The 128600-nt window shown below is 31.2% G+C and overlaps 56 non-coding genes across 56 annotated transcripts; 22 read left to right on the forward strand and 34 right to left on the reverse strand.

The window, feature by feature from the left end:
• The first annotated feature begins 445 nt into the window (after positions 1 to 445).
• TRNAS-GCU (transfer RNA serine (anticodon GCU)) lies at positions 446 to 527 on the forward strand. Its single transcript has one exon. It is a non-coding gene; the product is annotated as a tRNA-Ser (tRNA).
• A 37374-nt stretch (positions 528 to 37901) lies between these two features.
• On the forward strand, positions 37902 to 37983 carry TRNAS-GCU (transfer RNA serine (anticodon GCU)). Its single transcript has one exon. It is a non-coding gene; the product is annotated as a tRNA-Ser (tRNA).
• A 1549-nt stretch (positions 37984 to 39532) lies between these two features.
• Positions 39533 to 39614, forward strand: TRNAS-GCU (transfer RNA serine (anticodon GCU)). The gene has a single exon. It is a non-coding gene; the product is annotated as a tRNA-Ser (tRNA).
• Positions 39615 to 40830: 1216 nt separating this feature from the next.
• On the forward strand, positions 40831 to 40912 carry TRNAR-UCU (transfer RNA arginine (anticodon UCU)). Its single transcript has one exon. It is a non-coding gene; the product is annotated as a tRNA-Arg (tRNA).
• A 2460-nt stretch (positions 40913 to 43372) lies between these two features.
• TRNAS-GCU (transfer RNA serine (anticodon GCU)) lies at positions 43373 to 43454 on the forward strand. The gene has a single exon. It is a non-coding gene; the product is annotated as a tRNA-Ser (tRNA).
• Positions 43455 to 45549: 2095 nt separating this feature from the next.
• On the forward strand, positions 45550 to 45631 carry TRNAR-UCU (transfer RNA arginine (anticodon UCU)). Its single transcript has one exon. It is a non-coding gene; the product is annotated as a tRNA-Arg (tRNA).
• A 4202-nt stretch (positions 45632 to 49833) lies between these two features.
• On the forward strand, positions 49834 to 49915 carry TRNAS-GCU (transfer RNA serine (anticodon GCU)). Its single transcript has one exon. It is a non-coding gene; the product is annotated as a tRNA-Ser (tRNA).
• A 1101-nt stretch (positions 49916 to 51016) lies between these two features.
• Positions 51017 to 51098, forward strand: TRNAS-GCU (transfer RNA serine (anticodon GCU)). Its single transcript has one exon. It is a non-coding gene; the product is annotated as a tRNA-Ser (tRNA).
• Positions 51099 to 56249: 5151 nt separating this feature from the next.
• Positions 56250 to 56331, forward strand: TRNAS-GCU (transfer RNA serine (anticodon GCU)). Its single transcript has one exon. It is a non-coding gene; the product is annotated as a tRNA-Ser (tRNA).
• A 1668-nt stretch (positions 56332 to 57999) lies between these two features.
• On the forward strand, positions 58000 to 58081 carry TRNAS-GCU (transfer RNA serine (anticodon GCU)). Its single transcript has one exon. It is a non-coding gene; the product is annotated as a tRNA-Ser (tRNA).
• A 983-nt stretch (positions 58082 to 59064) lies between these two features.
• On the forward strand, positions 59065 to 59146 carry TRNAS-GCU (transfer RNA serine (anticodon GCU)). Its single transcript has one exon. It is a non-coding gene; the product is annotated as a tRNA-Ser (tRNA).
• Positions 59147 to 60041: 895 nt separating this feature from the next.
• Positions 60042 to 60123, forward strand: TRNAS-GCU (transfer RNA serine (anticodon GCU)). The gene has a single exon. It is a non-coding gene; the product is annotated as a tRNA-Ser (tRNA).
• Positions 60124 to 61659: 1536 nt separating this feature from the next.
• TRNAS-GCU (transfer RNA serine (anticodon GCU)) lies at positions 61660 to 61741 on the forward strand. The gene has a single exon. It is a non-coding gene; the product is annotated as a tRNA-Ser (tRNA).
• Positions 61742 to 62724: 983 nt separating this feature from the next.
• TRNAS-GCU (transfer RNA serine (anticodon GCU)) lies at positions 62725 to 62806 on the forward strand. Its single transcript has one exon. It is a non-coding gene; the product is annotated as a tRNA-Ser (tRNA).
• Positions 62807 to 65302: 2496 nt separating this feature from the next.
• TRNAS-GCU (transfer RNA serine (anticodon GCU)) lies at positions 65303 to 65384 on the forward strand. The gene has a single exon. It is a non-coding gene; the product is annotated as a tRNA-Ser (tRNA).
• A 1118-nt stretch (positions 65385 to 66502) lies between these two features.
• Positions 66503 to 66584, forward strand: TRNAS-GCU (transfer RNA serine (anticodon GCU)). Its single transcript has one exon. It is a non-coding gene; the product is annotated as a tRNA-Ser (tRNA).
• A 1669-nt stretch (positions 66585 to 68253) lies between these two features.
• On the forward strand, positions 68254 to 68335 carry TRNAS-GCU (transfer RNA serine (anticodon GCU)). Its single transcript has one exon. It is a non-coding gene; the product is annotated as a tRNA-Ser (tRNA).
• Positions 68336 to 69318: 983 nt separating this feature from the next.
• On the forward strand, positions 69319 to 69400 carry TRNAS-GCU (transfer RNA serine (anticodon GCU)). Its single transcript has one exon. It is a non-coding gene; the product is annotated as a tRNA-Ser (tRNA).
• A 2704-nt stretch (positions 69401 to 72104) lies between these two features.
• On the forward strand, positions 72105 to 72186 carry TRNAS-GCU (transfer RNA serine (anticodon GCU)). The gene has a single exon. It is a non-coding gene; the product is annotated as a tRNA-Ser (tRNA).
• Positions 72187 to 74620: 2434 nt separating this feature from the next.
• TRNAS-GCU (transfer RNA serine (anticodon GCU)) lies at positions 74621 to 74702 on the forward strand. The gene has a single exon. It is a non-coding gene; the product is annotated as a tRNA-Ser (tRNA).
• A 3809-nt stretch (positions 74703 to 78511) lies between these two features.
• On the reverse strand, positions 78512 to 78593 carry TRNAL-UAG (transfer RNA leucine (anticodon UAG)). The gene has a single exon. It is a non-coding gene; the product is annotated as a tRNA-Leu (tRNA).
• Positions 78594 to 80174: 1581 nt separating this feature from the next.
• Positions 80175 to 80256, reverse strand: TRNAL-UAG (transfer RNA leucine (anticodon UAG)). The gene has a single exon. It is a non-coding gene; the product is annotated as a tRNA-Leu (tRNA).
• An 867-nt stretch (positions 80257 to 81123) lies between these two features.
• On the reverse strand, positions 81124 to 81205 carry TRNAL-UAG (transfer RNA leucine (anticodon UAG)). Its single transcript has one exon. It is a non-coding gene; the product is annotated as a tRNA-Leu (tRNA).
• An 867-nt stretch (positions 81206 to 82072) lies between these two features.
• TRNAL-UAG (transfer RNA leucine (anticodon UAG)) lies at positions 82073 to 82154 on the reverse strand. Its single transcript has one exon. It is a non-coding gene; the product is annotated as a tRNA-Leu (tRNA).
• Positions 82155 to 83020: 866 nt separating this feature from the next.
• Positions 83021 to 83102, reverse strand: TRNAL-UAG (transfer RNA leucine (anticodon UAG)). Its single transcript has one exon. It is a non-coding gene; the product is annotated as a tRNA-Leu (tRNA).
• An 870-nt stretch (positions 83103 to 83972) lies between these two features.
• On the reverse strand, positions 83973 to 84054 carry TRNAL-UAG (transfer RNA leucine (anticodon UAG)). Its single transcript has one exon. It is a non-coding gene; the product is annotated as a tRNA-Leu (tRNA).
• Positions 84055 to 84921: 867 nt separating this feature from the next.
• On the reverse strand, positions 84922 to 85003 carry TRNAL-UAG (transfer RNA leucine (anticodon UAG)). The gene has a single exon. It is a non-coding gene; the product is annotated as a tRNA-Leu (tRNA).
• Positions 85004 to 86319: 1316 nt separating this feature from the next.
• Positions 86320 to 86401, reverse strand: TRNAL-UAG (transfer RNA leucine (anticodon UAG)). Its single transcript has one exon. It is a non-coding gene; the product is annotated as a tRNA-Leu (tRNA).
• An 867-nt stretch (positions 86402 to 87268) lies between these two features.
• On the reverse strand, positions 87269 to 87350 carry TRNAL-UAG (transfer RNA leucine (anticodon UAG)). Its single transcript has one exon. It is a non-coding gene; the product is annotated as a tRNA-Leu (tRNA).
• An 868-nt stretch (positions 87351 to 88218) lies between these two features.
• Positions 88219 to 88300, reverse strand: TRNAL-UAG (transfer RNA leucine (anticodon UAG)). Its single transcript has one exon. It is a non-coding gene; the product is annotated as a tRNA-Leu (tRNA).
• Positions 88301 to 89168: 868 nt separating this feature from the next.
• Positions 89169 to 89250, reverse strand: TRNAL-UAG (transfer RNA leucine (anticodon UAG)). Its single transcript has one exon. It is a non-coding gene; the product is annotated as a tRNA-Leu (tRNA).
• An 868-nt stretch (positions 89251 to 90118) lies between these two features.
• On the reverse strand, positions 90119 to 90200 carry TRNAL-UAG (transfer RNA leucine (anticodon UAG)). Its single transcript has one exon. It is a non-coding gene; the product is annotated as a tRNA-Leu (tRNA).
• Positions 90201 to 91066: 866 nt separating this feature from the next.
• On the reverse strand, positions 91067 to 91148 carry TRNAL-UAG (transfer RNA leucine (anticodon UAG)). The gene has a single exon. It is a non-coding gene; the product is annotated as a tRNA-Leu (tRNA).
• An 871-nt stretch (positions 91149 to 92019) lies between these two features.
• On the reverse strand, positions 92020 to 92101 carry TRNAL-UAG (transfer RNA leucine (anticodon UAG)). Its single transcript has one exon. It is a non-coding gene; the product is annotated as a tRNA-Leu (tRNA).
• A 1170-nt stretch (positions 92102 to 93271) lies between these two features.
• On the reverse strand, positions 93272 to 93353 carry TRNAL-UAG (transfer RNA leucine (anticodon UAG)). Its single transcript has one exon. It is a non-coding gene; the product is annotated as a tRNA-Leu (tRNA).
• An 866-nt stretch (positions 93354 to 94219) lies between these two features.
• Positions 94220 to 94301, reverse strand: TRNAL-UAG (transfer RNA leucine (anticodon UAG)). Its single transcript has one exon. It is a non-coding gene; the product is annotated as a tRNA-Leu (tRNA).
• An 867-nt stretch (positions 94302 to 95168) lies between these two features.
• TRNAL-UAG (transfer RNA leucine (anticodon UAG)) lies at positions 95169 to 95250 on the reverse strand. The gene has a single exon. It is a non-coding gene; the product is annotated as a tRNA-Leu (tRNA).
• Positions 95251 to 96117: 867 nt separating this feature from the next.
• TRNAL-UAG (transfer RNA leucine (anticodon UAG)) lies at positions 96118 to 96199 on the reverse strand. The gene has a single exon. It is a non-coding gene; the product is annotated as a tRNA-Leu (tRNA).
• Positions 96200 to 97065: 866 nt separating this feature from the next.
• TRNAL-UAG (transfer RNA leucine (anticodon UAG)) lies at positions 97066 to 97147 on the reverse strand. The gene has a single exon. It is a non-coding gene; the product is annotated as a tRNA-Leu (tRNA).
• An 866-nt stretch (positions 97148 to 98013) lies between these two features.
• TRNAL-UAG (transfer RNA leucine (anticodon UAG)) lies at positions 98014 to 98095 on the reverse strand. Its single transcript has one exon. It is a non-coding gene; the product is annotated as a tRNA-Leu (tRNA).
• An 866-nt stretch (positions 98096 to 98961) lies between these two features.
• On the reverse strand, positions 98962 to 99043 carry TRNAL-UAG (transfer RNA leucine (anticodon UAG)). The gene has a single exon. It is a non-coding gene; the product is annotated as a tRNA-Leu (tRNA).
• Positions 99044 to 99909: 866 nt separating this feature from the next.
• TRNAL-UAG (transfer RNA leucine (anticodon UAG)) lies at positions 99910 to 99991 on the reverse strand. The gene has a single exon. It is a non-coding gene; the product is annotated as a tRNA-Leu (tRNA).
• Positions 99992 to 100857: 866 nt separating this feature from the next.
• TRNAL-UAG (transfer RNA leucine (anticodon UAG)) lies at positions 100858 to 100939 on the reverse strand. Its single transcript has one exon. It is a non-coding gene; the product is annotated as a tRNA-Leu (tRNA).
• A 1573-nt stretch (positions 100940 to 102512) lies between these two features.
• Positions 102513 to 102594, reverse strand: TRNAL-UAG (transfer RNA leucine (anticodon UAG)). The gene has a single exon. It is a non-coding gene; the product is annotated as a tRNA-Leu (tRNA).
• An 866-nt stretch (positions 102595 to 103460) lies between these two features.
• On the reverse strand, positions 103461 to 103542 carry TRNAL-UAG (transfer RNA leucine (anticodon UAG)). Its single transcript has one exon. It is a non-coding gene; the product is annotated as a tRNA-Leu (tRNA).
• An 866-nt stretch (positions 103543 to 104408) lies between these two features.
• On the reverse strand, positions 104409 to 104490 carry TRNAL-UAG (transfer RNA leucine (anticodon UAG)). Its single transcript has one exon. It is a non-coding gene; the product is annotated as a tRNA-Leu (tRNA).
• A 1815-nt stretch (positions 104491 to 106305) lies between these two features.
• Positions 106306 to 106387, reverse strand: TRNAL-UAG (transfer RNA leucine (anticodon UAG)). Its single transcript has one exon. It is a non-coding gene; the product is annotated as a tRNA-Leu (tRNA).
• An 868-nt stretch (positions 106388 to 107255) lies between these two features.
• TRNAL-UAG (transfer RNA leucine (anticodon UAG)) lies at positions 107256 to 107337 on the reverse strand. The gene has a single exon. It is a non-coding gene; the product is annotated as a tRNA-Leu (tRNA).
• An 868-nt stretch (positions 107338 to 108205) lies between these two features.
• TRNAL-UAG (transfer RNA leucine (anticodon UAG)) lies at positions 108206 to 108287 on the reverse strand. Its single transcript has one exon. It is a non-coding gene; the product is annotated as a tRNA-Leu (tRNA).
• An 866-nt stretch (positions 108288 to 109153) lies between these two features.
• Positions 109154 to 109235, reverse strand: TRNAL-UAG (transfer RNA leucine (anticodon UAG)). Its single transcript has one exon. It is a non-coding gene; the product is annotated as a tRNA-Leu (tRNA).
• Positions 109236 to 110101: 866 nt separating this feature from the next.
• On the reverse strand, positions 110102 to 110183 carry TRNAL-UAG (transfer RNA leucine (anticodon UAG)). Its single transcript has one exon. It is a non-coding gene; the product is annotated as a tRNA-Leu (tRNA).
• A 1815-nt stretch (positions 110184 to 111998) lies between these two features.
• TRNAL-UAG (transfer RNA leucine (anticodon UAG)) lies at positions 111999 to 112080 on the reverse strand. Its single transcript has one exon. It is a non-coding gene; the product is annotated as a tRNA-Leu (tRNA).
• Positions 112081 to 112950: 870 nt separating this feature from the next.
• TRNAL-UAG (transfer RNA leucine (anticodon UAG)) lies at positions 112951 to 113032 on the reverse strand. Its single transcript has one exon. It is a non-coding gene; the product is annotated as a tRNA-Leu (tRNA).
• A 1320-nt stretch (positions 113033 to 114352) lies between these two features.
• Positions 114353 to 114434, reverse strand: TRNAL-UAG (transfer RNA leucine (anticodon UAG)). The gene has a single exon. It is a non-coding gene; the product is annotated as a tRNA-Leu (tRNA).
• Positions 114435 to 125090: 10656 nt separating this feature from the next.
• On the forward strand, positions 125091 to 125173 carry TRNAL-CAG (transfer RNA leucine (anticodon CAG)). Its single transcript has one exon. It is a non-coding gene; the product is annotated as a tRNA-Leu (tRNA).
• A 1623-nt stretch (positions 125174 to 126796) lies between these two features.
• TRNAL-CAG (transfer RNA leucine (anticodon CAG)) lies at positions 126797 to 126878 on the forward strand. The gene has a single exon. It is a non-coding gene; the product is annotated as a tRNA-Leu (tRNA).
• The last annotated feature ends 1722 nt before the right edge of the window (positions 126879 to 128600 follow it).

A 128600-nucleotide genomic window follows, 5' to 3' on the forward strand; every position in this document is an offset into this window, starting at 1 on the left:
CTTCCCCATCTTCCCCGGCTTCCCCAGGCTTCCCCGACACCCCTGGAGTTCAAATCTAGGTAAGCGGGGGTGCGGGGAAGCAGAGGGGCAGAGTAGAAGCCGGGTTCGGGGTGTCTTTGGGGGGGTAATTGCGCGCGATGTGGAGGGGGGTGCGTGGGGGAAACGCGGCGGCGCGCGTTTCTGACTGGCGGCAGCTGGGGTAGATCCCGGCATGCCGCCGGCATTTACTCGAATAAAAGATGTCGCTACTGTATCATATCATGACATGCAGTATTTGTACAAATCATATCATGACATATCACTACATATCATATCATGACATGATTTTTTGCATTCTTTTTATAATTATATTTGAATTTTTTTATCGTTACATTAATTTTCGCATTATTTTTATCTTCTTTTTTTGCATTGTTTTTAAAAAAATCATTTTTTATTTTTATCTATAGATGAGGTGGCCGAGAGGTTAAGGCGGTGGACTGCTAATCCATTGTGCTCTGCACGCATGGGTTCAAATCCCATTCTCATCGTTGGTTTTCTCTTTGTTCATTCTGTTTGTCATTCATTTGCATTATTTTGTTGAATATTTTGATATGTCATATCATGACATATCATGACAAATCATATTATATCATGACATATAATCACATATCGTTAGATATCATGACATAATATCATGACATATCAAATATCATATCATATCATGACATATATCATATCATGACATATCATATCATGACATATATCATATCATGACATATCATATCATGACATATCATGACAAATCATATCATGACATATCATGACATATATCATGACATGATTTTTTGCATTATTTTTATCATTATATTTGCATTTTTATATCATTACATTATTTTTGCCTTTTTTTTTCTTTTTTGCATTGTTTTAAAAAAAAAATCCCTTTTTATTTTTTTCTATAGATGAGGTGGCCGAGATGTTAAGGTGATGGACTGCTAATCCATTGTGCTCTGCATGCATGGGTTCAAATCCCATTTTCATCATTGGTATTCTCTTTGTTCATTCTATTTGTAATTCATTTTGCATTATTTTGTTAAATATTTTGATATGTCATATTATGACATATCATGACAAATCATATTATATCATGACATATAATCACATATCGTGACATATCATGATAATATAATGATATATAAAATATTATCATATCATGACATTTATCATATCATAACATAACATATATCATATCATGACATATCAAATATCATATCATATTATGACATATATCATATCATGACATATCATATCATGATATATTATATCATGACATATATCATATTATGACATATATCATATCATGACATACAGTATTAGTACAAATCATATCATGACATATCATATCTTGACAAATCATATCATGACATATCATATCATGACATATATCATATGACATATATCATATCATGACATACAGTATTAGTACAAATCATATCATGACATATCATGACATATCATATTATATCATGACATATAATCACATATCGTTACATATCATGACATAATATAATGACATATCAAATATCATATCTTATCATGACATATATCATATCATGACATATCATATCATGACATATCATGACAAATCATATCATGACATATCATGACAAATCATATTATATCATGACATAATATCATGACATATAAAATATCATATCATATCATGACATATATCATATCATGATATATATCATATCATGACATATATCATATCATGACATATCATATAATGACATATATATCATATCATGACATATCATATTATGACATATCATGACATATCATATCATGACATATCATGACATATAATATCATGACATGATTTTTTGCATTATTTTTATAATTATATTTGCATTTTTATATCGTTACATAATTTTCGCATTTTTTTTCTTTTTTGCATTGTTTTTAAAAAAATTCTTTTTTATTTTTTTTCTATAGATAAGGTGGCCGATAGGTTAAGGCGATGGATTGCTAATCCATTGTGCTCTGCATGCATGGGTTCATATCCCATTCTCATTGTTGGTATTCACTTTGTTCATTCTATTTGTCATTCATTTTGCATTATTTTGTTAAATATTTTTATATGTCATATCATGACATATCATGACAAATCATATTATATCATGACATATAATTATATATCGTGACATATAATGACATAATATCATGATATATCAAATATTATCATATCATGACATATATCATATCATGACTTTTATCATATCATCACATATATAATATCTTGACATTTCATATCATGACATGACATTTCATATCATGACATGACATTTCATATCATGACATATTATATCATGACATATATCATATCATGACATATATCATTTCATGACATATCATAACAAATCATATCATGACAAATCATATCATGACAAATCATATCATGACATATATCATATCATGACATACAGTATTTTGTACAAATCATATCATGACATATCAAATATAATATCATATCATGACATATATCATATCATGACATATCATATCATGACATATATCATATCATGACATACCATGACATATCATGACATATCATGACAAATCATATCATGACTTATCATGACATATCATATCATGACATGATTTTTTGCATTATTTTTTTCATTATATTTGCATTTTTATATCGTTACATTATTTTTGCATTTTTTTCTTTTTTGCATTGTTTTTTAAAAAAATCCTTTTTTATTTTTTTCTATAGATGAGGTGGCCGAGAGGTTAAGGTGATGGACTGCTAATCCATTGTGCTCTACATGCATGGGTTCATATCCCATTCTCTAAGTTGGTATTCTCTTTGTTCATTCTATTTGTCATTAATTTTGCATTATTTTGTTAAATATTTTTATATGCCATATCATGACATATCATGACAAATCATATTATATCATGACATAATATCATGACATATCAAATATTATCATATCATGACATATATCATATCATGATATTTATCATATCATAACATATATCATATCATGACATATCAAATATCATATCATATCATGACATATATCATATCATGACATATGATATCATGACATTATCATGACATATAGTATATCATGACATATCATGACAAATCATATCATGACAAATCATATCATGACATATCATATCATGACATATATCATATCATAACATATATCATATCATGACAAATATCATATCATGACATATATCATACCATGACATATATCATATCATGACATATATCATATCATGACATACAGTATTTGTACAAATCATATCATGACATATCATGACATATCATATCATGACATGATTTTTTGCATTCTTTTTATAATTATATTTGAATTTTTTTATCGTTACATTAATTTTCGCATTATTTTAATTTTATTTTTTGCATTGTTTTTAAAAAAATCCTTTTTTATTCTTTTCTATAGATGAGGTGGCCGAGAGGTTAAGGCGATGGACTGCTAATCCATTGTGCTCTGCACGCATGGGTTCAAATCCCATTCTCAACGTTGGTTTTCTCTTTGTTCATTCTATTTGTCATTCATTTTGCATTATTTTATTAAATATTTTGATATGTCATATCATGACATATCATGACAAATCATATTATATCATGACATATAATCACATATCGTTAGATATCATGACATAATATCATGACATATCAAATATCATATCATATCATGACATATATCATACCATGACATATCATATCATGACATATATCATATCATGACATATCATATCATGACATATAATGACAAATCATATCATGACATATCATGACATATATCATGACATGGTTTTTTGAATTATTTTTATCATTATATTTGCATTTTTATATCATTACATTATTTTTGCCTTTTTTTTTTTTTTGCATTGTTTTTAAAAAAATCCTTTTTTATTTTTTTGTATAGACAAGGTGGCCGAGATGTTAAGGCGATGGACTGCTAATCCAATGTGCTCTGCATGCATGGGTTCAAATCCCATTTTCATCATTGGTATTCTCTTTGTTCATTCTATTTGTAATTCATTTTGCATTATTTTGTTAAATATTTTGATATGTCATATCATGACATATCATGACAAATCATATTATATCATGACATATAATCACATATCGTGACATAGCATGATAATATCATGACATAAAATATTATCATATCATGACATTTATCATAACATAACATATATCATATCATGACATATCAAATATCATATCATATCATGACATATATCATATCATGACATATCATATCATGATATATTATATCATGACATATATCATATTATGACATATATCATATCATGACATACAGTATTAGTACAAATCATATCATGACATATCATGACATATCTTGACAAATCATATCATGACATATCATATCATGACATATATCATATGACATATATCATATCATGACATACAGTATTAGTACAAATCACATCATGACATATCATGACATATCATATTATATCATGACATATAATCACATATCGTTACATATCATGACATAATATAATGACATATCAAATATCATATCTTATCATGACATATATCATATCATGACATATCATATCATGACATATCATGACATATCATGACATATCATAACAAATCATATTATATCATGACATAATATCATGACATATAAAATATCATATCATGACATATATCATATCATGACATATATCATATCATGACATATATCATATCATGACATATCATATCATGACACATCATGACATATTATATCATGACATATCATGACATATCATATCATGACATGATTTTTTGCATTCTTTTTATAATTATATTTGCATTTTTATATCGTTACATAATTTTCGCATATTTTTTTTCTTTTTTGCATTGTTTTAAAAAAAATCCATTTTTATTTTTTTCTATAGATGAGGTGGCCGATAAGTTAAGGCGATGGACTGCTAATCCATTGTGCTCTGCACGCATGGGTTCAAACCCCATTCTGATCGTTGGTTTTCTCTTTGTTCATTCTATTTGTCATTCATTTTGCATTATTTTATTAAATATTTTGATATGTCATATCATGACATATCATGACAAATCGTATTATAGCATGACATATAATCACATATCGTGACATATCATGACATAATATCATGACATATCAAATATTATCATATCATGACATATATCATATCATGACATTTATCCTATCATAACATATACCTTATCATGACATATCATATCATGACATATCATGACATATCATGACAAATCATATCATGACATATCATGACATATCATATCATGACATGATTTTTTGCATTATTTTTATCATTATATTTGCATTTTTATATCGTTACATTATTTTTGCATTTTTTTCTTTTTTGCATTGTTTTTAAAAAAATCCATTTTTAATTTTTTTCTATAGATGAGGTGGCCGAGAGGTTAAGGCGATGGACTGCTAATCCATTGTGCTCTGCACGCATGGGTTCAAATCCCATTCTCATCGTTGGTTTTCTCTTTTTTCATTCTATTTGTCATTCATTTTGCATTATTTTTTTAAATATTTTAATATGTCATATCATGACATATCATGACAAATCATATTATATCATGACATATCATGACAAATCATATTATATCATAACATAATATCATGACATATAAAATATCATATCATATCATGACATATATCATATCATGACATATATCATATCATGACATATATCATATCATGACATATATCATATCATGACATATATCATATCATGACATATATCATATCATGACATATCATATCATTACATATATCATATCATGACATATCATATCATGACATATCATGACAAATTATATCATGACATATCATGACATATCATATCATGACATGATTTTTTGCATTTTTTTTATAATTATATTTGCATTTTTATATCGTTACATAATTTTCGCATTTTTTTTCTTTTTTCTATTGTTTTTGAAAAAATCCTTTTTTTTTCTATAGATGAGGTGGCTGATAGGTTAAGGCGATGGACTGCTAATCCATTGTGCTCTGCATGCATGGGTTCATATTTCATTCTCATCGTTGGTATTCGCTTTGTTAATTCTATTTGTCATTCATTTTGCATTATTTTGTTAAATATTTTTATATGTCATATCATGACATATCATGACAAATCATATTATATCATGACATTTAATCACATATCGTGACATATCATGACATAATATCATGACATATCAAATATTATCATATCATGACATATATCGTATCATGACATTTATCATATCATAACATATATCTTATCATGACATATCATATCATGACATATCATGACATATCATGACAAATCATATCATGACATATAATGACACATCATATCATGACATGATTTTTTGCATTATTTTTATCATTTTATTTGCATTTTTATATCGTTACATTATTTTTGCATTTTTTTTTCTTTTTTGCATTGTTTTAAAAAAAATCCTTTTTTATTTTTTTCTATAGATGAGGTGGCCGAGAGGTTAAGGCAATGGACTGCTAATCCATTGTGCTCTGCATGCATTGGTTGAAATCCCATTCTCATCGTTGGTTTTCTCTTTGTTCATTCTATTTGTCATTCATTTTGCATTATTTTTTTTAAATATTTTAATATGTCATATCATGACATATCATGACAAATCATATTATATCATGACATATCATGACAAATCATATTATATCATAACATAATATCATGACATATAAAATATCATATCATATCATGACATATATCATATCATGACATATATATTATCATGACATATAGCATATCATGACATATATCATATCATGACATATCATATCATGACATATCATATCATGACATGATTTTTTGCATTATTTTTATAATTATATTTGCATTTTTATATCGTTACATAATTTTCGCATTTTTTTTCTTTTTTGCATTGTTTTTAAAAAAATCCTTTTTTATTTTTTTTCTATAGATGTGGTGGCCGATAGGTTAAGGCGATGGACTGCTAATCTATTGTGCTCTGCATGCATGGGTTCATATCCCATTCTCATCGTTGGTATTCGCTTTGTTCATTCTATTTGTCATTCATTTTGCATTATTTTGTTAAATATTTTGATATGTCATATCATGACATATCATGACAAATCATATTATATCATGACATATAATCACATATCGTGACATATCATGACATAATATCATGACATATCAAATATTATCATATCATGGCATATATCATATCATGACTTTTATCATATCATCACATATATAATATCATGACATTTCATATCATGACATATTATATCATGACATATATCATATCATGACATATATCATTTCATGACATATCATAACAAATTATATCATGACAAATCATATCATGACAAATCATATCATGACATATATCATGACATATATCATATCATGACTTTTATCATATCATGACATACAGTATTTGTACAAATCATATCATATCATGACATGATTTTTTGCATTCTTTTTATAATTATATTTGAATTTTTTTATCGTTACATTAATTTTCGCATTATTTTTATCTTCTTTTTTTGCATTGTTTTTAAAAAAATCCTTTTTTATTTTTTTCTATAGATGAGGTGGCCGAGAGGTTAAGGCGATGGACTGCTAATCCATTGTGCTCTGCATGCATTGGTTCAAATCCCATTCTCATCGCTGGTTTTCTCTTTATTCGTTCTATTTGTCATTCATTTTGCATTATTTTTTTAAATATTTTAATGTCATATCATGACATATCATGACAAATCATATTATATCATGACATATCATGACAAATCATATTATATCATAACATAATATCATGACATATAAAATATCATATCATATCATGACATATATCATATCATGACATATATCATATCATGACATATCATATCATGACATATATCATATCATGACATATCATATCATGACATATCATGACAAATTATATCATGACATATCATGACATATCATATCATGACATGATTTTTTGCATTATTTTTATAATTATATTTGCATTTTTATATCGTTACATAATTTTCGCATTTTTTTTCTTTTTTGCATTGTTTTAAAAAAAAATCCTTTTTTATTTTTTTTCTATAGATGTGGTGGCCGATAGGTTAAGGCGATGGACTGCTAATCCATTGTGCTCTGCATGCATGGGTTCATATCCCATTCTCATCGTTGGTATTCGCTTTGTTCATTCTATTTGTCATTCATTTTGCATTATTTTGTTAAATATTTTGATATGTCATATCATGACATATCATGACAAATCATATTATATCATGACATATAATCACATATCGTGACATATCATGACATAATATCATGACATATCAAATATTATCATATCATGGCATATATCATATCATGACTTTTATCATATCATCACATATATAATATCATGACATTTCATATCATGACATATTATATCATGACATATATCATATCATGACATATATCATTTCATGACATATCATAACAAATTATATCATGACAAATCTTATAATGACAAATCATATCATGACATATATCATATCATGACATATATCATATCATGACATACAGTATTTGTACAAATCATATCATATCATGACATGATTTTTTGCATTCTTTTTATAATTATATTTGAATTTTTTTATCGTTACATTAATTTTCGCATTATTTTTATCTTCTTTTTTTGCATTGTTTTTAAAAAAAATCCTTTTTTATTTTTTTCTATAGATGAGGTGGCCGAGAGGTTAAGGCGATGGACTGCTAATCCATTGTGCTCTGCACGCATGGGTTCAAATCCCATTCTCATCGTTGGTTTTCTCTTTGTTCATTCTATTTGTCATTCATTTTGCATTATTTTATTAAATATTTTGATATGTCATATCATGACATACCATGACAAATCATTTTATATCATGACATATCATGACAAATCATATTATATCATGACATAATATCTTGACATATCAAATATCATATCATATCATGACATATATTATATCATTACATATCATATCATGACATATATAATATCATGACATATCATGTCATGACATATCATATCATGACATGATTTTTTGCATTATTTTTATCATTATATTTGAATTTTTAGATCGTTACATTATTTTTGCATTTTTTTCTTTTTTGCATTGTTTTTAAAAAAATCCTTTTTTATTTTTTTCTATTTGTCATTCATTTTGCATTATTTTGTTAAATATTTTGATATGTCATATCATGACATATCATGACATATCATGACAAATCATATTATATCATGACATATAATCACATATCGTTACATATCATGACATTATATCATGACATATCAAATATCATATCATATCATGACATATATCATATCATGACATATCATATCATGACATATATCATATCATGACATATATCATATCATGACATATATCATATCATGACATATATCATATCATGACATATATCATATCATGACATACAGTATTTGTACAAATCATATCATGACATATCATGACATATCATATCATGACATGATTTTTTGCATTCTTTTTATAATTATATTTGAATTTTTTTATCGTTACATTAATTTTCGCATTATTTTTATCTTCTTTTTTTGCATTGTTTTTAAAAAAATCCTTTTTTATTTTTGTCTATAGATGAGGTGGCCGAGAGGTTAAGGCGATGGACTGCTAATCCATTGTGCTCTGCACGCATGGGTTCAAATCCCATTCTCAACGTTGGTTTTCTCTTTGTTCATTCTATTTGTCATTCATTTTGCATTATTTTGTTAAATATTTTAATATGTCATATCATGACATATCATGACAAATCATATTATATCATGACATATCATGACAAATCATATTATATCATAACATACAGTAATATCATGACATATAAAATATCATATCATATCATGACATATATCATATCATGACATATATCATATCATGACATATCATATCATGACATATATCATATCATGACATATCATATCATGACATATTATGACAAATTATATCATGACATATCATGACATATCATATCATGACATGATTTTTTGCATTATTTTTATAATTATATTTGCATTTTTATATCGTTACATAATTTTCGCAAATTTTTTCTTTTTTACATTGTTTTTAAAAAAATCCTTTTTTTTTTTTTTCTATAGATGTGGTGGCCGATAGGTTAAGGCGATGGACTGCTAATCCATTGTGCTCTGCATGCATGGGTCCATATCCCATTCTCATCGTTGGTATTCGCTTTGTTCTTTCTATTTGTCATTCATTTTGCATTATTTTGTTAAATATTTTTATATGTCATATCATGACATATCATGACAAATCATATTATATCATGACATATAATCACATATCGTGACATATCATGACATAATATCATGACATATCAAATATTATCATATCATGACATACTGCACCGACACACTTTATTCGAGCAAATACCCAGTATGTACCTGGCAGATACCTGGAATGCGCCGCTCCTCACCTCTGACAAGCCCCGTTGCGTTTGCCTTCCCAGCCTGGGTTCATGCCTGGCTGACGGGCGGCTGATCTGTTAAATGATAATGATTAGAATTTAATAGGCTGCAATGCTTTGCGTGTCTACCAGATGGCATAAATTCATGAATTGTAATGCAGTATATATATATATATACTGTGCAGTATTGCAGCCAGCGGGAATAAAATGCTTCAATCCCTGCCTGGAAAATACCTCAGTGCCCTCAGGCAGAAAACAGTCACAAACCTCAATACACCCGGGTATACCCGAATTCGTGGGACTAGCCGAGCTCGAATAAAGTGTGTCGCCAGTGTATATCATATCATGACTTTTATCATATCATCACATATATAATATCATGACATTTCATATCATGACATATTATATCATGACATATATCATATCATGACATATATCATTTCATGACATATCATAACAAATCATATCATGACAAATCATATCATGACAAATCATATCATGACATATCATATCATGACATAAATCATATCATGACATATATCATATCATGACATGATTTTTTGCATTCTTTTTATAATTATATTTGAATTTTTTTATCGTTACATTAATTTTCGCATTCTTTTTATCTTCTTTTTTTGCATTGTTTTTAAAAAAATCCTTTTTTATTTTTTTCTATAGATCAGGTGGCCGAGAGGTTAAGGCGATGGACTGCTAATCCATTGTGCTCTGCACGCATGGGTTCAAATCCCATACTCATCATTGGTTTTCTCTTTGTTCATTCTATTTGTCATTCATTTTGCATTATTTTATTAAATATTTTGATATGTCATATCATGACATATCATGACAAATCATTTTATATCATGACATATGACAAATCATATTATATCATGACATAATATCTTGACATATCAAATATCATATCATATCATGACATATATCATATCATGACATATCATGACATATCATATCATGACATGATTTTTTGCATTATTTTTATCATTATATTTGAATTTTTAGATCGTTACATTATTTTTGCATTTTTTTCTTTTTTGTATTGTTTTTAAAAAATCATTTTTTATTTTTTTCTATTTGTCATTCATTTTGCATTATTTTGTTAAATATTTTATTTTGTCATATCATGACATATCATGACAAATCATATTATATCATGACATATCATGACATATCATATTATATCATAACATAATATCATGACATATAAAATATCATATCATATCATGACATATATCATATCATTACATATCATATCATGACATATATAATATCATGACATATCATGTCATGACATATCATGACATATCATATCATGACATGATTTTTTGCATTATTTTTAACATTATATTTGAATTTTTAGATCGTTACATTATTTTTGCATTTTTTTCTTTTTTGCATTGTTTTTAAAAAAATCCTTTTTTATTTTTTTCTATTTGTCATTCATTTTGCATTATTTTGTTAAATATTTTGATATGTCATATCATGACATATCATGACATATCATGACAAATCATATTATATCATGACATATAATCACATATCGTTACATATCATGACATTATATCATGACATATCAAATATCATATCATATCATGACATATATCATATCATGAAATATCATATCATGACATATATCATATCATGACATATATCATATCATGACATATATCATATCATGACATATATCATATCATGACATACAGTATTTGTACAAATCATATCATGACATATCATGACATCATATCATGACATGATTTTTTGCATTCTTTTTATAATTATATTTGAATTTTTTTATCGTTACATTAATTTTCGCATTATTTTTATCTTCTTTTTTTGCATTGTTTTTAAAAAAATCCTTTTTAATTTTTGTCTATAGATGAGGTGGCCGAGAGGTTAAGGCGATGGACTGCTAATCCATTGTGCTCTGCATGCATTGGTTCAAGTCCCATTCTCATAGTTGGTTTTCTCTTTGTTCATTCTATTTGTCATTCATTTTGCATTATTTTGTTAAATATTTTAATATGTCATATCATGACATATCATGACAAATCATATTATATCATGACATATCATGACAAATCATATTATATCATAACATAATATCATGACATATAAAATATCATATCATATCATGACATATATCATATCATGACATATATCATATCATGACATATCATATCATGACATATATCATATCATGACATATCATATCATGACATATTATGACAAATTATATCATGACATATCATGACATATCATATCATGACATGATTTTTTGCATTATTTTTATAATTATATTTGCATTTTTATATCGTTACATAATTTTCGCAAATTTTTTCTTTTTTACATTGTTTTTAAAAAAATCCTTTTTTATTTTTTTTCTATAGATGTGGTGGCCGATAGGTTAAGGCGATGGACTGCTAATCCATTGTGCTCTGCATGCATGGGTCCATATCCCATTCTCATCGTTGGTATTCGCTTTGTTCATTCTATTTATCATTCATTTTGCATTATTTTGTTAAATATTTTTATATGTCATATCATAACATATCATGACAAATCATATTATATCATGACATATAATCACATATCGTGACATATCATGACATAATATCATGACATATCAAATATTATCATATCATGACATATATCATATCATGACTTTTATCATATCATCACATATATAATATCATGACATTTCATATCATGACATATATCATATCATGACATATATCATATCATGACATATATCATATCATGACATACAGTATTTGTACAAATCATATCATGACATATCATGACATATTATATCATGACATGATTTTTTGCATTCTTTTTATAATTATATTTGAATTTTTTTTAGCGTTACATTAATTTTCGCATTATTTTTATCTTCTTTTTTTGCATTGTTTTAAAAAAAATCCTTTTTTATTTTTATCTATAGATGAGGTGGCTGAGAGGTTAAGGCGATGGACTGCTAATCCATTGTGCTCTGCATGCATTGGTTGAAATCCCATTCTCATCGTTGGTTTTCTCTTTGTTCATTCTATTTGTCATTCATTTTGCATTATTTTATTAAATATTTTGATATGTCATATCATGACATATCATGACAAATCATATTATATCATGACATATAATCACATATCATGACATATCATGACATAATATCATGACATATCAAATATTATCATATCATGACATATATCATATCATGACATTTATCATATCATAACATATATCTTATCATGACATATCATATCATGACATATCATGACATATCATGACAAATTATATCATGACATATAATGACATATCATATCATGACATGATTTTTTGCATTATTTTTATCATTATATTTGCATTTTTATATCGTTACATTATTTTTGCATTTTTTTTCTTTTTTGCATTGTTTTTAAAAAAATACTTTTTAATTTTTTTCTATAGATGAGGTGGCCGAGAGGTTAAGGCAATGGACTGCTAATCCATTGTGCTCTGCATGCATTGGTTGAAATCCCATTCTCATAATTGGTTTTCTCTTTGTTCATTCTATTTGTCATTCATTTTGCATTATTTTTTTAAATATTTTAATATGTCATATCATGACATATCATGACAAATCATATTATATCATGACATATCATGACAAATCATATTATATCATAACATAATATCATGACATATAAAATATCATATCATATCATGACATATATCATATCATGACATATATCATATCATGACATATATCATATCATGACATATCATATCATGACATATCATGACAAATTATATCATGACATATCATGACATATCATATCATGACATGATTTTTTGCATTATTTTTATAATTATATTTGCATTTTTATATCGTTACATAATTTTCGCATTTTTTTTCTTTTTTGCATTGTTTTTAAAAAAATCCTTTTTTATTTTTTTTCTATAGATGTGGTGGCCGATAGGTTAAGGCGATGGACTGCTAATCTATTGTGCTCTGCATGCATGGGTTCATATCCCATTCTCATCATTGGTATTCGCTTTGTTCATTCTATTTGTCATTCATTTTGCATTATTTTGTTAAATATTTTGATATGTCATATCATGACATATCATGACAAATCATATTATATCATGACATATAATCACATATCGTGACATATCATGACATAATATCATGACATATCAAATATTATCATATCATGGCATATATCATATCATGACTTTTATCATATCATCACATATATAATATCATGACATTTCATATCATGACATATTATATCATGACATATATCATATCATGACATATATCATTTCATGACATATCATAACAAATTATATCATGACAAATCATATCATGACAAATCATATCATGACATATATCATGACATATATCATATCATGACATATATCATATCATGACATACAGTATTTGTACAAATCATATCATATCATGACATGATTTTTTGCATTATTTTTATCATTATATTTGAATTTTTAGATCGTTACATTATTTTTGCATTTTTTTCTTTTTTGCATTGTTTTTAAAAAAATCCTTTTTTATTTTTTTCTATTTGTCATTCATTTTGCATTATTTTGTTAAATATTTTGATATGTCATATCATGACATATCATGACATATCATGACAAATCATATTATATCATGACATATAATCACATATCGTTATATATCATGACATAATATCATGACATATCAAATATCATATCATATCATGACATATATCATATCATGACATATCATATCATGACATATATCATATCATGACATATATCATATCATGACATACAGTATTTGTACAAATCATATCATGACATATCATGACATATCATATCATACATGATTTTTTGCATTCTTTTTATAATTATATTTGAATTTTTTTATCGTTTCATTAATTTTCGCATTATTTTTATCTTCTTTTTTTGCATTGGTTTTAAAAAAATCCTTTTTTATTTTTATCTATAGATGAGGTGGCCGAGAGGTTAAGGCAATGGACTGCTAATCCATTGTGCTCTGCATGCATTGGTTCAAATCCCATTCTCATCGTTGGTTTTCTCTTTGTTCATTCTATTTGTCATTCATTTTGCATTATTTTTTTTAATATTTTAATATGTCATATCATGACATATCATGACAAATCATATTATATCATAACATAATATCATGACATATAAAATATCATATCATATCATGACATATATCATATCATGACATATATCATATCATGACATATATCATATCATGACATATATCATATCATGACATATATCATATCATGACATATATCATATCATGACATATCATATCATGACATATATCATATCATGACATATCATATCATGACATATTATGACAAATTATATCATGACATATCATGACATATCATATCATGACATGATTTTTTGCATTATTTTTATAATTATATTTGCATTTTTATATCGTTACATAATTTTCGCATTTTTTTTCTTTTTTGCATTGTTTTTAAAAAAAAACTTTTTTATTTTTTTCTATAGATGAGGTGGCAGAGAGGTTAAGGCGATGGACTGCTAATCCATTGTGCTCTGCATGCATTGGTTCAAATCCCATTCTCATCGTTGGTTTTCTCTTTGTTCATTCTATTTGTCATTCATTTTGCATTATTTTTTTAAATATTTTAATATGTCATATCATGACATATCATGACAAATCATATTATATCATAACATAATATCATGACATATAAAATATCATATCATATCATGACATATATCATATCATGACATATATCATATCATGACATACATCATATCATGACATACATCATATCATGACATACATCATATCATGACATACATCATATCATGACATACATCATATCATGACATACATCATATCATGACATATATCATATCATGACATATCATATCATGACATATATCATATCATGACATATCATATCATGACATATTATGACAAATTATATCATGACATATCATGACATATCATATCATGACATGATTTTTTGCATTATTTTTATAATTATATTTGCATTTTTATATCGTTACATAATTTTCGCAATTTTTTTCTTTTTTGCATTGTTTTAAAAAAAAATCCTTTTTTATTTTTTTTCTATAGATGTGGTGGCCGATAGGTTAAGGCGATGGACTGCTAATCCATTGTGCTCTGCATGCATGGGTTCATATCCCATTCTCATCGTTGGTATTCGCTTTGTTCATTCTATTTGTCATTCATTTTGCATTATTTTGTTAAATATTTTGATATGTCATATCATGACATATCATGACAAATCATATTATATCATGACATATAATCACATATCGTGACATATCATGACATAATATCATGACATATCAAATATTATCATATCATGGCATATATCATATCATGACTTTTATCATATCATCACATATATAATATCATGACATTTCATATCATGACATATTATATCATGACATATATCATATCATGACATATATCATTTCATGACATATCATAACAAATTATATCATGACAAATCATATAATGACAAATCATATCATGACATATATCATGACATATATCATATCATGACATATATCATATCATGACATACAGTATTTGTACAAATCATATCATATCATGACATGATTTTTTGCATTCTTTTTATAATTATATTTGAATTTTTTTATCGTTACATTAATTTTCGCATTATTTTTATCATCTTTTTTTGCATTGTTTTTAAAAAAAATCCTTTTTTATTTTTTTCTATAGATGAGGTGGCCGAGAGGTTAAGGCGATGGACTGCTAATCCATTGTGCTCTGCACGCATGGGTTCAAATCCCATACTCATCGTTGGTTTTCTCTTTATTCATTCTATTTGTCATTCATTTTGCATTATTTTATTAAATATTTTGATATGTCATATCATGACATACCATGACAAATCATGTTATATCATGACATATCATGACAAATCTTTTTATATCATGACATATGACAAATCATATTATATCATGACATAATATCTTGACATATCAAATATCATATCATATCATGACATATATCATATCATTACATATCATATCATGACATATATAATATCATGACATATCATATCATGACATATCATGACATATCATATCATGACATATCATGACATATCATATCATGACATGATTTTTTGCATTATTTTTATCATTATATTTGAATTTTTAGATCGTTACATTATTTTTGCATTTTTTTCTTTTTTGCATTGTTTTTAAAAAATCATTTTTTATTTTTTTCTGTTTGTCATTCATTTTGCATTATTTTGTTAAATATTTTGATATGTCATATCATGACATATCATGACAAATCATATTATATCATGACATATAATCACATATCGTTACATATCATGACATAATATCATGACATATCAAATATCATATCATATCATGACATATATCATATCATGACATATCATATCATGAAATATATCATATCATGACATATATCATATCATGACATATATCATATCATGACATATATCATATCATGACATATATCATATCATGACATACAGTATTTGTACAAATCATATCATGACATATCATGACATATTATATCATGACATGATTTCTTGCATTCTTTTTATAATTATATTTGAATTTTTTTATCGTTACATTAATTTTCGCATTATTTTTATCTTCTTTTTTTGCATTGTTTTAAAAAAAATCCTTTTTTATTTTTATCTATAGATGAGGTGGCTGAGAGGTTAAGGCGATGGACTGCTAATCCATTGTGCTCTGCATGCATTGGTTGAAATCCCATTCTCATCGTTGGTTTTCTCTTTGTTCATTCTATTTGTCATTCATTTTGCATTATTTTATTAAATATTTTGATATGTCATATCATGACATATCATGACAAATCATATTATATCATGACATATAATCACATATCATGACATATCATGACATAATATCATGACATATCAAATATTATCATATCATGACATATATCATATCATGACATTTCTCATATCATAACATATATCTTATCGTGACATATCATATCATGACATATCATGACATATCATGACAAATTATATCATGACATATAATGACATATCATATCATGACATGATTTTTTGCATTATTTTTATCATTATATTTGCATTTTTATATCGTTACATTATTTTTGCATTTTTTTTCTTTTTTGCATTGTTTTTAAAAAAATCCTTTTTTATTTTTTTCTATAGATGAGGTGGCCGAGAGGTTAAGGCAATGGACTGCTAATCCATTGTGCTCTGCATGCATTGGTTGAAATCCCATTCTCATCATTGGTTTTCTCTTTGTTCATTCTATTTGTCATTCATTTTGCATTATTTTTTTAAATATTTTAATATGTCATATCATGACATATCATGACAAATCATATTATATCCTGATATATCATGACAAATCATATTATATCATAACATAATATCATGACATATAAAATATCATATCATATCATGACATATATCATATCATGACATATATCATATCATGACATATAGCATATCATGACATATCATATCATGACATATATCATATCATGACATATCATATCATGACATATTATGACAAATTATATCATGACATATCATATCATGACATGATTTTTTGCATTATTTTTATAATTATATTTGCATTTTTATATCGTTACATAATTTTCGCAATTTTTTTCTTTTTTGCATTGTTTTTAAAAAAAATCCTTTTTTATTTTTTTTCTATAGATGTGGTGGCCGATAGGTTAAGGCGATGGACTGCTAATCCATTGTGTTCTGCATGCATGGGTTCATATCCCATTCTCATCGTTGGTATTCGCTTTGTTCATTCTATTTGTCATTCATTTTGCATTATTTTTTAAATATTTTTTTATGTCATATCATAACATATCATGACAAATCATATTATATCATGACATATAATCACATATCGTGACATATCATGACATAACATCATGACATATCAAATATTATCATATCATGACATATATCATATCATGACTTTTATCATATCATCACATATATAATATCATGACATTTCATATCATGACATATTATATCATGACATATATCATATCATGACATATATCATTTCATGACATATCATAACAAATCATATCATGACAAATCATATCATGACAAATCATATCATGACATATCATATCATGACATATATCATATCATGACATATATCATATCATGACATACAGTATTTGTACAAATCATATCATGACATATCATGACATATCATATCATGACATGATTTTTTGCATTCTTTTTATAATTATATTTGAATTTTTTTATCGTTACCTTAATTTTCGCATTATTTTTATCTACTTTTTTTGCATTGTTTTTAAAAAAATCCTTTTTTATTTTTTTCTATAGATGAGGTGGCCGAGAGGTTAAGGCGATGGACTGCTAATCCATTGTGCTCTGCACGCATGGGTTCAAATCCCATACTCATCGTTGGTTTTCTCTTTGTTCATTCTATATGTCATTCATTTTGCATTATTTTATTAAATATTTTGATATGTCATATCATGACATACCATGACAAATCATTTTATATCATGACATATCATGACAAATCTTTTTATATCATGACATATGACAAATCATATTATATCATGACATAATATCTTGACATATCAAATATCATATCATATCATGACATATATCATATCATTACATATCATATCATGACATATATAATATCATGACATATCATATCATGACATATCATGACATATCATATCATGACATATCATGACATATCATATCATGACATGATTTTTTGCATTATTTTAATCATTATATTTGAATTTTTAGATCGTTACATTATTTTTGCATTTTTTTCTTTTTTGCATTGTTTTAAAAAAATCATTTTTTATTTTTTTCTATTTGTCATTCATTTTGCATTATTTTGTTAAATATTTTGATATGTCATATCATGACATATCATGACAAATCATATTATATCATGACATATAATCACATATCGTTACATATCATGACATAATATCATGACATATCAAATATCATATCATAACATATATCTTATCATGACATATCATATCATGACATATCATGACATATCATGACAAATCATATCATGACATATCATGACATTTCATATCATGACATGATTTTTTGCATTATTTTTATCATTATATTTGCATTTTTATATCGTTACATTATTTTTGCATTTTTTTTCTTTTTTGCATTGTTTTTAAAAAAATCCATTTTTAATTTTTTTCTATAGATGAGGTGGCCGAGAGGTTAAGGCAATGGACTGCTAATCCATTGTGCTCTGCATGCATTGGTTCAAATCCCTTTCTCATCGTTGGTTTTCTTTTTGTTCATTCATTTTGCATTGTTTTTTTTAAATATTTTAATATGTCATATCATGACATATCATGACAAATCATATTATATCATGACATATCATGACAAATCATATTATATCATAACATAATATCATGACATAAAATATCATATCATATCATGACATATTTCATATCATGACATATATCATATCATGACATATCATATCATGACATATATCATATCATGACATATCATATCATGACATATCATGACAAATTATATCATGACATATCATGACATATCATATCATGACATGATTTTTTTGCATTATTTTTATAATTATATTTGCATTTTTATATCGTTACATAATTTTCGCATTTTTTTTCTTTTTTGCATTGTTTTTAAAAAAAATCCTTTTTTATTTTTTTTCTATAGATGTGGTGGCCGATAGGTTAAGGCAATGGACTGCTAATCCATTGTGCTCTGCATGCATGTGTTCATATCCCATTCTCATCGTTGGTATTCGCTTTGTTCATTTTTTTTGTCATTCATTTTGCATTATTTTGTTAAATATTTTGATATGTCATATCATGACATATCATGACAAATCATATTATATCATGACATATAATCACATATCGTGACATATCATGACATAATATCATGACATATCAAATATTATCATATCATGACATATATCATATCATGACTTTTATCATATCATCACATATATAATATCATGACATTTCATATCATGACATATTATATCATGACATATATCATATCATGACATATATCATTTCATGACATATCATAACAAATCATATCATGACAAATCATATCATGACAAATCATATCATGACATATCATATCATGACATATATCATATCATGACATATATCATATCATGACATATATCATATCATGACATACAGTATTTGTACAAATCATATCATATCATGACATGATTTTTTGCATTCTTTTTATAATTATATTTGAATTTTTTTATCGTTACATTAATTTTCGCATTATTTTTATCTTCTTTTTTTGCATTGTTTTTAAAAAAATCCTTTTTTTTTTTTTCACTAGATGAGGTGGCCGAGAGGTTAAGGCGATGGACTGCTAATCCATTGTGCTCTGCACGCATGGGTTCAAATCCCATTCTCATCGTTGGTTTCCTCTTTGTTCATTCTATTTGTCATTCATTTTGCATTATTTTATTAAATATTTTGATATGTCATATCATGACATACCATGACAAATCATTTTATATCATGACATATCATGACAAATCAAATTATATCATGACAAAATATCTTGACATATCAAATATCATATCATATCATGACATATATCATATTGTCAAAGCCTAGAAATAAGATCAATAAGACAAGGGTTCAAACAAAGTAACACATGAGTTTATCTGTACCAAGGCACAATTTGGGAGACAAGAATTCAGTAAGAACTCAAGCCTCTGAAAACATATTGCTTAGTATCACATTTTTATACATTTCAAAATGAGTAATACACCCCTTAAGGGGGCTGGCTTACAGATAAGTGATGATATGATGACATGCAAAAATATATTAGTTGATACATATATATGCTTTACATTGCTATATTCTTATCGATAATTTACCATAATGTGGGCCTCCCAACCCTGTGACATAAGGGAGTTACTGTGTTCAGCCCTGTATGTATGTTGTGGCTGTCAGATAAGAAAGAACTCAGATCAGCAGGAATGTCTAATCGCTTACGAATGCTATTTCAATTCTTGCCTGCCTTGTAGGAATTAAAAAGAGTTAGTTATATCTAGGAGCGATACTCTGCAGATTCAAACATTCACAGTTCATTCATTCATTCACGAATGAGACAAATATACATTCATATAGCAAACACTCAGAAAATGGTGGTTTAGGCCAAAATGGAGGTGATGATAGCCACTCACATTATCTCAATCTTCGCAGTCCTCTCTTTTTATTCTTGAAAACATAGTCTTTTAAGGATAATTCAGATAAAACTCAGAAGCGTTGCACTGGCCTGGAGGCCCCCAATTTGCATGGCTCCGATAGTTCTGGAAACTCACAGAGCTGCTGGCTATCATCTCAGCCAGGTTGGTCTTTCTGCCATCATCTTCATCTGTATTCCATTGAGGAGGACTGACTTTTCCTTCTGAGATTGCATCTTCCGTAGTGTCTTCTGTGATCAGTGGCATGGCCTGGGTAGAGGGTGTTACACACCTTTGCAGTATAGATTTACTGCACATGACACAGTCATACAAAACAATCAGAACTGCAAACACACAGACAAATCCATCCATCAGTTTCGCTTCTAGAAAACCAACCAACATGGTAATTCCTAACGAAACTCACTTCTTATCTCCACCTTTCCTTAATCTCTCCTGTATCTCTGCGATCTTCTCTACCTCATGCTCAATCTTACCACTTTGATCTCTAAATAACATAACATTGCTCTTTAACTTGGGCACACACGCTAAAATATAGTCCAGAGCCATTCTATTCTGTAGGGCCATTTATCTAATCTGTACCTGTTCTTGATTAAGTAAATTAATGAATGTAGTTGTATGATTGAGAACATCATCCAGTACATCCGTAAGTACATTGAGCCTGTCATATACAGTAGCAACTCAACTCCTACATTAGGAAATAAGCTAGCCCATAATTGTTCTTTCCATAGACTACTTTTCAACCCCTGTGTGTTGGAAGTGGCTCTGCTATTCCTGATCCTGCCAGTGGGTCATTGTAAAGGCAGGTACAATTGTACCTAGATAGCAGGACCCTGTCCAACCACATGGTAATACTCTGTAGGCCCATTTTCCACAAAGCCAATACACTCCCCTTGGTAAACTAGAATTTGTGCAAGCACTTTTTACTATCTTAATTAAACTGAAAAATTAAGGCTACATCCTCCCTGTAAATTTTTAGTTCCAGGCTGTAAATATATGTTTACACAAGTTTCATCAGTTGGTGGAGGCACCTGGCCCATAAATTGATTGTTGTTCCCAGTGTAATTTCCACCTACAGGAACCTCATTTACCAGTGGAATTCGGTTTAGAAAAGTTTCCTGTAAACAAATTCAAATTAACATTTCATCATTTTAAATTCGGCATTAGTGTAAGGTATCCCTACTCAAGAGGTTAAATGTAATTCTCTCTTACATCATTGGGGGCCACTAGAGTATGGCAGGGATTCATTGTATATATTCCCTTGTGACCCATTAACCTGTGCAGCATTGTGCAAGATTGTATGATTGTCTACAAACTGATGTGACCATAAAACAATGAACATTACAAATATTTCAAAACGGATCATCCCTTATCATCATCTGGATGGTGTAGGCTGATCTTGCCTAGCGGGGCATACATCTTAAAAACACACTCTAAAGCATAAAAATAATATGGAGTCCTGAAAAAACAAATTGTTCATTTAAGTCCGGGCCTTGATAATATTGAGTTCAGAAAAAGCAAATTGTTTGTTTAAGACCGGGCCTTACCTGAAGTCTTAATTCCTCGGTGGTTAAATGTTCTAGGATTATTGTGCCTAGATACACTAACAGTTGGTAAAAAACGCTGGCTTGATGATTCTTTGTCTTTGTTACCTGTTTACGGTGGTGCCGGCACTTTTTTTTTGCGATGATGCTGCTTTGTATTCTCCTTGGTAGACTGTATAAGCTGCACCTAAGTTTGGAGAGACTTAAACATTTCATTAATAAAAGCACAAGGAGAGCGCTTTTAGCCACTATAATTTAGTATCAGCTCAAATTTTTTTTTGTTTTTCACCACTATCTTGGCATCCGCGTATAAAATAAACACAAAAATACCTTGCTCACCAACTTACAAAAGAAAGAAATCAACGATGCATAGGAAAGTATCGTAAGAGAACACTGATAAGTGGCAAGAGGTTGTCACTAAAAGTCCCTAAAGCTTGCACTCATTGTAAACTGTAAAATATACATAAAGTACCAGTTCAATAACTAATACCACTAATATCAAATTTATTACAGACCAAATGGGAAATATCCACATAAACTTAACTATAACACAACTAAAACGTATACAACTTTTTTACAAGCTAAAAACTTACAAAATGCATAAAATGACAACTAATAAATCATAAATAAAAGAGTCCCCATGTGAACGAAACAGACAGTATACGGTAAACAAAAATGCTAATATGAACACAAAGCCCTATCAGAACATGAGGGGCCAGTGACCATAATATACTAACAATGCTAATTAGCTTCACCACAAAACACTGCGTAGTAGCAGCTTATCACATTAATACTTAGTTCCCAAACAGACTCAAAATAAAGCTATCCAATAGTTATGCTGGAAAATGTAAAGAGGAGGGGTATATCCCTCTCTACATGAATATTCATGAAGTAACATGTTGCTATGTGTAGCAATGAGTAGACAGCACCAAAACACAACACAATATGAATGGAGTCATTTCGGCAAGAAATGTTCAAGGATAAATAACAAAACAACACACATAAGGTAATGTTGCAATGAACAAAAAAGGCAGAGTCCGCATATAGACAGGTGTGTAATGGAAAATCATATAAATTATCCTCTCTTTTGTTCATATGCAAATCCTATGACATGTGAACAACATACGACAAAGGATGATGGTATTTAAAACATCAGCAGCTTGAGATTTAAATATATATATCATGAATTTGACAATAGCTACTGCTTTAAAAAATAAATTCTAGATAGCCTACAGTTGTATTCTTTAAAATGAGAGGCTTTAGATCAGGGTTCAAATTAAGACACCTTTTGGAGGGAAAAGAGAGGTAATGGTTAAAAGTTATAAAAATACATCACATATGCAGTTAACTTTATAGGAAAAATTATTTCATATCTGATTTTATGCTTACTCGTTTATATTGTACGCTTTGTGAAGTACTGAGTATACTTTTGACACTATTCAAATACGGAAATACATATTAAATATTATTGTATTGTTAATGAAACAATTATAACAAATAGCGTTAAAAAACATCTCCTAATTAGAACAAATAGAATTGAAATGTGTTTACTGGTTTCTGCGTAGAGGTAATTTGGATACTGCATGTGGGGATTATAACCCCTTCTTGTAATAATTCCTACATAATGGGGACTATGCCATCTAAAGCATTTAATAAACTATGAGGTATTTATCCTAAAATAGATACAAAAAACAGAAAGCACAATAAAAAAGCATAATTTCACATTTCTCTGATACAGAGCAAAATGAACTTTACAAAAAAAATAAGATAAAAACCCAAAACAGACCTATTTGATCCTGCAAACTCAGTCCCAAAAATAAATACATTACAGTATCATTCTCTTTCCCCATACTATAACTTAGCTGCTTTTAAACATATTTTTTTTCCTCTCAGCTTCTAGTTAACTTTTCATGTCTGGAACGTGGTCTTTGTACATTCCTTAAGCTGGAGGAGGGGGGCCAGCCCACTTGGCTGCTTTTAACCTTCCCTCTTTTAAATAACTGCTGTTCAAAATCAGACGAGCAGTGTATTTAAGAAAACAAACCCTTAGTTTCCTAATATAAGTTTGAACAGAGAAACCTTGATAACTACAAACAAAACAAAATATCTCTGCAACCCTTCTTATAAAAACATAAATCTTATTGTTTTATTTACTATATATTTATAATTCCTTATCTTTCTTACACACACCCACACAGACACATGCACACGTTCTCTGAGTTTATCTTCCATCAACATACATTCTCCTTTCTACAAAACTCCAACACGATCTTAATCTTGTGGGCCAGAGTAAAACTTAATAAAGCTTCCTTACTCCATAAGATCAGACTCTTTCTTTTTGTTTAAATAAAAAATAAACATTTACTTTTTAAAACTTTGCATTATAGATATACCTTGCTTTTAGTCCTGACTCCTCTAAATCAGCACATGCAATTTAAATTTAAAACTTCATTTAAATATTGTAACATAGTATTTCCTACGCCCAGGAACAAACATGTGCTACTGTGAAAAAAATACAAATTCATATTTGAGTCAGGGTGAAATGACTTCTTTTTACAACTGCCAAATTTTCATTCTCTTTTAAAATATTACACTAACAGACTTTAACATACAATACTTCCTAGGTTTATTTTAAATGCTACTGTCATGCCTTGTAAATGACAGCAGGCTTAATACACTTTGACAAAAGGGTTTAAACTTAAATGACCCTTTTACAAGAGATTATTTGTTATTTTTATGATTAGTACAACAAGTGACAATGTAAAGCGCTATGTACACTAATGGCGCTATATGAATAAAGACATGCATGCATACATACATACATACATTAACTATCAGTGTGACACACAAACACTTCACTCCATGACATGTATATTATTATGCCATCAAACTAGTTTCTATGAGCTTTCTAAGATAAAAACAAACAAAAAACATTTAAAGAGGATGTCCTCTTTTTCTTCCATGCAGTATTAATGCATTCATTCCTAAAAAACTACTTTAACATTCTTAAATTCAAGCCATTTCTTCCTAGATTACTAATTAACTTCCATGTCTCACAGACATGCAACTCCTATGCCTTACAGACATGCAACTCCTTTTCAGTGAAAAAGGGTGAGGGAAGGGAGATGAGGAAAAGGGGATTAGAAAAAAGGGGGGTCCAATAATGCTGCAGTTATTTTTAAAACCTAGCCTGATATGTTTCACTTTCCTTCTTATTTAATATATTCTGCGTCACTAAATATCCATTTTTAAAACATTTTATTGCCATAAAGTCCACACATAATTTCAAGGGACGTACCCTGCGCCGGCGACTGAGAATGTAGGTTCCCCATAATTCTCCTGTATTACACGATCAACGCCAGTCGATCGTGTACCAATAAGGTGCCCACTACTTGGTAGAATATAGAGCTAAGGAGCAGTGGTCTTAAAAACAGTTTCCTGCTGTTCCTTAACAATAGTTCTCTCCCCAAGTTCTAGGAGACTTAACACCTTATTAATTATTATACCTTCCGGGCCCTCACTTGGCCCTGCTGTTTAGCGGCACACGGTATAACCCGAGTTTATGGCAATAATACAAAAACAACAATAACAATACCTGATCAGTATAATATTGATAAACTCACGTGGTACAGGGTGTCCCGTCACTCAGGTAGGTTGCCCATAAAGAACAAACTGTCTACAGATTACTCAAACAATTAATCTAACGGCTTTTTCTGTTAAAAAGGATAAAGCCATACCTTATTCCAAGTGCGCACGTTTGAGTAATGTAGGCAGCTGCTCCATCTGGGTTTCCTGGTCCCGAGATGTTGGGTGTCCCTGTTCGGGCTCCAACTGTCAAAGCCTAGAAATAAGATCAATAAGACAAGGGTTCAAACAAAGTAACACATGAGTTTATCTGTACCAAGGCACAATTTGGGAGACAAGAATTCAGAAAGAACTCAAGCCTCTGAAAACATATTGCTTAGTATCACATTTTTATACATTTCAAAATGAGTAATACACCCCTTAAGGGGGCTGGCTTACAGATAAGTGATGATATGATGACATGCAAAAATATATTAGTTGATACATATATATGCTTTACATTGCTATATTTTTATCGATAATTTACCATAATGTGGGCCTCCCAACCCTGTGACATAAGGGAGTTACTGTGTTCAGCCCTGTATGTATGTTGTGGCTGTCAGATAAGGAAGAACTCAGATCAGCAGGAATGTCTAATCGCTTACGAATGCTATTTCAATTCTTGCCTGCCTTGTAGGAATTAAAAAGGGTTAGTTATATCTAGGAGCGATACTCTGCAGATTCAAACATTCACAGTTCATTCATTCATTCACGAATGAGACAAATATACATTCATATAGCAAACACTCAGAAAATGGTGGTTTAGGCCAAAATGGAGGTGATGATAGCCACTCACATTATCTCAATCTTCACAATATCATTACATATCATATCATGACATATATAATATCATGACAAATTATATCATGACATATCATGACATGATTTTTTGCATTATTTTTATCATTATATTTGAATTTTTAGATCGTTACATTATTTTTGCATTTTTTTCTTTTTTGCATTGTTTTTAAAAAAAACCTTTTTTATTTTTTTCTATTTGTCATTCATTTTGCATTATTTTGTTAAATATTTTGATATGTCATATCATGACATATCATGACATATCATGACAAATCATATTATATCATGACATATAATCACATATCGTTACATATCATGACATAATATCATGACATATCAAATATCATATCATATCATGACATATATCATATCATGACATATCATATCATGACATATATCATAACATGACATATCATATCATGACATATCATGACATATCATATCATGACATGATTTTTTGCATTATTTTTATCATTATATTTGAATTTTTAGATCGTTACATTATTTTTGCATTTTTTTTTTTTGCATTGTTTTTAAAAAAATCCTTTTTTATTTTTTTCTATTTGTCATTCATTTTGCATTATTTTGTTAAATATTTTGATATGTCATATCATGACATATCATGACAAATCATATTATATCATGACATATAATCACATATCGTTACATATCATGACATAATATCATGACATATCAAATATCATATCATATCATGACATATATCATATCATGACATATCATATCATGACATATATCATATCATGAAATATATCATGACATATATCATATCATGACATATATCAAATCATGACATACAGTATTTGTACAAGACATATCATGACATATCATGACAAATCATATTATATCACGACATATAATCACATATCGTTACATATCATGACATAATATCATGACATATCAAATATCATATCATATCATGACATATATCATATCATGACATATCATATCATGACATATATCATATCATGAAATATATCATATCATGACATATATCATATCATGACATATATCATATCATGACATACAGTATTTGTACAAATCATATCATGACATATCATGACATATCATATCATGACATGATTTTTTGCATTATTTTTATCATTATATTTGAATTTTTAGATCGTTACATTATTTTTGCATTTTTTTCTTTTTTGCATTGTTTTTAAAAAAAACCTTTTTTATTTTTTTCTATTTGTCATTCATTTTGCATTATTTTGTTAAATATTTTGATATGTCATATCATGACATATCATGACATATCATGACAAATCATATTATATCATGACATATAATCACATATCGTTACATATCATGACATAATATCATGACATATCAAATATCATATCATATCATGACATATATCATATCATGACATATCATATCATGACATATATCATAACATGACATATCATATCATGACATATCATGACATATCATATCATGACATATCATGACATATCATGACATATCATATCATGACATGATTTTTTGCATTATTTTTATCATTATATTTGAATTTTTAGATCGTTACATTATTTTTGCATTTTTTTTTTTTGCATTGTTTTTAAAAAAATCCTTTTTTATTTTTTTCTATTTGTCATTCATTTTGCATTATTTTGTTAAATATTTTGATATGTCATATCATGACATATCATGACATATCATGACAAATCATATTATATCATGACATATAATCACATATCGTTACATATCATGACATAATATCATGACATATCAAATATCATATCATATCATGACATATATCATATCATGACATATCATATCATGACATATATCATATCATGAAATATATCATATCATGACATATATCATATCATGACATATATCAAATCATGACATACAGTATTTGTACAAGACATATCATGACATATCATGACAAATCATATTATATCATGACATATAATCACATATCGTTACATATCATGACATAATATCATGACATATCAAATATCATATCATATCATGACATATATCATATCATGACATATCATATCATGACATATATCATATCATGAAATATATCATATCATGACATATATCATATCATGACATATATCATATCATGACATACAGTATTTGTACAAATCATATCATGACATATCATGACATATCATATCATGACATGATTTTTTGCATTCTTTTTATAATTATATTTGAATTTTTTTATCGTTACATTAATTTTCGCATTATTTTTATCTTCTTTTTTTGCATTGTTTTAAAAAAAATCCTTTTTTATTTTTATCTATAGATGAGGTGGCCGAGAGGTTAAGGCGATGGACTGCTAATCCATTGTGCTCTGCACGCATGGGTTCAAATCCCATTCTCATCGTAGGTTTTCTCTTTGTTCATTCTATTTGTCATTCATTTTGCATTATTTTATTAAATATTTTGATATGTCATATCATGACATATCATGACAAATCATATTATATCATGACATATAATCACATATCATGACATATCATGACATAATATCATGACATATCAAATATTATCATATCATGACATATATCATATCATGACATTTATCATATCATAACATATATCTTATCATGACATATCATATCATGACATATCATGACATATCATGACACATCATATCATGACATATCATGACATATCATATCATGACATGATTTTTTGCATTATTTTTATCATTATATTTGCATTTTTATATCGTTACATTATTTTTGCATTTTTTTTCTTTTTTGCATTGTTTTAAAAAAAATCCTTTTTTATTTTTTTCTATAGATGAGGTGGCCGAGAGGTTAAGGCAATGGACTGCTAATCCATTGTGCTCTGCATGCATTGGTTCAAATCCCATTCTCATCGTTGGTTTTCTCTTTGTTCATTCTATTTGTCATTCATTTTGCATTATTTTTAAAAATATTTTAATATGTCATATCATGACATATCATGACAAATCATATTATATCATGACATATCATGACAAATCATATTATATCATAACATAATATCATGACATATAAAATATCATATCATATCATGACATATATCATATCATGACATATATCATATCATGACATATATCATATCATGACATATCATATCATGACATATATCATATCATGACATATCATATCATGACATATCATGACAAATTATATCATGACATATCATGACATATCATATCATGACATGATTTTTTGCATTATTTTTACAATTATATTTGCATTTTTATATCGTTACATAATTTTCGCATTTTTTTTCTTTTTTGCATTGTTTTAGAAAAAATCCTTTTTTTTTCTATAGTTGAGGTGGCCGATAGGTTAAGGCGATGGACTGCTAATCCATTGTGCTCTGCATGCATGGGTTCATATCCCATTCTCATCATTGGTATTCGCTTTGTTAATTCTATTTGTCATTCATTTTGCATTATTTTGTTAAATATTTTTATATGTCATATCATGACATATCATGACAAATCATATTATATCATGACATTTAATCACATATCGTGACATATCATGACATAATATCATGACATATCAAATATTATCATATCATGACATATATCATATCATGACATTTATCATATCATAACATATATCTTATCATGACAAATCATATCATGACATATAATGACATATCATATCATGACATGATTTTTTGCATTATTTTTATCATTATATTTGCATTTTTATATCGTTACATTATTTTTGCATTTTTTTTCTTTTTTGCATTGTTTTTAAAAAAATCCTTTTTTATTTTTTTCTATAGATGAGGTGGCCGAGAGTTTAAGGCAATGGACTGCTAATCCATTGTGCTCTGCATGCATTGGTTGAAATCCCATTCTCATCGTTGTTTTTCTCTTTGTTCATTCTATTTGTCATTCATTTTGCATTATTTTTTTAAATATTTTAATATGTCATATCATGACATATCATGACAAATCATATTATATCATGACATATCATGACAAATCATATTATATCATAACATAATATCATGACATATAAAATATCATATCATATCATGACATATATCATATCATGACATACATCATATCATGACATATCATATCATGACATATATCATATCATGACATATCATGACATATCATGACAAATTATATCATGACATATCATGACATATCATATCATGACATGATTTTTTGCATTATTTTTATAATTATATTTGCATTTTTATATCGTTACATAATTTTCGCATTTTTGTTCTTTTTTGCATTGTTTTTAAAAAAATCCTTTTTTATTTTTTTTCTATAGATGTGGTGGCCGATAGGTTAAGGCGATGGACTGCTAATCTATTGTGCTCTGCATGCATGCATTCTCATCGTTGGTATTCGCTTTGTTCAATATATTTGTCATTCATTTTGCATTATTTTGTTAAATATTTTGATATGTCATATCATGACATATCATGACAAATCATATTATATCATGACATATAATCACATATCGTGACATATCATGACATAATATCATGACATATCAAATATTATCATATCATGACATATATCATATCATGACTTTTATCATATCATCACATATATAATATCATGACATTTCATATCATGACATATTATATCATGACATATATCATATCATGACATATATCATTTCATGACATATCATACCAAATTATATCATGACAAATCATATCATGATAAATCATATCATGACATATATCATGACATATATCATATCATGACATATATCATATCATGACATACAGTATTTGTACAAATCATATCATATCATGACATGATTTTTTGCATTCTTTTTATAATTATATTTGAATTTTTTTATCGTTACATTAATTTTCGCATTATTTTTATCTTCTTTTTTTGCATTGTTTTTAAAAAAAATCCTTTTTTATTTTTTTCTATAGATGAGGTGGCCGAGAGGTTAAGGCGATGGACTGCTAATCCATTGTGCTCTGCACGCATGGGTTCAAATCCCATTCTCATCGTTGGTTTTCTCTTTGTTCATTCTATTTGTCATTCATTTTGCATTATTTTATTAAATATTTTGATATGTCATATCATGACATACCATGACAAATAATTTTATATCATGACATATCATGACAAATCATTTTATATCATGACATATCATGACAAATCATATTATATCATGACATAATATCTTGACATATCAAATATCATATCATATCATGACATATATCATATCATTACATATCATATCATGACATATATCATATCATGACATATATCATATCATGACATATCATGACATATCATATCATGACATATCATGACATATCATATCATGACATGATTTTTTGCATTATTTTTATCATTATATTTGAATTTTTAGATCGTTACATTATTTTTGCATTTTTTTCTTTTTTGCATTGTTTTTAAAAAATCATTTTTTATTTTTTTCTATTTGTCATTCATTTTGCATTATTTTGTTAAATATTTTGATATGTCATATCATGACATATCATGACATATCATGACAAATCATATTATATCATGACATATAATCACATATCGTTACATATCATGACATAATATCATGACATATCAAATATCATATCATATCATGACATATATCATATCATGACATATCATATCATGACATATCATGACATATCATATCATGACATATCATGACATATCATGACATATCATATCATGACATGATTTTTTGCATTATTTTTATCATTACATTTGAATTTTTAGATCGTTACATTATTTTTGCATTTTTTTTTGCATTGTTTTTAAAAAAATCCTTTTTTATTTTTTTTCTATTTGTCATTCATTTTGCATTATTTTGTTAAATATTTTGATATGTCATATCATGACATATCATGACAAATCATATTATATCATGACATATAATCACATATCGTTACATATCATGACATGATATCATGACATATCAAATATCATATCATATCATGACATATATCATATCATGACATATCATATCATGACATATATCATATCATGACATACAGTATTTGTACAAATCATATCATGACATATCATGACATATCATATCATGACATGATTTTTTGCATTATTTTTATAATTATATTTGAATTTTTTTATCGTTACATTAATTTTCGCATTATTTTTATCTTCTTTTTTGCATTGTTTTTAAAAAAATCCTTTTTTATTTTTATTTTTATTTTTATCTATAGATGAGGTGGCCGAGAGGTTAAGGCGATGGACTGCTAATCCATTGTGCTCTGCACGCATGGGTTCAAATCCCATTCTCATCGTTGGCCATTCTCATCGTTGGTTTTCTCTTTGTTCATTCTATTTGTCATTCATTTTGCATTATTTTATTAAATGTTTTGATATGTCAAATCATGACATATCATGACAAACCATATTATATCATGACATATCATGACAAATCATATTATATCATAACATAATATCATGACATATAAAATATCATATCATATCATGACATATATCATATCATGACATATATCATATCATGACATATATCATATCATGACATATATCATATCATGACATATCATATCATGACATATATCATATCATGACATATCATGACATATCATGACAAATTATATCATGACATATCATGACATATCATATCATGACATGACTTTTTGCATTATTTTTATAATTATATTTGCATTTTATATCGTTACATAATTTTCGCAATTTTTTTCTTTTTTGCATTGTTTTTAAAAAAATCCTTTTTTTTTTTTCTATACTGTAGATGTGGTGGCCGATAGGTTAAGGCGATGGACTGCTAATCTATTGTGCTCTGCATGCATGGGTTCATATCCCATTCTCATCGTTGGTATTTGCTTTGTTCATTCTATTTGTCATTCATTTTACATTATTTTGTTAAATATTTTGATATGACATATCATGACATATCATGACAAATCATATTATATCATGACATATAATCACATATCGTGACATATCATGACATAATATCATGACATATCAAATATTATCATATCATGACATATATCATATCATGACTTTTATCATATCATCACATATATAATATCATGACATTTCATATCATGACATATGACATATATCATATATGACATATATCATATCATGACATATATCATTTCATGGCATATCATAACAAATTATATCATGACAAATCATATCATGACAAATCATATCATGACATATATCATGACATATATCATATCATGACATATATCATATCATGACATACAGTATTTGTACAAATCATATCATATCATGACATGATTTTTTGCATTCTTTTTATAATTATATTTGAATTTTTTTATCGTTACATTAATTTTCGCATTATTTTTATCTTCTTTTTTTGCATTGTTTTTAAAAAAATCCTTTTTTATTTTTTTCTATAGATGAGGTGGCCGAGAGGTTAAGGCGATGGACTGCTAATCCATTGTGCTCTGCACGCATGGGTTCAAATCCCATTCTCATCGTTGGTTTTCTCTTTGTTCATTCTATTTGTCATTCATTTTGCATTATTTTATTAAATATTTTGATATGTCATATCATGACATACCATGACAAATCATTTTATATCATGACATATCATGACAAATCATATTATATCATAACATAATACACTGGCGACACACTTTATTCGAGCTCGGCTAGTCCCACGAATTCGGGTATACCCGGGTGTATTGAGGTTTGTGACTGTTTTCTGCCCGAGTGCATTGAGGTATTTTCCAGGCAGGGATTGAAGCATTTTATTCCCGCTGGCTGCAATATTGCACAGTATATATATATATACTGCATTACAATTCATGAATTTATGCCATCTGGTAGACACGCGAAGCATTGCAGCCTATTAAATCCTAATCATTATCATTTAACAGATCAGCCGCCCGTCAGCCAGGCATGAACCCAGGCTGTGAAGGCAAACGCAACGGGGCTTGTCAGAGGTGAGAAGCGGCGCATTCCAGGTATCTGCCAGGTACATACTGGGTATTTGCTCGAATAAAGTGTGTCGGTGCAGTATCATGACATATAAAATATCATATCATGACATATATCATATCATGACATATATCATATCATGACATATCATATCATGACATATATCATATCATGACATATCATATCATGACATATTATGACAAATTATATCATGACATATCATGACATATCATATCATGACATGATTTTTTGCATTATTTTTATAATTATATTTGCATTTTTATATCGTTACATTATTTTTGCATTTTATTCTTTTTTGCATTGTTTTTAAATAAAATCCTTTTTAATTTTTTTTATATAGATGAGTTGGCCGAGAGGTTAAGGTGATGGACTGCTAATCCATTGTGTTCTGCATTCATGGGTTCAAATCCCATTCTCATCGTTGGTTTTCTCTTTGTTCATTCTATTTGTCATTCATTTTGCATTATTTTGTTAAACAATTTTAATATGTCATATCATGACATATCATGACAAATCATATTATATCATGACATATCATGACAAATCATATTATATCATAACATAATATCATGACATATAAAATATCATATCATATCATGACTTATATCATATCATGACATATATCATATCATGACATATCATATCATGACATATATCATATCATGACATATCATATCATGACATATATATCATATCATGACATATCATGACAAATCATATTATATCATGACATATAATCACATATCGTGACATATCATGACATAATATCATGACATATCAAATATTATCATATCATGACATATTATATCATGAAATATATCATATCATGACATATATCATTTCATGACATATCATACCAAATTATATCATGACAAATCATATCATGATAAATCATATCATGACATATATCATGACATCTATCATATCATGACATATATCATATCATGACATACAGTATTTGTACAAATCATATCATATCATGACATGATTTTTTGCATTCTTTTTATAATTATATTTGAATTTTTTTATCGTTACATTAATTTTCGCATTATTTTTATCTTCTTTTTTTGCATTGTTTTTAAAAAAATCCTTTTTTATTTTTTTCTATAGATGAGGTGGCCGAGAGGTTAAGGCGATGGACTGCTAATCCATTGTGCTCTGCACGCATGGGTTCAAATCCCATTCTCATCGTTGGTTTTCTCTTTGTTCATTCTATTTGTCATTCATTTTGCATTATTTTATTAAATATTTTGATATGTCATATCATGACATACCATGACAAATCATTTTATATCATGACATATCATGACAAATCATATTATATCATGACATAATATCTTGACATATCAAATATCATATCATATCATGACATATATCATATCATTACATATCATATCATGACATATATAATATCATGACATATCATATCATGACATATCATGACATATCATATCATGACATGATTTTTTGCATTATTTTTATCATTATATTTGAATTTTTAGAGCGTTACATTATTTTTGCATTTTTTTCTTTTTTGCATTGTTTTTAAAAAAATCCTTTTTTATTTTTTTCTATTTGTCATTCGTTTTGAATTATTTTGTTAAATATTTTGATATGTCATATCATGACATATCATGACATATCATGACAAATCATATTATATCATGACATATAATCACGTATCGTTACATATCATGACATAATATCATGACATATCAAATATCATATCATATCATGACATATATCATATCATGACATATCATATCATGACATATATCATATCATGACATATATCATATCATGACATACAGTATTTGTACAAATCATATCATGACATATCATGACATATCATATCATACATGATTTTTTGCATTCTTTTTATAATTATATTTGAATTTTTTTATCGTTTCATTAATTTTCGCATTATTTTTATCTTCTTTTTTTGCATTGGTTTTAAAAAAATCCTTTTTTATTTTTATCTATAGATGAGGTGGCCGAGAGGTTAAGGCAATGGACTGCTAATCCATTGTGCTCTGCATGCATTGGTTCAAATCCCATTCTCATCGTTGGTTTTCTCTTTGTTCATTCTATTTGTCATTCATTTTGCATTATATTTTTTAATATTTTAATATGTCATATCATGACATATCATGACAAATCATATTATATCATAACATAATATCATGACATATAAAATATCATATCATATCATGACATATATCATATCATGACATATATCATATCATGACATATATCATATCATGACATATCATATCATGACATATATCATATCATGACATATCATATCATGACATATATATCATATCATGAAATATCATTACAAATCATATTATATCATGACATATAATCACATATCGTGACATATCATGACATAATATCATGACATATCAAATATTATCATATCATGACATATTATATCATGACATATATCATATCATGACATATATCATTTCATGACATATCATACCAAATTATATCATGACAAATCATATCATTATAAATCATATCATGACATATATCATGACATATATCATATCATGACATATATCATATCATGACATACAGTATTTGTACAAATCATATCATATCATGACATGATTTTTTGCATTCTTTTTATAATTATATTTGAATTTTTTTATCGTTACATTAATTTTCACATTATTTTTATCTTCTTTTTTTGCATTGTTTTTAAAAAAATCCTTTTTTATTTTTTTCTATAGATGAGGTGGCCGAGAGGTTAAGGCGATGGACTGCTAATCCATTGTGCTCTGCACGCATGGGTTCAAATCCCATTCTCATCGTTGGTTTTCTCTTTGTTCATTCTATTTGTCATTCATTTTGCATTATTTTATTAAATATTTTGATATGTCATATCATGACATACCATGACAAATCATTTTATATCATGACATATCATGACAAATCATTTTATATCATGACATATCATGACAAATCATATTATATCATGACATAATATCTTGACATATCAAATATCATATCATATCATGACATATATCATATCATTACATATCATATCATGACATATATAATATCATGACATATCATATCATATCATGACATATCATGACATATCATATCATGACATGATTTTTTGCATTATTTTTATCATTATATTTGAATTTTTAGATCGTTACATTATTTTTGCATTTTTTTCTTTTTTGCATTGTTTTTAAAAAATCATTTTATATTTTTTTCTATTTGTCATTCATTTTGCATTATTTTGTTAAATATTTTGATATGTCATATCATGACATATCATGACATATCATGACAAATCATATTATATCATGACATATAATCACATATCGTTACATATCATGACATAATATCATGACATATCAAATATCATATCATATCATGACATATATCATATCATGACATATCATATCATGACATATCATGACATATCATATCATGACATATCATGACATATCATGACATATCATGACATATCATATCATGACATGATTTTTTGCATTATTTTTATCATTACATTTGAATTTTTAGATCGTTACATTATTTTTGCATTTTTTTTTTTGCATTGTTTTTAAAAAAAATCCTTTTTTATTTTTTTCTATTTGTCATTCATTTTGCATTATTTTGTTAAATATTTTGATATGTCATATCATGACATATCATGACAAATCATATTATATCATGACATATAATCACATATCGTTACATATCATGACATAATATCATGACATATCAAATATCATATCATATCATGACACATATCATTTCATGACATATATCATATCATGACATATATCATATCATGACATATATCATATCATGACATATATCATATCATGACATACAGTATTTGTACAAATCATATCATGTCATATCATGACATATCATATTATGACATGATTTTTTGCATTCTTTTTATAATTATATTTGAATTTTTTTATCGTTACATTAATTTTCGCATTATTTTTATCTTTTTTTTTGGATTGTTTTTAAAAAAATCCTTTTTTATTTTTTTCTATTAATGAGGTGGCCGAGAGGTTAAGGCGATGGACTTCTAATCCATTGTGCTCTGCACGCATGGGTTCAAATCCCATTCTCATCGTTGGTTTTCTCTTTGTTCATTCTATTTGTCATTCATTTTGCATTATTTTATTAAATATTTTGATATGTCATATCATGACATACCATGACAAATCATTTTATATCATGACATATCATGACAAATCATATTATATCATGACATAATATCTTGACATATCAAATATCATATCATATCATGACATATATCATATCATTACATATCATATCATGACATATATAATATCATGACATATCATACTGCTGCGGCACAGTTTATTCGAGCATTTGCCCGTTCTGTGCCGCAGCAGTAGCCTGGCGCGCGCCCGAGTGTGACGGGCGCGCGCCGAAGCAGCGGAAGAGCGCCCTCCGATCGGGGCGCTCTCCCTACCGCTGCCGGGTCCGCCGGGTCCCCCGGAACCCCCTGCCGCTGTCCCGCGATCGCGGGACACCAGGGCTCCCTCGGGGAGCCCCTGGACACGCGTGCAGGGGGCGCACGCTCCCGATGACGCGTGACCGCGCGTCTATGACGCGTGACCGCGCGTCTATGACGCGCGGCACTCCGAGGGGCGGCCACTAGCAAGCCGGGAGATTTCCCGGCTTGCGGTACCGACCACACTTCAATAAAGTGTGTCGGTAGTGTATCATGACATATCATGACATATCATATCATGACATGATTTTTTGCATTATTTTTATCATTATATTTGAATTTTTAGAGCGTTACATTATTTTTGCATTTTTTTCTTTTTTGCATTGTTTTTAAAAAAATCCTTTTTTATTTTTTTCTATTTGTCATTCATTTTGCATTATTTTGTTAAATATTTTGATATGTCATATCATGACATATCATGACATATCATGACAAATCATATTATATCATGACATATAATCACATATCGTTACATATCATGACATAATATCATGACATATCAAATATCATATCATATCATGACATATATCATATCATGACATATCATATCATGACATATATCATATCATGACATATATCATGTCATGACATATATAATATCATGACATACAGTATTTGTACAAATCATATCATGACATATCATGACATATCATATCATGACATGATTTTTTGCATTCTTTTTATAATTATATTTGAATTTTTTTATCGTTACATTAATTTTCGCATTATTTTTATCTTCTTTTTTTGCATTGTTTTTAAAAAAATCCTTTTTTATTTTTTATCTATAGATGAGGTGGCCGAGAGGTTAAGGCGATGGACTGCTAATCCATTGTGCTCTGCATGCATTGGTTCAAATCCCTTTCTCATCGTTGGTTTTCTCTTTGTTCATTCTATTTGTCATTCATTTTGCATTATTTTTTAAATATTTTAATATGTCATATCATGACATATCATGACAAATCATATTATATCATGACATATCATGACAAATCATATTATATCATAACATAATATCATGACATATAAAATATCATATCATATCATGACATATATCATATCATGACATATATCATATCATGACATATCATATCATGACATATATCATATCATGACATATTATGACAAATTATATCATGACATATCATGACATATCATATCATGACATGATTTTTTGCATTATTTTTATAATTATATTTGCATTTTTATATCGTTACATTATTTTTGCATTTTATTCTTTTTTGCATTGTTTCTAAATAAAATCCTTTTTAATTTTTTTTATATAGATGAGTTGGCCGAGAGGTTAAGGTGATGGACTGCTAATCCATTGTGTTCTGCATTCATGGGTTCAAATCCCATTCTCATCGTTGGTTTTCTCTTTGTTCATTCTATTTGTCATTCATTTTGCATTATTTTGTTAAACAATTTTAATATGTCATATCATGACATATCATGACAAATCATATTATATCATGACATATCATGACAAATCATATTATATCATAACATAATATCATGACATATAAAATATCATATCATATCATGACTTATATCATATCATGACATATATCATATCATGACATATCATATCATGACATATATCATATCATGACATATCATATCATGACATATATATCATATCATGACATATCATGACAAATCATATTATATCATGACATATAATCACATATCGTGACATATCATGACATAATATCATGACATATCAAATATTATCATATCATGACATATTATATCATGACATATATCATATCATGACATATATCATTTCATGACATATCATACCAAATTTTATCATGACAAATCATATCATGATAAATCATATCATGACATATATCATGACATCTATCATATCATGACATATATCATATCATGACATACAGTATTTGTACAAATCATATCATATCATGACATGATTTTTTGCATTCTTTTTATAATTATATTTGAATTTTTTTATCGTTACATTAATTTTCGCATTATTTTTATCTTCTTTTTTTGCATTGTTTTTAAAAAAATCCTTTTTTATTTTTTTCTATAGATGAGGTGGCCGAGAGGTTAAGGCGATGGACTGCTAATCCATTGTGCTCTGCACGCATGGGTTCAAATCCCATTCTCATCGTTGGTTTTCTCTTTGTTCATTCTATTTGTCATTCATTTTGCATTATTTTATTAAATATTTTGATATGTCATATCATGACATACCATGACAAATCATTTTATATCATGACATATCATGACAAATCATATTATATCATGACATAATATCTTGACATATCAAATATCATATCATATCATGACATATATCATATCATTACATATCATATCATGACATATATAATATCATGACATATCATATCATGACATATCATGACATATCATATCATGACATGATTTTTTGCATTATTTTTATCATTATATTTGAATTTTTAGAGCGTTACATTATTTTTGCATTTTTTTCTTTTTTGCATTGTTTTTAAAAAAATCCTTTTTTATTTTTTTCTATTTGTCATTCGTTTTGAATTATTTTGTTAAATATTTTGATATGTCATATCATGACATATCATGACATATCATGACAAATCATATTATATCATGACATATAATCACGTATCGTTACATATCATGACATAATATCATGACATATCAAATATCATATCATATCATGACATATATCATATCATGACATATCATATCATGACATATATCATATCATGACATATATCATATCATGACATATATAATATCATGACATACAGTATTTGTACAAATCATATCATGACATATCATGACATATCATATCATGACATGATTTTTTGCATTCTTTTTATAATTATATTTGAATTTTTTTATCGTTACATTAATTTTCGCATTATTTTTATCTTCTTTTTTTGCATTGTTTTTAAAAAAATCCTTTTTTATTTTTTATCTATAGATGAGGTGGCCGAGAGGTTAAGGCGATGGACTGCTAATCCATTGTGCTCTGCATGCATTGGTTCAAATCCCATTCTCATCGTTGGTTTTCTCTTTGTTCATTCTATTTGTCATTCATTTTGCATTATTTTTTAAATATTTTAATATGTCATATCATGACATATCATGACAAATCATTTTATATCATGACATATCATGACAAATCATATTATATCATGACATAATATCTTGACATATCAAATATCATATCATATCATGACATATATCATATCATTACATATCATATCATGACATATATAATATCATGACATATCATATCATATCATGACATATCATGACATATCATATCATGACATGATTTTTTGCATTATTTTTATCATTATATTTGAATTTTTAGATCGTTACATTATTTTTGCATTTTTTTCTTTTTTGCATTGTTTTTAAAAAATCATTTTATATTTTTTTCTATTTGTCATTCATTTTGCATTATTTTGTTAAATATTTTGATATGTCATATCATGACATATCATGACATATCATGACAAATCATATTATATCATGACATATAATCACATATCGTTACATATCATGACATAATATCATGACATATCAAATATCATATCATATCATGACATATATCATATCATGACATATCATATCATGACATATCATGACATATCATATCATGACATATCATGACATATCATGACATATCATGACATATCATATCATGACATGATTTTTTGCATTATTTTTATCATTACATTTGAATTTTTAGATCGTTACATTATTTTTGCATTTTTTTTTTTGCATTGTTTTTAAAAAAATCCTTTTTTATTTTTTTCTATTTGTCATTCATTTTGCATTATTTTGTTAAATATTTTGATATGTCATATCATGACATATCATGACAAATCATATTATATCATGACATATAATCACATATCGTTACATATCATGACATAATATCATGACATATCAAATATCATATCATATCATGACACATATCATTTCATGACATATATCATATCATGACATATATCATATCATGACATATATCATATCATGACATATATCATATCATGACATATATCATATCATGACATACAGTATTTGTACAAATCATATCATGTCATATCATGACATATCATATTATGACATGATTTTTTGCATTCTTTTTATAATTATATTTGAATTTTTTTATCGTTACATTAATTTTCGCATTATTTTTATCTTTTTTTTTGGATTGTTTTTAAAAAAATCCTTTTTTATTTTTTTCTATTAATGAGGTGGCCGAGAGGTTAAGGCGATGGACTTCTAATCCATTGTGCTCTGCACGCATGGGTTCAAATCCCATTCTCATCGTTGGTTTTCTCTTTGTTCATTCTATTTGTCATTCATTTTGCATTATTTTATTAAATATTTTGATATGTCATATCATGACATACCATGACAAATCATTTTATATCATGACATATCATGACAAATCATATTATATCATGACATAATATCTTGACATATCAAATATCATATCATATCATGACATATATCATATCATTACATATCATATCATGACATATATAATATCATGACATATCATACTGCTGCGGCACAGTTTATTCGAGCATTTGCCCGTTCTGTGCCGCAGCAGTAGCCTGGCGCGCGCCCGAGTGTGACGGGCGCGCGCCGAAGCAGCGGAAGAGCGCCCTCCGATCGGGGCGCTCTCCCTACCGCTGCCGGGTCCGCCGGGTCCCCCGGCACCCCCTGCCGCTGTCCCGCGATCGCGGGACACCAGGGCTCCCTCGGGGAGCCCCTGGACACGCGTGCAGGGGGCGCACGCTCCCGATGACGCGTGACCGCGCGTCTATGACGCGCGGCACTCCGAGGGGCGGCCACTAGCAAGCCGGGAGATTTCCCGGCTTGCGGTACCGACCACACTTCAATAAAGTGTGTCGGTAGTGTATCATGACATATCATGACATATCATATCATGACATGATTTTTTGCATTATTTTTATCATTATATTTGAATTTTTAGAGCGTTACATTATTTTTGCATTTTTTTCTTTTTTGCATTGTTTTTAAAAAAATCCTTTTTTATTTTTTTCTATTTGTCATTCATTTTGCATTATTTTGTTAAATATTTTGATATGTCATATCATGACATATCATGACATATCATGACAAATCATATTATATCATGACATATAATCACATATCGTTACATATCATGACATAATATCATGACATATCAAATATCATATCATATCATGACATATATCATATCATGACATATCATATCATGACATATATCATATCATGACATATATCATGTCATGACATATATAATATCATGACATACAGTATTTGTACAAATCATATCATGACATATCATGACATATCATATCATGACATGATTTTTGCATTCTTTTTATAATTATATTTGAATTTTTTTATCGTTACATTAATTTTCGCATTATTTTTATCTTCTTTTTTTGCATTGTTTTTAAAAAAATCCTTTTTTATTTTTTATCTATAGATGAGGTGGCCGAGAGGTTAAGGCGATGGACTGCTAATCCATTGTGCTCTGCATGCATTGGTTCAAATCCCATTCTCATCGTTGGTTTTCTCTTTGTTCATTCTATTTGTCATTCATTTTGCATTATTTTTTAAATATTTTAATATGTCATATCATGACATATCATGACAAATCATATTATATCATGACATATCATGACAAATCATATTATATCATAACATAATATCATGACATATAAAATATCATATCATATCATGACATATATCATATCATGACATATATCATATCATGACATATCATATCATGACATATATCATATCATGACATATTATGACAAATTATATCATGACATATCATGACATATCATATCATGACATGATTTTTTGCATTATTTTTATAATTATATTTGCATTTTTATATCGTTACATTATTTTTGCATTTTATTCTTTTTTGCATTGTTTTTAAAAAAATCCGTTTTTATTTTTTTTCTATAGATGTGGTGGCCGATAGGTTAAGGCGATGGACTGCTAATCTATTGTGCTCTGCATGCATGCATTCTCATCGTTGGTATTCGCTTTGTTCATTCTATTTGTCATTCATTTTGCATTATTTTGTTAAATATTTTGATATGTCATATCATGACATATCATGACAAATGATATTATATCATGACATATCATGACAAATCATATTATCATAACATAATATCATGACATATAAAATATCATGACATATATCATATCATGACATATATCATATCATGACATATCATATCATGACATATATCATATCATGACATATATCATATCATGACATATTATGACAAATTATATTATGACATATCATGACATATCATATCATGACATGATTTTTTGCATTATTTTTATAATTATATTTGCATTTTTATATCGTTACATTATTTTTGCATTTTATTCTTTTTTGCATTGTTTTTAAAAAAAATCCTTTTTAATTATTTTATATAGATGAGTTGGCCAAGAGGTTAAGGTGATGGACTGCTAATCTATTGTGTTCTGCATTCATGGGTTCAAATCCCATTCTCATCGTTGGTTTTCTCTTTGTTCATTCTATTTGTCATTCATTTTGCATTATTTTGTTAAACAATTTTAATATGTCATATCATGACATATCATGACAAATCATATTATATCATGACATATCATGACAAATCATATTATATCATAACATAATATCATGACATATAAAATATCATATCATATCATGACATATATCATATCATGACATATATCATATCATGACATATATCATATCATGACATATCATATCATGACATATATCATATCATGACATATCATATCATGACATATATATCATATCATGACATATCATGACAAATCATATTATATCATGACATATAATCACATATCGTGACATATCATGACATAATATCATGACATATCAAATATTATCATATCATGACATATTATATCATGACATATATCATATCATGACATATATCATTTCATGACATATCATACCAAATTATATCATGACAAATCATATCATGATAAATCATATCATGACATATATCATGACATATATCATATCATGACATATATCATATCATGACATACAGTATTTGTACAAATCATATCATATCATGACATGATTTTTTGCATTCTTTTTATAATTATATTTGAATTTTTTTATCGTTACATTAATTTTCGCATTATTTTTATCTTCTTTTTTTGCATTGTTTTTAAAAAAATCCTTTTTTATTTTTTTCTATAAATGAGGTGGCCGAGAGGTTAAGGCGATGGACTGCTAATCCATTGTGCTCTGCATGCATGGGTTAAAATCCCATTCTCATCGTTGGTTTTCTCTTTGTTCATTCTATTTGTCATTCATTTTGCATTATTTTATTAAATATTTTGATATGTCATATCATGACATACCATGACAAATCATTTTATATCATGACATATCATGACAAATCATTTTATATCATGACATATCATGACAAATCATATTATATCATGACATAATATCTTGACATATCAAATATCATATCATATCATGACATATATCATATCATTACATATCATATCATGACATATATAATATCATGACATATCATATCATGACATATCATGACATATCATATCATGACATATCATGACATATCATATCATGACATGATTTTTTGCATTATTTTTATCATTATATTTGAATTTTTAGATCGTTACATTAGTTTTGCATTTTTTTCTTTTTTGCATTGTTTTTAAAAAATCATTTTTTATTTTTTTCTATTTGTCATTCATTTTGCATTATTTTGTTAAATATTTTGATATGTCATATCATGACATATCATGACATATCATGACAAATCATATTATATCATGACATATAATCACATATCGTTACATATCATGACATAATATCATGACATATCAAATATCATATCATGACATATCATATCATGACATATCATGACATATCATATCATGACATATCATGACATATCATGACATATAATGACATATCATATCATGACATGATTTTTTGCATTATTTTTATCATTACATTTGAATTTTTAGATCGTTACATTATTTTTGCATTTTTTTTTTGCATTGTTTTTAAAAAAATCCTTTTTTATTTTTTTTCTATTTGTCATTCATTTTGCATTATTTTGTTAAATATTTTGATATGTCATATCATGACATATCATGACAAATCATATTATATCATGACATATAATCACATATCGTTACATATCATGACATAATATCATGACATATCAAATATCATATCATATCATGACATATATCATATCATGACATATCATATCATGACATATATCATATCATGACATACAGTATTTGTACAAATCATATCATGACATATCATGACATACCATATCATGACATGATTTTTTGCATTCTTTTTATAATTATATTTGAATTTTTTTATCGTTACATTAATTTTCGCATTATTTTTATCTTCTTTTTTGCATTGTTTTTAAAAAAATCCTTTTTTATTTTTATCTATAGATGAGGTGGCCGAGAGGTTAAGGCGATGGACTGCTAATCCATTGTGCTCTGCACGCATGGGTTCAAATCCCATTCTCATCGTTGGTTTTCTCTTTGTTCATTCTATTTGTCATTCATTTTGCATTATTTTATTAAATGTTTTGATATGTCATATCATGACATATCATGACAAACCATATTATATCATGACATATCATGACAAATCATATTATATCATAACATAATATCATGACATATAAAATATCATATCATATCATGACATATATCATATCATGACATATATCATATCATGACATATATCATATCATGACATATATCATATCATGACATATCATATCATGACATATATCATATCATGACATATCATGACATATCATGACAAATTATATCATGACATATCATGACATATCATATCATGACATGATTTTTTGCATTATTTTTATAATTATATGTGCATTTTATATCGTTACATAATTTTCGCATTTTTTTTCTTTTTTGCATTGTTTTTAAAAAAATCCTTTTTTTTTTTCTATACTGTAGATGTGGTGGCCGATAGGTTAAGGCGATGGACTGCTAATCTATTGTGCTCTGCATGCATGGGTTCATATCCCATTCTCATCGTTGGTATTTGCTATGTTCATTCTATTTGTCATTCATTTTACATTATTTTGTTAAATATTTTGATATGACATATCATGACATATCATGACAAATCATATTATATCATGACATATAATCACATATCGTGACATATCATGACATAATATCATGACATATCAAATATTATCATATCATGACATATATCATATCATGACTTTTATCATATCATCACATATATAATATCATGACATTTCATATCATGACATATGACATATATCATATATGACATATATCATATCATGACATATATCATTTCATGGCATATCATAACAAATTATATCATGACAAATCATATCATGACAAATCATATCATGACATATATCATGACATATATCATATCATGACATATATCATATCATGACATACAGTATTTGTACAAATCATATCATATCATGACATGATTTTTTGCATTCTTTTTATAATTATATTTGAATTTTTTTATCGTTACATTAATTTTCGCATTATTTTTATCTTCTTTTTTTGCATTGTTTTTAAAAAAATCCTTTTTTATTTTTTTCTATAGATGAGGTGGCCGAGAGGTTAAGGCGATGGACTGCTAATCCATTGTGCTCTGCACGCATGGGTTCAAATCCCATTCTCATCGTTGGTTTTCTCTTTGTTCATTCTATTTGTCATTCATTTTGCATTATTTTATTAAATATTTTGATATGTCATATCATGACATACCATGACAAATCATTTTATATCATGACATATCATGACAAATCATATTATATCATAACATAATACACTGGCGACACACTTTATTCGAGCTCGGCTAGTCCCACGAATTCGGGTATACCCGGGTGTATTGAGGTTTGTGACTGTTTTCTGCCCGAGTGCATTGAGGTATTTTCCAGGCAGGGATTGAAGCATTTTATTCCCGCTGGCTGCAATATTGCACAGTATATATATATATACTGCATTACAATTCATGAATTTATGCCATCTGGTAGACACGCGAAGCATTGCAGCCTATTAAATCCTAATCATTATCATTTAACAGATCAGCCGCCCGTCAGCCAGGCATGAACCCAGGCTGTGAAGGCAAACGCAACGGGGCTTGTCAGAGGTGAGAAGCGGCGCATTCCAGGTATCTGCCAGGTACATACTGGGTATTTGCTAGAATAAAGTGTGTCGGTGCAGTATCATGACATATAAAATATCATATCATATCATGACATATATCATATCATGACATATATCATATCATGACATATCATATCATGACATATATCATATCATGACATATCATATCATGACATATTTTGACAAATTATATCATGACATATCATGACATATCATATCATGACATGATTTTTTGCATTATTTTTATAATTATATTTGCATTTTTATATCGTTACATTATTTTTGCATTTTATTCTTTTTTGCATTGTTTTTAAAAAAAATCCTTTTTTGTTTTTTTCTATAGTTGAGTTGGCCGAGAGGTTAAGGTGATGGACTGCTAATCCATTGTGTTCTGCGTGCATGGGTTCAAATCCCATTCTCATTGTTGGTTTTCTCTTTGTTCATTCTATTTGTCATTCATTTTGCATTATTTTATTAAATATTTTGATATGTCATATCATGACATACCATGACAAATCATTTTATATCATGACATATCATGACAAATCATTTTATATCATGACATATCATGACAAATAATATTATATCATGACATAATATCTTGACATATCAAATATCATATCATATCATGACATATATCATATCATTACATATCATATCATGACATATATAATATCATGACATATCATATCATGACATATCATGACATATCATATCATGACATATCATAACATATCATATCATGACATGATTTTTTGCATTATTTTTATCATTATATTTGAATTTTTAGATCGTTACATTATTTTTGCATTTTTTTCTTTTTTGCATTGTTTTAAAAAAATCGTTTTTTATTTTTTTCTATTTGTCATTCATTTTGCATTATTTTGTTAAATATTTTGATATGTCAAAACATATCATGACATATCATGACAAATCATATTATATCATGACATATAATCACATATCGTTACATATCATGACATAATATCATGACATATCAAATATCATATCATATCATGACATATATCATATCATGACATATCATATCATGACATATATCATATCATGAAATATATCATATCATGACATATATCATATCATGACATATATCATATCATGACATAACATATCATGACATATATCATATCATGACATATATCATATCATGACATATATCATATCATGACATATATCATATCATGACATATATCATATCATGACATATATCATAACATGTCCGGGATGGGAAGGGAGCGAAGATAGCAGGGATACACCATGAAAAATAAAAAATAAATGCATACAATAGTGTAATAAGTTCTTTTCAATCTGGATAAAACATGTATGTCTTGGCTCTATAGCAATGCCTACTTACAGCAGGTCAAAAGGTAAAAAGCATTGATCTACACAGCAGGTAGAAAGGTGTCAGGATCTTCAGGAACAACAGCCCAGGTTTACAGCATAAGAAATCAGCACCTCAGCTCAGACGTCAGTAGATGTGAGTGGATCAGAGACATGCAAAAGAAAGGCAGACCATAGTGTCGATCGTGCATAAAATTTATATAAACAAACAACAAATTTTAGGAATTGTACTCACATTGTGTACATAATCATAGTTCACATAAGGCTTTACTTGAGGCAAATGGAGTGCTGGTTCAGTGTGGAGCAGCTCACCGGGGATCTTCTCCTTAGACTCACAACAGACCGGGTGGGAGATGGCATCTGACGTCACATCCGCTGTTGGGGTGACGGCATCCGGTCTTGGAGGCAAACGGTGGGGGAACTCAGCAACTCTGAAGCCTTCAGTAGAAAGAGCAGCTACAGCAATGAAAGTGGCTCTACGCGTTTCGTCGTACTAGACAACTTCCTCAGGAGCAATGATATATCATATCATGACATACAGTTTTTGTACAAATCATATCATGACATATCATGACATATCATATCATGATTTTTTGCATTCTTTTTATAATTATATTTGAATTTTTTTATCGTTACATTAATTTTCGCATTATTTTTATCTTCTTTTTTTGCATTGTTTTTAAAAAAAATCATTTTTTATTGTTATCTATAGATGAGGTGGCCGAGAGGTTAAGGCGATGGACTGCTAATCCATTGTGCTCTGCATGCATTGGTTCAAATCCCATTCTCATCGTTGGTTTTCTCTTTGTTCATTCTATTTGTCATTCATTTTGCATTATTTTTTAAATATTTTAATATGTCATATCATGACATATCATGACAAATCATATTATATCATGACATATCATGACAAATCATATTATATCATAACATAATATCATGACATATAAAATATCATATCATATCATGACATATATCATATCATGACATATCATATCATGACATATATCATATCATGACATATCATATCATGACATATATCATATCATGACATATCATATCATGACATATATCATATCATGACATATATCATATCATGACATATATCATATCATGACAAACAGTATTTGTACAAATCATATCATGACATATCATGACATATCATGACAAATCATATTATATCATGTCATATCATGACAAATCATATTATATCATTACATAATATCATGACATATCAAATATCATATCATATCATGACATATATCATATCATGACATATCATATCATGACATATATCATATCATGACATATCATGACATATCATGACAAATTATATCATGACATATTATGACATATCATATCATGACATGATTTTTTGCATTATTTTTATAATTATATTTGCATTTTTATATCGTTACATAATTTTCGCATTTTTTTTCTTTTTTGCATTGTTTTTAAAAAAAAACTTTTTTATTCTTTTCTATAGATGAGGTGGCCAAGAGGTTAAGGCGATGGACTGCTAATCCATTGTGCTCTGCATGCATGGGTTCATATCCCATTCTCATCGTTGGTATTCGCTTTGTTCATTCTATTTGTCATTCATTTTGCATTATTTTGTTAAATATTTTTATATGTCATATCATGACATATCATGACAAATCATATTATATCATGACATATAATCACATATCGTGACATATCATGACATAATATCATGACATATCAAATATTATCATATCATGACATATATCATATCATGACTTTTATCATATCATCACATATATAATATCATGACATTTCATATCATGACATATTATATCATGACATATATCATATCATGACATATATCACTTCATGACATATATCATATCATGACATATCAAACAATGACATATATCATATCATGACATATATCATATCATGACATATATCATATCATGACATACAGTATTTGTACAAATCATATCATATCATGACATGATTTTTTGCATTCTTTTTATAATTATATTTGAATTTTTTTATCGTTACATTAATTTTTGCATTATTTTTATCTTCTTTTTTTGCATTGTTTTTAAAAAAATCCTTTTTTATTTTTTTCTATAGATGAGGTGGCAGAGAGGTTAAGGCGATGGACTGCTAATCCTTTGTGCTCTGCACGCATGGGTTCAAATCCCATTCTCATCGTTGGTTTTCTCTTTGTTCATTCTATTTGTCATTCATTTTGCATTATTTTATTAAATATTTTGATATGTCATATCATGACATACCATGACAAATCATTTTATATCATGACATATCATGACTAATCATATTATATCATGACATAATATCTTGACATATCAAATATCATATCATATCATGACATATATCATATCATGACATATATCATATCATGACATATCATCTCATGACATATATCATATCATGACATATCATATCATGACATATCATGACAAATTATATCATGACATATCATGACATATCATATCATGACATGATTTTTTGCATTATTTTTATAATTATATTTGCATTTTTATATCGTTACATAATTTTCGCATTTTTTTTCTTTTTTGCATTGTTTTTAAAAAAATCCTTTTTTATTTTTTTTTCTATAGATGTGGTGGCCGATAGGTTAAGGCGATGGACTGCTAATCCATTGTGCTCTGCATGCATGGGTTCATATCCCATTCTCATCGTTGGTATTCGCTTTGTTCATTCTATTTGTCATTCATTTTGCATTATTTTGTTAAATATTTTTATATGTCATATCATAACATATCATGACAAATCATATTATATCATGACATATAATCACATATCGTGACATATCATGACATAATATCATGACATATCAAATATTATCATATCATGACATATATCATATCATGACATATATCATATCATGACTTTTATCATATCATCACATATATAATATCATGACATTTCATATCATGACATATTATACCATGACATATATCATATCATGCCATATTTCATTTCATGACATATCATAACAAATCATATCATGACAAATCATATCATGACAAATCATATCATGACATATCATATCATGACATATATCATATCATGACATATATCATATCATGACATATATCATATCATGACATACAGTATTTGTACAAATCATATCATGACATATCATGACATATCATATCATGACATGATTTTTTGCATTCTTTTTATAATTATATTTGAATTTTTTTATCGTTACATTAATTTTCGCATTATTTTTATCTTCTTTTTTTGCATTGTTTTTAAAAAAAATCCTTTTTTATTTTTTTCTATAGATGAGGTGGCCGAGAGGTTAAGGCGATGGACTGCTAATCCATTGTGCTCTGCACGCATGGGTTCAAATCCCATTCTCATCGTTGGTTTTCTCTTTGTTCATTCTATTTGTCATTCATTTTGCATTATTTTATTAAATATTTTGATATGTCATATCATGACATACCATGACAAATCATTTTATATCATGACATAGCATGACAAATCATTTTATATCATGACATATCATGACAAATCATATTATATCATGACATAATATCATGACATATCAAATATCATATCATATCATGACATATATCATATCATTACATATCATATCATGACATATATAATATCATGACATATCATATCATGACAAATCATATTATATCATGACATATAATCACATTTCATGACATATCATGACATAATATCATGACATATCAAATATTATCATATCATGACATATATCATATCATGACATTTATCATAATATCATGACATATGAAATATTATCATATCATGACATATATCATATCATGACATTTATCATATCATAACATATATCATATCATGACATATCATGACATATCATGACATATCATGACATATCATGACAAATCATATCATGACATATCATGACAAATCATATCATGACATATCATGACATATCATATCATGACATGATTTTTTGCATTATTTTTATCAATATATTTGCATTTTTATATCGTTACATTATTTTTGCATTTTTTTTCTTTTTTGCATTGTTTTAAAAAAAAAACATTTTTATTTTTTTCTATAGATGAGGTGGCCGAGAGGTTAAGGCAATGGACTGCTAATCCATTGTGCTGTGCATTCATTGGTTCAAATCCCATTCTCATCGTTGGTTTTCCCTTTGTTCATTCTATTTGTCATTCATTTTGCATTATTTTTTTAAATATTTTAATATGTCATATCATGACATATCATGACAAATCATATTATATCATGACATATCATGACAAATCATATTATATCATAACATAATATCATGACATATAAAATATCATATCATATCATGACATATATCATATCATGACATATATCATATCATGACATATATCATATCATGACATATCATATCATGACATATATCATATCATGACATATCATATCATGACATATCATGACAAATTATATCATGACATATCATGACATATCATGACATGATTTTTTGCATTATTTTTATCATTATATTTGAATTTTTAGATCGTTACATAATTTTTGCATTTTTTTCTTTTTTGCATTGTTTTTAAAAAAATCCTTTTTCATTTTTTTCTATTTGTCATTCATTTTGCATTATTTTGTTAAATATTTTGATATGTCATATCATGACATATCATGACAAATCATATTATATCATGACATATAATCACATATCGTTACATATCATGACATAATATCATGACATATCAAATATCATATCATATCATGACATATATCATATCATGACATATCATATCATGACATATATCATATCATGACATATATCATATCATGAAATATATCATATCATGACATATATCATATCATGACATATATCATATCATGACAAACAGTATTTGTACAAATCACATCATGACATATCATGACATATCATATCATGACATGATTTTTTGCATTCTTTTTATAATTATATTTGAATTTTTTTATCGTTACATTAATTTTCGCATTATTTTTATCTTCTTTTTTTGCATTGTTTTTAAAAAAATCCTTTTTTATTTTTATCTATAGATGAGGTGGCCGAGAGGTTAAGGCGATGGACTGCTAATCCATTGTGCTCTGCACGCATGGGTTCAAATCCCATTCTCATCGTTGGTTTTCTCTTTGTTCATTCTATTTGTCATTCATTTTGCATTATTTTATTTAATATTTTGATATGTCATATCATGACATATCATGACAAATCATATTATATCATGACATATAATCACATATCATGACATATCATGACATAATATCATGACATATCAAATATTATCATATCATGACATATATCATATCATGACATTTATCATATCATAACATATATCTTATCATGACATATCATATCATGACATATCATGACATATCATGACAAATCATATCATGACATATCATGACATATCATATCATGACATGATTTTTTGCATTATTTTTATCATTATATTTGCATTTTTATATCGTTACATTATTTTTGCATTTTTTTCCTTTTTTGCATTGTTTTTAAAAAAAACCTTTTTTATTTTTTTCTATAGATGAGGTGGCCGAGAGGTTAAGGCAATGAACTGCTAATCCATTGTGCTCTGCATGCATTGGTTCAAATCCCATTCTCATCGTTGGTTTTCTCTTTGTTCATTCTATTTGTCATTCATTTTGCATTATTTTTTTAAATATTTTAATATGTCATATCATGACATATCATGACAAATCATATTATATCATGACATATCATGACAAATCATATTACATCATAACATAATATCATGACATATAAAATATCATATCATATCATGACATATATCATATCATGACATATATCATATCATGACATATATCATATCATGACATATCATATCATGAAATATATCATATCATGACATATATCATATCATGACATATATCATATCATGACATATATCATATCATGACATATATCATATCATGACATATCATGACATATCCTATCATGACATGATTTTTTGCATTCTTTTTATAATTATATTTGAATTTTTTTATCGTTACATTAATTTTCGCATTATTTTTATCTTCTTTTTTTGCATTGTTTTTAAAAAAATCCTTTTTTATTTTTATCTATAGATGAGGTGGCCGAGAGGTTAAGGCGATGGACTGCTAATCCATTGTGCTCTGCACGCATGGGTTCAAATCCCATTCTCATCGTTGGTTTTCTCTTTGTTCATTCTAATTGTCATTCATTTTGCATTATTTTATTAAATATTTTGATATGTCATATCATGACATACCATGACAAATCATTTTATATCATGACATAGCATGACAAATCATTTTATATCATGACATATCATGACAAATCATATTATATCATGACATAATATCATGACATATCAAATATCATATCATATCATGACATATATCATATCATTACATATCATATCATGACATATATAATATCATGACATATCATATCATGACATATCATGACATATTATATCATGACATATCATGACATATCATATCATGACATAATTTTTTGCATTATTTTTATCATTATATTTGAATTTTTAGATCGTTACATTATTTTTGCATTTTTTTCTTTTTTGCATTGTTTTTTAAAAAAATCCTTTTTTATTTTTTTCTATTTGTCATTCATTTTGCATTATTTTGTTAAATATTTTGATATGTCATATCATGACATATCATGACAATTCATATTATATCATGACATATAATCACATATCGTTACATATCATGACATAATATCATGACATATCAAATATCATATCATATCATGACATATATCATATCATGACATATCATATCATGACATATATCATATCATGAAATATATCATATCATGACATATATCATATCATGACATATATCATATCATGACATATATCATATCATGACATATATCATATCATGACATATATCATATCATGACATATCATGACATATCCTATCATGACATGATTTTTTGCATTCTTTTTATAATTATATTTGAATTTTTTTATCGTTACATTAATTTTCGCATTATTTTTATCTTCTTTTTTTGCATTGTTTTTAAAAAAATCCTTTTTTATTTTTATCTATAGATGAGGTGGCCGAGAGGTTAAGGCGATGGACTGCTAATCCATTGTGCTCTGCACGCATGGGTTCAAATCCCATTCTCATCGTTGGTTTTCTCTTTGTTCATTCTATTTGTCATTCATTTTGCATTATTTTATTAAATATTTTCATATGTCATATCATGACATATCATGACAAATCATATTATATCATGACATATAATCACATTTCATGACATATCATGACATAACATCATGACATATCAAATATTATCATATCATGACATATATCATATCATGACATTTATCATAATATCATGACATATGAAATATTATCATATCATGACATATATCATATCATGACATTTATCATAATATCATGACATATGAAATATTATCATATCATGACATATATCATATCATGACATTTATCATATCATAACATATATCATATCATGACATATCATGACATATCATGACATATCATGACAAATCATATCATGACATATCATGACAAATCATATCATGACATATCATGACATATCATATCATGACATGATTTCTTGCATTATTTTTATCATTATATTTGCATTTTTATATCGTTACATTATTTTTGCATTTTTTTTCTTTTTTGCATTGTTTAAAAAAAAAAACATTTTAATTTTTTTCTATAGATGAGGTGGCCGAGAGGTTAAGGCAATGGACTGCTAATCCATTGTGCTGTGCATGCATTGGTTCAAATCCCATTCTCATCGTTGGTTTTCCCTTTGTTCATTCTATTTGTCATTCATTTTGCATTATTTTTTTAAATATTTTAATATGTCATATCATGACATATCATGACAAATCATATTATATCCTGATATATCATGACAAATCATATTATATCATAACATAATATCATGACATATAAAATATCATATCATATCATGACATATATCATATCATGACATATATCATATCATGACATATATCATATCATGACATATCATATCATGACATATATCATATCATGACATATCATATCATGACATATCATGACAAATTATATCATGACATATCATGACATATCATGACATGATTTTTTGCATTATTTTTATCATTATATTTGAATTTTTAGATCGTTACATAATTTTTGCATTTTTTTCTTTTTTGCATTGTTTTTAAAAAAATCCTTTTTCATTTTTTTCTATTTGTCATTCATTTTGCATTATTTTGTTAAATATTTTGATATGTCATATCATGACATATCATGACAAATCATATTATATCATGACATATAATCACATATCGTTACATATCATGACATAATATCATGACATATCAAATATCATATCATATCATGACATATATCATATCATGACATATCATATCATGACATATATCATATCATGACATATATCATATCATGAAATATATCATATCATGACATATATCATATCATGACATATATCATATCATGACAAACAGTATTTGTACAAATCACATCATGACATATCATGACATATCATATCATGACATGATTTTTTGCATTCTTTTTATAATTATATTTGAATTTTTTTATCGTTACATTAATTTTCGCATTATTTTTATCTTCTTTTTTTGCATTGTTTTTAAAAAAATCCTTTTTTATTTTTATCTATAGATGAGGTGGCCGAGAGGTTAAGGCGATGGACTGCTAATCCATTGTGCTCTGCACGCATGGGTTCAAATCCCATTCTCATCGTTGGTTTTCTCTTTGTTCATTCTATTTGTCATTCATTTTGCATTATTTTATTTAATATTTTGATATGTCATATCATGACATATCATGACAAATCATATTATATCATGACATATAATCACATATCATGACATATCATGACATAATATCATGACATATCAAATATTATCATATCATGACATATATCATATCATGACATTTATCATATCATAACATATATCTTATCATGACATATCATATCATGACATATCATGACATATCATGACAAATCATATCATGACATATCATGACATATCATATCATGACATGATTTTTTGCATTATTTTTATCATTATATTTGCATTTTTATATCGTTACATTATTTTTGCATTTTTTTCCTTTTTTGCATTGTTTTTAAAAAAAACCTTTTTTATTTTTTTCTATAGATGAGGTGGCCGAGAGGTTAAGGCAATGAACTGCTAATCCATTGTGCTCTGCATGCATTGGTTCAAATCCCATTCTCATCGTTGGTTTTCTCTTTGTTCATTCTATTTGTCATTCATTTTGCATTATTTTTTTAAATATTTTAATATGTCATATCATGACATATCATGACAAATCATATTATATCATGACATATCATGACAAATCATATTACATCATAACATAATATCATGACATATAAAATATCATATCATATCATGACATATATCATATCATGACATATATCATATCATGACATATATCATATCATGACATATCATATCATGAAATATATCATATCATGACATATATCATATCATGACATATATCATATCATGACATATATCATATCATGACATATATCATATCATGACATATCATGACATATCCTATCATGACATGATTTTTTGCATTCTTTTTATAATTATATTTGAATTTTTTTATCGTTACATTAATTTTCGCATTATTTTTATCTTCTTTTTTTGCATTGTTTTTAAAAAAATCCTTTTTTATTTTTATCTATAGATGAGGTGGCCGAGAGGTTAAGGCGATGGACTGCTAATCCATTGTGCTCTGCACGCATGGGTTCAAATCCCATTCTCATCGTTGGTTTTCTCTTTGTTCATTCTAATTGTCATTCATTTTGCATTATTTTATTAAATATTTTGATATGTCATATCATGACATACCATGACAAATCATTTTATATCATGACATAGCATGACAAATCATTTTATATCATGACATATCATGACAAATCATATTATATCATGACATAATATCATGACATATCAAATATCATATCATATCATGACATATATCATATCATTACATATCATATCATGACATATATAATATCATGACATATCATATCATGACATATCATGACATATTATATCATGACATATCATGACATATCATATCATGACATAATTTTTTGCATTATTTTTATCATTATATTTGAATTTTTAGATCGTTACATTATTTTTGCATTTTTTTCTTTTTTGCATTGTTTTTTAAAAAAATCCTTTTTTATTTTTTTCTATTTGTCATTCATTTTGCATTATTTTGTTAAATATTTTGATATGTCATATCATGACATATCATGACAATTCATATTATATCATGACATATAATCACATATCGTTACATATCATGACATAATATCATGACATATCAAATATCATATCATATCATGACATATATCATATCATGACATATCATATCATGACATATATCATATCATGAAATATATCATATCATGACATATATCATATCATGACATATATCATATCATGACATATATCATATCATGACATATATCATATCATGACATATATCATATCATGACATATCATGACATATCCTATCATGACATGATTTTTTGCATTCTTTTTATAATTATATTTGAATTTTTTTATCGTTACATTAATTTTCGCATTATTTTTATCTTCTTTTTTTGCATTGTTTTTAAAAAAATCCTTTTTTATTTTTATCTGTAGATGAGGTGGCCGAGAGGTTAAGGCAATGGACTGCTAATCCATTGTGCTCTGCACGCATGGGTTCAAATCCCATTCTCATCGTTGGTTTTCTCTTTGTTCATTCTATTTGTCATTCATTTTGCATTATTTTATTAAATATTTTCATATGTCATATCATGACATATCATGACAAATCATATTATATCATGACATATAATCACATTTCATGACATATCATGACATAACATCATGACATATCAAATATTATCATATCATGACATATATCATATCATGACATTTATCATAATATCATGACATATGAAATATTATCATATCATGACATATATCATATCATGACATTTATCATAATATCATGACATATGAAATATTATCATATCATGACATATATCATATCATGACATTTATCATATCATAACATATATCATATCATGACATATCATGACATATCATGACATATCATGACAAATCATATCATGACATATCATGACAAATCATATCATGACATATCATGACATATCATATCATGACATGATTTCTTGCATTATTTTTATCATTATATTTGCATTTTTATATCGTTACATTATTTTTGCATTTTTTTTCTTTTTTGCATTGTTTAAAAAAAAAAACATTTTAATTTTTTTCTATAGATGAGGTGGCCGAGAGGTTAAGGCAATGGACTGCTAATCCATTGTGCTGTGCATGCATTGGTTCAAATCCCATTCTCATCGTTGGTTTTCCCTTTGTTCATTCTATTTGTCATTCATTTTGCATTATTTTTTTAAATATTTTAATATGTCATATCATGACATATCATGACAAATCATATTATATCATGACATATCATGACAAATCATATTATATCATAACATAATATCATGACATATAAAATATCATATCATATCATGACATATATCATATCATGACATATATCATATCATGACATATCATATCATGACATATATCATATCATGACATATCATATCATGACATATCATGACAAATTATATCATGACATATCATGACATATCATGACATGATTTTTTGCATTATTTTTATCATTATATTTGAATTTTTAGATCGTTACATAATTTTTGCATTTTTTTCTTTTTTGCATTGTTTTTAAAAAAATACTTTTTCATTTTTTTCTATTTGTCATTCATTTTGCATTATTTTGTTAAATATTTTGATATGTCATATCATGACATATCATGACAAATCATATTATATCATGACATATAATCACATATCGTTACATATCATGACATAATATCATGACATATCAAATATCATATCATATCATGACATATATCATATCATGACATATCATATCATGACATATATCATATCATGACATATATCATATCATGAAATATATCATATCATGACATATATCATATCATGACATATATCATATCATGACAAACAGTATTTGTACAAATCACATCATGACATATCATGACATATCATATCATGACATGATTTTTTGCATTCTTTTTATAATTATATTTGAATTTTTTTATCGTTACATTAATTTTCGCATTATTTTTATCTTCTTTTTTTGCATTGTTTTTAAAAAAATCCTTTTTTATTTTTATCTATAGATGAGGTGGCCGAGAGGTTAAGGCGATGGACTGCTAATCCATTGTGCTCTGCACGCATGGGTTCAAATCCCATTCTCATCGTTGGTTTTCTCTTTGTTCATTCTATTTGTCATTCATTTTGCATTATTTTATTTAATATTTTGATATGTCATATCATGACATATCATGACAAATCATATTATATCATGACATATAATCACATATCATGACATATCATGACATAATATCATGACATATCAAATATTATCATATCATGACATATATCATATCATGACATTTATCATATCATAACATATATCTTATCATGACATATCATATCATGACATATCATGACATATCATGACAAATCATATCATGACATATCATGACATATCATATCATGACATGATTTTTTGCATTATTTTTATCATTATATTTGCATTTTTATATATCGTTACATTATTTTTGCATTTTTTTCCTTTTTTGCATTGTTTTTAAAAAAATCCTTTTTTATTTTTTTTTCTATAGATGTGGTGGCCGATAGGTTAAGGCGATGGACTGCTAATCCATTGTGCTCTGCATGCATGGGTTCATATCCCATTCTCATCGTTGGTATTCGCTTTGTTCATTCTATTTGTCATTCATTTTGCATTATTTTGTTAAATATTTTTATATGTCATATCATAACATATCATGACAAATCATATTATATCATGACATATAATCACATATCGTGACATATCATGACATAATATCATGACATATCAAATATTATCATATCATGACATATATCATATCATGACATATATCATATCATGACTTTTATCATATCATCACATATATAATATCATGACATTTCATATCATGACATATTATACCATGACATATATCATATCATGCCATATTTCATTTCATGACATATCATAACAAATCATATCATGACAAATCATATCATGACAAATCATATCATGACATATCATATCATGACATATATCATATCATGACATATATCATATCATGACATATATCATATCATGACATACAGTATTTGTACAAATCATATCATGACATATCATGACATATCATATCATGACATGATTTTTTGCATTCTTTTTATAATTATATTTGAATTTTTTTATCGTTACATTAATTTTCGCATTATTTTTATCTTCTTTTTTTGCATTGTTTTTAAAAAAAATCCTTTTTTATTTTTTTCTATAGATGAGGTGGCCGAGAGGTTAAGGCGATGGACTGCTAATCCATTGTGCTCTGCACGCATGGGTTCAAATCCCATTCTCATCGTTGGTTTTCTCTTTGTTCATTCTATTTGTCATTCATTTTGCATTATTTTATTAAATATTTTGATATGTCATATCATGACATACCATGACAAATCATTTTATATCATGACATAGCATGACAAATCATTTTATATCATGACATATCATGACAAATCATATTATATCATGACATAATATCATGACATATCAAATATCATATCATATCATGACATATATCATATCATTACATATCATATCATGACATATATAATATCATGACATATCATATCATGACAAATCATATTATATCATGACATATAATCACATTTCATGACATATCATGACATAATATCATGACATATCAAATATTATCATATCATGACATATATCATATCATGACATTTATCATAATATCATGACATATGAAATATTATCATATCATGACATATATCATATCATGACATTTATCATATCATAACATATATCATATCATGACATATCATGACATATCATGACATATCATGACATATCATGACAAATCATATCATGACATATCATGACAAATCATATCATGACATATCATGACATATCATATCATGACATGATTTTTTGCATTATTTTTATCAATATATTTGCATTTTTATATCGTTACATTATTTTTGCATTTTTTTTCTTTTTTGCATTGTTTTAAAAAAAAAAACATTTTTATTTTTTTCTATAGATGAGGTGGCCGAGAGGTTAAGGCAATGGACTGCTAATCCATTGTGCTGTGCATTCATTGGTTCAAATCCCATTCTCATCGTTGGTTTTCCCTTTGTTCATTCTATTTGTCATTCATTTTGCATTATTTTTTTAAATATTTTAATATGTCATATCATGACATATCATGACAAATCATATTATATCATGACATATCATGACAAATCATATTATATCATAACATAATATCATGACATATAAAATATCATATCATATCATGACATATATCATATCATGACATATATCATATCATGACATATATCATATCATGACATATCATATCATGACATATATCATATCATGACATATCATATCATGACATATCATGACAAATTATATCATGACATATCATGACATATCATGACATGATTTTTTGCATTATTTTTATCATTATATTTGAATTTTTAGATCGTTACATAATTTTTGCATTTTTTTCTTTTTTGCATTGTTTTTAAAAAAATCCTTTTTCATTTTTTTCTATTTGTCATTCATTTTGCATTATTTTGTTAAATATTTTGATATGTCATATCATGACATATCATGACAAATCATATTATATCATGACATATAATCACATATCGTTACATATCATGACATAATATCATGACATATCAAATATCATATCATATCATGACATATATCATATCATGACATATCATATCATGACATATATCATATCATGACATATATCATATCATGAAATATATCATATCATGACATATATCATATCATGACATATATCATATCATGACAAACAGTATTTGTACAAATCACATCATGACATATCATGACATATCATATCATGACATGATTTTTTGCATTCTTTTTATAATTATATTTGAATTTTTTTATCGTTACATTAATTTTCGCATTATTTTTATCTTCTTTTTTTGCATTGTTTTTAAAAAAATCCTTTTTTATTTTTATCTATAGATGAGGTGGCCGAGAGGTTAAGGCGATGGACTGCTAATCCATTGTGCTCTGCACGCATGGGTTCAAATCCCATTCTCATCGTTGGTTTTCTCTTTGTTCATTCTATTTGTCATTCATTTTGCATTATTTTATTTAATATTTTGATATGTCATATCATGACATATCATGACAAATCATATTATATCATGACATATAATCACATATCATGACATATCATGACATAATATCATGACATATCAAATATTATCATATCATGACATATATCATATCATGACATTTATCATATCATAACATATATCTTATCATGACATATCATATCATGACATATCATGACATATCATGACAAATCATATCATGACATATCATGACATATCATATCATGACATGATTTTTTGCATTATTTTTATCATTATATTTGCATTTTTATATCGTTACATTATTTTTGCATTTTTTTCCTTTTTTGCATTGTTTTTAAAAAAAACCTTTTTTATTTTTTTCTATAGATGAGGTGGCCGAGAGGTTAAGGCAATGAACTGCTAATCCATTGTGCTCTGCATGCATTGGTTCAAATCCCATTCTCATCGTTGGTTTTCTCTTTGTTCATTCTATTTGTCATTCATTTTGCATTATTTTTTTAAATATTTTAATATGTCATATCATGACATATCATGACAAATCATATTATATCATGACATATCATGACACATCATATTACATCATAACATAATATCATGACATATAAAATATCATATCATATCATGACATATATCATATCATGACATATATCATATCATGACATATATCATATCATGACATATCATATCATGAAATATATCATATCATGACATATATCATATCATGACATATATCATATCATGACATATATCATATCATGACATATATCATATCATGACATATCATGACATATCCTATCATGACATGATTTTTTGCATTCTTTTTATAATTATATTTGAATTTTTTTATCGTTACATTAATTTTCGCATTATTTTTATCTTCTTTTTTTGCATTGTTTTTAAAAAAATCCTTTTTTATTTTTATCTATAGATGAGGTGGCCGAGAGGTTAAGGCGATGGACTGCTAATCCATTGTGCTCTGCACGCATGGGTTCAAATCCCATTCTCATCGTTGGTTTTCTCTTTGTTCATTCTATTTGTCATTCATTTTGCATTATTTTATTAAATATTTTGATATGTCATATCATGACATACCATGACAAATCATTTTATATCATGACATATCATGACAAATCATATTATATCATGACATAATATCTTGACATATCAAATATCATATCATATCATGACATATATCATATCATTACATATCATATCATGACATATATAATATCATGACATATCATATCATGACAAATCATATTATATCATGACATATAATCACATTTCATGACATATCATGACATAATATCATGACATATCAAATATTATCATATCATGACATATATCATATCATGACATTTATCATAATATCATGACATATGAAATATTATCATATCATGACATATATCATATCATGACATTTATCATATCATAACATATATCATATCATGACATATCATGACATATCATGACATATCATGACATATCATGACAAATCATATCATGACATATCATGACAAATCATATCATGACATATCATGACATATCATATCATGACATGATTTTTTGCATTATTTTTATCAATATATTTGCATTTTTATATCGTTACATTATTTTTGCATTTTTTTTCTTTTTTGCATTGTTTTAAAAAAAAAAACATTTTTATTTTTTTCTATAGATGAGGTGGCCGAGAGGTTAAGGCAATGGACTGCTAATCCATTGTGCTGTGCATTCATTGGTTCAAATCCCATTCTCATCGTTGGTTTTCCCTTTGTTCATTCTATTTGTCATTCATTTTGCATTATTTTTTTAAATATTTTAATATGTCATATCATGACATATCATGACAAATCATATTATATCATGACATATCATGACAAATCATATTATATCATAACATAATATCATGACATATAAAATATCATATCATATCATGACATATATCATATCATGACATATATCATATCATGACATATATCATATCATGACATATCATATCATGACATATATCATATCATGACATATCATATCATGACATATCATGACAAATTATATCATGACATATCATGACATATCATGACATGATTTTTTGCATTATTTTTATCATTATATTTGAATTTTTAGATCGTTACATAATTTTTGCATTTTTTTCTTTTTTGCATTGTTTTTAAAAAAATCCTTTTTCATTTTTTTCTATTTGTCATTCATTTTGCATTATTTTGTTAAATATTTTGATATGTCATATCATGACATATCATGACAAATCATATTATATCATGACATATAATCACATATCGTTACATATCATGACATAATATCATGACATATCAAATATCATATCATATCATGACATATATCATATCATGACATATCATATCATGACATATATCATATCATGACATATATCATATCATGAAATATATCATATCATGACATATATCATATCATGACATATATCATATCATGACAAACAGTATTTGTACAAATCACATCATGACATATCATGACATATCATATCATGACATGATTTTTTGCATTCTTTTTATAATTATATTTGAATTTTTTTATCGTTACATTAATTTTCGCATTATTTTTATCTTCTTTTTTTGCATTGTTTTTAAAAAAATCCTTTTTTATTTTTATCTATAGATGAGGTGGCCGAGAGGTTAAGGCGATGGACTGCTAATCCATTGTGCTCTGCACGCATGGGTTCAAATCCCTTTCTCATCGTTGGTTTTCTCTTTGTTCATTCTATTTGTCATTCATTTTGCATTATTTTATTTAATATTTTGATATGTCATATCATGACATATCATGACAAATCATATTATATCATGACATATAATCACATATCATGACATATCATGACATAATATCATGACATATCAAATATTATCATATCATGACATATATCATATCATGACATTTATCATATCATAACATATATCTTATCATGACATATCATATCATGACATATCATGACATATCATGACAAATCATATCATGACATATCATGACATATCATATCATGACATGATTTTTTGCATTATTTTTATCATTATATTTGCATTTTTATATCGTTACATTATTTTTGCATTTTTTTCCTTTTTTGCATTGTTTTTAAAAAAAACCTTTTTTATTTTTTTCTATAGATGAGGTGGCCGAGAGGTTAAGGCAATGAACTGCTAATCCATTGTGCTCTGCATGCATTGGTTCAAATCCCATTCTCATCGTTGGTTTTCTCTTTGTTCATTCTATTTGTCATTCATTTTGCATTATTTTTTTAAATATTTTAATATGTCATATCATGACATATCATGACAAATCATATTATATCATGACATATCATGACACATCATATTACATCATAACATAATATCATGACATATAAAATATCATATCATATCATGACATATATCATATCATGACATATATCATATCATGACATATATCATATCATGACATATCATATCATGAAATATATCATATCATGACATATATCATATCATGACATATATCATATCATGACATATATCATATCATGACATATATCATATCATGACATATCATGACATATCCTATCATGACATGATTTTTTGCATTCTTTTTATAATTATATTTGAATTTTTTTATCGTTACATTAATTTTCGCATTATTTTTATCTTCTTTTTTTGCATTGTTTTTAAAAAAATCCTTTTTTATTTTTATCTATAGATGAGGTGGCCGAGAGGTTAAGGCGATGGACTGCTAATCCATTGTGCTCTGCACGCATGGGTTCAAATCCCATTCTCATCGTTGGTTTTCTCTTTGTTCATTCTATTTGTCATTCATTTTGCATTATTTTATTAAATATTTTGATATGTCATATCATGACATACCATGACAAATCATTTTATATCATGACATAGCATGACAAATCATTTTATATCATGACATATCATGACAAATCATATTATATCATGACATAATATCATGACATATCAAATATCATATCATATCATGACATATATCATATCATTACATATCATATCATGACATATATAATATCATGACATATCATATCATGACATATCATGACATATTATATCATGACATATCATGACATATCATATCATGACATGATTTTTTGCATTATTTTTATCATTATATTTGAATTTTTAGATCGTTACATTATTTTTGCATTTTTTTCTTTTTTGCATTGTTTTTTAAAAAAATCCTTTTTTATTTTTTTCTATTTGTCATTCATTTTGCATTATTTTGTTAAATATTTTGATATGTCATATCATGACATATCATGACAATTCATATTATATCATGACATATAATCACATATCGTTACATATCATGACATAATATCATGACATATCAAATATCATATCATATCATGACATATATCATATCATGACATATCATATCATGACATATATCATATCATGAAATATATCATATCATGACATATATCATATCATGACATATATCATATCATGACATATATCATATCATGACATATATCATATCATGACATATATCATATCATGACATATCATGACATATCCTATCATGACATGATTTTTTGCATTCTTTTTATAATTATATTTGAATTTTTTTATCGTTACATTAATTTTCGCATTATTTTTATCTTCTTTTTTTGCATTGTTTTTAAAAAAATCCTTTTTTATTTTTATCTGTAGATGAGGTGGCCGAGAGGTTAAGGCAATGGACTGCTAATCCATTGTGCTCTGCACGCATGGGTTCAAATCCCATTCTCATCGTTGGTTTTCTCTTTGTTCATTCTATTTGTCATTCATTTTGCATTATTTTATTAAATATTTTCATATGTCATATCATGACATATCATGACAAATCATATTATATCATGACATATAATCACATTTCATGACATATCATGACATAACATCATGACATATCAAATATTATCATATCATGACATATATCATATCATGACATTTATCATAATATCATGACATATGAAATATTATCATATCATGACATATATCATATCATGACATTTATCATATCATAACATATATCATATCATGACATATCATGACATATCATGACATATCATGACAAATCATATCATGACATATCATGACAAATCATATCATGACATATCATGACATATCATATCATGACATGATTTCTTGCATTATTTTTATCATTATATTTGCATTTTTATATCGTTACATTATTTTTGCATTTTTTTTCTTTTTTGCATTGTTTTAAAAAAAAAACATTTTAATTTTTTTCTATAGATGAGGTGGCCGAGAGGTTAAGGCAATGGACTGCTAATCCATTGTGCTGTGCATGCATTGGTTCAAATCCCATTCTCATCGTTGGTTTTCCCTTTGTTCATTCTATTTGTCATTCATTTTGCATTATTTTTTTAAATATTTTAATATGTCATATCATGACATATCATGACAAATCATATTATATCATGACATATCATGACAAATCAAATTATATCATAACATAATATCATGACATATAAAATATCATATCATATCATGACATATATCATATCATGACATATATCATATCATGACATATCATATCATGACATATATCATATCATGACATATCATATCATGACATATCATGACAAATTATATCATGACATATCATGACATATCATGACATGATTTTTTGCATTATTTTTATCATTATATTTGAATTTTTAGATCGTTACATAATTTTTGCATTTTTTTCTTTTTTGCATTGTTTTTAAAAAAATACTTTTTCATTTTTTTCTATTTGTCATTCATTTTGCATTATTTTGTTAAATATTTTGATATGTCATATCATGACATATCATGACAAATCATATTATATCATGACATATAATCACATATCGTTACATATCATGACATAATATCATGACATATCAAATATCATATCATATCATGACATATATCATATCATGACATATCATATCATGACATATATCATATCATGACATATATCATATCATGAAATATATCATATCATGACATATATCATATCATGACATATATCATATCATGACAAACAGTATTTGTACAAATCACATCATGACATATCATGACATATCATATCATGACATGATTTTTTGCATTCTTTTTATAATTATATTTGAATTTTTTTATCGTTACATTAATTTTCGCATTATTTTTATCTTCTTTTTTTGCATTGTTTTTAAAAAAATCCTTTTTTATTTTTATCTATAGATGAGGTGGCCGAGAGGTTAAGGCGATGGACTGCTAATCCATTGTGCTCTGCACGCATGGGTTCAAATCCCATTCTCATCGTTGGTTTTCTCTTTGTTCATTCTATTTGTCATTCATTTTGCATTATTTTATTTAATATTTTGATATGTCATATCATGACATATCATGACAAATCATATTATATCATGACATATAATCACATATCATGACATATCATGACATAATATCATGACATATCAAATATTATCATATCATGACATATATCATATCATGACATTTATCATATCATAACATATATCTTATCATGACATATCATATCATGACATATCATGACATATCATGACAAATCATATCATGACATATCATGACATATCATATCATGACATGATTTTTTGCATTATTTTTATCATTATATTTGCATTTTTATATATCGTTACATTATTTTTGCATTTTTTTCCTTTTTTGCATTGTTTTTAAAAAAAACCTTTTTTATTTTTTTCTATAGATGAGGTGGCCGAGAGGTTAAGGCAATGAACTGCTAATCCATTGTGCTCTGCATGCATTGGTTCAAATCCCATTCTCATCGTTGGTTTTCTCTTTGTTCATTCTATTTGTCATTCATTTTGCATTATTTTTTTAAATATTTTAATATGTCATATCATGACATATCATGACAAATCATATTATATCATGACATATCATGACAAATCATATTACATCATAACATAATATCATGACATATAAAATATCATATCATATCATGACATATATCATATCATGACATATATCATATCATGACATATATCATATCATGACATATCATATCATGACATATATCATATCATGACATATCATATCATGACATGATTTTTTGCATTATTTTTATAATTATATTTGCATTTTTATATCGTTACATAATTTTCGCATTTTTTTTCTTTTTTGCATTGTTTTTGAAAAAATCCTTTTTTTTTCTATAGATGAGGTGGCCGATAGGTTAAGGCGATGGACTGCTAATCCATTGTGCTCTGCACGCATGGTTTCAAATCCCATTCTCATCGTTGGTTTTCTCTTTTTTCATTCTATTTGTCATTCATTTTGCATTATTTTGTTAAACATTTTTATATGTCATATCATGACATATCATGACAAATCATATTATATCATGACATATAATCACATATCGTGACATATCATGACATAATATCTTGACATATCAAATATTATCATATCATGACATATATCATATCATGACATTTATCATATCATAACATATATCTTATCATGACATATCATATCATGACATATCATGACATATCATGACAAATCATATCATGACATATCATGACATATCATATCATGACATGATTTTTTGCATTATTTTTATCATTATATTTGCATTTTTATATCGTTACATTATTTTTGCATTTTTTTCCTTTTTTGCATTGTTTTTAAAAAAAACCTTTTTTATTTTTTTCTATAGATGAGGTGGCCGAGAGGTTAAGGCAATGAACTGCTAATCCATTGTGCTCTGCATGCATTGGTTCAAATCCCATTCTCATAAGCTCCGAGGCTCTTGGATTTCCCATGACAAGAGCGGATGGACCTGGGCACCCGAGGGGGTGTGGGGTGGAGGGGCGGAGGCTGAATAGGCCTGGCACCTTGTTCTTGGTGGCTGGTAGGAATCTGGTGAGCAGCAAAAAAGGTGTCGGAACAATCTGTCTGGGTAGGGGTAGGGGGGGGCGGACACATGAGGAAAGGTGGGGGTAAGCGGACCTTCAACAAGCCCTGAAAAGATAATCTTACTCATTGAAACAAGGAAGGTCAGGGGTTGAACACCCCGGGGGAGACTTCCGGGACACAGAACATGGAATGGGAACGGTCAGAGGGTCGAGCACCCTCTGTAAAATGTAACAGTAAAACCGCTTACAGAAAAACTTTGACAGGTGAGGTAGGACAACAATTTCAAATTAATAAGGGGTCAGTCTCGGCCCCAGCAATGCTGTGGGAGGCCCATAAGGCCTAAATCAGGGGCGACCTAATCTCAGTCACGGCCCATAGGAAAAAACAGAAACTCAAGCTTCAAAAAGACCTTACAGATAAGATTGCGCAACTTGTACAACAGCATAAGCACACAGTCTCCAAAAAAATATTCAAACAACTAAACCAAACTAGAGCAGCCCTCAAACACACCCAACTCGAAGAGGTAGAGAGAGCACTGAGATGGTCCAGACAAAAAATTTATGACAAGGGCAACAAGGCCGATAAGCTCTTGGCCACTAAACTCAGAGGCACCCGAGTCAAATCACAAATCTCTAAAATCCGCACTAAAAATGGTTAAATTTCATATATGGAGAAAGAGATAGGGCAGGAATTTGCGGATTTTTATTCGGACCTCTACAACTTACACCCCCCTAACCATGACCTGACATCCCTCGAGACAATTTCACAATACCTGGAGCACTGTAACCTCCCATCCCTCACGAACAAGGAACTAGACGATCTAAATAAAGAAATCTCCCAGGAGGAACTATCAGGAGCCATTGGTTCCCTTAAATTAGCTAAAAAGCCCGGCCCGGAGGGGTTTACCAATGCTTATTATAAAACATTCTTGCCGATTCTCTCCCCCTACCTCTTAGATATGTTCAACTCTTTCCTGCAAGGGGAACCGATCCCCTCTACAATCACCGCGGCAAACCTGGCAATTATCCACGAGGGTAGAGACCCTCACCTTTGTGGCAACTATAGGCCAATCTCCCTTCTGAATACCAATCTAAAACTCAATAGCAAGATCTTGGCAAACAGGCTCAACTCAATTCTCCCACGGCTCATTCATATAGATCAAGTAGGATTTGTGTCAGGTAGACAGGCCTCTGACAACACCCGCAAAATTGTGGATATAATAGACCATGTGCGCCTCACGGGAACCAGAGCGATAATCCTTAGTCTTGACGCAGAAAAAGCGTTTGACAGAATCAAATGGTCCTTCCTATATCAAACTATGCTGAAATTTGGATTCAGTGGCCCCTTCCTGCAGGGGGTTAGAGCCCTCTATCAAAACCCAACAGCACATGTAAAAAGTTCAGGTGGCTTCTCGGACCCCATTAAGATCAGAAATGGAACCAGGCAGGGTTGCCCCCTTTCCCCTCTGTTATTCGCCCTAACAATTGAACCATTAGCGGCAACAATTAGGGAAGATCAGAGCATTAAAGGTATTAGAATTGGCGAAACAGAATACAAAATCTCTTTATTTGCTGATGATGTGATCCTGACCCTCGCGGACCCCCACGTCTCCCTCCACAATCTCCAAAGAGTGCTATCCCAATTCGGCACAGTATCTGACTACAAAGTCAATATGGACAAGTCAGAAGCTCTAAACGTATCCCTATTAGACCAGGAATGGAGACTCCTACAAGCTAACTATAAATATCGATGGAGCACTACCCATATTAAATACCTAGGAGTCAGAATCTCAAGCACCTATAGCTCCCTATACCAATCCAACTACCCCCCTTGTTTAACCAAATCAAAAAAAGACCTGGAGAAATGGAAAAAGCTCCAAATTTCTTGGTTTGGAAGAATTATATCAATAAAAATGAACGTCCTGCCGAGACTTCTTTATTTCTTCCAAACACTCCCTGTCCCCATCCCAATCGCAGCCCTGAAACATATCCAGGCCCTTATGTTCCAATTCATTTGGAATGATAAACGGCCAAGAGTACCAAGGTCTGTGATGTTGTCCCACCTGGAGACTTAGGGAGGATTTGTTCCTGTAAAGTACTCTGTTTTAATAATATCAGAAAACACAAAATAAGAAGTAAACAAAACAGATAAAATCTTTGTGAAAACAAAACACGTAACTTCACTAAGATGTCATCTTGAAAACACAGAAATGGCAGCGGTGGGATTTGAACCCACGTCTCTTGCGAGACTGGAGCCTAAATCCAGCGCCTTAGACCGCTCGGCCACGCTACCGATAGGTGCTGTTTGAGACAAAATGAGGGGGTGAAAAAAATTATTGAGGCTCAATGGTTTTCATTATAAATGTTATTGTGGCTATTTTTTAACTATGTGTACAATATATATATACATTTCAATCTTCAAGAATATCTATTTAGGAGTGACATTCAAATCTTTTGCCCACGATTGCAAACTTGGAGAAAAATGCCTTTTTTCATACACACAAAACTTTGCAAAAATGTGCTCACTGTATGGTCATTCTTCCATGAAAACTTTGGAATTTTTCAAATCTATGATTAATTTCAAAAGAATTTTGGCCATTTTATGCTTAACAAAATATTTTGCAAACAAGCAAAATGATAAAAAAAGAACTAAAACTGTTGCGACAAGATTTTCGAAAGTTTGCGCATCTTGTGCTTTTTACCAACTGCCACAAAATGTCCTGCTTTTTAAAGCAGCACTGCTTGTCACTTACATTTCAAGTGTGATTTTACCACAAAACTGTCTTTTCTATTTGCATATTGTTGATCTTTCCAAATGATTTCACATCTAATCTTCACATCCTATATCCTCATCACTCGATATTTGGTATCATCTTCTTTTTAACTTTTGATTCGTTTTTGTTTCAAAGCCTCCCTTTTTCAGTGATTACAGAGTTATAATGTAACAGTAAGTTTTGTCTTGAAAATGTGGATGTCATTCTATGTTTACTAAGGCTTTCTTACAGATGTATCTTTATCAATATAGAATGTTACCTACTCCAAAATACTCTGTTTTAATAATATCAGAAAACACAAAATAAGAAGTAAAAAAAACAGATATGTGTACAATATATATATATACATTTCAATCTTCAAGAATATCTATTTAGGAGTGACATTCAAATCTTTGGCCCACGATTGCAAACTTGGAGAAAAATGCCTTTTTTCATACACACAAAACTTTGCAAAAATGTGCTCACTGTATGGTCATTCTTCCATGAAAACGTTGGAATTTTTCAAATCTATGATTAATTTCAAAAGAATTTTGACCATTTTATGCTTAACAAAATATTTTGCAAACAAGCAAAATGATAAAAAAAAGAACTAAAACTGTTGCGACAAGATTTTCGAAAGTTTGCGCATCTTGTGCTTTTTACCAACTGCCACAAAATGTCCTGCTTTTTAAAGCAGCACTGCTTGATACTAACATTTCAAGTGTGATTTTACCACAAAACTGTCTTTTCTATTTGCATACTGTTGATCATTCCAAATGATTTCCCATTTAGTCCTCACATTCTATATCCTCATCACTCGATATTTGGTATCATCTTCTTTTTAACTTTTGATTCGTTTTTGTTTCAAAGCCTCCCTTTTTCAGTGATTGCAGAGTTATAATGTAACAGTAAGTTTTGTCTTGAAAATGTGGATGTCATTCTATGTTTACTAAGACTTTCTTACAGATGTATCTTTATCAATATAGAATGTTACCTACTCCAAAATACTCTGTTTTAATAATATCAGATAACACAAAATAAGAAGTAAACAAAACAGATAAAAATCTTTGTGAAAACAAAACACGCAACTTCACTAAGATGTCATCTTGAAAACACAGAAATGGCAGCGGTGGGATTTGAACCCACGCCTCTTGCGAGACTGGAGCCTAAATCCAGCGCCTTAGACCGCTCGGCCACGCTACCGATAGGTGCTGTTTGAGACAAACTGAGGGGGTGAAAAAAATTATTGAGGCTCAATGGTTTTCATTATAAATGTTATTGTCGCTATTTTTTAACTATATGTACAATATATATATACATTTCAATCTTCAAGAATATCTATTTAGGAGTGACATTCAAATCTTTGGCCCACGATTGCAAACTTGGAGAAAAATGCCTTTTTTCATACTCACAAAACTTTACAAAAATGTGCTCACTGTATGGTCATTCTTCCATGAAAACTTTGGAATTTTTCAAATCTATGATTAATTTCAAAAGAATTTTGGCCATTTTATGCTTAACAAAATATTTTGCAAACAAGCAAAATGATAAAAAAAGAACTAAAACTGTTGCGACAAGATTTTCGAAAGTTTGCGCATCTTGTGCTTTTTACCAACCGCCACAAAATGTCCTGCTTTTTAAAGCAGCACTGCTTGATACTAACATTTCAAGTGTGATTTTACCACAAAACTGTCTTTTCTATTTGCATACTGTTGATCATTCCAAATGATTTCCCATTTAGTCCTCACATTCTATATCCTCATCACTCGATATTTGGTATCATCTTCTTTTTAATTTTTTATTCGTTTTTGTTTCAAAGCCTCCCTTTTTCAGTGATTACAGAGTTATAATGTAACAGTAAGTTTTGTCTTGAAAATGTGGATGTCATTCTATGTTTACTAAGGCTTTCTTACAGATGTATCTTTATCAATATAGAATGTTACCTACTCCAAAATACTCTGTTTTAATAATATCAGATAACACAAAATAAGAAGTAAACAAAACAGATAAAAATCTTTGTGAAAACAAAACACGTAACTTCACTAAGATGTCATCTTGAAAACACAGAAATGGCAGCGGTGGGATTTGAACCCACACCTCTTGCGAGACTGGAGCCTAAATCCAGCGCCTTAGACCGCTCGGCCACGCTACCAATAGGTGCTGTTTGAGACAAACTGAGGGGGTGAAAAAAATTATTGAGGCTCAATGGTTTTCATTATAAATGTTATTGTCGCTATTTTTTAACTATATGTACAATATATATATACATTTCAATCTTCAAGAATATCTATTTAGGAGTGACATTCAAATCTTTGGCCCACGATTGCAAACTTGGAGAAAAATGCCTTTTTTCATACACACAAAACTTTGCAAAAATGTGCTCACTGTATGGTCATTCTTCCATGAAAACTTTGGAATTTATCAAATCTATGATTAATTTCAAAAGAATTTTGGCCATTTTATGCTTAACAAAATACTTTGCAAACAAGCAAAATGATAAAAAAAGAACTAAAACTGTTGCGACAAGATTTTCGAAAGTTTGCGCATCTTGTGCTTTTTACCAACTGCCACAAAATGTCCTGCTTTTTAAAGCAGCACTGCTTGATACTAAAATTTCAAGTGTGATTTTACCACAAAACTGTCTTTTCTATTTGCATACTGTTGATCATTCCAAATGATTTCCCATGTAGTCCTCACATTCTATATCCTCATCACTCGATATTTGGTATCATCTTCTTTTTAATTTTTTATTCGTTTTTGTTTCAAAGCCTCCCTTTTTCAGTGATTACAGAGTTATAATGTAACAGTAAGTTTTGTCTTGAAAATGTGGATGTCATTCTATGTTTACTAAGGCTTTCTTACAGATGTATCTTTATCAATATAGAATGTTACCTACTCCAAAATACTCTGTTTTAATAATATCAGATAACACAAAATAAGAAGTAAACAAAACAGATAAAAATCTTTGTGAAAACAAAACACGTAACTTCACTAAGATGTCATCTTGAAAACACAGAAATGGCAGCGGTGGGATTTGAACCCACGCCTCTTGCGAGACTGGAGCCTAAATCCAGCGCCTTAGACCGCTCGGCCACGCTACCGATAGGTGCTGTTTGAGACAAAATGAGGGGGTGAAAAAAATTATTGAGGCTCAATGGTTTTCATTATAAATGTTATTGTCGCTATTTTTTAACTATATGTACAATATATATATACATTTCAATCTTCAAGAATATCTATTTAGGAGTGACATTCAAATCTTTGGCCCACGATTGCAAACTTGGAGAAAAATGCCTTTTTTCATACACACAAAACTTTGCAAAAATGTGCTCACTGTATGGTCATTCTTCCATGAAAACTTTGGAATTTTTCAAATCTATGATTAATTTCAAAAGAATTTTGGCCATTTTATGCTTAACAAAATATTTTGCAAACAAGCAAAATGATAAAAAAAGAACTAAAACTGTTGCGACAAGATTTTCGAAAGTTTGCGCATCTTGTGCTTTATACCAACTGCCACAAAATGTCCTGCTTTTTAAAGCAGCACTGCTTGATACTAACATTTCAAGTGTGATTTTACCACAAAACTGTCTTTTCTATTTGCATACTGTTGATCATTCCAAATGATTTCCCATTTAGTCCTCACATTCTATATCCTCATCACTCGATATTTGGTATCATCTTCTTTTTAATTTTTTATTCGTTTTTGTTTCAAAGCCTCCCTTTTTCAGTGATTACAGAGTTATAATGTAACAGTAAGTTTTGTCTTGAAAATGTGGATGTCATTCTATGTTTACTAAGGCTTTCTTACAGATGTATCTTTATCAATATAGAATGTTACCTACTCCAAAATACTCTGTTTTAATAATATCAGATAACACAAAATAAGAAGTAAACAAAACAGATAAAATCTTTGTGAAAACAAAACACGTAACTTCACTAAGATGTCATCTTGAAAACACAGAAATGGCAGCAGTGGGATTTGAACCCACGCCTCTTGCAAGACTGGAGCCTAAATCCAGCACCTTAGACCGCTCGGCCACACTACCGATAGGTGCTGTTTGAGACAAACTGAGGGGGTGAAAAAAATTATTGAGGCTCAATGGTTTTCGTTATAAATGTTATTGTCGCTTTTTTTTAACTATGTGTACAATATATATATATACATTTCAATCTTCAAGAATATCTATTTAGGAGTGACATTCAAATCTTTGGCTCACGATTGCAAACTTGGAGAAAAATGCCTTTTTTCATACACACAAAACTTTGCAAAAATGTGCTCACTGTATGGTCATTCTTCCATGAAAACTTTGGAATTTTTCAAATCTATGATTAATTTCAAAAGAATTTTGGCCATTTTATGCTTAACAAAATATTTTGCAAACAAGCAAAATGATAAAAAAAAGAACTAACACTGTTGCGACAAGATTTTCGAAAGTTTGCGCATCTTGTGCTTTTTACCAACTGCCACAAAATGTCCTGCTTTTTAAAGCAGCACTGCTTGATACTAACATTTCAAGTGTGATTTTACCACAAAACTGTCTTTTCTATTTGCATACTGTTGATCATTCCAAATGATTTCCCATTTAGTCCTCACATTCTATTTCCTCATCACTCGATATTTGGTATCATCTTCTTTTTACATTTTTATTCGTTTTTGTTTCAAAGCCTCCCTTTTTCAGTGATTACAGAGTTATAATGTAACAGTAAGTTTTGTCTTGAAAATGTGGATGTCATTCTATGTTTACTAAGGCTTTCTTACAGATGTATCTTTATCAATATAGAATGTTACCTACTCCAAAATACTCTGTTTTAATAATATCAGATAACACAAAATAAGAAGTAAACAAAACAGATAAAAATCTTTGAGAAAACAAAACACGTAACTTCACTAAGATGTCATCTTGAAAACACAGAAATGGCAGCGGTGGGATTTGAACCCACGCCTCTTGCGAGACTGGAGCCTAAATCCAGCGCCTTAGACCGCTCGGCCACGCTACCGATAGGTGCTGTTTGAGACAAACTGAGGGGGTGAAAAAAATTATTGAGGCTCAATGGTTTTCATTATAAATGTTATTGTCGCTATTTTTTAACTATATGTACAATATATATATACATTTCAATCTTCAAGAATATCTATTTAGGAGTGACATTCAAATCTTTGGCCCACGATTGCAAACTTGGAGAAAAATGCCTTTTTTCATACACACAAAACTTTGCAAAAATGTGCTCACTGTATGGTCATTCTTCCATGAAAACTTTGGAATTTTTCAAATCTATGATTAATTTCAAAAGAATTTTGGCCATTTTATGCTTAACAAAATATTTTGCAAACAAGCAAAATGATAAAAAAAGAACTAAAACTGTTGCGACAAGATTTTCGAAAGTTTGCGCATCTTGTGCTTTTTACCAACTGCCACAAAATGTCCTGCTTTTTAAAGCAGCACTGCTTGATACTAACATTTCAAGTGTGATTTTACCACAAAACTGTCTTTTCTATTTGCATACTGTTGATCATTCCAAATGATTTCCCATTTAGTCCTCACATTCTATATCCTCATCAATCTATATTTGGTATCATCTTCTTTTTAATTTTTGATTCGTTTTTGTTTCAAAGCCTCCCTTTTTCAGTGATTACAGAGTTATAATGTAACAGTAAGTTTTGTCTTGAAAATGTGGATGTCATTCTATGTTTACTAAGGCTTTCTTACAGATGTATCTTTATCAATATAGAATGTTACCTACTCCAAAATACTCTGTTTTAATAATATCAGATAACACAAAATAAAAAGTAAACAAAACAGATAAAAATCTTTGTGAAAACAAAACACGTAACTTCACTAAGATGTCATCTTGAAAACACAGAAATGGCAGCGGTGGGATTTGAACCCACGCCTCTTGCGAGACTGGAGCCTAAATCCAGCGCCTTAGACCGCTCGGCCACACTACCGATAGGTGCTGTTTGAGACAAACTGAGGGGGTGAAAAAAATTATTGAGGCTCAATGGTTTTCATTATAAATGTTATTGTCGCTATTTTTTAACTATATGTACAATATATATATACATTTCAATCTTCAAGAATATCTATTTAGGAGTGACATTCAAATCTTTGGCCCACGATTGCAAACTTGGAGAAAAATGCCTTTTTTCATACACACAAAACTTTGCAAAAATGTGCTCACTGTATGGTCATTCTTCCATGAAAACTTTGGAATTTATCAAATCTATGATTAATTTCAAAAGAATTTTGGCCATTTTATGCTTAACAAAATACTTTGCAAACAAGCAAAATGATAAAAAAAGAACTAAAACTGTTGCGACAAGATTTTCGAAAGTTTGCGCATCTTGTGCTTTTTACCAACTGCCACAAAATGTCCTGCTTTTTAAAGCAGCACTGCTTGATACTAACATTTCAAGTGTGATTTTACCACAAAACTGTCTTTTCTATTTGCATACTGTTGATCATTCCAAATGATTTCCCATGTAGTCCTCACATTCTATATCCTCATCACTCGATATTTGGTATCATCTTCTTTTTAAATTTTTATTCGTTTTTGTTTCAAAGCCTCCCTTTTTCAGTGATTACAGAGTTATAATGTAACAGTAAGTTTTGTCTTGAAAATGTGGATGTCATTCTATGTTTACTAAGGCTTTCTTACAGATGTATCTTTATCAATATAGAATGTTACCTACTCCAAAATACTCTGTTTTAATAATATCAGAAAACACAAAATAAGAAGTATTTTGAAAAAGAACTAAAACTGTTGCGACAAGATTTTCGAAAAGTATGCGCATCTTGTGCTTTTTACCAACTGCCACAAAATGTCCTGCTTTTTAAAGCAGCACTGCTTGTCACTAACATTTCAAGTGTGATTTTACCACAAAATTGTCTTTTCTATTTGCATACTGTTGATCATTCCAAATGATTTCCCATTTAGTCCTCACATTCTATATCCTCATCACTCGATATTTGGTATCATCTTCTTTTTAACTTTTGATTCGTTTTTGTTTCAAAGCCTCCCTTTTTCAGTGATTACAGAGTTATAATGTAACAGTAAGTTTTGTCTTGAAAATGTGAATGTCATTCTATGTTTACTAAGGCTTTCTAACAGATGTATTTTTATCAATATAGAATGTTACCTACTCCAAAATACTCTGTTTAATAATATCAGAAAACACAAAATAAGAAGTAAACAAAACAGATAAAATCTTTGTGAAAACAAAACACGTAACTTCACTAAGATGTCATCTTGAAAACACAGAAATGGCAGCGGTGGGATTTGAACCCACGCCTCTTGCGAGACTGGAGCCTAAATCCAGCGCCTTAGACCGCTCGGCCACGCTACCGATAGGTGCTGTTTGTGACAAACTGAGGGGGTGAAAAAAATTATTGAGGCTCAATGGTTTTCATTATAAATGTTATTGTCGCTATTTTTTAACTATGTGTACAATATATATATATACATTTCAATCTTCAAGAATATCTATTTAGGAGTGACATTCAAATCTTTGGCCCACGATTGCAAACTTGGAGAAAAATGCCTTTTTTCATACACACAAAACTTTGCAAAAATGTGCTCACTGTATGGTCATTCTTCCATGAAAATTATGGAATTTTTCAAATCTATGATTAATTTCAAAATAATTTTGGCCATTTTATGCTTAACAAAATATTTTGCAAACAAGCAAAATGATAAAAAAAGAACTAAAACTGTTGCGACAAGATTTTCGAAAGTTTGCGCATCTTGTGCTTTTTACCAACTGCCACAAAATGTCCTGCTTTTTAAAGCAGCACTGCTTGTCACTAACATTTCAAGTGTGATTTTACCACAAAATTGTCTTTTCTATTTGCATACTGTTGATCATTCCAAATGATTTCCCATTTAGTCCTCACATTCTATATCCTCATCACTCGATATTTGGTATCATCTTCTTTTTAACTTTTGATTCGTTTTTGTTTCAAAGCCTCCCTTTTTCAGTGATTACAGAGTTATAATGTAACAGTAAGTTTTGTCTTGAAAATGTGAATGTCATTCTATGTTTACTAAGGCTTTCTAACAGATGTATTTTTATCAATATAGAATGTTACCTACTCCAAAATACTCTGTTTAATAATATCAGAAAACACAAAATAAGAAGTAAACAAAACAGATAAAATCTTTGTGAAAACAAAACACGTAACTTCACTAAGATGTCATCTTGAAAACACAGAAATGGCAGCGGTGGGATTTGAACCCACGCCTCTTGCGAGACTGGAGCCTAAATCCAGCGCCTTAGACCGCTCGGCCACGCTACCGATAGGTGCTGTTTGTGACAAACTGAGGGGGTGAAAAAAATTATTGAGGCTCAATGGTTTTCATTATAAATGTTATTGTCGCTATTTTTTAACTATGTGTACAATATATATATATACATTTCAATCTTCAAGAATATCTATTTAGGAGTGACATTCAAATCTTTGGCCCACGATTGCAAACTTGGAGAAAAATGCCTTTTTTCATACACACAAAACTTTGCAAAAATGTGCTCACTGTATGGTCATTCTTCCATGAAAACTTTGGAATTTTTCAAATCTATGATTAATTTCAAAAGAATTTTGGCCATATTATGCTTAACAAAATATTTTGCAAACAAGCAAAATTATAAAAAAAGAACTAAAACTGTTGCGACAAGATTTTCGAAAGTTTGCGCATCTTGTGCTTTTTACCAACTGCCACAAAATGTCCTGCTTTTTAAAGCAGCACTGCTTGTCACTAACATTTCAAGTGTGATTTTACCACAAAATTGTCTTTTCTATTTGCATACTGTTGATCATTCCAAATGATTTCCCATTTAGTCCTCACATTCTATATCCTCATCACTCGATATTTGGTATCATCTTCTTTTTAATTTTTTATTCGTTTTTGTTTCAAAGCCTCCCTTTTTCAGTGATTACAGAGTTATAATGTAACAGTAAGTTTTGTCTTGAAAATGTGAATGTCATTCTATGTTTACTAAGGCTTTCTAACAGATGTATCTTTATCAATATAGAATGTTACCTACTCCAAAATACTCTGTTTTAATAATATCAGAAAACACAAAATAAGAAGTAAACAAAACAGATAAAATCTTTGTGAAAACAAAACACGTAACTTCACTAAGATGTCATCTTGAAAATACAGATATGGCAGCGGTGGGATTTGAACCCACGCCTCTTGCGAGACTGGAGCCTAAATCCAGCGCCTTAGACCGCTCGGCCACACTACCGATAGGTGCTGTTTGCGACAAACTGAGGGGGTGAAAAAAATTATTGAGGCTCAATGGTTTTCATTATAAATGTTATTGTCGCTATTTTTTAACTATGTGTACAATATATATATATACATTTCAATCTTCAAGAATATCTATTTAGGAGTGACATTCAAATCTTTGGCCCACGATTGCAAACTTGGAGAAAAATGCCTTTTTTCATACACACAAAACTTTGCAAAAATGTGCTCACTGTATGGTCATTCTTCCATGAAAACTTTGGAATTTTTCAAATCTATGATTAATTTCAAAATAATTTTGGCCATTTTATGCTTAACAAAATATTTTGCAAACAAGCAAAATTATAAAAAAAGAACTAAAACTGTTGCGACAAGATTTTCGAAAGTTTGCGCATCTTGTGCTTTTTACCAACTGCCACAAAATGTCCTGCTTTTTAAAGCAGCACTGCTTGTCACTAACATTTCAAGTGTGATTTTACCACAAAATTGTCTTTTCTATTTGCATACTGTTGATCATTCCAAATGATTTCCCATTTAGTCCTCACATTCTATATCCTCATCACTCGATATTTGGTATCATCTTCTTTTTAATTTTTTATTCGTTTTTGTTTCAAAGCCTCCCTTTTTCAGTGATTACAGAGTTATAATGTAACAGTAAGTTTTGTCTTGAAAATGTGAATGTCATTCTATGTTTACTAAGGCTTTCTAACAGATGTATCTTTATCAATATAGAATGTTACCTACTCCAAAATACTCTGTTTTAATAATATCAGAAAACACAAAATAAGAAGTAAACAAAACAGATAAAATCTTTGTGAAAACAAAACACGTAACTTCACTAAGATGTCATCTTGAAAATACAGATATGGCAGCGGTGGGATTTGAACCCACGCCTCTTGCGAGACTGGAGCCTAAATCCAGCGCCTTAGACCGCTCGGCCACGCTACCGATAGGTGCTGTTTGTGACAAACTGAGGGGGTGAAAAAAATTATTGAGGCTCAATGGTTTTCATTATAAATATTATTGTCGCTATTTTTTAACTATGTGTACAATATATATATATACATTTCAAACTTCAAGAATATCTATTTAGGAGTGACATTCAAATCTTTGGCCCACGATTGCAAACTTGGAGAAAAATGCCTTTTTTCATACACACAAAACTTTGCAAAAATGTGCTCACTGTATGGTCATTCTTCCATGAAAACTTTGGAATTTTTCAAATCTATGATTAATTTCAAAAGAATTTTGGCCATTTTATGCTTAACAAAATATTTTGCAAACAAGCAAAATGATAAAAAAAGAACTAAAACTGTTGCGACAAGATTTTCGAAAGTATGCGCATCTTGTACTTTTTACCAACTGCCACAAAATGTCCTGCTTTTTAAAGCAGCACTGCTTGTCACTAACATTTCAAGTGTGATTTTACCACAAAACTGTCTTTTCTATTTGCATACTGTTGATCATTCCAAATGATTTCCCATTTAGTCCTCACATTCTATATCCTCATCACTCGATATTTGGTATCATCTTCTTTTTAACTTTTTATTCGTTTTTGTTTCAAAGCCTCCCTTTTTCAGTGATTACAGAGTTATAATGTAACAGTAAGTTTTGTCTTGAAAATGTGGATGTCATTCTATGTTTACTAAGGCTTTCTAACAGATGTATTATTTTCAATATAGAATGTTACCTACTCCAAAATACTCTGTTTTAATAATATCAGATAACACAAAATAAGAAGCAAACAAAACAGATAAAATCTTTGTGAAAACAAAACACGTAAATTAACTAAGATGTCATCTTGAAAATACAGATATGGCAGCGGTGGGATTTGAACCCATGCCTCTTGCGAGACTGGAGCCTAAATCCAGCGCCTTAGACCGCTCGGCCACGCTACCAATATGTGCTGTTTGAGACAAAATGAGGGGGTGAAAAAAATTGTTGAGGCTCAATGGTTTTCATTATAAATGTTATTGTCGCTATTTTTTAACTATGTGTACAATATATATATACATTTCAATCTTCAAGAATATCTATTTAGGAGTGACATTCAAATCTTTGGCCCACGATTGCAAACTTGGAGAAAAATGCCTTTTTTCATACACACAAAACTTTGCAAAAATGTGCTCACTGTATGGTCATTCTTCCATGAAAACTTTGGAATTTTTAAAATCTATGATTAATTTCAAAAGAATTTTGGCCATATTATGCTTAACAAAATATTTTGCAAACAAGCAAAATGATAAAAAAAGAACTAAAACTGTTGCGACAAGATTTTCGAAAGTATGCGCATCTTGTGCTTTTTACCAACTGCCACAAAATGTCCTGCTTTTTAAAGCAGCACTGCTTGTCACTAACATTTCAGGTGTGATTTTACCACAAAACTGTCTTTTCTATTTGCATACTGTTGATCATTCCAAATGATTTCCCATTTAGTCCTCACATTCTATATCCTCATCACTCGATATTTGGTATCATCTTCTTTTTAACTTTTTATTCGTTTTTGTTTCAAAGCCTCCCTTTTTCAGTGATTACAGAGTTATAATGTAACAGTAAGTTTTGTCTTGAAAATGTGGATGTCATTCTATGTTTACTAAGGCTTTCTAACAGATGTATTATTTTCAATATAGAATGTTACCTACTCCAAAATACTCTGTTTTAATAATATCAGATAACACAAAATAAGAAACAAACAAAACAGATAAAATCTTTGTGAAAACAAAACACGTAAATTAACTAAGATGTCATCTTGAAAATACAGATATGGCAGCGGTGGGATTTGAACCCACGGCTCTTGCGAGACTGGAGCCTAAATCCAGCACCTTAGACCGCTCGGCCACGCTACCAATAGGTGCTGTTTGAGACAAAATGAGGGGGTGAAAAAAATTATTGAGGCTCAATGGTTTTCATTATAAATGTTATTGTCGCTATTTTTTAACTATGTGTACAATATATATATACATTTCAATCTTCAAGAATATCTATTTAGGAGTGACATTCAAATCTTTGGCCCACGATTGCAAACTTGGAGAAAAATGCCTTTTTTCATACACACAAAACTTTGCAAAAATGTGCTCACTGTATGGTCATTCTTCCATGAAAACTTTGGAATTTTTCAAATCTATAATTAATTTCAAAAGAATTTTGGCCATATTACAGTATGCTTAACAAAATATTTTGCAAACAAGCAAAATGATAAAAAAAGAACTAAAACTGTTGCGACAAGATTTTCGAAAGTATGCGCATCTTGTACTTTTTTCCAACTGCCACAAAATGTCCTGCTTTTTAAAGCAGCACTGCTTGTCACTAACATTTCAAGTGTGATTTTACCACAAAACTGTCTTTTCTATTTGCATACTGTTGATCATTCCAAATGATTTCCCATTTAGTCCTCACATTCTATATCCTCATCACTCGATATTTGGTATCATCTTCTTTTTAAATTTTTATTCGTTTTTGTTTCAAAGCCTCCCTTTTTCAGTGATTACAGAGTTATAATGTAACAGTAAGTAATGTCTTGAAAATGTGGATGTCATTCTATGTTTACTAAGACTTTCTAACAGATGTATTATTTTCAATATAGAATGTTACCTACTCCAAAATACTCTGTTTTAATAATATCAGATAAGACAAAATAAGAAGCAAACAAAACAGATAAAATCTTTGTGAAAACAAAATACGTAACTTCACTACGATGTCATCTTGAAAATACAGATATGGCAGCGGTGGGATTTGAACCCACGCCTCTTGCGAGACTGGAGCCTAAATCCAGCGCCTTAAACCGCTCGGCCACGCTACCGATAGGTGCTGTTTGAGACAAAATGAGGGGGTGAAAAAAATTATTGAGGCTCAATGGTTTTCATTATAAATGTTATTGTCGCTATTTTTTAACTATGTGTACAATATATATATACATTTCAATCTTCAAGAATATCTATTTAGGAGTGACATTCAAATCTTTGGCCCACGATTGCAAACTTGGAGAAAAATGCCTTTTTTCATACACACAAAACTTTGCAAAAATGTGCTCACTGTATGGTCATTCTTCCATGAAAACTTTGGAATTTTTCAAATCTATGATTAATTTCAAAAGAATTTTGGCCATATTATGCTTAACAAAATATTTTGCAAACAAGCAAAATGATAAAAAAAGAACTAAAACTGTTGCGACAAGATTTTCGAAAGTATGCGCATCTTGTGCTTTTTACCAACTGCCACAAAATGTCCTGCTTTTTAAAGCAGCACTGCTTGTCACTAACATTTCAAGTGTGATTTTACCACAAAACTGTCTTTTCTATTTGCATACTGTTGATCATTCCAAATGATTTCCCATTTAGTCCTCACATTCTATATCCTCATCACTCGATATTTGGTATCATCTTCTTTTTAAATTTTGATTCGTTTTTGTTTCAAAGCCTCCCTTTTTCAGTGATTACAGAGTTATAATGTAACAGTAAGTTTTGTCTTGAAAATGTGGATGTCATTCTATGTTTACTAAGGCTTTCTTACAGATGTATCTTTATCAATATAGAATGTTACCTACTTCAAAATACTCTGTTTTAATAATATCAGAAATCACAAAATAAGAAGCAAACAAAACAGATAAAATCTTTGTGAAAACAAAACACGTAACTTCACTACGATGTCATCTTGAAAATACAGATATGGCAGCGGTGGGATTTGAACCCACGCCTCTTGCGAGACTGGAGCTTAAATCCAGCGCCCTTTTTCAGTGATTACAGAGTTATAATGTAACAGTAAGTTTTGTCTTGAAAATGTGAATGTCATTCTATGTTTACTAAGGCTTTCTAACAGATGTATTATTTTCAATATAGAATGTTACCTACTCCAAAATACTCTGTTTTAATAATATCAGATAACACAAAATAAGAAGCAAACAAAACAGATAAAATCTTTGTGAAAACAAAACACGTAAATTAACTAAGATGTCATCTTGAAAATACAGATATGGCAGCGGTGGGATTTGAACCCACGCTTCTTGCGAGACTGGAGCCTAAATCCAGCGCCTTAGACCACTCGGCCACGCTACCGATAGGTGCTGTTTGAGACAAAATGAGGGGGTGAAAAAAATTATTGAGGCTCAATGGTTTTCATTATAAATGTTATTGTCGCTATTTTTTAACTATGTGTACAATATATATATACATTTCAATCTTCAAGAATATCAATTTAGGAGTGACATTCAAATCTTTGGCCCACGATTGCAAACTTGGAGAAAAATGCCTTTTTTCATACACACAAAACTTTGCAAAAATGTGCTCACTGTATGGTCATTCTTCCATGAAAACTTTGGAATTTTTCAAATCTATGATTAATTTCAAAAGAATTTTGGCCATATTATGCTTAACAAAATATTTTGCAAACAAGCAAAATGATAAAAAAAGAACTAAAACTGTTGCGACAAGATTTTCGAAAGTATGCGCATCTTGTACTTTTTACCAACTGCCACAAAATGTCCTGCTTTTTAAAGCAACACTGCTTGTCACTAACATTTCAAGTGTGATTTTACCACAAAACTGTCTTTTCTATTTGCATACTGTTGATCATTCCAAATGATTTCCCATTTAGTCCTCACATTCTATATCCTCATCACTCGATATTTGGTATCATCTTCTTTTTAACTTTTTATTCGTTTTTGTTTCAAAGCCTCCCTTTTTCAGTGATTACAGAGTTATAATGTAACAGTAAGTTTTGTCTTGAAAATGTGGATGTCATTCTATGTTTACTAAGGCTTTCTTACAGATGTATCTTTATCAATATAGAATGTTACCTACTCCAAAATACTCTGTTTTAATAATATCAGAAAACACAAAATAAGAAGTAAACAAAACAGATAAAATCTTTGTGAAAACAAAACACGTAACTTCACTACGATGTCATCTTGAAAATACAGATATGGCAGCGGTGGGATTTGAACCCACGCCTCTTGCGAGACTGGAGCCTAAATCCAGCGCCTTAGACTGCTCGGCCACGCTACCGATAGGTGCTGTTTGAGACAAAATGAGAGGGTGAAAAAAAATTATTGAGGCTCAATGGCTTTCATTATAAATGTTATTGTCGCTATTTTTTAACTATGTGTACAATATATATATACATTTCAATCTTCAAGAATATCTATTTAGGAGTGACATTCAAATCTTTGGCCCACGATTGCAAACTTGGAGAAAAATGCCTTTTTTCATACACACAAAACTTTGCAAAAATGTGCTCACTGTATGGTCATTCTTCCATGAAAACTTTGGAATTTTTCAAATCTATGATTAATTTCAAAAGAATTTTGGCCATATTATGCTTAACAAAATATTTTGCAAACAAGCAAAATGATAAAAAAAGAACTAAAACTGTTGCGACAAGATTTTCGAAAGTTTGCGCATCTTGTGCTTTTTACCAACTGCCACAAAATGTCCTGCTTTTTCAAGCAGCACTGCTTGTCACTAACATTTCAAGTGTGATTTTACCACAAAACTGTATTTTCTATTTGCATACAGTTGATCATTCCAAATGATTTCCCATGTAGTCCTCACATTCTATTTCCTCATCACTCGATATATGGTATCATCTTCTTTTTAACTTTTGATTCGTTTTTGTTTCAAAGCCTCCCTTTTTCAGTGATTACAGAGTTATAATGTAACAGTAAGTTTTGTCTTGAAAATGTGGATGTCATTCTATGTTTACTAAGGCTTTCTTACAGATGTATCTTTATCAATATAGAATGTTACCTACTCCAAAATACTCTGTTTTAATAATATCAGAAACCACAAAATAAGAAGTAAACAAAACAGATAAAATCTTTGTGAAAACAAAACACGTAACTTCACTACGATGTCATCTTGAAAATACAGATATGGTAGCGGTGGGATTTGAACCCACGCCTCTTGCGAGACTGGAGCCTAAATCCAGCGCCTTAGACTGCTCGGCCACGCTACCGATAGGTGCTGTTTGAGACAAAATGAGGGGGTGAAAAAAAATTATTGAGGCTCAATGGTTTTCATTATAAATGTTATTGTCGCTATTTTTTAACTATGTGTACAATATATATATACATTTCAATCTTCAAGAATATCTATTTAGGAGTGACATTCAAATCTTTGGCCCACGATTGCAAACTTGGAGAAAAATGCCTTTTTTCATACACACAGAACTTTGCAAAAATGTGCTCACTGTATGGTCATTCTTCCATGAAAACTTTGGAATTTTTCAAATCTATGATTAATTTCAAAAGAATTTTGGCCATATTATGCTTAACAAAATATTTTGCAAACAAGCAAAATGATAAAAAAAGAACTAAAACTGTTGCGACAAGATTTTCGAAAGTTTGCGCATCTTGTGCTTTTTACCAACTGCCACAAAATGTCCTGCTTTTTAAAGCAGCACTGCTTGTCACTAACATTTCAAGTGTGATTTTACCACAAAACTGTCTTTTCTATTTGCATACAGTTGATCATTCCAAATGATTTCCCATGTAGTCCTCACATTCTATTTCCTCATCACTCGATATTTGGTATCATCTTCTTTTTAACTTTTGATTCGTTTTTGTTTCAAAGCCTCCCTTTTTCAGTGATTACAGAGTTATAATGTAACAGTAAGTTTTGTCTTGAAAATGTGGATGTCATTCTATGTTTACTAAGGCTTTCTTACAGATGTATCTTTATCAATATAGAATGTTACCTACTCCAAAATACTCTGTTTTAATAATATCAGAAAACACAAAATAAGAAGTAAACAAAACAGATAAAATCTTTGTGAAAACAAAACACGTAACTTCACTAAGATGTCATCTTGACAACACAGAAATGGCAGCGGTGGGATTTGAACCCACGCCTCTTGCGAGACTGGAGCCTAAATCCAGCGCCTTAGACCGCTCGGCCACGCTACCGATAGGTGCTGTTTGAGACAAACTGAGGGGGTGAAAAAAATTATTGAGGCTCAATGGTTTTCATTATAAATGTTATTGTCGCTTTTTTTTAACTATGTGTACAATATATATATACATTTCAATCTTCAAGAATATCTATTTAGGAGTGACATTCAAATCTTTGGCCCACGATTGCAAACTTGGAGAAAAATGCCTTTTTTCATACACACAAAACTTTGCAAAAATGTGCTCACTGTATGGTCATTCTTCCATGAAAACTTTGGAATTTTTCAAATCTATGATTAATTTCAAAAGAATTTTGGCCATATTATGCTTAACAAAATATTTTGCAAACAAGCAAAATGATAAAAAAAGAACTAAAATTGTTGCGACAAGATTTTCGAAAGTATGCGCATCTTGTACTTTTTACCAACTGCCACAAAATGTCCTGCTTTTTAAAGCAGCACTGCTTGTCACTAACATTTCAGGTGTGATTTTACCACAAAACTGTCTTTTCTATTTGCATACTGTTGATCATTCCAAATGATTTCCCATTTAGTCCTCACATTCTATATCCTCATCACTCGATATTTGGTATCATCTTCTTTTTAAATTTTGATTCGTTTTTGTTTCAAAGCCTACCTTTTTCAGTGATTACAGAGTTATAATGTAACAGTAAGTTTTGTCTTGAAAATGTGGATGTCATTCTATGTTTACTAAGACTTTCTTACAGATGTATCTTTATCGATATAGAATGTTACCTACTCCAAAATACTCTGTTTTAATAATATCAGATAACACAAAATAAGAAGCAAACAAAACAGATAAAATCTTTGTGAAAACAAAACACGTAACTTCACTACGATGTCATCTTGAAAATACAGATATGGCAGCGGTGGGATTTGAACCCACGCCTCTTGCGAGACTGGAGCCTAAATCCAGCGCCTTAGACCGCTCGGCCACGCTACCGATAGGTGCTGTTTGAGACAAAATGAGGGGGTGAAAAAAATTATTGAGGCTCAATGGTTTTCATTATAAATGTTATTGTCGCTATTTTTTAACTATGTGTACAATATATATATACATTTCAATCTTCAAGAATATCTATTTAGGAGTGACATTCAAATCTTTGGCCCACGATTGCAAACTTGGAGAAAAATGCCTTTTTTCATACACACAAAACTTTGCAAAAATGTGCTCACTGTATGGTCATTCTTCCATGAAAACTTTGGAATTTTTCAAATCTATGATTAATTTCAAAAGAATTTTGGCCATATTATGCTTAACAAAATATTTTGCAAACAAGCAAAATGATAAAAAAAGAACTAAAACTGTTGCGACAAGATTTTCGAAAGTTTGCGCATCTTGTGCTTTTTACCAACTGCCACAAAATGTCCTGCTTTTTAAAGCAGCACTGCTTGTCACTAACATTTCAAGTGTGATTTTACCACAAAACTGTCTTTTCTATTTGCATACAGTTGATCATTCCAAATGATTTCCCATGTAGTCCTCACATTCTATTTCCTCATCACTCGATATTTGGTATCATCTTCTTTTTAACTTTTGATTCGTTTTTGTTTCAAAGCCTCCCTTTTTCAGTGATTACAGAGTTATAATGTAACAGTAAGTTTTGTCTTGAAAATGTGGATGTCATTCTATGTTTACTAAGGCTTTCTTACAGATGTATCTTTATCAATATAGAATGTTACCTACTCCAAAATACTCTGTTTTAATAATATCAGAAAACACAAAATAAGAAGTAAACAAAACAGATAAAATCTTTGTGAAAACAAAACACGTAACTTCACTAAGATGTCATCTTGACAACACAGAAATGGCAGCGGTGGGATTTGAACCCACGCCTCTTGCGAGACTGGAGCCTAAATCCAGCGCCTTAGACCGCTCGGCCACGCTACCGATAGGTGCTGTTTGAGACAAACTGAGGGGGTGAAAAAAATTATTGAGGCTCAATGGTTTTCATTATAAATGTTATTGTCGCTTTTTTTTAACTATGTGTACAATATATATATACATTTCAATCTTCAAGAATATCTATTTAGGAGTGACATTCAAATCTTTGGCCCACGATTGCAAACTTGGAGAAAAATGCCTTTTTTCATACACACAAAACTTTGCAAAAATGTGCTCACTGTATGGTCATTCTTCCATGAAAACTTTGGAATTTTTCAAATCTATGATTAATTTCAAAAGAATTTTGGCCATATTATGCTTAACAAAATATTTTGCAAACAAGCAAAATGATAAAAAAAGAACTAAAATTGTTGCGACAAGATTTTCGAAAGTATGCGCATCTTGTACTTTTTACCAACTGCCACAAAATGTCCTGCTTTTTAAAGCAGCACTGCTTGTCACTAACATTTCAAGTGTGATTTTACCACATAACTGTCTTTTCTATTTGCATACTGTTGATCATTCCAAATGATTTCCCATTTAGTCCTCACATTCTATATCCTCATCACTCGATATTTGGTATCATCTTCTTTTTAAATTTTGATTCGTTTTTGTTTCAAAGCCTACCTTTTTCAGTGATTACAGAGTTATAATGTAACAGTAAGTTTTGTCTTGAAAATGTGGATGTCATTCTATGTTTACTAAGACTTTCTTACAGATGTATCTTTATCGATATAGAATGTTACCTACTCCAAAATACTCTGTTTTAATAATATCAGATAACACAAAATAAGACGCAAACAAAACAGATAAAATCTTTGTGAAAACAAAACACGTAACTTCACTACGATGTCATCTTGAAAATACAGATATGGCAGCGGTGGGATTTGAACCCACGCCTCTTGCGAGACTGGAGCCTAAATCCAGCGCCTTAGACCGCTCGGCCACGCTACCGATAGGTGCTGTTTGAGACAAAATGAGGGGGTGAAAAAAATTATTGAGGCTCAATGGTTTTCATTATAAATGTTATTGGCGCTATTTTTTAACTATGTGTACAATATATATATACATTTCAATCTTCAAGAATATCTATTTAGGAGTGACATTCAAATCTTTGGCCCACGATTGCAAACTTGGAGAAAAATGCCTTTTTTCATACACACAAAACTTTGCAAAAATGTGCTCACTGTATGGTCATTCTTCCATGAAAACTTTGGAATTTTTCAAATCTATGATTAATTTCAAAAGAATTTTGGCCATATTATGCTTAACAAAATATTTTGCAAACAAGCAAAATGATAAAAAAAGAACTAAAACTGTTGCGACAAGATTTTCGAAAGTATGCGCATCTTGTGCTTTTTACCAACTGCCACAAAATGTCCTGCTTTTTAAAGCAGCACTGCTTGTCACTAACATTTCAGGTGTGATTTTACCACAAAACTGTCTTTTCTATTTGCATACTGTTGATCATTCCAAATGATTTCCCATTTAGTCCTCACATTCTATATCCTCATCACTCGATATTTGGTATCATCTTCTTTTTAACTTTTGATTCGTTTTTGTTTCAAAGCCTCCCTTTTTCAGTGATTACAGAGTTATAATGTAACAGTAAGTTTTGTCTTGAAAATGTGGATGTCATTCTATGTTTACTAAGACTTTCTTACAGATGTATCTTTATCAATATAGAATGTTACCTACTCCAAAATACTCTGTTTTAATAATATCAGATAACACAAAATAAGAAGCAAACAAAACAGATAAAATCTATGTGAAAACAAAACACGTAACTTCACTACGATGTCATCTTGAAAATACAGATATGGCAGCGGTGGGATTTGAACCCACGCCTCTTGCGAGACTGGAGCCTAAATCCAGCGCCTTAGACCGCTCGGCCACGCTACCGATAGGTGCTGTTTGAGACAAAATGAGGGGGTGAAAAAAATTATTGAGGCTCAATGGTTTTCATTATAAATGTTATTGGCGCTATTTTTTAACTATGTGTACAATATATATATACATTTCAATCTTCAAGAATATCTATTTAGGAGTGACATTCAAATCTTTGGCCCACGATTGCAAACTTGGAGAAAAATGCCTTTTTTCATACACACAAAACTTTGCAAAAATGTGCTCACTGTATGGTCATTCTTCCATGAAAACTTTGGAATTTTTCAAATCTATGATTAATTTCAAAAGAATTTTGGCCATATTATGCTTAACAAAATATTTTGCAAACAAGCAAAATGATAAAAAAAGAACTAAAACTGTTGCGACAAGATTTTCGAAAGTATGCGCATCTTGTGCTTTTTACCAACTGCCACAAAATGTCCTGCTTTTTAAAGCAGCACTGCTTGTCACTAACATTTCAGGTGTGATTTTACCACAAAACTGTCTTTTCTATTTGCATACTGTTGATCATTCCAAATGATTTCCCATTTAGTCCTCACATTCTATATCCTCATCACTCGATATTTGGTATCATCTTCTTTTTAACTTTTGATTCGTTTTTGTTTCAAAGCCTCCCTTTTTCAGTGATTACAGAGTTATAATGTAACAGTAAGTTTTGTCTTGAAAATGTGGATGTCATTCTATGTTTACTAAGACTTTCTTACAGATGTATCTTTATCAATATAGAATGTTACCTACTCCAAAATACTCTGTTTTAATAATATCAGATAACACAAAATAAGAAGCAAACAAAACAGATAAAATCTATGTGAAAACAAAACACGTAACTTCACTACGATGTCATCTTGAAAATACAGATATGGCAGCGGTGGGATTTGAACCCACGCCTCTTGCGAGACTGGAGCCTAAATCCAGCGCCTTAGACTGCTCGGCCACGCTACCGATAGGTGCTGTTTGAGACAAAATGAGGGGGTGAAAAAAATTATTGAGGCTCAATGGTTTTCATTATAAATGTTATTGTCGCTATTTTTTAACTATGTGTACAATATATATATACATTTCAATCTTCAAGAATATCTATTTAGGAGTGACATTCAAATCTTTGGCCCACGATTGCAAACTTGGAGAAAAATGCCTTTTTTCATACACACAAAACTTTGCAAAAATGTGCTCACTGTATGGTCATTCTTCCATGAAAACTTTGGAATTTTTCAAATCTATGATTAATTTCAAAAGAATTTTGGCCATATTATGCTTAACAAAATATTTTGCAAACAAGCAAAATGATAAAAAAAGAACTAAAACTGTTGCGACAAGATCTTCGAAAGTTTGCGCATCTTGTGCTTTTTACCAACTGCCACAAAATGTCCTGCTTTTTAAAGCAGCACTGCTTGTCACTAACATTTCAAGTGTGATTTTACCACAAAACTGTATTTTCTATTTGCATACAGTTGATCATTCCAAATGATTTCCCATGTAGTCCTCACATTCTATTTCCTCATCACTCGATATTTGGTATCATCTTCTTTTTAACTTTTGATTCGTTTTTGTTTCAAAGCCTCCCTTTTTCAGTGATTACAGAGTTATAATGTAACAGTAAGTTTTGTCTTGAAAATGTGGATGTCATTCTAGGTTTACTAAGGCTTTCTTACAGATGTATCTTTATCAATATAGAATGTTACCTACTCCAAAATACTCTGTTTTAATAATATCAGAAAACACAAAATAAGAAGTAAACAAAACAGATATGTGTACAATATATATAGATACATTTCAATCTTCAAGAATATCTATTTAGGAGTGACATTCAAATCTTTGGCCCACGATTGCAAACTTGGAGAAAAATGCCTTTTTTCATACACACAAAACTTTGCAAAAATGTGCTCACTGTATGGTCATTCTTCCATGAAAACTTTGGAATTTTTCAAATCTATGATTAATTTCAAAAGAATTTTGGCCATATTATGCTTAACAAAATATTTTGCAAACAAGCAAAATGATAAAAAAAGAACTAAAACTGTTGCGACAAGATTTTCGAAAGTATGCGCATCTTGTGCTTTTTACCAACTGCCACAAAATGTCCTGCTTTTTAAAGCAGCACTGCTTGTCACTAACATTTCAAGTGTGATTTTACCACAAAACTGTCTTTTCTATTTGCATACTGTTGATCATTCCAAATGATTTCCCATTTAGTCCTCACATTCTATATCCTCATCACTCGATATTTATCTTCTTTTTAACTTTTGATTCGTTTTTGTTTCAAAGCCTCCCTTTTTCAGTGATTACAGAGTTATAATGTAACAGTAAGTTTTGTCTTGAATATGTGGATGTCATTCTATGTTTACTAAGACTTTCTTACAGATGTATCTTTATCAATATAGAATGTTACCTACTCCAAAATACTCTGTTTTAATAATATCAGATAACACAAAATAAGACGCAAACAAAACAGATAAAATCTTTGTGAAAACAAAACACGTAACTTCACTACGATGTCATCTTGAAAATACAGATATAGCAGCGGTGGGATTTGAACCCACGCCTCTTGCGAGACTGGAGCCTAAATCCAGCGCCTTAGACCGCTCGGCCACGCTACCGATAGGTGCTGTTTGAGACAAAATGAGGGGGTGAAAAAAATTATTGAGGCTCAATGGTTTTCATTATAAATGTTATTGGCGCTATTTTTTAACTATGTGTACAATATATATATACATTTCAATCTTCAAGAATATCTATTTAGGAGTGACATTCAAATCTTTGGCCCACGATTGCAAACTTGGAGAAAAATGCCTTTTTTCATACACACAAAACTTTGCAAAAATGTGCTCACTGTATGGTCATTCTTCCATGAAAACTTTGGAATTTTTCAAATCTATGATTAATTTCAAAAGAATTTTGGCCATACTATGCTTAACAAAATATTTTGCAAACAAGCAAAATGATAAAAAAAGAACTAAAACTGTTGCGACAAGATTTTCGAAAGTATGCGCATCTTGTGCTTTTTACCAACTGCCACAAAATGTCCTGCTTTTTAAAGCAGCACTGCTTGTCACTAACATTTCAGGTGTGATTTTACCACAAAACTGTCTTTTCTATTTGCATACTGTTGATCATTCCAAATGATTTCCCATTTAGTCCTCACATTCTATATCCTCATCACTCGATATTTGGTATCATCTTCTTTTTAACTTTTGATTCGTTTTTGTTTCAAAGCCTCCCTTTTTCAGTGATTACAGAGTTATAATGTAACAGTAAGTTTTGTCTTGAAAATGTGGATGTCATTCTATGTTTACTAAGACTTTCTTACAGATGTATCTTTATCAATATAGAATGTTACCTACTCCAAAATACTCTGTTTTAATAATATCAGATAACACAAAATAAGAAGCAAACAAAACAGATAAAATCTATGTGAAAACAAAACACGTAACTTCACTACGATGTCATCTTGAAAATACAGATATGGCAGCGGTGGGATTTGAACCCACGCCTCTTGCGAGACTGGAGCCTAAATCCAGCGCCTTAGACTGCTCGGCCACGCTACCGATAGGTGCTGTTTGAGACAAAATGAGGGGGTGAAAAAAATTATTGAGGCTCAATGGTTTTCATTATAAATGTTATTGTCGCTATTTTTTAACTATGTGTACAATATATATATACATTTCAATCTTCAAGAATATCTATTTAGGAGTGACATTCAAATCTTTGGCCCACGATTGCAAACTTGGAGAAAAATGCCTTTTTTCATACACACAAAACTTTGCAAAAATGTGCTCACTGTATGGTCATTCTTCCATGAAAACTTTGGAATTTTTCAAATCTATGATTAATTTCAAAAGAATTTTGGCCATATTATGCTTAACAAAATATTTTGCAAACAAGCAAAATGATAAAAAAAGAACTAAAACTGTTGCGACAAGATTTTCGAAAGTATGCGCATCTTGTGCTTTTTACCAACTGCCACAAAATGTCCTGCTTTTTAAAGCAGCACTGCTTGTCACTAACATTTCAAGTGTGATTTTACCACAAAACTGTCTTTTCTATTTGCATACTGTTGATCATTCCAAATGATTTCCCATTTAGTCCTCACATTCTATATCCTCATCACTCGATATTTGGTATCATCTTCTTTTTAAATTTTGATTCGTTTTTGTTTCAAAGCCTCCCTTTTTCAGTGATTACAGAGTTATAATGTAACAGTAAGTTTTGTCTTGAAAATGTGGATGTCATTCTATGTTTACTAAGGCTTTCTTACAGATGTATCTTTATCAATATAGAATGTTACCTACTCCAAAATACTCTGTTTTAATAATATCAGAAAACACAAAATAAGAAGTAAACAAAACAGATAAAATCTTTGTGAAAACAAAACACATAACTTCACTAAGATGTCATCTTGACAACACAGAAATGGCAGCGGTGGGATTTGAACCCACGCCTCTTGCGAAACTGGAGCCTAAATCCAGCGCCTTAGACTGCTCGGCCACGCTACCGATAGGTGCTGTTTGAGACAAAATGAGGGGGTGAAAAAAATTATTGAGGCTCAATGGTTTTCATTATAAATGTTATTGTCGCTATTTTTTAACTATGTGTACAATATATATATACATTTCAATCTTCAAGATTATCTATTTAGGAGTGACATTCAAATCTTTGGCCCACGATTGCAAACTTGGAGAAAAATGCCTTTTTTCATACACACAAAACTTTGCAAAAATGTGCTCACTGTATGGTCATTCTTCCATGAAAATTATGGAATTTTTCAAATCTATGATTAATTTCAAAATAATTTTGGCCATTTTATGCTTAACAAAATATTTTGCAAACAAGCAAAATGATAAAAAAAGAACTAAAACTGTTGCGACAAGATTTTCGAAAGTTTGCGCATCTTGTGCTTTTTACCAACTGCCACAAAATGTCCTGCTTTTTAAAGCAGCACTGCTTGTCACTAACATTTCAAGTGTGATTTTACCACAAAATTGTCTTTTCTATTTGCATACTGTTGATCATTCCAAATGATTTCCCATTTAGTCCTCACATTCTATATCCTCATCACTCGATATTTGGTATCATCTTCTTTTTAACTTTTGATTCGTTTTTGTTTCAAAGCCTCCCTTTTTCAGTGATTACAGAGTTATAATGTAACAGTAAGTTTTGTCTTGAAAATGTGAATGTCATTCTATGTTTACTAAGGCTTTCTAACAGATGTATTTTTATCAATATAGAATGTTACCTACTCCAAAATACTCTGTTTAATAATATCAGAAAACACAAAATAAGAAGTAAACAAAACAGATAAAATCTTTGTGAAAACAAAACACGTAACTTCACTAAGATGTCATCTTGAAAACACAGAAATGGCAGCGGTGGGATTTGAACCCACGCCTCTTGCGAGACTGGAGCCTAAATCCAGCGCCTCAGACCGCTCGGCCACACTACCGATAGGTGCTGTTTGTGACAAACTGAGGGGGTGAAAAAAATTATTGAGGCTCAATGGTTTTCATTATAAATGTTATTGTCGCTATTTTTTAACTATGTGTACAATATATATATATACATTTCAATCTTCAAGAATATCTATTTAGGAGTGACATTCAAATCTTTGGCCCACGATTGCAAACTTGGAGAAAAATGCCTTTTTTCATACACACAAAACTTTGCAAAAATGTGCTCACTGTATGGTCATTCTTCCATGAAAACTTTGGAATTTTTCAAATCTATGATTAATTTCAAAAGAATTTTGGCCATATTATGCTTAACAAAATATTTTGCAAACAAGCAAAATTATAAAAAAAGAACTAAAACTGTTGCGACAAGATTTTCGAAAGTTTGCGCATCTTGTGCTTTTTACCAACTGCCACAAAATGTCCTGCTTTTTAAAGCAGCACTGCTTGTCACTAACATTTCAAGTGTGATTTTACCACAAAATTGTCTTTTCTATTTGCATACTGTTGATCATTCCAAATGATTTCCCATTTAGTCCTCACATTCTATATCCTCATCACTCGATATTTGGTATCATCTTCTTTTTAATTTTTTATTCGTTTTTGTTTCAAAGCCTCCCTTTTTCAGTGATTACAGAGTTATAATGTAACAGTAAGTTTTGTCTTGAAAATGTGAATGTCATTCTATGTTTACTAAGGCTTTCTAACAGATGTATCTTTATCAATATAGAATGTTACCTACTCCAAAATACTCTGTTTTAATAATATCAGAAAACACAAAATAAGAAGTAAACAAAACAGATAAAATCTTTGTGAAAACAAAACACGTAACTTCACTAAGATGTCATCTTGAAAATACAGATATGGCAGCGGTGGGATTTGAACCCACGCCTCTTGCGAGACTGGAGCCTAAATCCAGCGCCTTAGACCGCTCGGCCACACTACCGATAGGTGCTGTTTGCGACAAACTGAGGGGGTGAAAAAAATTATTGAGGCTCAATGGTTTTCATTATAAATGTTATTGTCGCTATTTTTTAACTATGTGTACAATATATATATATACATTTCAATCTTCAAGAATATCTATTTAGGAGTGACATTCAAATCTTTGGCCCACGATTGCAAACTTGGAGAAAAATGCCTTTTTTCATACACACAAAACTTTGCAAAAATGTGCTCACTGTATGGTCATTCTTCCATGAAAACTTTGGAATTTTTCAAATCTATGATTAATTTCAAAATAATTTTGGCCATTTTATGCTTAACAAAATATTTTGCAAACAAGCAAAATTATAAAAAAAGAACTAAAACTGTTGCGACAAGATTTTCGAAAGTTTGCGCATCTTGTGCTTTTTACCAACTGCCACAAAATGTCCTGCTTTTTAAAGCAGCACTGCTTGTCACTAACATTTCAAGTGTGATTTTACCACAAAATTGTCTTTTCTATTTGCATACTGTTGATCATTCCAAATGATTTCCCATTTAGTCCTCACATTCTATATCCTCATCACTCGATATTTGGTATCATCTTCTTTTTAATTTTTTATTCGTTTTTGTTTCAAAGCCTCCCTTTTTCAGTGATTACAGAGTTATAATGTAACAGTAAGTTTTGTCTTGGAAATGTGAATGTCATTCTATGTTTACTAAGGCTTTCTAACAGATGTATCTTTATCAATATAGAATGTTACCTACTCCAAAATACTCTGTTTTAATAATATCAGAAAACACAAAATAAGAAGTAAACAAAACAGATAAAATCTTTGTGAAAACAAAACACGTAACTTCACTAAGATGTCATCTTGAAAATACAGATATGGCAGCGGTGGGATTTGAACCCACGCCTCTTGCGAGACTGGAGCCTAAATCCAGCGCCTTAGACCGCTCGGCCACGCTACCGATAGGTGCTGTTTGTGAAAAACTGAGGGGGTGAAAAAAATTATTGAGGCTCAATGGTTTTCATTATAAATATTATTGTCGCTATTTTTTAACTATGTGTACAATATATATATATACATTTCAAACTTCAAGAATATCTATTTAGGAGTGACATTCAAATCTTTGGCCCACGATTGCAAACTTGGAGAAAAATGCCTTTTTTCATACACACAAAACTTTGCAAAAATGTGCTCACTGTATGGTCATTCTTCCATGAAAACTTTGGAATTTTTCAAAACTATGATTAATTTCAAAAGAATTTTGGCCATATTATGCTTAACAAAATATTTTGCAAACAAGCAAAATGATAAAAAAAGAACTAAAACTGTTGCGACAAGATTTTCGAAAGTATGCGCATCTTGTGCTTTTTACCAACTGCCACAAAATGTCCTGCTTTTTAAAGCAGCACTGCTTGTCACTAACATTTCAAGTGTGATTTTACCACAAAACTGTCTTTTCTATTTGCATACTGTTGATCATTCCAAATGATTTCCCATTTAGTCCTCACATTCTATATCCTCATCACTCGATATTTGGTATCATCTTCTTTTTAACTTTTGATTCGTTTTTGTTTCAAAGCCTCCCTTTTTCAGTGATTACAGAGTTATAATGTAACAGTAAGTTTTGTCTTGAATATGTGGATGTCATTCTATGTTTACTAAGACTTTCTTACAGATGTATCTTTATCAATATAGAATGTTACCTACTCCAAAATACTCTGTTTTAATAATATCAGATAACACAAAATAAGACGCAAACAAAACAGATAAAATCTTTGTGAAAACAAAACACGTAACTTCACTACGATGTCATCTTGAAAATATAGATATAGCAGCGGTGGGATTTGAACCCACACCTCTTGCGAGACTGGAGCCTAAATCCAGCGCCTTAGACCGCTCGGCCACGCTACCGATAGGTGCTGTTTGAGACAAAATGAGGGGGTGAAAAAAATTATTGAGGCTCAATGGTTTTCATTATAAATGTTATTGGCGCTATTTTTTAACTATGTGTACAATATATATATACATTTCAATCTTCAAGAATATCTATTTAGGAGTGACATTCAAATCTTTGGCCCACGATTGCAAACTTGGAGAAAAATGCCTTTTTTCATACACACAAAACTTTGCAAAAATGTGCTCACTGTATGGTCATTCTTCCATGAAAACTTTGGAATTTTTCAAATCTATGATTAATTTCAAAAGAATTTTGGCCATATTATGCTTAACAAAATATTTTGCAAACAAGCAAAATGATAAAAAAAGAACTAAAACTGTTGCGACAAGATTTTCGAAAGTATGCGCATCTTGTGCTTTTTACCAACTGCCACAAAATGTCCTGCTTTTTAAAGCAGCACTGCTTGTCACTAACATTTCAGGTGTGATTTTACCACAAAACTGTCTTTTCTATTTGCATACTGTTGATCATTCCAAATGATTTCCCATTTAGTCCTCACATTCTATATCCTCATCACTCGATATTTGGTATCATCTTCTTTTTAACTTTTGATTCGTTTTTGTTTCAAAGCCTCCCTTTTTCAGTGATTACAGAGTTATAATGTAACAGTAAGTTTTGTCTTGAAAATGTGGATGTCATTCTATGTTTACTAAGACTTTCTTACAGATGTATCTTTATCAATATAGAATGTTACCTACTCCAAAATACTCTGTTTTAATAATATCAGATAACACAAAATAAGACGCAAACAAAACAGATAAAATCTTTGTGAAAACAAAACACGTAACTTCACTACGATGTCATCTTGAAAATACAGATATGGCAGCGGTGGGATTTGAACCCACGCCTCTTGCGAGACTGGAGCCTAAATCCAGCGCCTTAGACCGCTCGGCCACGCTACCGATAGGTGCTGTTTGAGACAAAATGAGGGGGTGAAAAAAATTATTGAGGCTCAATGGTTTTCATTATAAATGTTATTGGCGCTATTTTTTAACTATGTGTACAATATATATATACATTTCAATCTTCAAGAATATCTATTTAGGAGTGACATTCAAATCTTTGGCCCACGATTGCAAACTTGGAGAAAAATGCCTTTTTTCATACACACAAAACTTTGCAAAAATGTGCTCACTGTATGGTCATTCTTCCATGAAAACTTTGGAATTTTTCAAATCTATGATTAATTTCAAAAGAATTTTGGCCATATTATGCTTAACAAAATATTTTGCAAACAAGCAAAATGATAAAAAAAGAACTAAAACTGTTGCGACAAGATTTTCGAAAGTATGCGCATCTTGTGCTTTTTACCAACTGCCACAAAATGTCCTGCTTTTTAAAGCAGCACTGCTTGTCACTAACATTTCAAGTGTGATTTTACCACAAAACTGTCTTTTCTATTTGCATACTGTTGATCATTCCAAATGATTTCCCATTTAGTCCTCACATTCTATATCCTCATCACTCGATATTTGGTATCATCTTCTTTTTAACTTTTGATTCGTTTTTGTTTCAAAGCCTCCCTTTTTCAGTGATTACAGAGTTATAATGTAACAGTAAGTTTTGTCTTGAATATGTGGATGTCATTCTATGTTTACTAAGACTTTCTTACAGATGTATCTTTATCAATATAGAATGTTACCTACTCCAAAATACTCTGTTTTAATAATATCAGATAACACAAAATAAGACGCAAACAAAACAGATAAAATCTTTGTGAAAACAAAACACGTAACTTCACTACGATGTCATCTTGAAAATATAGATATAGCAGCGGTGGGATTTGAACCCACACCTCTTGCGAGACTGGAGCCTAAATCCAGCGCCTTAGACCGCTCGGCCACGCTACCGATAGGTGCTGTTTGAGACAAAATGAGGGGGTGAAAAAAATTATTGAGGCTCAATGGTTTTCATTATAAATGTTATTGGCGCTATTTTTTAACTATGTGTACAATATATATATACATTTCAATCTTCAAGAATATCTATTTAGGAGTGACATTCAAATCTTTGGCCCACGATTGCAAACTTGGAGAAAAATGCCTTTTTTCATACACACAAAACTTTGCAAAAATGTGCTCACTGTATGGTCATTCTTCCATGAAAACTTTGGAATTTTTCAAATCTATGATTAATTTCAAAAGAATTTTGGCCATATTATGCTTAACAAAATATTTTGCAAACAAGCAAAATGATAAAAAAAGAACTAAAACTGTTGCGACAAGATTTTCGAAAGTATGCGCATCTTGTGCTTTTTACCAACTGCCACAAAATGTCCTGCTTTTTAAAGCAGCACTGCTTGTCACTAACATTTCAGGTGTGATTTTACCACAAAACTGTCTTTTCTATTTGCATACTGTTGATCATTCCAAATGATTTCCCATTTAGTCCTCACATTCTATATCCTCATCACTCGATATTTGGTATCATCTTCTTTTTAACTTTTGATTCGTTTTTGTTTCAAAGCCTCCCTTTTTCAGTGATTACAGAGTTATAATGTAACAGTAAGTTTTGTCTTGAAAATGTGGATGTCATTCTATGTTTACTAAGACTTTCTTACAGATGTATCTTTATCAATATAGAATGTTACCTACTCCAAAATACTCTGTTTTAATAATATCAGATAACACAAAATAAGACGCAAACAAAACAGATAAAATCTTTGTGAAAACAAAACACGTAACTTCACTACGATTTCATCTTGAAAATATAGATATAGCAGCGGTGGGATTTGAACCCACACCTCTTGCGAGACAGGAGCCTAAATCCAGCGCCTTAGACCGCTCGGCCACGCTACCGATAGGTGCTGTTTGAGACAAAATGAGGGGGTGAAAAAAATTATTGAGGCTCAATGGTTTTCATTATAAATGTTATTGTCGCTATTTTTTAACTATGTGTACAATATATATATACATTTCAATCTTCAAGAATATCTATTTAGGAGTGACATTCAAATCTTTGGCCCACGATTGCAAACTTGGAGAAAAATGCCTTTTTTCATACACACAAAACTTTGCAAAAATGTGCTCACTGTATGGTCATTCTTCCATGAAAACTTTGGAATTTTTCAAATCTATGATTAATTTCAAAAGAATTTTGGCCATTTTATGCTTAACAAAATATTTTGCAAACAAGCAAAATGATAAAAAAAGAACTAAAACTGTTGCGACAAGATTTTCGAAAGTTTGCGCATCTTGTGCTTTTTACCAACTGCCACAAAATGTCCTGCTTTTTAAAGCAGCACTGCTTGATACTAACATTTCAAGTGTGATTTTACCACAAAACTGTCTTTTCTATTTGCATACTGTTGATCATTCCAAATGATTTCCCATTTAGTCCTCACATTCTATATCCTCATCACTCGATATTTGGTATCATCTTCTTTTTAATTTTTTATTCGTTTTTGTTTCAAAGCCTCCCTTTTTCAGTGATTACAGAGTTATAATGTAACAGTAAGTTTTGTCTTGAAAATGTGGATGTCATTCTATGTTTACTAAGGCTTTCTTACAGATGTATCTTTATCAATATAGAATGTTACCTACTCCAAAATACTCTGTTTTAATAATATCAGATAACACAAAATAAGAAGTAAACAAAACAGATAAAAATCTTTGTGAAAACAAAACACGCAACTTCACTAAGATGTCATCTTGAAAACACAGAAATGGCAGCGGTGGGATTTGAACCCACGCCTCTTGCGAGACTGGAGCCTAAATCCAGCGCCTTAGACCACTCGGCCACGCTACCGATAGGTGCTGTTTGAGACAAACTGAGGGGGTGAAAAAAATTATTGAGGCTCAATGGTTTTCATTATAAATGTTATTGTCGCTATTTTTTAACTATATGTACAATATATATATATACATTTCAATCTTCAAGAATATCTATTTAGAAGTGACATTCAAATCTTTGGCCCACGATTGCAAACTTGGAGAAAAATGCCTTTTTTCATACACACAAAACTTTACAAAAATGTGCTCACTGTATGGTCATTCTTCCATGAAAACTTTGGAATTTTTCAAATCTATGATTAATTTCAAAAGAATTTTGGCCATTTTATGCTTAACAAAATATTTTGCAAACAAGCAAAATGATAAAAAAAAGAACTAAAACTGTTGCGACAAGATTTTCGAAAGTTTGCGCATCTTGTGCTTTTTACCAACTGCCACAAAATGTCCTGCTTTTTAAAGCAGCACTGCTTGATACTAACATTTCAAGTGTGATTTTACCACAAAACTGTCTTTTCTATTTGCATACTGTTGATCATTCCAAATGATTTCCCATTTAGTCCTCACATTCTATATCCTCATCACTCGATATTTGGTATCATCTTCTTTTTAATTTTTTATTCGTTTTTGTTTCAAAGCCTCCCTTTTTCAGTGATTACAGAGTTATAATGTAACAGTAAGTTTTGTCTTGAAAATGTGGATGTCATTCTATGTTTACTAAGGCTTTCTTACAGATGTATCTTTATCAATATAGAATGTTACCTACTCCAAAATACTCTGTTTTAATAATATCAGATAACACAAAATAAGAAGTAAACAAAACAGATAAAAATCTTTGTGAAAACAAAACACATAACTTCACTAAGATGTCATCTTGAAAACACAGAAATGGCAGCGGTGGGATTTGAACCCACACCTCTTGCGAGACTGGAGCCTAAATCCAGCGCCTTAGACCGCTCGGCCACGCTACCGATAGGTGCTGTTTGAGACAAACTGAGGGGGTGAAAAATTCGGCACAGTATCTGACTACAAAGTCAATATGGACAAGTCAGAAGCTCTAAATGTATCCCTATTAGACCAGGAATGGAGACTCCTACAAGCTAACTATAAATATCGATGGAGCACTACCCATATTAAATACCTAGGAGTCAGAATCTCAAGCACTTATAGCTCCCTATACCAATCCAACTACCCCCCTTGTTTAACCAAATCAAAAAAAGACCTGGAGAAATGGAAAAAGCTCCAAATTTCCTGGTTTGGAAGAATTATATCAATAAAAATGAACGTCCTGCCGAGACTTCTTTATTTCTTCCAAACACTCCCTGTCCCCATCCCAATCGCAGCCCTGAAACATATCCAGGCCCTTATGTTCCAATTCATTTGGAATGATAAACGGCCAAGAGTACCAAGGTCTGTGATGTTGTCCCACCTGGAGACTTAGGGAGGATTTGTTCCTGTAAAGTACTCTGTTTTAATAATATCAGAAAACACAAAATAAGAAGTAAACAAAACAGATATGTGTACAATATATATATATACATTTCAATCTTCAAGAATATCTATTTAGGAGTGACATTCAAATCTTTGGCCCACGATTGCAAACTTGGAGAAAAATGCCTTTTTTCATACACACAAAACTTTGCAAAAATGTGCTCACTGTATGGTCATTCTTCCATGAAAACTTTGGAATTTTTCAAATCTATGATTAATTTCAAAAGAATTTTGGCCATTTTATGCTTAACAAAATATTTTGCAAACAAGCAAAATGATAAAAAAAGAACTAAAACTGTTGCGACAAGATTTTCGAAAGTTTGCGCATCTTGTGCTTTTTACCAACTGCCACAAAATGTCCTGCTTTTTAAAGCAGCACTGCTTGATACTAACATTTCAAGTGTGATTTTACCACAAAACTGTCTTTTCTATTTGCATACTGTTGATCATTCCAAATGATTTCCCATTTAGTCCTCACATTCTATATCCTCATCACTCGATATTTGGTATCATCTTCTTTTTAATTTTTTATTCGTTTTTGTTTCAAAGCCTCCCTTTTTCAGTGATTACAGAGTTATAATGTAACAGTAAGTTTTGTCTTGAAAATGTGGATGTCATTCTATGTTTACTAAGGCTTTCTTACAGATGTATCTTTATCAATATAGAATGTTACCTACTCCAAAATACTCTGTTTTAATAATATCAGATAACACAAAATAAGAAGTAAACAAAACAGATAAAAATCTTTGTGAAAACAAAACACGCAACTTCACTAAGATGTCATCTTGAAAACACAGAAATGGCAGCGGTGGGATTTGAACCCACGCCTCTTGCGAGACTGGAGCCTAAATCCAGCGCCTTAGACCGCTCGGCCACGCTACCGATAGGTGCTGTTTGAGACAAACTGAGGGGGTGAAAAAAATTATTGAGGCTCAATGGTTTTCATTATAAATGTTATTGTCGCTATTTTTTAACTATATGTACAATATATATATACATTTCAATCTTCAAGAATATCTATTTAGGAGTGACATTCAAATCTTTGGCCCACGATTGCAAACTTGGAGAAAAATGCCTTTTTTCATACACACAAAACTTTACAAAAATGTGCTCACTGTATGGTCATTCTTCCATGAAAACTTTGGAATTTTTCAAATCTATGATTAATTTCAAAAGAATTTTGGCCATTTTATGCTTAACAAAATATTTTGCAAACAAGCAAAATGATAAAAAAAGAACTAAAACTGATGCGACAAGATTTTCGAAAGTTTGCGCATCTTGTGCTTTTTACCAACTGCCACAAAATGTCCTGCTTTTTAAAGCAGCACTGCTTGTCACTTACATTTCAAGTGTGATTTTACCACAAAACTGTCTTTTCTATTTGCATACTGTTGATCATTCCAAATGATTTCCCATTTAGTCCTCACATTCTATATCCTCATCACTCGATATTTGGTATCATCTTCTTTTTAAATTTTTATTCGTTTTTGTTTCAAAGCCTCCCTTTTTCAGTGATTACAGAGTTATCATGTAACAGTAAGTTTTGTCTTGAAAATGTGGATGTCATTCTATGTTTACTAAGACTTTCTAACAGATGTATCTTTATCAATATAGAATGTTACCTACTCCAAAATACTCTGTTTTAATAATATCAGATAACACAAAATAAGAAGCAAACAAAACAGATAAAATCTTTGTGAAAACAAAACACGTAACTTCACTAAGATGTCATCTTGAAAATACAGATATGGCAGCGGTGGGATTTGAACCCACACCTCTTGCGAGACTGGAGCCTAAATCCAGCGCCTCAGACCGCTCGGCCACACTACCGATAGGTGCTGTTTGAGATAAACTGAGGGGGTGAAAAAAAATATTGAGGCTCAATGGTTTTCATTATAAATGTTATTGTCGCTATTTTTTAACTATATGTACAATATATATATACATTTCAATCTTCAAGAATATCTATTTAGGAGTGACATTCAAATCTTTGGCCCACGATTGCAAACTTGGAGAAAAATGCCTTTTTTCATACACACAAAACTTTGCAAAAATTTGCTCACTGTATGGTCATTCTTCCATGAAAAGATGGATGGCCGAGCAGTCTAAGGCGCTGAGTTCAGGTCGCAGTCTTCTCTGGAGGTGTGTGTTCGAATCCCACTTCTGACAAGGTTTCTTTCTTTTGCTACAGTACCAGAACATACTATAATATCAATAATCTATTTCTATAAAGAGTTTATCGTTTACAATAATTAACATGAACTGTCACAATTTTAACACATTAACTGCTAGAATACCCTGCAATGTAATAGAGCAAAGTGGTAAAGGACCAATCTAGGTGTCTCCCTTTTGGAAAATATGTTGTGTTACATTTTTTTATACAGTATACACTAAATGTTATTTTATTTTACAACATAGATTTCCTGTGTGAAAGAAAGAGATTTGCAAATCCAATCTGTTTTCAAAATTGAAAATCAAACTTTTAGTTTTAATATTCAAAATTATACATATTATCATGTTAAGTCTGTTTATGGATATTACATTTTCCTAGCCCCATTCAAAGCAGAAATTCAGAAACAGGACATCAGTGGGTGAAGTGTGTTTCGAATAACTACATAATGTTAGACCATAAATATAACTTCCCAATTTCCTGTGATATTATTTGACCTTGTGCTTCATCAGTATTTGAATGCACATGTAATTAAACAGAAAACAGGCTCCCAGTAGAAAATAAAGTTATCTACAATTTTCTATTTTCAGTAATACAGTTACTTTTTTCTTTTTTTACTCCAAAGCCATTCCTACGGATTTTTTAATATTACAGTTTAATGTTAAAATAAATGTGAGGTAAGAACAGCTAAAGTTAAGAAATCTCAATACGTTTTTTCATTTTAAAGTCAGGGAGAATGGTTTTCTTTTGTATAAAATATAGAAATGACATGACCAGGGAGGTTCCAGGTGGTTCCCCTCTCCCCCCGCCTTGTACCCACATGCAACGTACAAATAAAGACAGGAAACGGGAGCTGGAGGTAAAATGGCCGCGGCTATTTATTTATACAGAAAACCTAATGGGGTAAATGCACTCCCTGCCAGAGTGTGCTCCTTTGTCAGGAGGGGGAGGGGACGGTCAGCCGGCCCTCGAACCGCTGACCTCGTGTCCCCTACGCGAGCGGGCTCTCGAGGTCATGGATAACTGACCTTGCCCACTCGTACTCCCCCCGGGCTCAAACGGCCCAGCTCCCAGTCTGGCAAGAACAAGCACCCACCCCCCAAGAGCCGCCGCGACAAAGGCAAAACTGGACAATGACCCCTCCTGTTCGGAACCTCGTCCTTTCACTCAGCACATTATCAGCTGTTCGTGCTGTAACGGAACAAAGAACCATTAACACGGCATACAATGCATATGTCCACATTCCTGGGAATACCCTGCCCTGCTCAACCTTCTGCTGCCGTTCATTACATGATTGCAATCACTAACTAAGGGGATGGGTGGGTGGGAAATCGTCTGGCGGGCAGCCAAAGAGGATGTGCTGCCCGCCAGCCTGGCCTTAAGTAGGCCTTCCATGAACTCCTCCCCTGTGCTGGGGAGGGAGGTGTGGGGGCGGGCCAGCGAGGGGAAGGCCGGACCCCCCCCGGTCATGAAGCCCCCCCGCCTATGGCTAGGGGGTGCCGCTTGACCAGGGAGGTTCCAGGCGGTTCCCCTCTCCCCCCGCCTTGTACCCACATGCAACGTACAAATAAAGACAGGAAACGGGAGCTGGAGGTAAAAAGCCGCGGCTATTTATTTATACAGAAAACCTAATGGGGTAAATGCACTCCCTGCCAGAGTGTGCTCCTTTGTCAGGAGGGGGAGGGGACGGTCAGCCGGCCCTCGAACCGCTGACCTCGTGTCCCCTACGCGAGCGGGCTCTCGAGGTCATGGATAACTGACCTTGCCCACTCGTACTCCCCCCGGGCTCAAACGGCCCAGCTCCCAGTCTGGCAAGAACAAGCACCTACCCCCCAAGAGCCGCCACCGACGGGCCTATTTAACCCCCCTTAAACTAGGCCCGTACCGCCAACCCTCCAGACCCTCTCGAAGCCTTCCCGGAAACTGAAATAAGTCTATCCCGCCTGGCACGCCTAGCAGCGGGACCCATGCTCCTCTACCAGCCCAGCTTGTCCTTACCATTTACCTGGGGCTGCCAATCGCGCCTGGAGAAGTAATTACTCAACTTGCCATGGTTTTTAAAGATGCCCTGAGAATCGCTTTTTTCGCTGCACTATCCCTCACCCGGTCCCGGACATACCCACCTCCGGAGCCGCAGGCCGCCTTTGCCCAGCGCTATCTGGGATTTCGCCTTTTTTACTGCTGCAGGCTTCTTACCCGCCCTCAGCGACCCCTGGGGAATAGACCCTGGCAGTGGACTGGGCCACGCCTCCTCCCTTGCTCGCTGTGTCGCACACTGCAAGCCTTGATGCCTTGCCCTATCTCCTCGATGCCGCCCTAAACGCGACTCCTTACCATTACCCGATACGCCATATGCCGTACCTTCCACGGCGTGTCCCCATCAACCGCCCGCCGGGGCTGTTCCACCATCTGTGCAGTGCGTGATGCTGCCGGGTGGGTCCGCTACCGTGCCCCTGACCCCGGCCGTGGCTGAAGAATTGAAAGACACCGGGGTCCGGCTGATGGAACTGGAGTGGGATTCGCGGTGCCAGTGACATCCGGCCGTGGCCATTGTGGCCTCTCGTGAGGAAGAGACCTGTGCCGCGACTTGGTTCGCCCTTCACCCGATGCCGTCTCCACGTAGTCGAACCATGCTGGGTTCTCTGCTCTCCGAAACACATTGGCACCAACCGCGGTTGGCCGTTGGCCGTCTTGGTCTCCTTGGCCCTGCCGACTCTGCAGGCGAAATCCTGACAGTGACACCGCCCGCGTTAGCAACGGGCGGCCGTGTGGCATGCCGTGACGCCCTGTTCTGCGTCACGGTGGCTGGAAGTCGCCGCCCCTCCTTCGCGGGCCGACCTGCGCGCCGATCCGCCGTGTCCTGCGTCCCAGCGGTCGAAGTCCTCCCCACCATCGCTGAGGCCCGACCTGGCCGCTGTGACGCCCTGCCTCGCGGTACCGTGACCGAGGGCTGCCGCCCTGCGTGCGGTTGCTGAACTTCGCCTGCCGCCTTGCACTGCAGCACCCTCCGCGCTCCTTTCCTGTGGAGCGCGGCCTCTCTGCCTGCCGCCTGTCTAGCGCGCAATGCTGCCTGGAGACTGTCGCCTGATGCGTTGTGCTGCAGCACCCTCTGCTTCCCCTTCCCGCGGGGAGCAGCTATACACGCGCGCATCTACGCGCGCCCATACACTCGCACGCATCCACGTGCGCCTGCATCCACGCGCGCCCACACCCTGCGTCCCAGCAGTCGAAGTCTTCCCCACCATTGCTGAGGCCCGACCTGGCCGCTGTGACGCCCTGCCTCACGGTACCGTGACCGAGGGCTGCCGCCTTGCGTGCGGTTGCTGAACTTCGCCTGCCGCCTTGCACTGCAGCACCCTCCGCGCTCCCTTCCTGTGGAGCGCGGCTTCTCTGCATGCCGCCGGTCTAGCGCGCAATGGTGCCTGGGGACTGTCGCCTGACGCGTTGTGCTGCAGCGCCCTCTGCTTCCCCTTCCCGCGGGGAGCAGCCTTAGTGCCACGTGCTGGTTTCGCAGAGAACAACGCCTGCAGCCACCGATCCAACCATGCCTCGTCATGGTTTTCCGCCTCGACTTGAAGAAGGCATAACTGCTCTGCCATTGATGCCATGCAGCCCGCTTCCCGTATGATTTTCCAAAATTTTCGCGCGACTGGGCACCGGCCCGTCCCTACCCGGCCCTGCTTGTACGGGTCGCGCCTATTGCCTGCCCCAGGATTAGCAACCCAGGGCCTCACGCGCTGTGACCGCGTGCCTCCGCCAGCCCCTCTCCCCGCACAGCAAACCGTATGCACCCGCGCGCATTTCCGTGTGCCCATATACACCCGCGCGCATTTCCGTGTGCCCATATACACCCGTGCGCATTTCCGTGTGCCCATATACACCCGCGCGCATTTCCTTGTGCCCATATACACCCGCGCGCACCCATAAACATCCACACGCACCCATATAAACCCGCGCGCACCTGCGTGTGCCCTACTCTGTGAAGTGTGCTTGCTGAGACTATTTAAAGGGCGCGCTAGGCTAGGGCAACTATGCCAACCACCAGAGCCGCCATAAATCCAAGAGGGGAAAACAAAGATCATCGCTGAAATAAGCCATGCAACCAGCATTCGATCGCCGTCCTGCTCCGTGCTCGGAGATCACACCTTTGCAGTTCTGCTCGGGCCTTCGCTAGCAAGAACATTCAAGCGCACACTTAAACCGGCCACCCCCACCACCATACCTGGCCAAGGGACTATAACGTAGGTGCACCAACGCAGGCTGCCCAGTTCCCCCTTAGGAACATAATTGCCTGGCGAGGCGAATAAGGTAGGTTTGCCAGTCCTCATCGGTATGGCTTCCACCAATTAGCCACCAAATGGGGGTGGGGGGGTCACCTTTCCCATATCATGGGTAATGTCTTTGATTGATTCAAAGTGTCTTCATGTGTGTACCCAGTCCTGTGAGACACCAGCACCTCACACCATCTGTGCTGTTTACCTTGCTCTCAAGGCAGCACCACACCTCAGTCAACTGAAGCCGCTTAACCAGCACCTTAACGCAATAGCAGAATCTACCATCAAAACCCCATCCACTATTAGACGGCTTGAATATCAAAACGGTCACCTTACCGAACTCCTGAAGAACTATTCGAGGAAATGCAGCACAAATTGCTGCTAAACAAATTTTAAAGAGTATGCCACCGGCTGGACAGAGGTAGACAAGATCAGCTCAAAACAATAAACGTTCCTCTACCCTGCATTCAAACCAGTTCGCTACCAACACGTGGCACGACTATAATCGTACCTGTCCCCCTTGCCCCTACAGCGCCATGCAGCTCCCTTATTCGTTATTATAACCACGGTAACACGCCTCTACGTATGTCCATACGCGCCCCCCCAAGTGTACCCATACGCACGCCTCTCAGTGTGCCCATGCACGACTCTCCGTGCGCGCTCATCGCCGTGTGCCCATAAACACACGCGCGGGTCTCCGTGTGCCCATGTACACACGCGCGCCTCTCTGTGTGCCCATGTACACTCGCGCGCCTCTCCGTGTGCCCATGTACACACGCGCGCATCTCCGTGTGACCTTATACACGCGCGCATCTCCGTGTGACCTTATACACGCACGCTTCTCCGTGTGCCCATATACACACGCGCGCATTTCCGTGTGCCCATATACACACGCGCGCGCATCTCCGTGTGACCTTATACACGCGCGGGTCTCCGTGTGCCCATATACACACGCGCGCCTCTCCGTGTGCCCATGTACACTCGCGCGCATCTCCGTGTGCCCATGTACACTCGCGCGCATCTCCGTGTGCCCATGTACACTCGCGCGCATCTCCGTGTGCCCATATACACACGCGCGCATCTCCGTGTGACCTTATACACGCGCGCTTCTCCGTGTGACCTTATACACACGCCCGCATCTCCGTGTGCCCATATACACACGCGCGCGCATCTCCGTGTGACCTTATACACACGCCCGCATCTCCGTGTGACCTTATACACACGCCCGCATCTCCGTGTGACCTTATACACACGCGCGCATCTCCGTGTGACCTTATACACACGCGCGCATCTCCGTGTGACCTTATACACACGCGCGCATCTCCGTGTGACCTTATACACATGCGCGCATCTCCGTGTGACCTTATACCCGCGCCTCTCCGTGACCTTATACACACGCGCGTATCCCCGTGTGACTTTATACGCACACACGCGCATCTCCGAGTGCCCATATACACACACGCGCATCTCCGTGTGCCCATATACACACGCGCACATACACCCGCGTGCGCATCCCCGCGTGCCCACATACACACACGCGCATCTCCGTGTGCCCATATACACACGCGCACATACACCCGCGTGCGCATCTCCGTGTGCCCATATACACACACGCGCGCAACTCCGTGTGCCCATATACACACGCGCACATCTACGTGTGCCCCTATACACACGCGCGCCTATACACCCACACCTCCATGTGACCTTAAACCCGCGCGCGCCTCTCCGTGTGACCTTATACACACGCGCGCATCCCCGTGTGACCTTATACGCACACACGCGCATCTCCGAGTGCCCATATACACCCACGTGCGCATCTCCGTGTGCCCATATACACACACACGCTCGCATCTCCCTGTGCCCATATACACACGAGCACATACACCCGCGTGCGCATCTCCCTGTGCCCATATACACACGCGCACATCTCCGTGTGCCCATATACACACACGCACATCTACGTGTGCCCATATACACAAGCGCGCCCATACACCCACACGCGCATCTACGTGCCCATACACGCGCGCGCCCATATGCACCCATCTCCGTGTGCCCATACGCCCTCGCACACATCCACATGTGCCCATACACACCCGCACACATCTACGTGTGCCCATCCACGTCCACGTGTCCATCCACGTCCACGTGTGCCCATCCACGTCCACGTGTGCCCATCCACGTCCACGCGTGCCCATACACGCACACGCGTGCCCATACATGCACACGTGTGCCCATACCCACACACACGTCTACGCGTGCCCCCCGTACCCATCTATGTGTGCCTCTACACCAGCTTACACATCTACGTGCATTTATTTAGTTATAAAATATCTTACCAGGAAGTAATACCTTGAGAGTTACCTCTCGTTTTCAAGTATGTCCTACACACGTATACACCCAACTGTGACTACATACATTCATCCCCATGTGCCTACCCATATGTCCATCTACCCGTGCCCACGCACCTATCCACCCACACATGCGCCTCCGCACGCACGCATCCACATGCGCCCACCCACATGAATTAATTGGGGAATCCAGATAAAACCATGCATAAATGCTTAACATTGTGATTCCCATTCACAAGTAATTATGTAATATTCACTAGGAGTATATTTATATAGCTTATAATGTCCCAAGATAAAGAGCTCTATTGACACCATATAACTCCCGATGCAGCATATTCTGAGTATGAGACCATAAGAGGGGGGGAGGCACCCTGCAACATGCCGCGGGGGCAGGCTCCCCCGCCAACCAGAGTCCGCTCCCCCATATGGGAAGCTTTTGCCAGCCTATCTGCCCCGTCCCCCCGCGCGGGCGGGCGGGCAACTGCCGCCGGGAGCAGAGTCAGGCACCCACTTGCCCATGCCCCGAGCGCATCAGCGTATGTCCCCCGCACCTAAACTTGAACTGCGGGAGCAGACCGAAGCGCCAACCTTGGCCGCCCTCCACCCTCGCACTTACCGGGCCGGGGCCGCAACCACTAAGAGCGGCTGCCCTAGTATATACATATATCCACCTACGTATACATGCCTATATACACATACATATATAAATACATATATCCATGCGTAACCGCACAAACACCTATGTCTGTCTGCGCATCCTAACAAACTGTATATACATATATATATATATATATATATATATATACACACATATATACATATACACATATATACATATATACATATATCCACCTACGCATACACCTATTTATACATACCCATATACATACGTATATACCTATCTACATACAAACCCACATACCTGACATATATACACACCCCTACCACACACATATATACACACCCATATCACACACATATACCCATACAACGTTATTTATTTATTATAGATTTTTCCCGGCCGGCCCCCCCTGTACAGCCAACCTCACGCATACATTTTAACGACCCCACATGTGTGGGGGGGGGGGGGCACGGGAGCAGCCGCCTCTCCAGCCGCATGGCTGACCGGTCCACCCCAACCCCACTGCCCCGAGACCACTAACAAAAGGGGGGGGAGGTGTAGGAGGGGCCTCTGCCCGCGCTACACTCCCCATCGGGAGACGGAAGGCCTGCACCACGTGGGACTGCGCCCCAGCCCCCGAGCGGGCCGCGAGCAGCCGCATGGGGCACACACGGCGAATTTCCGCGCGGGCTGCATGCCTCGGCCGGACCTCCCGCCGGGGTGCCCTTACCGATGGCAGCCACCGCGGGGCTATGCGGATGGAGGAGGCACCCGCCCGCACAACGCTGCGGGAGCAGGTAGCCCCCACCCCCAGGGAAAGAAGCGGGGGAAACCCCGTCAGGCCCCTTCTGCCCGTCAGACCCCCTGTCCCGAGACCACCACTCCCCGCCTGCAGCTGCCGCGGCACAGGCCTAAATCCGACCCCCCCAGCTCCATGTTGCGCGCCGCAGATGGAGGATGGGGACGGGCCGCTACACTAAGGGGTCCCTGCATCCCGCCTCCCCCCTCACCGCCGATTCAAAAATCGCGGCTATACAGGAGGGGGGAGTGCCCAGGATTGACCCCCCCTTTTCGGGGCCTTACCTTAATTTAACCTGCAGGGAGGAGAGGGACGTCCAAATCGTCTGGCGGGCAGCCAAAGAGGATGTGCTGCCCGCCAGCCTGGCCTTAAGTAGGCCTTCCATGAACTCCTCCCCTGTGCTGGGGAGGGAGGTGTGGGGGCGGGCCAGCGAGGGGAAGGCCGGACCCCCCCCGGTCATGAAGCCCCCCCGCCTATGGCTAGAGGGTGCCGCTAGGTAGTTTGAGCTTTATTTTCGGGAGTATTTAGATAGCTTTTTCTATGCAAGTGGCTAAAACAATCTGGGACAGAGAAAATGGAATAATTGTAAATAACCACATGGAAACATCAACTTAGTGCTGAGAAGCTGTCCAAAGGGCAAATTAAATGTTAGGGATAATATTCAAAAATAAATCAGAAAAGATAAATATAATAATGACATTGTAGAAAAACATGGATCATTTAGTGGAAGTCTGTATATATGAGTATTAGCATCATGGGCATTTTTAGAGGCAGGGAGTGAACGATTCTCTATACTTCAGTACCCAGAAAGTCCCAGTACATTACACTATGGAGACATAATACTGGGCTTCATGAACCGTTTGGTATGACACAGATTGGCCGTTTTCTCTTCTTATGTTCTATTTCCTAAAACATTTTCCCATAAATATATTCCATATTCTCATCTTCACCTCTTATCTCCTCTCCTGAACTTTCTATTTTCTACAATCACTTTGTCTAGCGCTAACACAGATGTGCAAAATGTTGTGAAACTGGTTATATTCGACTCTCATACCCCAACCCCTAACTTCCTTGAATTTTCCTCTCTTCGATATCCACAGGAGTATAAACATTTTTATTAAGCTATGCTTAGGGAGGACAGAAATATACAAAGTGTTGTTGCCAAGTAGACACTTTCTCAGAGAACCATCCACATTCTGTGTCAGGCACCAATATGTCTATTGCATATAAATTTATCAAATTATCACCACTATATATACTTATCTGCCAATGCCTCATTGTGTTGTAAGCTTTGTGTGGTGTGTTAGAAACAATATGCACCAGTTGTCAGGATGGCCGAGCGGTCTAAGGCGCTGCGTTCAGGTCGCAGTCTCCGCTGGAGGTGTGGGTTCAAATCCCACTTCTGACAAGGTTTCTTTCTTTTACTACAGTACCAGAACTTACTATAATATCAATAATCTATTTCTATCTAGATTTTATCGTTTACAATAATTAACATGAAATTGTTTCCAATATAGTAACAAGAACTGTCACAATTTGAACACATTAACTGCCAGAATACCCTGCAATGCAATAGAGCAAAGTGGTAAAGGACCAATCTAGGTGTCTCCCTTTTGGAAAATATGTTGTGTTACATTTTTTATACAGTATACACTAAATGTTATTTTATTTTGCAACATAGATTTCCTATGTGAAAGAAAGAGAATTGCAAATTCAATGTGTTTTCAACATTGAAAATCAAACTTTTAGATTTAATATTCAAAATTATACATATTATCATGTTAAGTCTGTTTATGGATATTACATTTTCCTAGCTCCATGCAAAGCAGAAATTCCGAAGCAGGACATCAGTGGCTGAAGTGTGTTTCAAATAACTACATAATGTTAGACCATAAATATAACTTCCCAATTCCCTGTGATATTATTTGACCTTGTGCTTCATCAGTATTGAAATGCACATGTAATTAAACAGAAAACAGGCTCCCAGTAGAAAATAAAGTTATCTACAATTTTCTATTTTCAGTAATACAGTTACTTTTTTCTTTTTTTACTCCAAAGCCATTCCTACGGATTTTTTTTATATTACAGTTTAATGTTAAAATAAATGTGAGGTAAGAAACAGCTAAAGTTAATAAATCTCAATACGTTTTTTCATTTTAAAGTCAGGGAGAATGGTTTTCTTTTGTATAAAACATAGAAATGACAAGGTAGTTTGAGCTTTATTTTCAGGAGTATTTAGATAGCTTTTTTTCTGCAAGTGGCTAAAACAATTTGGGACAGAGATAATGGAATAATTGTAAATAACCACATGGAAACATCAACTTAGTGCTGAGAAGCTGTCCAAAGGGCAAATTAAATGTTAGGGATAATATACAAAATAAAACAGAAAAGATAAAATAATAATGACATTCTAGAAAACCATGGATCATTTAATGGAAGTCTGTATATATGAATATTAGCATCATGGGCATTTTTAGAGGCAGGAGCGAGCGATTCTCTATACTTCAGTACCCAGAAAGTCCCAGTACGTTACACTATGGAGACATAATACTGGCTTCATGAACCGTTTGGTATGACACAGATTGGCCGTTTTCTCTTCTTATGTTCTATTTCAAAAAACATTTTCCCATAATATATTCATATTCTCATCTTCCCCTCTTATCTCCTCTCCTGAACTTTCTATTTTCTACAATCACTTTGGTCTAGCGCTAACAACAGATGTGCAAAATGTTTTGAAACTGGGTATATTCGACTCTCATACCCCAACCCCTAACTTCCTTGAATATTCCTCTCTTCGACATCCACAGGAGTATAAACCTTTATATTAAGCTATGCTTAGGGAGGACAGAAATATACAAAGTGTTGTTGCCAAGTAGACACTTTCTCAGAGTACCATGCACATTCTGTGCCAAGAACTACTATATCTATTGCATAAATATTTATCAAATTATCACCACTATTTATACTTATCTGCCAATGCCTCATTGTGTTGTAAGCTGTGTGTGGTGTGTTAGAAACATTAGCAACAGTTGTCAGGATGGCCGAGCGGTCTAAGCGCTGCGTTCAGGTCGCAGTCTCCTCTGGAGGCGTGGGTTCGAATCCCACTACTGACTTGTTTTTCTTTACTACAGTACCAAAACTTACTATAATATCATAATCTATCTCTATCTAGATTTAACGTTTACAATAGTTAACATGAAATTGTTTCCAATATAGTAACATGAACTGTCACATTTTAACACATTAACTGCCAGAATACCCTGCAATGCAATAGAGCAAAGTGGTAAGGGACCAATCTATTTGTGGAAAATATGTTGTGTTACATTTTTTATACAGTATACACTAAATGTTATTTTATTTTCCACATAGATTTCCTGTGTGAAAGAAGAGATTTGCAAATCCAATGTGTTTTCAACATTGAAATCAAACTTTTAGTTTTAATATTCAAAATTATACATATTATCATGTTAAGTCTGTTTATGGATATTACATTTTCCCTAGCCCCATTCAAAGCAGAAAATTCAGAAACAGGACATCAGTGGCTGAAGTGTGTTCGAATAACTACATAATGTTAGACCATAAATATAACTTCCCAATTCCCTGTGATATTATTTGACCTGTGCTTCATCAGTATTGAAATGCACATGTAATTAAACAGAAAACAGGCTCCCAGTAGAAAATAAAGTTATCTACAATTTTCTATTTTCAGTAATACAGTTACTTTTTTCTTTTTTTACTCCAAAGCCATTCCTACGGATTTTTTTTATATTACAGTTTAATGTTAAAATAAATGTGAGGTAAGAAACAGCTAAAGTTAAGAAATCTCAATACGTTTTTTTCATTTTAAAGTCAGGGAGAATGGTTTTCTTTTGTATAAAACATAGAAATGACAAGTAGTTTGAGCTTTATTTTCAGGAGTATTTAGATAGCTTTTTTTCTGCAAGTGGCTAAAACAATCTGGGACAGAGAAAATGGAATAATTGTAAATAACCACATGGAAACATCAACTTAGGGCTGAGAAGCTGTCCAAAGGGCAAATTAAATGTTAGGGAATAATATTCAAAATAAATCAGAAAAGATAAATATAATAATGACATTGTAGAAAACCATGGATCATTTAGTGGAAGTCTGTATATATGAATATTAGCATCATGGGCATTTTTAGAGGCAGGGAGTGAACGATTCTCTATACTTCAGTACCAATAAGTCCCAGTACATTACACCATGAGACATAATACTGGGCTTCATGAACCGTTTGGTATGACACAGATTGGCCGTTTTCTCTTCTTATGTTCTATTTCCTATAGCATTTCCATACATATATTCCATATTCTCATCTTCCCCTCTTATCTCTCTCCTGAACTTTCTATTTCTACAAATTATCACCATTTTATACTTATCTGCCAATGCCTCATTGTGTTGTAAGCTTTGTGTGGTGTGTTAGAAACATCAAGCAGACAGTGGTCAGGATGGCCGAGCGTCTAAGGTGCTGCGTTCAGGTCGCAGTCTCCTCTGGAGGTGTAGGTTCGAAAAGTTCTGAAAAGGGTTCTTCTAATACTACAGTACCAGAACTTACTGTACAATAATATCAATAATCTATTTCTATCTAGATTTTATCGTTTACAATAATTAACATGAAATTGTTTCCAATATAGAAACATGAACTGTCACAATTTGAACACATTAACTGCAGAATACCCTGCAATGCAACAGAGCAAAGTGGTAAAGGACCAATCTAGGTGTCTCCCTTTTGGAAAATATGTGTGTTACATTTTTTATACAGTATACACCAAGCATGTCAAAATCAAATGCTAACAAGGGCCAAATACACAAGG

This window comes from Ascaphus truei, unplaced genomic scaffold, assembly GCF_040206685.1.
Source record: "Ascaphus truei isolate aAscTru1 unplaced genomic scaffold, aAscTru1.hap1 HAP1_SCAFFOLD_666, whole genome shotgun sequence".
In the NCBI taxonomy this organism is placed as follows: Eukaryota; Metazoa; Chordata; class Amphibia; order Anura; family Ascaphidae; genus Ascaphus; species Ascaphus truei.